Source organism: Amphiura filiformis, chromosome 9, assembly GCF_039555335.1.
Source record: "Amphiura filiformis chromosome 9, Afil_fr2py, whole genome shotgun sequence".
In the NCBI taxonomy this organism is placed as follows: Eukaryota; Metazoa; Echinodermata; class Ophiuroidea; order Amphilepidida; family Amphiuridae; genus Amphiura; species Amphiura filiformis.
In genome coordinates, this window is record NC_092636.1 from 50,544,466 (window position 1) to 50,670,141 (window position 125,676).

Consider the following 125,676-nt stretch of genomic DNA (forward strand, 5'->3'; position numbering starts at 1 on the left):
TTTGGGAGTAGTGGATGGATGTTTAACCATGTGATATCGTGTCATATCACACAGCTAAGAACCAATAAGATTGCAGGAACATCTCAAGTGTTTAAGAATAAGCAATTACTGCAATTCATGACCTGTTATAGGGGTGAGGCTGAATAAGTATGATATTTGGTTCAATTATACTCAAGCAATTCATCCATACTGTCATATACCGTAAAACCCCGTCTACAAGCATATATAGTGTTTTTTATAAAAGCTTAATTAATTCGAAGCAAGCGTTAATATACCAAGACAATTGATCGGTCTTAAAATAATACTTGTTTGTATATGCTTGGATCCGTAATTTATTTGCTCAAACTCGATTAATGTAGCTTTCATCAAAAGCACACTATATGCTTATAGACAGGGTTTTACGGTAATAGGCAGTTGCATATTTTTCTCCATACTCATAAATGAAATGTGATTATTTTCACAGAGCAAGATTGACAAGGATGCCGGTAGTTTTCAAATCATGTTTCTCTTCCTGATCAGCCTATGTTTCTCACTGAGCATTACTGCTCTATTTTGCGTACATATTCGCCTGGTGTTTAACAACCAGACCACACTAGGTAGGCGGAAGGAATCCAATTTATCCATTGTTTTGTTATTGGGTGCTTAATCCATGATGTCAAGCTGGACTAATGCATGGAAAGTGTGACCAAGCTGTTATGCATGATGTGAAATTGTTTGTGGTGCAGAATTTGGAAGAGTTGTGTCGTTTCTCAAATTTGAACTAGAAACTGTGAATATATCTCTAAATTTGAGATAAAAATAGAATAGACATGTAGCTTGTTCAGTCACCTTGGTCATCGTTAGTTCAGCTTGTGTTTTGGATTAGTACCAGGCAGCTTGCATATATTAAGTAGCATCCCACATATCCACCACTGATTTTTGCCTGTTGTGTATCTCCTTACTCTTTTCTGATCTGACCCGTGACATGTCCATCCGACCTTTAAACCCGACTGACCTTCGTCTGTCTGCAGGGAGGGCTAGGAGGAGAAAATAGCAAGTTCCACATTCTCTTCCTGTTCTTTGCGGCGGCCATGTTTGCTATCAGTGTGTCGGTACTCTTCTGTATGCATATACATCTAACTCTCACCAATAGAAGTACTTTGGGTAAGGAATTCAAGTATAAGTGTTGATTTTTCCGTTACAATTTAGGAGTTCCCTTTCGTGAACCAAGATTTACTATATTTACTTCTTTCAATATGCTTTGGTTTCTTGGTTTTTAATTTATTATTTGTGTGTAAATTTTAGGTGAATATATTTGTCCAAGTTAAGATATTAAAGTTAAATGGATATTTTTGATCAAGCCTTGGCATAGAGAAGGTATCCATCATCCATGTCAAACATATTCCCAAGCCACCTTCATAGAATGTTTGTGATGGAGGCTTGGAGGGGAATATGATGCTGACCTACCAATGAATAACTTCTCCCTCGCTAAAAAGATTAATAAATCAAATATATGGAGAACAACTTTATAAATGATGAGATGGGTATGAACTTATGACAACTTTTTGAGTCCTAACTTACAAAAATCAAATACTGGAGGCAAATCAAATTGAATTTTAAGTCCATTCATGCAAAATTTAACAATTTAGAAATGCAGTGACGAACAAATTCATGCAATGGTATTGAGATGTTCAGAATAACTACCGACTTTATCAATTACATCCAAGTGTGAAGACTGCATTCCATATCATGGCATATAAAGTCATGTTTTGCCTATTAAGTAAAAACTACAAAGAGTTTTCGCATTAGGATACTAATATTGTTATAATAATTTATTGCATTTACATGCATGTATTTATTAGACATGTTGCCTTTTGTTTGAATCTGTTGAATTAGCATTGAATTATGGTTCATGGATTTTGCATTATTTTTCACTAATGTTATCTAACATTTAACACACAATTTATATTCAACTCAACTAATATTTTTAAGAGATCCAATCAGCTAGTTTAAAAAAGAAAATTAAGAATTTATGGTATGCCTTTTACAATAGAGTATTGTAATTGTAAATTGCAAACAATAGAGAATTATTTCAAATTGAATTTACCGCAATTCATTATTGCATACCAAATATGCAACATTGTATTTGAAAACATTTGGAATGCATATAATTATTCAAAGTATCCCAGATTATATCATTTATTGATATACCTAGTACTTTTACTACAACCCAGACAATTCTAGTAGTGGATGTATCTAAGGGAGAGGGGGGGGGGGGCAGGGGATGGCTGCTAGTAACCAAAATATTTGTTTAGGGTATTAACAAAGCTGCAGAAAAATACTTGTTTAGAGTCCATTTTGAAAGTTCATACATGAGCATGATATCCACCGCTGAATACAAGTGCTCCCTCCCTTACCCGGGTGTTTCAGACTACAATATGTTTTTCAAGATGATGTTTGCAAGTTCCCCTAGTTTCCATCATTTGCCCCTAGTTTTCACCCTGTGACAGATAGATATTGCCCTTAGAAATCAACCTCAGAGTTTGAGAACTAAGATACCAATTGAACAGGAGCCAGAAAACAGTGGTTGATTAATGACCAGGGGTCAATTTCTCGTAACAATATAACAAAGGGCTGGGTATCACCCTCCATATATGCTGGCGAAGTGATGTAATAAATCGGATTAACTACCATAGGAATAGGTGAAAACAATTTGAATACATTGTGCTGCACTACAAGCAGCTTGCACTCATCACTTGTGTATGTCTGCAATCATAGTATTGAATATAATGCCGCTCTTTTCAAAGATACTAATCTTACAGGTGCGAGTGATCCGCATGATATGGTTCAATTCAGAGGTACTGCATGAACGTACTAGTGCAGCATGGTATAATCAAAAATTGTTTTCACCTATTGCTATGGTAGTTAATCCGATTACTACGTCACTTCGCCAGCATATACTGCCTGGCCGTGTTGCTGTTGTTTGGAGCTATACTGTATACTGGTGATCAAGGCCACTCAGCAGATGCTAATACTTACAAAAGATTAAAACAGCTAGGAAGGTTTTGGATAGGCCTTTATGAAACATAACAATGAGTAAGTTTTACCGATTTGCCGTTGGACAAGTATGGAACTGTCAAGCTTTTGTTAGGAGTAACTGTAACTTCTAACTCTAGCAAAGTACCTAAGAATGGGACATGTAGGCCGCTCGATCATGGCGGAACTAGGGTTGGTAGCGTCCGGGGGAAAGAAACAAATAAGGCCTACCAGTGCTACCACTAATTAATTTTGGTTACTAGAAGTTGAATATCGGTCTTAAAATGTTCTTTCAATTGATCTTGTGCTGAAATGCGCATGAAAATTTTGACTTTCAATGCCCCCCTCTCGCAGTTACGCCACTGAGGCCGCTCCCTACCTACTGATGGCTCTGAAAAGAGTTGTTCACTGAAGGCCACCCCTTGTCAACAGAGAAAAGTAATAAACTTGTCTGATGGCAAACCCACTAAAAACTTACTAAAACCCACCAAGATGTCACAGATTGACATGGGTTTACGAGCATGGTCAGTGAAACTAACCATATCACTATGTAGTTTTACACAATGGCAGAACAGCCAGGCAATACAGGGAGGTTGATACAGCCCATATAAGGTATAACAGAGGATATTGTTACGATAGTTTGGCCCCTATTGACTACTCTTCATTCCAGAAATTTCAGAACTATTTTTTCCTGATCAAAAGTTTATGAAGAAAATTTTGTAAGATTGTAGGTAAAGATGCAGACATACCTTTATTTGGTGTTACTCAATTTTGATATAATTACTATAAATTCTGATTATCAAACTTAAAAATTGTAAGCAATATTTCTCATGCATTAAGTTTGGGCATCAAATTATTACATAGTCTGCATGTGTATGCTTGTGCCTGTTAAAACATGCAAAAAATGCACTACTTTTTGGATCTTTTTTCAACAATTTAACAGCCCCTGAAATTTAAAATCCTATAGTCTCTATACCTTTCTCAAGATATTGTTTTTACTTTACTGTCTCGAGGAAGTTATATGGACAATAGTTAGGTTTTAATAAAGGATTAATTATAGTTGCAAATTACTAATTTCAAAACTCTCCACCCTCTATAAAAATATTTCTGCAATTTTCAGGAATTAGGAGTAGTACCTGCTAAGAATGTCATAATATGCTTTTCAATTAAGCGTAAGTGATTATTGAACAGTTACATAGTCAGTTACGTTTATTTTTCATACCATTACATTGCAGAACATAGAGTAAAATTAGTTGCATTTTTTGGATATCTATAATTGCTAGTTGCATCATCATGTAAGGCTTATTGCAATAATGAAAGGAAAGAGTAGATTAGTTGTAAAATTAAAAATTCAGTCGCTTGGCACTAACCACATCTAGCTTCTAATGTGTCCATCTCACCCACTGATTTAAAAAGATGCATAGTTCACATAATGGGTAATGGATAGAGCTTATTCATGGCACAATATTGTAATTTTAGTAGTGACAATTTCATATTGAATTACTGCTAATGTCAGCCAATAGCAAAATTGCAGAGAAAATTTCTTACTCTTCCCATAATTCATTTCTTCAAATTCAATATGGGGCGATAGTGACAAAAAGTACTTTAATGAACAGGGCACATCAAAATCTTGCAAAATATGTTTATTTCTTAACTATCACCACATGTTTAGTCTATTCTCAACATGACAACCTGTACAAAGTAATTTGATATAATGAGGTAATGCATCATGTTACAAAGGATTCTGGGAAGGGTAAAATATATTCTATGGCAAAATCATTCTTTCTTCCCTTTACCATTTACATCAGAAAGAAAATTTAATTAAGGTGGTAAATTAAACCAATTTTGGTAAGATTTTTATATCCTCATCAATTTATCTTTATCCTTTTCATATTTACTTACAACAACACTATCATTACCTCCTTCATATTGATTTTGACCAGTGTATTGTTTTTGATATCAACAGAATCATTCAGACCACCAGTGTTTCGCCATGGACCAGACAAAGACGGTTTTAGCCGTGGAAGTGCCTGCAATAACTTCAGAGAAATATTTGGTGAAGAACCTAAATACTGGCTACTACCTATGCCAACTGGGTAAGGAAAAAACATATACAAAAAAGACTCAAGCTACCATGAACAAATTACTGTGAGGAAAAAGGACCAGGTTAAGTGTGTCAAATTACAAATGTGTGAATATTGTAGTATTGCACTTATAACAGGATATAATATAATCAAAGGTGGTACAAGTTTTTAGCATCTTAGAGTTAGTGTTTTATTGCAATGATAATTACAAGAATATCTGTGTGATTTGTGGATTACTGTATTTCCTTGAACAGTCGCCCCCGAGGGCGTTGCATTTTCCAAAAGGGGGGCATTTATTAGAAGTTATTTTAGAATGATAATTCCTGATAAAATCATTAGGTAAGCTTACAACTCACGCTGAAATGATGAACTATGAACTTAGGAACGATAACTTCCGGATTTACAACCAGATTTTCGCCAATTACCGACGCCATCGTGACCATGTGTGCACCTTGGTAAGCGTACTACACAAGATAGCATGGAAATATCAGCATTTTTGAAATATCTTGGTTGAAAAAAGTGGTGGGGCGTTTAATTGAAGGGGGGAGAGTTGCTTGCTTTGCAACTTTAGCCCATCAGAATCACTGGTAGCATTTAAACAATAACCATCATGGACTTAAATCTGTCAATCACTGTGACTGCTAGTATGATACAAGGCATAAGTGTTCTGCTCTAAGTCAAATGATCAAGTAACATCATTATTTGAATGCTTAAAAATACAAAGAATAGAAGTATCAAGTAATGCGCTCATATAAAATATCATAAAATTTAAAGTCATTTTTTGTAACTTGATGTTTGCAGCAAAGGTGATGGTGTATCATACCCCGTTCAAGCAAGAGATGAAGACTCAGATAGATTAATTGATCCAGGAGCTGAAAGTGATGTACTTAGTGGACCAGAAGATGAGGAGGACAGACATACTAAAGGTGCAGGTTGGTTTAAATTAAGCACATGCATGTATCATGTTTGGATTCATGTCTTCTGTGGGCCTGTAAATTTTTTTTGGAGCAGTGAATTTATTTTAATTTTTTTTAGAAATCTGGGAAAAATGAAATTTGAATCAAAAACAATTTTTTAAGAATTTTGTTCTCTTACATTTTTATTTCCATGCAATATGAAATCACTAAATTCAATCTATTATTTCCACAATCTAACCTACTCTATAAACAATAATGCATTTTGCAGGTTTTTAGTCTTAAGCACATTCACAGTGGCTTTTTTACTTGTTTGAAAATTCATTTATTAGTAAGAATTTCTGGACAATTGTTAATATTTGTACAATTCATTCAACTACAATGAATGGCTTTAAAGATGCCATCCCACTTTTGGTTTAATTTCCTTGGGGAAGTAGTTGGAAGGTGAAATATTTCCATGTAAATTTTGTTCTGTCTGTCATCAAAGTAACAGGTGTAACTGTAAGTCAGTTCCTCTGTGGTTAACTGTCTAAGTGGGGTAGCCCCTTTTCTAAACATAGTTTATGTTTGTTCATAAATTTACTAATTTAGGTGTTCTGCTTAAAATTACACACTTGTTGAGACACTCGTGTAGTTTTAATTTGCTGAGGCTATGAAAAGTAAACAAGAATCAAAATGTTTATATACTAAATAATGGCTATTCCACACGTAAAGCGGAATCCGTATCAATGTGCATTATCTGGGATGCGGATCAATGTGATTTCCTCTTGTATGTGACAGTACGCACAGATGGTGTCGTGCCACGAGCACCCTACATATATACAACATCGTACCATTAGCACTGTCAAGTGCTGTAACGAGCTTACAAGAAACGCGCTCACTATGCAATAATTTCCCAGATGGATGTGCATCCCAGGAGATAACATTGATCTCAAATTGAATTTTGCATTTGCACTTGTGCTTCCCCATTTTGTATCAAACCACAGTGCTTACACTTTTTTATGTGTAATTTTCTTGTCCTACCTAGGTAAAGGTGAGATACGCAACAGCATGAAATCAACGGTAAATTACGCCACCATGGGTCAGCCAGAAGTGCCAAGTGTAGCAATTAATATGGAGAACTCAACAGGTAATGCCTACTTCTAACGTTTGGTTTTGTGTTTGTCAGTGTGCACCTTACTTCTTTTTTATTCAGGTTAGTGTGGTTTGCATTTTGGGGAAATTTTGGTGGAAGTGGTTTCTGAAATGTATTTTATTTTTAAATTTTGAACAGTTCATTTTTAAAAATTATTATTACAGATGTATGAAGTTTGTGTCGGTTTGTGGAGATCTTGTGGGTTTGGAGTTAGGCAGTATAAAACAACAAACTTATTGTTTGGAATGATTTGTTTATTGTACCAAAAAGAAAAAGAAAATTTTGAAAAGTAAAATATTTTGTTTATTTTATTTCTTTATTCTGATTAAAGGAAAACAAAGTGGGAGCTTTAATTAATTAAAAAAACAAACATTAAAAACATATTAAAGGTTGTTCCATGAGATACCATGCCAATTTCACACATAATATGAATAATGTGCTAATTAGAGATCGGCAGCTGAATCACAAATCTATGGGCCAACACATTAATGTTGCCTAAATTGATATTTGCTGTTAATGTCTAGATTAGCTGTGATATTAAAAAAATAAATGAACTGTTCAATTTAAAAAAAATATGGTACCGTATTCAGAACCAAACAGGTGGAGGGAAAATCTAACATGTATCACACTGGTGGAGGGAAAGCTAACTGAAAAAAATGGAAACATTTAGCATGTATTTTGTTTTAAAAATTGCAATGGGTATGCCAAATCTTACAATTATCACTGAATCATTGAATTGAACACTCTGTGCCTGCATGATGAAACTATTTTTCTCTTCTATTTTGTAGTATGATGTTAAATGAATGGTTTATATCAAGGTAAGGGGAACAGAAGCTGCTGCAAATTGGATGTCGGTTAGTTGTGTAGTTGCATAGTACCCTAGCTCAATGCCAATAGAGATAGATGGTCTGCGTTTGACATCTTTTTGTCATGTTGATTAGAAGAGTTCTATTGCAGTAAATCCTTTGCAAGCATGATAAGAGGATCTGGATGAAATGTTATCTATACAGGGATGTAAGTTTGTAGGATTAATCCTGAATTCAGGATTTTTTTTGTGCCCTAATTTCCGCACTTATATTTATTATCAGCCCGTTTTGGGGCTTTTTAGCCCAAATTCACACGCTTTTTCAGGATTTTGTCCAGATTTTTCTTCAGGCCTACTTACATCCCTGTCTATAGTTTTCGGCAAGGGTTTTTCAGTGGTTTGCCAATTTGGTGCTGTTTAGAGAGTAAACACGGAAATGTGGTTGTGATTGGCTAATTAAAGCATGTCATCATCACATCCGCACATCATTCGTAGAAACAAGCTTTTACGTGGTAATCAGTGGCGTAACTATAGGGTGCTACCACCAAATCGGCCTCACATAAAAAAATGCCATTCCCACACCCAGCGTCTAAGATATTCTCGGGTGGGGGGTAGGGGCACCAATTTTGATTCTTGGCCCGGGTGCTACCAACCCTAGTTACGCAACTGGTTGTTATCAGATAGAGCAGTTGGACATGGCTGAAGGACCTTGCCGAATACTATAGGTGTATTAAAAAGCTGATTTGATACTCAATGGCTTTTGTAGAAAAGCAAATTGCATGCTCTTTACTCTCACTCCTCAAGTGATGTCACATGATCCGAACATGTGAATCATAAAAATGTGACATTCTGTTTTGAAATTGTATTGTCTTTAAGGAAAGTATACGTTTGTAGACCTTGATAACAGAATAACAAAGCTCATAAGCAGTGTGGATTTCTAACAAGTGAGGGGTACTTATCAATGGGTGGCATACAATTATGATGTGTTAAAAGCTTATATACCTGTGGAACCATGTTAAAGGCCATAAAATACTACATTATGCGACTCACAAAAAACAACTGTTGGGTGGTTTTGGGGCTTCAGCAAAAATCATGCAAAATCAGCCAATTTTGGGCATATTGGGCTATTGTGGGTACTCTACTGGTAGCAGTTCTGGATTGTTGAACACACCAAGTTTTTTAGTTGGACCTTCTTATCACCTTAGATTGATGCCGCATTTTTATGCTTGGTGTCGATAGCAAAATAGTGTATTGTGTGATTTTTCTGCATGAATTAATCCATCTTGATTTTTAGCTTGGCTTTGTGTGACAGTAGGATGTGAATCTTCTCTCTCTCTCCACTTTTTTCTCCCTCTTGCTGCTCTTTCTCTCCTCTGTTCTTTCTTTCTGTCCATGCCTTTCTCCCCTCTCTACAGTAAGAATTTCAAATGAATGGACACAGTGCGACGAATGCCCACATTCATGACAACGCACCCACATGACCGGACACCTACTTTACATGCAAGTCTAAAATGGCACATTGTTCATTCATTTGAAATTCTTAGTGTAACTTGCCTTACCGTTCTCTATACTATTCTCTCCCTCTCTATTTCTCTCCCTCACACTTTGTCTCCCTTTCTCTGCTCTCTCCCTTCTCCCTGTCTCCGGCACTTTTTCTCTCCATACCCTGTCTATTCTTCACTCCATGTAGTTTTCCAACCTTGCCTGGCCACCAAAGTATCATGTTTGATTTGTAAAACTCTGTTTTGGTGTGCTAAGTGTAAGGGATATCTATCTGGCTAAAGGAGAAGACCATAAATCATCTATTTGTTTTGATCCAGGTCTTTTGGTTCCGATTCTGATTTCAACTTTTATTTAGCCACAGAGGGCCCACTTCAACCCTATAGGTTGTTCTTCAAACTAAAATACAAATGGTTGGTCATTTGTGGTCAATAGGCAACAAAATTGAGACTCATAACATTGTGTATTGATATAGAATGGCGTGCACGCAGTTAGGCGCAGAACTTGCTCTAGTTGCGCATTTTGTGTAATTCGTGACTGGTGCACGCTTATATGAATGTAGGTGAGGGTAAGTTGGGACATTATTGACGCATGTAGTAACAAAAAACAAATAATTTTTGCCCAAGCAGAATAAATTTTAAGGACAAGCTGTTATTGTTGAGGGCCTTGAATTGGTTCAGAGTAATATATAGTACTGTTGATATCAATGATGTAGGAAAATATCCATCTTGCAAACTGAACAGTTAGGCAGAAAACAAGTTTGTCTCTGAAATTTGCATAAAAGCTATTCCTGCTAAGTGCAGAAAATTACTCAAACTACATGAAAAGGTGTTTGAAAATGTTTTCTGAGCATATCTGTGGATGTAAATAATTTACGTTTCTTTTTATTTTGCAAGTTTTTTTGCCGATCATACACCTTCTCTCCTGAATAGCTGCACATCCCTACTTCTTACATGTGAATGAATTTTGATATTTATCTCAAATGGATAAATGGATTTTGTTGCTATACTATATTCCCTGTAATTAATGCCCCAAGATGTTACATTTTCCAAAAGGGGGTGTTAATTAGAGGTCAATTTTACGGTGGCAATTCCCATTAAAAACATCACTAGTACTATAAAGTAGAAAAGGTTCTTTTTCAGATCCAATTATTCTGGTACTTACTCAGAAATATTTCAATTGCTATCAGGAATCTTGATCACTCTATTGTGGTGTTTCTAGATGTTTGATCAACTCATCAATAAACGGCAACCAGGAAGTTTGGAAACGTCATCAAGACCAAACAGTGTTGCCGTTTCATCAAACATCTAGAAACACCACAACAGAGTGATCAAGATTCCTGATAGGAATTGAAATATTTCTGAGTAAGTACCAGAATAATTGGATCTGAAAAAGAACCTTTTCTACTTTATTGAACTATGAATCTGTTTCAAGAATCACTAGTACTGTCTGGCAGTGCTGCGGTGCATCACAAACAATAAGGAATTCTAAATACTGAAAACAAGCTTGCTTACCTGACCTGTATATCAGGTTGCACCCCAGGTGCACAGATGGATTCCATAGTTTGCAGGGCTAATGTCAGTCTACTCCTTTCTTTTACTTGTTTTAGCATTTATCTACCTCTGGGCTCACATTTCTGGGAGGCTGCTCTTTTTCAGTTATGGCCTTGATGCCCTAGGTCTTTGTCAACTTCCAAGGCATTCTTCATCACTTGTTGGCCTTAGCACCCTTCTTTGTCTTTACCTAGTGGCCTTGAAAATGGGAGCCCCCCAAAATAAAAAATGTTTGGCCTGATATACCTGCTGACTTTGTATGTGTGAATGTGTTATACTGTCAATATTTTAGATGCATGCTAAACTATGCTGGTTCTCTGTGCACATTGGAGCTTCACTCAAAAGTCTGATATATTCGCATGCACTAGCTCTGCTGCAAATAAAAGCTATCAGAGTGTGGTCCTCACCTGTATATCACCCCTGGGGTACTCAGTACTAATGACCATATGGGGATGTGCCACAAACATGAGGAGAATTTCCGACCTTTTAGTTTTCACCAAAGAAGTGATGATGTAACAGGATTAACTACCAAATATATTGCAAGCAGGTTGCACTCATCACCTGTGTATATCCGCAATCAGCCTCATAGATTAGATACAGTACCGCTCTTTTCAAAAATACTAATCTTACAGGTGTGAGTGATCAGAATAAGTGATAAGAATATTCTATAGAATTACGATCCAGATCTTTATCCCTGACATATATGGTTCAATGCAGAGGTACCGTGGGAATGTACTAGTGAAGTGCAATATATTCAAAAATTGTTTTAACCTATTGCTGTGGTAGTTAATCTTGTTACATCATCACTTCTACAGCGAATATCAATGACCACCTTTTCGAGGCCAATTTTGGTATATGGGTCTTTTTCAAAATTTTCTCAATTTTTTTTCGGAAATTTTGCCTCACTGTAGCCAAAATTTTTGAAATTTCCCAAAATTTGGGGAAACGTCGTAAAAATTTATGTTAAATTTGGCCAAAAATTTTTGAATTTTGGTATATCCATAGGTCCAAATTTCTTGAAAAATTGGTATATCGATGGGTCCACTTTCAAATTCTCAGCTGCACACCCCTACCCAAACCAAACTTGAGTACCCCCAGGTATATGACTTCTACGGCAAAACAAATGCAAAGCATCAAACCAGGTGTGACAAGGTGTCAAATACCAGGTGTCACACTGCATGGTCTACTTAAGGTGACTAACAGTTGCCGGTTATCAACACTGCATCACTCTGAACCAATCTGTTTATACTGAGCACCTTTTCGGTAGCACTACTCTAAACTAAACCTTATTACCTGGCAGCCTTTTCACAGTAGAAACAGGCATAGTGAATTCAAACTGTGTGTTGAAGCCAGTGCCGCAGAGAGCCATTATGGGCCCAGGGTAAAATGGTCGTGCGGCGACCTTTTTTTACGGCCCCAGTCTCTTTTCTTTGCTTTTATGGACCCTTTAAGGTGTGCTTTCTTTATTTTTACGGGCCCCTAGGACCCGGGCGGCTCTGACTGAAGCACAGTATTCATTCAAGTAATTTGCTGACTGTCTTTATGCAATATCTGTCTGGTCAGAAGGAGGGAGCTTATCAAAACATGGTTCTGCAGCCTGTTGCAGTGCTGTAATGTTATAATATATATATATTGTTTGTTTTTTGCAGATGGTCAAGTAAATTATGGAGCCGAGACAAACAGCATCAACTCCCACAGATGAAGGAGGACATGTGGCTGCTCATAGATCAACTTCAAATGCAAATATATACATGTAGCTTAATTTAAATCATTATATAATATATTTAGCCTACAAGTCCACAGGACAGTTTATGTTTCATGTAAGATAGTAGATCATGTGTATGTTTTTGTTTTGATAAGTTTGTTTTGTATTTATGAATGAGTCTACTGATTGTAAGGCAACAAACGTTAATCAACAGGCTACATATACCATGAGTCCACTGATTGTTAGGAAACAAATGTTTTAAATCAAGGGGCTGGTTATATGTACCATGGGAATTAACAGGTGCTTTTGCTTATATTTCTCATCCATAGATTTTGGTCATTTGATGGTATATATTTTTATAGATACTACCATGTAAGCGATCAGTGAGACTCCTGAAGCCTTTGGGATTTAATGCTACATACATCACTCCAATGCGAACATTGTTAGTGACCATTGTTACTACACACAGTGAATTGTGCAGTAATGATGTGCTTATTGGCATGACATATGTAGGGTTCATTCACAAAGGTTTTCAGACTTTACTGTGAATTTACTGGGAGCATGGCAAAATAGAAAAAAATCCAGAAATGCATCATCATACTCTCCATGAGTAACACGCAAACACACAGAGTGTGTTCTCTTTGAGTCCAATGTCTTTGGTATTTCAATAATGTAATTAACAATAAGGCAATGTAATTTGAAGTGTAGGTAGGCATATGTGACATGATCAAGGGGAATGAGTCGCATGTCGACCCTGGTCGAAAATGAGTTTTACATATTTTTCTATAGAGGACATTTAGAGCTTTTAGAAACTGAAAACCCTGTGTTGATACGACTTTTCTTTACAAAGTTATGTCAATTTATCAACCATTGAAAACAATATAAAACAAAAGAATTTTAACGTTTTGTTTGCCAATATCTCAAAATCAATATTAGCTACATCCGACTCATTTCCCTTGATCGTGTCACATATGTGATGCCTTTGAATGAATATGAATAAAAGTGCTCTCTATTAAATAAGGATCCTGTAAAGGTTCCTGCAAAAGGTTAAATTAATGTTTTATACAATGTAGTTATGTATAGGTAGAGTAAGGGCTGGATTAGGGTGCATACTCAAAACACAGCTATTGATAACCAATTTACAATGGCCTGCACTTGTTATGTCTCTGTAAACGTTGTATTCAGATGTAGATAAGGTAGTAATTTTGAAAGAGACAGGCTGATTTAAACCAAAACAACTAAATTTGGTGTGAGACACATTAGGTAGCAAAAACTAACCAATATACCAGTAATTATATATATGTGTGTTGTAGTTTTAAATTATTATATAATTTTTTAATTTTTATTATGAATGAATTCAATAATTAAGTTTCTGTCCACTGTTAATATTGCAACATTGTTGATATCATACCAATGTCACAATTCTTGTGATATATGTTCTGTTATCCTGTAAAGCTTCCTCTATTGTAGAGCTATAGTAGACTCCGAAGTTCTCCGTTTTTTAAATGTTAAATTCTGTGTTGTTTTCCGATTTTTTAAAATAACCATTAAAATTTACCCACTCTGGGGAAATCCAATTGTTTCATATTAAAAACACTAAAGAAAAACAAAAACAAAGTAATGATTAATTTGAAGTAAATTTCAGTTCAATATTTAATTGGTTTGTGCATTTTGTTGAATGTACATTAGAAATAAGAACCGAATAAGCTGAAATTTTGCTTTTTGTTGCAAAATGTCATTTTCCATTCTCTACTTCAAATTCTGTCAAATTTCTCTGTTTTCCATAAAACGGAACACTTCATGCTCTAAGCTATAGTTTCCCTAGTTTGTATTGTCTTGCTATATACTCAAGGTGCTACCTTTTGTTTGTGTGATTTCACCTCAGGAACATGTCTGTATTTTTTGTTTGTATGTTGTTGCAGCAAGCCCTGATTTACATTTCTTATCTCAATATTAATAATACTTGTAACAGATATAGAAAATAGACATAAGTCTTCCTGAAATGGTTTGATGTTTGCACCATGTATGATGGACTCTTCCAACCCTTATTATAATTGGTACATATTGATGCAACAGGTTTTTCAAAATCATCTTTTGCACAATCATCAACCAATTCAGACAGGAAGTAGGAACTGTCTTCCAGAGATGACCATCGATGTAACAGGAAAAAATGAATTTGATTGATTAATTTTTGCAATGTGGTTTATTTGTACAGGGACTTTTGAAATTGAGATAGATCAGATTATGCATCCTGATCTCATTAATGGTTGTCACTTATTAATTAAAGTAAATTGGTTATTTTTAGTTGTGTTTTGAGCTTGCTATCCTTCCAATGTAGGCTCCATTATAATATCACATGATCAAGTGAGTTTAACATGCTTAACCCCATGGGCAGTATCAGCCAAATTCTAAAGTAACAAAGAAGGGTATATCATATATTGAGCCAATCAGAGATAGGGTAAGAGTGGTCAGTAGAGCTGAATGGAGTGAACTTAAAATTGCTGAGTGGTCTTTTGATTGGTTAGTCACATGATTAAATGATTTATTAAACTAATCAGAGGTGCCATTAGTAGCTAGTAATGCTCATCTGGTTAAGGTTGTACATTCATTTTCATATCCAAAAGGATCGTAGTCTAACAATATAACAAGAGTATATTGTTTTCTTTGATATGTGATGATTTGATGTTTAATTACAAATTTTCACCACTTGCAGTATATGGATCTACTACTACATGTATAAGGTGGATCTACTTCTATACAATTCCACCTTGAGTTTAGTAATGATGTCATGAGGTTGTGCCGCAAGTGTGCCAACAAACCACCCTGTACATGTTTGTATACGCTCTGCTGGATTAGGTTAGCAAGTGCAATTCAAATGCAACCAGGGAAATAAGCACCTACAACACTACCCAAACTTAAGGTGGAACAAAGTATAGGCAAGGTTCAGTGTAGGCATAGTGAGTCATCCAATTAGGGCGAGGCACTAGCCCATTTTTCATTGTAAATACATAAATTCTCACTTCAATTGCAGGGAGCTAGGCATCGATAGACCATTACTAAAAATCCAGAAAACTTTTGCCATAAAAACCCAAATATGTCACACTGATGCATACATCGTTACTGCATAGTTCACTCTGTGTAGTAACAAGATGCGCATCGGCTTGATATATGTAGGGTTAACACCTAGGTTTCATTATCATTGAGGTATAGGACTTTTTATTTTTTCGGAGAAGAGCAGGTAGGGCAACTACTTGATTATATTTTTACATGTTCATACTACATACTTTGACAATTTTAGAAAATTAGCACGAGTCCGTTTTTTAAAAATCACATTTTTGTTCCTAAAATGGGGGTTATAGCGCCCTCAACAGGCACTCTCTCCATAGGGATACATGTAAAGACCAGTTATAGACAAATGGCCCTAAAATAAAACGGACTTGTGCGAATTTCCTCAAATTTTGCATATGATGTAGATTTAACATCTGGAATGTAATGCAAGTGATGTCGTTGCTGCTCTTCAAAATTCATTTTTAAAATGTCCGCCCCAGACCAAGGTGTTAAATCACAAAAATTTTCCGGACTTTCTGAAATAGTCTATTGCAAAGGCCAGTGACAGCAACCACCAATGTTAGAATATATCAGGTAGATATATTTTCTTTGTGTAGATAATTATTCTTCATTGCCACATGTAAATTGTATGTTATGTATATGTAATAGTGTTATTCATAGAGAGATTAAAGTGCACTTATAAGAATTGTAGGTAATGCAGCTTGGAACAAAGTTGGGACAAATTGGTAGATATCTTGACATGTAATATATTGTGAACAGGGTTTTGATGACAACATAGATATCATGGTCAACTATCACCAGCTATTATTATCATAGTCGACATTTGTGATATTCACTTATTTGGCTAATCCGTTTGAAATCCTTACTCCCACTGAGGAAGACTTTCAACCAAATTCAACAGTTTGAATAATTCCAGATTGAACCATTTTCATCCATAAGAAATGGAAAAGGTTTGGACATTTTTGAATTTCAAACAAAAAGTTTTCATTTGAGATAAAATTGTGTACAATTCAACTTTGTTTTATACATATCCATAGTTTCAACTGGAATATAACATTAAATGAGCAAAAAAGTTCCACCTGTATTGAACATAGGTGCAACTGGAATTGAGATGGCAGTGAGGTCTTCCACAGGGGTGTGTGGAGTTTAGATGGAATAGCCTGTTGTACAGGCTGTATCAAAATGATTGGTACCCATCAATTTTGATGTTTATTGAAAAGCCTGCCTTTTCCAAATACAACATTGGATACTCTTGAAATGTCCAGAATGTAGGGGTGAGTTCACTTCTGATGTCAATGCCTGGCAGTATGCGCACGCATCATCACAATTTCTATTATTTTTTGCCTGGCATTATGCGCGCGCATCATATTTTGTTCAGGGCTCGTGTTTTTAAAACTCCCGCCACATCACAATAAGGCTATTAAACAGTGTAGTGGTTGCATTGTGTTTACTCAAGCATATCAATATTACCAGTCCATTGCTTTTGTTGATAAACATTGAGGTCACCTCATCTATAGTTTATGACTTGCTATACAATTAATCTACAAATTGTTTGGATCCTATGTTGAATTTTGATGTCAGACTCATCCATTATCAACATGATCAATGAAACCTGATGGGTACCAGTTATAGTCCACAGTCTTTACAGCCCTTAGGCGATTAGTTCCTTCACCTCGACATTAGTAGTGATGTCAAAAATCATCTCTGCATGCGTGACATTATTATTCTGTAATGCCAGGAACGGCTCACATGTTTCACGGCTGCGCAAAATAAAACATGCAATGAAGTCACTAATCTTGAGGTAAGAAGAACTAAAGTCACGGCCAACTTACCTTGCAAAGACACCAAATTTGTCGTAAAATATGGCAACCTTGAAGAGGTTACATTCAAAGTCGAGCATGATAAAGATTCATTTTGTGTAGAAGATTCACATGTGTATATGTGCATTTGATTTATTCAAGAGTATCCACTATATAAGATTATATGTAATATAATGATTGAGCATGATGAGTATTTGTGCAAATATGTAAAAAGAAAAACTTGTTGGCAATTTAAAATGGTGGTCTTTTCTACTAATTGCTATTTATTCAGTAGTGCTAATTTATAATCGGCATCTCTTGTATAATATTTTCTTTACCTTACCAAATTTTCTGCTGATGTTTTTATATATTCTTTTTTATACTCTAGAATAGATGAACACTTAAAATACATTCAGCATGCAATTGCATGCCTTTTGTTATTGTAAGTCACTTATAATCAAATGCATGTACGTGTATAACACTAAAGGAATGGTCAACCAAATGTTTGTGTTTACTTTTAATTTATGTTTACTCCATTGTTTAAACTTCGTTTATTTTGTTCACATGATTTTGTCAGATAGATAGAAAAAATAAATGTCGGCATTTTTACAGCGCCTTTTCAATTTGTTCAAAGCACTTTTATTTATTCCACTGCCACTAGGATATGTCACACCACATAGCTACCAAAGGCGCTGGTATGACTACCCCTAACAGCTCCTCAATATACACCTGAGTGGAGTCAAGCAAATAGGAGTAAGTAAGGACATAACACATTGGCAATTAACGCACAACCTTGTGATCATGAGTCTAGATCTAATCACTTGGCCACCATGCTCCCAAATTGAGAGGTCAAAGTCGGACAAATTTAGATTTCTATCATCAAATGCAAATTCTAAAAAAAATTGAAGAGTTCTATCCATATTTGTGGTCATATCTGCAAGTTGAGGTTGTGGGAAGTACATGGGGGGTGGGGAAGCACATCGTCAGCCTGCTACGCTAATTGCCTAAGTCATTTTTACATTGTTTCTCATTTGCCATTTTGATTTTGAGTAATAAACCCATAATTAATCAAATTTCCATCCGCATTCTTCATTAACTTGTGGAATACATCAAAAGAGATGTATTCCACAAGTTAATGAAAAATGCGGATGGAAATTTGATTAATTATGGGTTAATTCCTCAGAAAATCAAAATTGCAAATGAGAAACATGTAAGAATGACTTAGGCAGTTAGCGTAGCAGGCTGATGACATTTTCTATTTAGTGCACTTGTCTACATATCTGGAATATGCGGGAATGCTGATGTTAAGTGTTTGCACAAAGTAAGGTATCTGGAAGGGATTGACAAAAACTAGCATCATGCAGGTCGAACTTTATTTCTACATGTCTTACTAATAGCAACCTTAGTTCACTATTGCAAATAATAAACTTTTGGGATAATGTGGGAGCTGCTATAAAACTTGAATTGTAAATATTTCACCATGTATAATGTAATATATCACAATTTTATTGAGAAACTTCTCATAAGATACGAAAATATATATAATCTTGCATGTCTCGCATGCTGAATTCAAAAGAGTAAGCAAAACTATTGCTTAACAAAAGGTTATTTGAGTCATTATTTTGTGTAAGCTATTTTGCTCCTTACACAAATCTACTTGAATATGTGACAAAAGAATTTCGATAATAAGAAGGGCCATCAACTGAGCAAATCCGACGACAAAAGTTACAGTATTCACACCCTGACTGCATCCTGCCTGACCTTGATATGAAGTGCTGGTTTGAAGTATCATGTGAAATGCTAATGATTGCCGGCAATGGGTTACCAGTTGATATCCAAATGCCCTCTATGGAAGACATGGGGTTACCAGAATGGGTGACTCCAGTTGAAATTCACACTCCCTGTGTGGAAGATTAAGTTCATGTCTTCCATAAGGGGTGTGTGGATTTCAACTGGAATAACCCAATTCAATTTCATGAAAATCTTAGAATTGGGAGATCCCTCCCAAGGTAGCCGGCCGGCTGCCAATTTAAAGCATAGACTTGTGTCTCCAATAGTCCAGAACACCTTTCACATTATTATTGGGTGTGAAGGGTATTCTGGATTTTATTGCATATATGTGACCATCCACCACAAAGTGGTAATAAAGTCGGCCCTAGGTCATTTTCTGTTTATTGCAGATTTTGAACGAGTGCACATGCAGCTTTAAAATGACACCTCAACCAGCTTCATCGGACATCTGGAAGTGAAGTTATGGTTCATCAAAGGTCAAATTCCTAATATATTTTACATAGAAATCCATACTGTTTTTGATTGTATCTCAAAATGGAAAATGCCGACTTTACGACCAGTTTGTGGTGGATGGGCACATATTTATTTTTTGTATTTAAACAAATTTGTACATTATGTTTAGTAGACCTTTTTCCCAAACGTCACCGATTAATCAATATCGGGCCCAGCATTAGAGTTGGCACTAATGTTTTCACAATTTCTACAGTTCAAAAAATGATGATGACATTTGACAGACCCACTTGCATCTAAACAATATGGCAGAGGTTTTAACTAGAAAAGGTTGTCAACGCAGAGGTGAAGTAGACAAACCAAGGAAACATACATATTATCATACGTATTATGCATGAATAATGTGAATATGCATGAATGTGTGGTTATATGTTGGATCGATTAAGTACATGTGATGTCACAGGAAAAAAGTCTGTTCTTCAGACCCAATATTGATTAAGTGAATGTGTCTTCACAGGAAAAAAGTATTCTTCAGACCCAATATCGATTAAGTGCATTGTGACATCATAGGAAAAGCATCCATTCAAATGTATTGAGTTATGAACAAATATCTGTAGTCTGTTCTGTCGTGTTTGTTAACCTGATTGTATTTGTTCATTTTGTTGTTTGTCCAAATTAGAGAAGTTAAAAAAAAACATTTTCAGAAGATCTGTCAAAAATCAAGATATATACCACACCACCAGTTTCAATTAGATAATAATAATGCTAAAACAAAACTTAATTGACAATTGAATATATGAATACAAAAGCCACCCAAGTCCATAGTTTGGCCAAATTGAGTTAAGCATGGGAAAGTGTTGCTATACATAGGCCTGTCATATGTATGAAAGAACAACTCAAATTCATCCTCTGTGTCTATTGAGCATGTGAAAAATAGCATGTATGAAAGAATCAACCCAAGTCCATGATTTGAGTCTTGTAACACATTGATTGAAATCCAGTATGTATAAAAGTCCACTTGTAACACATTCATTGCTGGAGAGTGACTTTTGAAAAAAATGGGTTTAATCAAGGAAAGTGTGTGGTTTATATTACATGGCAGAATGCTTATCAACATTATACATAACTGTGTGCTTTATTTTGTATTATCTTACTAGTGGTAATCTCATTCCAACATTATTGTCTTTGTATATGATTCAAAAAACCACCCAAGTCCAGAATTTAAAATGAACCCCACGAAGTCCCTGAAATGCTAATCGTCATACCTAATACAGTTTAACTCACCCTTTTGCACGTACAACTTACCATATTGACCAGGTCAATCTAACTGAAGGAATTAAAATGATACACAGGTTGTTTTCTCAAAATCACTTCCCATGGACTTGGGTGGGTTTTGGATTCATGTATTCAATTGTCTGATATTCCATTTTGATCCACACAACACACTTCGTCCTTGAAATGTGCAGAGATTTTAAAGAACAAAATAAACCGAAGATACCAGTTTAATAACAAACATGCTTTTTTTAAAATAACTTATGCATGTTTTTGTTTGTTAACAAACTGCATGTGTATTACATGTATGACAAGAGTTCAGTGTACTTTTTATTTCATTTACAGAATAATGAATAAATATTGATAATGAAGCAGCTTTTATACGCCTGATTTATTGGGTAGTAATCGGTAATTAAAATAGGGATATTATGTCTTCCTGCCGTTCTCAATGAGGACTAAAGTAATTACTGTATAACAAGTTATTCTCGCTGAGTTAATTTTCCCAGAATTTAATACTGCTGAACCGTTTTGTAATTTCTTTTATTAGCGATTTTAAACAGCTACATATTGAAGCCCATGAGTAGATCATATTTTCACAGGGTTTAAAATTCTTGGTTGAATGTTTAACCACAAAGGTTAACCCATGAGATACAGTATATAAACAGAGAGTACTCCCATTCAGTACTTTGCTACCCTCAAGTATTTTTTCCTGTGCATGTCTTCAATAGTGTTGATAGATGGTTATGATGTATGGTTTCCACCATTTAAGGGTAAAAAATGTAGCCTCTCTTCACCCCTTTTGGTGTCAGTGCAAATCTGATCATACTTCAAAGTTTCCCAAAAGCTATAATAAACCTGGATGCTCTCCCCTAGAACAGGCCAAGGGAAGGAAACACAGGGCCAGATTACACTTTTGGGGGCCCTGGGCCGGCCAGGCCAAAATGTGGAAGCCCCAAACTCGCTGTGGAAGGCATGTGCACTCAAGGTCAATAGTGGCAGTGGAAGCTTTAAAATTGAGAGGAAAACAAACATATTGTGGTGATTTTAATTCTGAACGTATACCTGATAATCACAGCAAAGAACCACAAATGACAGCACAGAACCAGAACTATAGTATCTGTTGCAAAGGAAACTCTTGGACTGAAATAAATTGACTTATTGTTGCAGGTGTGTGATGGTGATCAAATAGACAAATCCAACGAGCCAAGTCATGGTCAGGATTTGGTCGGCCATTATTGGGTCCCCGCAGCACCAAACCGGTGTTGTGACCAGTGGCGTAACTAGGGGGGTGCAACATGCCCCGGGCGCTACCGTTAGGGGGGCGCCAAATTGACCAATTCAGCCAGGACCAGCATCAATTCTGCACCCCTCCAAGGGATGAAAGTCAAAATTTTCACGCGCTTCGCGCGCATTTCAACACAAAATCAATTCAAAGAACATTTTAAGATCGATATTCAACTTCTAGTAACCAAAATTAATTAGTGGTAGGCCTTATTTGTCCAAAATTTTTGCGGCCCCCGCAGCAATTCTTTCAGGTATTAAAAAATTCAGGGGAGGGGGGGGTAGGGGCGCCAATTTTGTTTCTTGCCCCGGGCGCTACCAACCCTAGTTACGCCACTGGTTGTGACTGCCCAATTGGGTGGATTAAAGCCGCTTAAAATTCGATGTTAGATTCTTATGTGTTGTAAACTGTCATCATTCTTTTGTCTACATGTAACACGGGTGATAGAATGCAGTTTAAAATTCCCTCCAAGGCCGCATCATTTCACATTTTAGGTGAGATGGAGCCAACAGGGACCCAGCTATGGCTGCCATTGAGGTGTAGGAATGCGTGAAATTGGATTCGTCTATAGTGCATAGAGAGGTGAAGTCCCTGACTTGTATGTACATTATGATCAAAACATTAAAATGCAACTTTTGATATTGCTCCTTCCTTAGGGTTTCGATCACCATTTCTTTCATTCTCAACCGTTTCCAACAAATGAGGTATTATTATTCTGTAACCCTGCAGGGTTGACAAATGAGGGCAGCAGTCATTTTTTTGTTCTGCACATATAAAATCCGAATTTTTGTCAGTTTTTTATTTCAAAACGCACACGGTTGTTAGTCATAAGTGCTTATGACTATGTTCTTTTAACACATGTATTCAAGTGCAAGCCTTACAATTGGTTTCTGTAGAAACCAAAAATGATGGGAGATATTCATCATTTTCTACCCCGGTTTGCATGCCGATACATATGTATTGATTTAGTTTCCCTGCCTGTACAATATAATTATTTACCAGACGTTGTCGCTGTGTACTGGTCTTCCAAATCAAATAGTAATATTTCATATTCTGTTCAGTACTTCAGTTGTTGTCTGAATGATGTTCTTTATTAATACAATTTCTCAGTTCACATAAGAATTTCATAGAAACATTTTAAATAGAAAATAAATTTAAGTTATCTTTTCATGATAAGTATTTATATCATCATAAAATTCGTACAAGTACAATACCATAAAAACTCGATAATTAGCATATATGCTTACTATCGAGCGCTTTTAAAACATGCAAACATGAAGTGCCCCATCCACAAAAGTGTAAAGGGTTTTGAGCAAATCATCGATACACATAGTTATATACGAACAAGTAAACCTGTAAATGTGTGTCTCAACTCCATTAGCTCAGTTGGTAAAGCGCCAGACTTTGGTACAATTTCATGTTTTCAAAAGCGCTTGATAGTAAGCACATTATGTTAACTATCACGCTTTTACGGTATAGCACTAAATTATATAATAGTTGAATCTTAACAAAACTGCACAACATCAATTTCAATGCAATTTGCGAGACATATTTTCAGGAATTTTGCAAATACAGTTAGGTACTGAATTTAACAACACATAAATTATCTTTTGTCACATAATAACAATGTTGAGGCATGAATTACGTGAAAATAATAACATGCACACAAAGGTCCCCTTTGACAGAAATCACAATTCTATACATGGAAATAACCACTTATACAGTAAGACAAGGAGAAAACATTTCTTATTATTATTTATATCAGGCTTTTGAGCGATACAATAAAACTGTATATTGTACAATATTTTCAAAATACCGGATGCAATACAATATTTCTTGAATATTGTACGCCAGATCAGCGCACGTCGCCAAGCGTTACCATGGTGATGGCACCAACACGCCATGATACAATAGCACAACAATACACTACAGACATCGTGAACGGCTCACAGGAAATTTCAGACTGTATAAACAAGTAAAATCACAAACTTAATTCGCGGCAATTCTGGATGATGATAACCTTAGGAAATATAATCCCCATCTACAAGTAAACCTACGGTATATATAATTATTCCGAAATTGTCTTTGGAGAGTAAAGAGCAGAAAACAAGAAGGTCAAAAGGTAAGCTTATATTACAATACACATTGGTTAAACCCGTGGCTAGGTAAGCTTAAATTTTCATTTTACCGCATAGCAAAAGCCTGATATAAATAATAATAATAATATTGAATGGCTTATTTTATTGGATACAAATATATTGCACTTTCGATAGAAAAATATTGCACTCGTCTTCAACTCGTGCAATATTTTTCTATCTCGTGCAATATATTCTTGTATCACACTCAAAGCCATTCAATATTATATAAATGTAATTGAACCATTCCTTTCAATGGCTATTCCAGTTAAAATCCATACACTCACTATATGGAAGACATGACTTTAATCTCCCAAACATACAGGGGAGTGGGAACTTCAAAATGGAGTCACCCATTTAAGTAACCCTATTTGAAATTAACACACCCTGTGTGGAAGATTAAGATTATGTCTTTCATAGGGGGTGTATGGATTTCAACTGGACTATCCCAATTCACACACATTTATGGATATTCATAACCTCATGAATAAATGTGATAATGCGATCCAATCATTTGCTAGAACACTAACACATAGACCTCCGCGCCATCAGTGTAATAGTAGTTAATTGGTAGTTGTTAAATGCATCAGGCATGTTGCAACACTTATGTCTGGGGGTACTCCACAAATTTGGACCCATCGCTATACCAAAAGTTAAAATGTTCGGCCAAATTGAAAGTTTTTACAACTCTTCAAAAAAATATTTGGTGAATTTGGTAAAAGTTGCTCCATATGACAAAATCTAAGATTTTGAATAAAATCTTAGTATTCCAGGATTCAAAATTTGGACCCATCACTGTACCAGAATTCAAAATGTTCGTCCAAATTAAATGCAAATTGCATAGGTTTTACAACTTTTCCCAAAATTTTGGTGAATTTTGGAAAAAGTTGCATAAGTGATTTGCATTTGTGAACTTGGTATTCCAGGATGCAATTAATTTGATCAAAATGTATTAGTCAAACTTGTGTATGGCTGATATATCTTGTCTTCATGTTCATAACACATTCAGCTGATTGATCTCACTAATGTTTGACTGACATTCATTCATGATCTAGGAGCTGGAATGAAATAGCAATTTTCTTTCATTTCAACTCGTTTAGTTTAGCTCAAAATTAAAAGAGCACATATCTAATCACAGTTAGGGCCAAAAATGAATTTTCCCCAAAAATCTTACCTTACATAAATATAAAACCACTTCAAATTCACTGCAAATTTCAGGTTATGGCAAAATCTGTTTGCTTATCTTTCTGCAATCTTATTCTATTAAAATTAGTACACATATTAAGTTTACATTTTTAAAGTACAATAAACATAAACAAACAAAATTTAAGTGATACAACAATATATGGCATCATTTCCTGAACTCCATCAATCAATTCAACTATAATCGCACATTGATTCAGTGGCAAGTTACTAAATCCAACCAAGAGCTACAACTTCTTGGGTTAATAATTAATCCAATTTTTGTTTGTTAGCATCATTTTTGGACTCTACTAATCTCTTTAACTAAGTTAACGGCAGGTCAGAAAGGAGCATGATCTAGCGCACAAATATTGAGACATATTAGCTGACACACTATCATACATAAAAATGGTAGAATTCTAAAGGAGATACCAAGGCTTGATATACAGGGGGCGTCCTTTCCGACGCATGTGCGTGATTTTTTTTCTGGAGGAGGCAATGTCCAAAAGTTGAGTTTTTACATATTATTAGCATTAACTCACAAACCGCAACACCTGAGGAATTATACGATTATTGAGAGGCCACAAACCAAAAACGCTAAAAAACAGTGTAAAATTGGGGTAAAAATGCCAAATATAGGCTGATAATCAAAGAAAAAGCGTACATTTTGGCAACAAAAAACTATGAAATCAGCTGAAAAGAGGAACTCTCACACCCCTGCCTATAAGATCAATGTATGTATGGCCAAAAGCTGGAAAAATATGGCCCCTGCCATCCCACTCCCACTGTTTGTTAAGGCTAATTTTTGTATGATAAGAAGTTCATACTTTACCTCATGTTATACAACCTCTTATACAGACCTCTTATACATGAAAACATATTTGAATTCATTACCCAAATGTGGCAACATTTGGCCAGAAATAAGACCCAAAATGGAATTTGAAGATTAAGAAAAAAACCACTAATGACTAAATCTGAACCAGTAATTTTGTTAATGTTGTCACAACCAATAATGGGCAAAAAACATGTTTTTGTGATTCTCACCAAAATCATTGTTTTTACATACAATCTGCATTTGTATTCAAGATTCCTGGACTCTTTTCCTTTCCAAAAATGTGTACAAGTTACAACACTTTTAATGCATTTATGAGATTTGACAACCCCCTTAAAGGTGGGTGGTAGTACAGCCTAAAAATGGGCTGTTCCCACTGAAATCCATGGACTTTAATCTTCCACACAAGGAATGTGAATTTCAAACAGGTTTACCTGAATGGAAATGACTCCATTTGAAATCTAAACCCTGTGTGGGAGATTAAGGTCATGTCTTCCATAGGGGGTGTATGGATTTCAATGGGAATAGGCCAATACCACAGCAGCTGAAAGGAGTATCCCATCATGCATTGCAGTATATCTGCTTGCTCCATAGCAAATGTATACAAAATATAAACAAGAGCCACTTAGATATTGAGAGCTATTGATAGATTCACAATACTCTATGGGTGATATTTTTTCAAACAAAAGTCTAAGCTTCCCTGATTTAAGAGAGTAATTGAAAGTTGAAGTGTGGGATTTTGTGTACATTTTCTATCGCACAATCAGTTCTATGATGGTACCGCAAAGCATAATGGGATACTCCTTCAGCTGCTGTGGGCCAATACTGTTACATAATAAGAACTGATGAACATGTTTAGTCCAAGCCACTTCATTAGCGGGTGTGATGGCATCATTAGGTTGATGGAGCTCACAATCAACCCTTACATAAAGTATACAATTACACAAGGATACATATAAATATAAGAACATTAATTACATTTGCAATAAAATATGAATGAATTTGCATTGACAGTTGTCTCAATAGTACCACAACACCACATTGGCTATTCCTGTTGAAATCCATACCCCCTAAGGAAAAAACATGACTTTATCTTCCACAAAGGGGTGTGTGTATTTCAAATGGGGTTACCTGAAAGGGTGACTGCATTTAAAATCTACACCCACTGTGTGGGAGATTAAGATCATGTCTTCCATAGGGTTGTATGGATTTCAACTGGAATAGCGCATTATATACACAACCTTTAAAGACATACATGCACCTATTGCAATCATAAATGAGGTACATATAACTTCTGATTAATATATATGATTATCTTGAACAAAAACATGGCTTTAAAACCACCAAAGTTTAATAATAATAATTACAATTTACAGAGTGCACAATTTCATCTTGAGGTCCCAAAGACAATGAAAAAATATCTTACACTACAATATACCAAGATAAAAAAATACAAGCAACATAAATTATATAAACACAATAATTACAAAAATGCCTCAATGTTTTTATGAGAATCTTTGAGACATTACGTTTTTGGTGATTTCTTATATATATCAATGATGGGGACCAAATAGTGCATCTACCAGTATACTTCAGCATTGTCTAGAATGAATCAATTGATCAATATTTGGCACCTACTAAGGCAGGAATTATAGCTATACGGACAGCAGTCCTAAATATGTAGTCCAAAGATATGGGAAGCAAACACTGCTATTATTACTATTACTGCTAAATCATGGAACACTCAAAGCACCAATGTTAGTACAAAATGACATGAAACATGAAGATAGTTTGGTAACAAATCAATAAAGCTTTATACATGTTAACTGTACCTTAAGTTGCTTTGAGTTTGGTAGTGATGTCACTTTGTGTTACAGACTGAAATGCACACATCCTTCTCGCAATCACAGCATGATATGGTCGCGTGTAAAGGTGACACAACTGGAATGCTCGCTCATATACAGAGACACAATTTGACGTCACTACCAAATGCACGGTGACACATGGTATATTTGTGCTACAAAGCTGACCCCTCCCTCCCCTTCCTAGTACATTCATAGGACTTATTAAAAATTATCTTTTGGTCTATGGTCTGAACCAAAATGGGTGAATATGATTGTCATTTCCCATGTGATTATCTCATTCAGATTGTGCAAGTATGCAATTCAATCACTAGCTGGACAATAGCCTGTGACGTCATGTACATAGCAAATCATAATATGATCAGAGCTAGTGGTGGTCTTCGACACCTGTCAAATGCCTTTTTCTAGCATGTACTGTCAAATATATTTAATACCCATAATTACCAAGTTGCGGATAGTGGTTTACAGAGATGTCACATAAATCTTTAAAAAAAACATCAATGTTTTTTTTGTACAAGTCTTAAAATAAAAAAGAACAGGAAAATTAAACCAGGCTACAATCTGAACAAAGTGGCATCTGTGTAATTAATTGATGAACCCACACACCAGCCTCATTGTCTACAAGTCTACCTTTAAAACGTCATTGAGACACTTGACTTATGTTATCCACCAAAACATCCTGATATTGAACAGCAAAGTGTCTCATCAGAAAAATCCAAGGCTTCTGTTCAATTCTTATCAAGTATACACTATCAACTAATTGAAGTGACTTCAGGGCCGGATTTACCATAGGGCCAGAATCGCCAGATGGGCCCGGGCCCAGGGCCCCCCAAATTGCCCTGTGCAGTGTGCATCTTCCATTTTAGCTGGAAAATTGGGCCAAAATAGCCTACAAAAATTGCAAAATTTTGCGCTCTTTGCGCGCATTTGTCCTTGTTAAGGGTGGTCTTAACCCTGGAATTATGGAAACATTCGGGCTTCATAACTGCTAAATTATTAGTCTAAAGAATATAAAAGTATACATTTTTAGACTGGAAATGACTTGCTGAATTCATCTGTGAGGTCCAATTTGGGCCAAAATGCTCAAATCCCAAAAACGGGTTTTTTGGCCCTAAATTTTTCGTGCAACGAAACAAAATAATTGTTTGGCAAAAAATTCTTTTTTATTAATTTTTAAAACCTAGATAAAAATATCTAGGGACCGTTTTTTTTATTTTTTTGAATTTTGACCAACTTCACCAAAAATATTTGAAATTTGGGCGAAAATCAGGCTGCACATGCCTTCGTCACGGTGCGTTGGGGGCCTCCAAATTTTGGCCAAGCCCAAGGCCCCCAAAAAGGTAAATCTGGCCCTGAGTGACTTCACCTGTAACCTTTATAACTCACCTGTCTGCCCGGTAACTTAATCAAAAATCACCTGTTCAGTAACTTTGCAAGAGTTACCTATACCCAGTAACTTTTTATTTGTTACCTGTACCTATAACTGGCACATTTACACCTTGTAACTAAGTCCCTGCTCAGTTAAAATTACCAGCAACTTCTCAAAGTCATTTGCTCAGTAACTTTAATATCTTTTGAAAGTCACTTGCTTCATAAATTCTGTAAAAACACCATCTCCAGTAACTTCTAAATTGTTATATGTTTATCAGCACAGTAACTCTCAGGTTTACTCTCCAATTTTGTGATGGTAAAACTTCGTAAAAAAGCTGTTGTGTGTCAAGTACTTGAACGGATAGCCAAATCATCCATAGTTCCGAAGAGAGAGCTGATTCCTATTTGTGATTCTCCCGTATTCGTCCGCTCTCTAAATCATCCAATAGTGTCACCTCTTCATCTTCAATAAGGTGGTTACCACCATTTCTATCTACATGGTTCAAGGATAAAAAAGTTGTGTTTTTTGTGCTACCATTCTTATCGTTTGACCTTGTAGTAGATGGCAAGTCTGTCCAACTGATGTTAACATCTTTAAATGCATGCAAGAGGAAGATGCCACTGATAATAGTTCCAAATCCGGCTAGAGTACCTAGAACATCTTGTGTGTTCATACGCATCCATTCTTGAAATAGAATACATGACGCAAGTATAACGCTACTTGTGAAGAACACATAATATATAGGAGTGACTACCGAAGTATTAAACATATCTAGTGCTTTATTTAAGTAGTTCATTTGTGTAGTGATAAACACTATTAAACAAAATATGCAAATCCATGTAAGTATATTTTGAGCAGCTGGTTTGCCTTCAAAGAACTCCTTGACTGCAATTCCAAGTCCTTTGCATGCCATGACAGATAGGGAGCCAATTACAGAGCATATTGTTATGTAGATTAGTATGTTTGTCTGTCCGTAACGAGGAGCATAGTAGCATATCAGTAACATTGCCATGATGAGCACTAGAACTCCATAAGTAATGAAAGCTGTGGGCAAAAAAGAAAGAAATTCTTCAATTAAACAAGTTTGCTCAATTTGTACACTAAAAGAGTACATACAACTCAACACAGCTGCTGCGAAAATACAAATGCACATTACACAAATTACACACCAGATGGATAAGGGAAAGTCACAGCCAAGTATGAAAGAGAGCCTAATGAATGAGTCACATATATGACCATCAATTGATCCTGAGGGCGTCATCAGCTTGCGATGACGTCATACCATCCAACAAAGGATCAATTGGCAGACACCATTGAGAAAGGCAACAGACTTGATTGGCGAAACTACATGGAAAATGTGATTTTTTTCTTGGAATTATACTATGAAAACTTTGAAATCTGATCATGTTATTCCTGATGAATCTCTTCAACAAATATTATACCATATTCCAATGTCACTTCATTCTTTTGTTTGATTCTGGTTTAAATTTCCTAATATCTTTGTTAAATTGCTCCAAAGTTCAATTCAAACAATTATTCAAATATAAAGGCCTGCTATATTTCTATAAATCTTGTTCTTGTCTGGACCTTGCCAGACCAAGTGGACAAAGGTCTTTGAAAAGACTAACCACACATACATACTTACCAGGATCTTGTAGTCTTCTTCCCAGCTCTTCCAAAGAATTACATGTTTCTTCTTCTGGTGCATGTACCACCATGACTATTGATCCTAGTATACATAGACAGCACCCTATCTTTCCTAGAAGGTTGAGAGCTTCGTTGATGAAGTAGGATGACATGACAGCCCTAAAATACAAAATTATATGTGTACAATGTAACTACTATGTCCATATATCTACCTCAAGTCATCGGCACTAGCTTTGAAGTTAAATGTGTTCTGCATTAGCTTAAATGTGTTCTGCATTAGCTTAGCATTACTTGGTGTATGTACATACTTTTATGCATGTGATGAACTCTTGCCTGCTGTGTAATAAAGAGGCTGAAACCAGAGAGCACTTTCTTGTCTGCTGCACAGCCCTTCACAAACAGAGAGACCCCTTTGTCAAGCAGCTGAAAGCTCAATGCGAAAGTCTGTATCCGGGTAGCTGGACACTAACTGCTGAATCTAACACAGCACTTACTCAACTCATTCTCGATCCAACCCGCTTTGCCTGCTATCCCAACCTGCATGCTCACACTGAACCCATCTCAAGACTACTTGTGTACAGACTTCATGTCACAAGATCTGCTATCATCGCTGCTCTGCCTACCTAATGACTTTGTGAAATCCCTAATTATGACATTTAACTGCAAATAAGGACTTGTATATAATATGACTTTTTACAGAATTGATTTTCTGGTGCTCCTAATGCAAAGGAGGGAATTACGTCAACCAACCAACCATGCCGCATATATACACGCAAGAAACCACGCCAAGCCAATGCAACACACGCTGAACTTCAAAGCTAGTGCTGGTGACTTGAGGTAGATATACAGACTATAAAAGGAAATATTTATCAGTTCACAAGTAGCAAATTACATTCTCTGGCAGGCAGGGAAGAACAGCACTTGTTCACACTTTGCGAGCATGCAGAGCGTGAACACGGAAGTGGGGTTCTGTTTGGCTGATTCAATCGTCTGCCAATCATAACAACAAACTGATAATCTGATTGGCTGATTACGTGTCAAAGTGTTGGTCGGCGCAGAACGGCACTCTTGAAGGAAACACAAAGCGCCGCATATGTCGTTCATTACCAGAGCGCTAGCTCAATCAGAGCAAAACACTGCTGTACTTCTCTGGAAGCTAGTGTACTTTAATTTATGACATCTACAGGAATAATGACATTATGAACAAGTGGGGGTGTGTGCTTGTGTGTTTTTATCAACACTGATGCACAAGGATAAACACATTAGAAATCTGTGGGTATCAGCTGACACACAGGAACCGCTGGCATCCATAGTTCCTGGATTACAAACCACAACCCTCTGGGTGATGTTACTACATTAAAGATGGCATTACTGAAACGGTCTTAAAAAGTATTTCATTTTTGTTCATAATACTATAGATGATTACTCACGCAACAAGGACACTAAGTGCTCCTAGAGGGGTCACCAACGTTGCTGGCGCAAATGCATAAGCAAGGAAGTTGCAGAATTCACCAAACGCCACTGGAATAGAAATAAAAAAATTACAATCATGAAGTAGGCATAAAATAACCTTTTTGCCTCTTACTGCAGGATATACTGATGTGACTTTAATATGAAACACTCCAAGTTACTCCACAGAGGCCTGGGTCAAATAATATGACCTGTGTGTTCTGAACCAAGATCTAATATTCACTCAAAATGTCTCAATTTCAGATCTGATTGGGGTGATTTTGCCTGAGCTTACGGCAAAAAAAAAAGCAAAGCCATAGCATAGTTATTGAAGGCCTATGATATGCTTACGCTAGACTAATATTGTTCTCAATTTTCACTACAAGACTCCCAAGTCATCTTCAGATTCAAACCTGTGCATGTTAATTCTATGGACATTTAATCATGGTACTTAGAAGATATTTGGAACTGTGGAAAATTTGTCCTGATAATAGTTTTCTTATTTTTTTTTTTTTTTAATTTTCTGTAGTCTATATTACATTTAAATTAGAGCCATCCAACCCTTTAGTTTACTGGCCAATTGTTTTTGTCATAATAGTAATTGATACTCATCCTTGTAAGTTGAGCTACATGTGCCAAATCTATCATGTATTGAATCTATTACTTACATAGTAGAAAACCAGCCCACCATAACCATTCTCTGAGGTAACCAAACCCTCCATCACCTGGTAAAAAAAACCACATAACAATATAGATGAACTACCCGACATGATTAAAAGAACTTTCACTGTGCTATAGAAGTTTCATGGTTCATGGTACAGTTGTTCTTATGAAGGCTGGAATATACGGTCAAGCTCTTGGGAACCCACTCGTCCGCAAGGTACACAGGTCTGAATTTCTGGTATGGGATACCTGAAAGTCAATATTAAAAATGTTTATAAGCCTTGCTCTGGCACAGAGTTGGTGTGCAAAGTTCAATGGCACCAATGCATTCATAAACTGTCGCTTGCATTGCATACTGTCATTTCTGATGAAATAAAGTTTCTTAGAAAATCACGATTGAAATTCTTTTGCAATACATTTTTGTCAAGTATGTTGCTTTGTACATGTTGACATATTTCATAAAAGAAAAGACTTCAAATTTTGTTATGGAGTGATATTTTATAATTTATATCCCGTTTCCATCTTTCAACAACAACAGTACCAATTACAACAACAACAAAACAACATGAACATTTTTTACCGATGTTATTTCCATGCCAGACCGAAAACATTTTCTGTACCTGCTCTTGTAGAATGCGTCGACAATTTAATCAAGGCTTTCTTCTTCACTATAAAACTGGACCCTATGAATATACTGGAGCTAACTGCTAGCGTAAGACCAATGTAGAAGTCCCTAGTCTCTGCAGGACCTGCCTTGGGGGACATGGTGGTGGTGTGGTTCCCTGCTGCTGTGGAAGTAGATGTGCCCCCTGACAAAGCTGTGTTGAAGTTGGTCCACTCAGTGACAGTTATTAAATCTAATTCTATAAAAGAAAATGAGAGAAAATACATGATTAGGTGAATATGTTTTTGTTTTAATATCCATCTTGGTGTTAGGCTTGGTTATACTCACAGTTTGAAACTATTACCTTTTGGTTTCTTAATAAGCTTTATTTCAACACCAGAAGCAGTGTAAGCAGCTAATTGTATTGTGTTCTTATCACAGTGACAATATTATATAATGAGTTTTAAACAAGCATGCTAGAGTGAATAGGTTCTAATTAATGATGCTAATTAAAAGGTTATTATGTTCAATAAAGAATATGTGTCATTATTAGCCTTTCTGTGACCATAGTTAGCTTTAATATGAATAAATAATTTCAAGTTAATTTGGGTCAATAATTAAGGAGCCCTTTGTGTTCCTGTTACCTTGGTAACATCTGACGTCTTATTTCAAGACCAATTAGCAGTTGACCAAAAAAACACACCCAATAATTCTGACATTTTATTTGCAAAAAGTAGTCTAGTTGCATAATGCCTACTACATAAGTTTATTGCACTCATTGATTTTTATGTTATGTGACTAAAATGAAATGAACACTATCCAATACTCTCAACTACACCATGACGAAACATAATTAAGGTACATACATCCTGGGCACCGTTCAGTGACATTCATTTAACATCATTTCCAATATTTTTTAAATATCAGATTCATTCATTAAATTTTTTCTGACCTATTTTTACATTTTATGAGAAGGCCTATATTTATAATTTGGTGTTTATAGTTTTATTCCCATTATATGCTCATAAATTGAAAGCAGGCAGTTATTCATTCTTTTTCAGATCCCTTTCATAATTTGTTGCCAGCTGGCATGACAACTTTAATAATGTCATACTAGAATGGCTTCCTCAAACAAGACAAAGGGGCTCATTCATGTATCTTTTAGTGACAAATGCATTCTGGATATACTCTTGGTTTTTTTTTACAATAGAGCTACACAGATGTATACACAAAATTAAAAAAATAAATAAAATTACTAAGTTTCATTCTAAGCTTTTTACTTAATATTTTTAACATTGATTCTTTGGGTATTTATTTTTTAATAATATTAAAATATCTCCAGTATATGTTGGAGTATAATAATGGTCAGCAAAAATGCACTGAACACAGTATAGGTGGCAATTTTCTTGAGTTTCATACAGGGTCTTAGCTAGGATTTAAAAAGTGCCCATCATTTTCACCAAATCTGCCTGTCCAAAATTTGACCCTGAAAACATAAACCAGTTGGTTCAACTAGCTATTGCTATAGTCAAGATTTATTAGTTTGGTCTTGTTTTGAGTTCACACAACTTATTCAAGCATCATTATTAGAATTAAGCATATTGTCACAGGCAACCATCTTGCCAGTCGCGGGAACAAACTTCCCATCCAAAATGACACATGTACAGGTGACTAGCTATTAACACCTTGGTTTCAGAATTTGTTCCCAAACATGTAATGCCAGCATATGAGTTGACAAGGATCCTAATGTGTAACTTCTATGATGCATATTAGTCTGGTGCCGAAACCCCAAATATCGACTTAACCCAAAAGTAGCGTCCGCACAATGTTTTTTTGTTGTTTCTTTATCGTCAAGACCTACTGATTCAGAAACTGACTGATGCCACCTCAGCACCCTTGGGCATTTCGAGATATCCAAGATGGCCGCCAATATGGCTATCATCACATATAAATAGCCATATATCAGCTATATAAGCAGGTATGGTGATGATTTTGGCGTCTTTGAGTAGGTTTTAGGTGTGAACGAATTCATATCTGTCCTTATATAAACCACTGAAGTCTTCTTTCACATTGAAATCCAATATGGCCGCCAAAATGGCTGACACCGCATAATAAATAGCTACGTATCAGCTATTCAAACTGGTATGGAAATGATGTTAGTGTCTTTCAATATGTTTTAGGGGTCAATGAATCCATATCTGTCCTTATATAAACCACTGAATTCTTCATTCACATTAAAATCCAATATGGCCGCCAAAATGGCCGTCACCACTACATATAAATAGCTATAACCAGCTATCTAAGCAGGTATGATGCTGATGTTAATGCCTTTAAATAGGTCATAGGGGTCAATGAGTTCATATTTGGCACATAATTGTCCTTATTGAAAACATTGTCTTTATTCACTTTGGAATCCAAGGAGGCTGCCATTTTACATGAATTGCTACATCTGAGTGTAAAACAATGATATAAACTGCTTTAATTATGTTGAATGGGAAGATGTGGTCACTTATTCATCAGATTTGATATCATAATCCTCATGATCACTTTGCTCAGCTACAGTTTTTGTCCATCTGACAACTATAACCTATAACATATCATCATGTGTATTTTTTTAAGGTGCTGGTTGCACCACATCTGGCAATGTCACTTGTTTGGTTCATCTTTCAGCCAACCCAACTAACATCGATCAGGTGGATCCTGGTTTAACACTGGCTCTAGATGCTAACTTGCAAATACACTTGTTTTACATTTTCAGCAAATGCCCCTGTTGTTGGTGCTTGGTTCCAAGGTTTCAACTTAGGCGTGGTTGTCACTTTCCGTTTTGTAATTTTTAACAACCAAGTGCTGTACCCGGGGTGCTGTAGTACCAAATAGCTCACATTGTCCCAGTTGAATGCTTGCATCGCATGCTGCATCAAAGGTGGTAACCTCTGCAATTATGTCATCCACGGCTTGCTCCATATCACCCAACTTCTAACTTATGGCCATTTTGAAGCACTTTGATAACACCTGCCTTTCCAACTCCCCAACGATATGCCACAATGTCACAGCCAGGGAGGATATGAGCAACCAGAAGTTGTGGTACAATGTCTACATGCTTCTTTGCGATCGATGTATAATACTTTAATGTTTGTACGCTTGGAACTAATACCTTCCATAGAAAGGTTACAGGTAGTAATATACCTTCCATAGAAAGGTTATGTGGGCAACATGTGTCATCACACATGACTCTGATATTCTCAATCCCTTGGTTGGCAATAAAGACAACCTGCTGGGTCATAGTAACATCAGCTTCGCATGGTTCGTTTTCATTATAGTCAGTCCTTTGGATCACAATACCCAAATTGACTTCTTGTGGAACAGTCACAACACATCAATGAGCTACAGTGTTTGTTTGCTGAAGATCTTTCACACGATCCCAGAGCTGTTGACAAATGATGTCGATGATCTGAACATTGTTCTTAGTGCCATTAAGTGTGACTTGATTTTGTAGCAGGGAGCTATGAAGGCCAAGCTGATGTTGAATAATGGTTTGTTATTCAGCACAATTGCTAAATGCTCATAAAATGCTTGCCACTGCAATGCAGTATTGTATGCATCAAGATATCAGCTTGTGTACACTGTTTTGTCAAATTTCTTTCTCCTAAATATATTGCCGAAACCTAAAATATCGTCTTAATCCACACAATGCTTTTTTGTTGTATAGTGTGAAAACAAACATACTGTAACACGTCGACTTGTTGCGCAGGATCTTATTCTGTCCCGCAAGAAGTCAATTTGGTTATTGTAATCCAACGGACTGATATGAAAATAAACCACGCAAAGCTGATGTTGTTATGTCCCAGCAAGTTATCTTCATTGCCAACCAAGGGATTAAGAAGATGAATGTCATATGTGATGACATGAATGCGTTCCCGTTTCTCACATATAGCTACATCACAGCAATCTTGCCTGTAACCTTTCTATGGATGGGAAGGTACTTTTTCCAAGCATACAATAATAAATATTTCAGCAACCGCAAAGAAGCATGTATATATTGTACCACAACTTCTGGCTACTCATGCCCTCTCTGGTTCTGACACGATGGCATATCTTTGAAGAATTGGTAAGGCATTTTACTTCTAAAGGACCATAAGCTAGACGGGTGATATAGAGCAAGCAGTGGATGGCACAATTGCAGAGGCTACCACATTTTGTTGTAGCCAACTGGTGTTCGGTACTGCACTTGGTTGTCAAAAGTTGCAAACGGAAAGTGACTGACAACCACACCAAAGTTGAATAACTTGCCACCAACAACTGAGGAATTTGCTGAAAATGTAAAACGACCTCATATGGAAGCAAGCATTTCCTTCCCCCCCCCCCCCTGATCATCCACCTGATCTGGATCCAAGTCAGTTGGGGTGGCTGAAAGATGAAAACAAGCCTCTGACACCTGTGGCATTACCAGATACCGGTATGTAGTTGTACCTGATGAATAAGTGACTTTAATAAAAATCAAAGCTGTTTATATCACTGTTATAGCTCTTAAGCACACTCAGCATTTAGATGTAGCAATCCATGTAAAAAGATGATGACCATCATCGGTTCCAATGTGAGTAAAGAATTGAGTGTTTTAGATATAAAATATATAGATATAGATGTGCCAAATATGAAATTCGTTGACCCCGAAAGCATATTTAAAGACACTAACGTCATCACCATAGCTGTTTATATAAGCCATTTTGCATGTGATGGTGGGCATTTTGGTGGCCATATTGGATTTTAATGTGAATGAAGACTTCAGTGGTTCATATAAGGCCAAATATGAATTGGTTGATCCCTAAAACCCATTTTAAGACACTAACTGTATCACCATATCTGCTTAGAAAGCTGATATATAGCTATGGCGGTCATTTTGTGGTGGCGGTCATTTTGGCGGCCATATTAGATTTCAGCCGGAGTAAAGACTTCAGTGGTTTAGATGAGGACTAATAGGAATTCGGTGACCCCTAAAACTCATTCAAAGACACTAAAATCATCACCATACCTGTTTATATAGCTGATATATGGCTATTTATATGTGATGGCAGTCATTTTGGCGGCCATCTTGGATATCTCGAAATGCCCAAGGGTGCTGAGGTGGCATCAGTCAGTTTCTGAATCAGTAGGTCTTGGTGATATAGAAACAAGAAAAAAAACATTGTGCGGACGCTACTTTTGGGTTTTGGACTTGGGCACCAGACTATATATAACACAAAACAAGTTATATGTCATGTCTATCTGTTTATTAGTAACATATCTAACATTGCTATGATATCTTGGTGTAGATTATTCATCAAGCTGGTAAATCAAAAGTACAGAAATAAATCAAATACCGTACTGGAACTTATGTTTCGTTAACACGACGTTTCATCCGAAATGTTGCGTTAACGAAACGTAAGTTCCAGTATTTGATTTATTTCTGTACTATTGCTATGATATCTTATCAAAACCATACAACTCATCTGCTTTATCTCCATTTGCATACCCAGCCAGAGCTACTCAGACAAGCTCTGTTCAGCTCCCAAATGCTCATTGAATGGGCTATGGAATGGGCTATCTGAGTTGAAATCCATACACCCTCTATGGAAGACATTCATGATCTGAATCTCCCACACAGGGGTTTGTACATGTTGTATGGACAAAACAAGTTAGCCCAGACTTGTAAGTTAGACCTGGTCTAACATGAAAGGATGTAGATTTCAAATGGAGTTACCCATTCAGGTAACCCATATTTAGAAATAGTGAATCATCAGAATCAGATCCCATCAACTAGACCAGTTGCATCCGAACCCGGTGCAAACCTATCCGCACTTACATAGATTGCAACATCTAACCAATTATCTATGCAGCTCCCTAAATTCCATTGGGTGAAGGAAGTTTTTGATAACAGAACAACTTATCACCGATTTTGAAGGCACAAGGAAACTGGAGATCCCAGAGAAAATGAGTGAGAGCAAGCATAAACCAGGTGGATATACAATCCTTGGGTACGACTGGGTATTGACGTTGAACCCAGGACTCCAGTGGTGCAAGGCAAGTGAACAACCACTGTGCCAACTTTCTCTCCCAAAGGCACTATGTATGGAATACAAATTTTGATCATATGCACATAAATATTGTGACTTATTCAAACTAGTTAATCCCCAATAAATTCAAGAATTCATTCATTAGAATACACAAATACTGAACATATCTTGTCATTGCCATAGATCAATGGTATTATCATGGCATGGTCAGTTAGATTTCCCTTATTTTTACCTTATTTTTAACATCTAACATATAAAGCTTACCGGCCATCACACCTACTGAATCTACAGGTACGGCAATATGTTCCACAAAACATCAAACACTTATAGCAAGATCAAGATAATGAGTACGGTACCATACATGTATTTTATAAATGGCAAAAAACTAATACATGTACATGCCTATAAATTTTAACTGATACCTCAATGAAAAGCATCACTTGTGACACATAAATTTATGAAACTGGACAAAATATTATTAGGCTAATAAAAGTCTGTGTTATGTTTATCGTAACATTTTTCCAAACCATAATGAGGCAACTATTTCATTATTCATTACTTTCCAGCATTTCGTTATTTACAAAATAGCTGCCATTTCATCAACAATTGCTTCACTATTTACCCTCCCTACAATATCCTGCCAAAACACAACCCCATACGTAATAGAGGGGCCTACACAAATTTGTATTTTAAAATATTGTTCACCATCCAGGTATTTAGGCCTCAGCACTCTTACTAGTAAAAAAAGGCCATTTAATTGTTTTTAAAAATGACTGACCACATTATTGGTTCTAAAGCCTTGTTTTATGTTGATTTATCATTGGCATATATGTGTGCTTGTGTGTCCACTGGGAATTAATTTTGTACGAAATACTTAATGAATTGTTTTGGAATTTTGGCACGACAAATGCAGCTAAAGAATCCAAAAGCGGGCGGGTTACAATAAACATAACATTGACTTTCATTAGCCTAATAAATCTATGCAGATATTACAATACAAGCATAAAAGTCCCTATATGTATTTGTGTGGACAATACACTAGCTACACAACAGCTGTGTACTGTAACCAATCAAGACGAATGCCAATATTATTATTTCCAGGAGAGAAAATATTAGCCTACTGTAATTTCAAAAAGTACACCATACATGTATTTCATAGTAATTAAATTTGGTAAAATGCAAGCTATATCAAAATACTTTACAACAGGGTGTTTTGTGACCCCCCCCCCTTAAGCTTGTTAATCTTTGTTAATCAACCATTTTTCCAATGGCCCACGACCCATAGATTGGGAACCGCTGATTTAATACACTATAAATTTAAATTATAATGAAAGACAGAAATAAAAAGACTTTATCGCGTCTGATGTCACTGTCAATCAAACTCCCCACGATCCTTGATTGGTTAATAGTTGGAGATAAGGAATAGTAGAAAATGGCGAAAAACTACGCACTTTTACAAGGCAAAAAGCAACTTTTCTAGGCATTGTTGACATGGTGCCTTCGGGAAAGAAAGTTTCCTACTATAAAGACTTTTGAGATGGTTTGTATGTTTGAAGGTGCAAAATTAACAATAAGCACCCGGTTATGCCGCCGCGTTCAGCAAGTCATCATCATGACACTTGTAAACAAACCGGCTCGAGTTTGATGACGTCAGATGCGATAAAGTATTTTTATCTGTCTTTCATTATATCAATTACTTTTCTGATTGGAGTGTATGAATGCTTAAGCATCATCCCATAAAAGTCAAATTCACTTTTGTTTACTTGGTGTAAACATCCCGTCAAAAAATGCTAATCATTACAGTCGCAATTTGAATTCAATGTCACAATTGAAGTTGACTTCTCTGTGTAAACTGAATTTAAGATAACCATTGACTTACCTGTACATGTTTGATTTGGTTAAGTAATGCTTGCTGACAGTACTAAGATGATAAGTAGATAAGTCAAGCTTGTAAGTCTTCCATAGGTTCTACATATTCTCAACTTATTCCAATATGCATGTAGACTTGAATCTGAAATGAGAAAGACAAAGCCAAATTATTAAAAGAACTATAATACATACAAAAAACAAACACGTAGACGAATAATTATAATGTCGTAAAAGAAATTTTATTTCACGAATTTTCGGGCCTCGCCCTTCATCAGGTAATAGTGTAGTATTGTGAGGCCTACACGATAGAAACATTTAAAACATGATCAAAACGCGAGGTAAAAGCTTATTAAGTGACACGCAGGCAAGCTGGCAGACCGTATAAATGTTTTCAATGTTTCTATCGTGTAGGCCTCACAATACTACACTATTACCTGATGAATTTCTTTTACCACACATGCAGATTGTAATCTTGCCAGGGTGGAAATCTACAGAACTTGACTGCTATAACTTTCCATGGCAGCAATATTAATATTTTATGATCTGAATCAATGAATAGTAAGCATATCAGCATATTATTATGTAAAGCATTTTCCACCCTGATGTGGCAGTGACGTCAGTGCGCATTTCAATGGGCCCAGCTACAAATCACCAGTGTTCGCTCAAAGTGTTGGCGTACACACGCTTAAAGACACTGCATAGGTGTGCGACGGTGCGTGAGAAACAGATGCCTCAACGCTTTGACATCGCTGCCACATCAGGGTGGAAAATGCTTTAGTATACTGTACCCCATTTGGGTACAATATATGTCAATAAGAAACTACGATGAAAGAACTCTGCTAAATTAATTAAAAAAGAACTTTCTGAGCATGGCAGGAAAAAGTGGGCAATACGGGAAGCTCATTGCCGGGAAATTTTTGGTTTTTGACCAAAAAATAAAGAAATAGTGAAATACATAAGGGAAATATGTCATACTGGAGGGAAATTTGGTAAAACTGGAGGGAAATTCTGGATTGCTTGCATGGAAAAAAACATTTTTTCAGCCTGTGTTTCTGAGGTGTTTGAGTTGGTAACTTAGAACCTGACCTTTATGAGACATTAATTGTAATCATTGTATTCTCTGATCAATGCATTTAGGAATGTCTGAAATATTTGATAGCAAATATTTATTTTGACAAGTTGACAACAAACATTTGTTAGAAGATAAAAATGACTTGAATAGATTGAATAATGAACAGTGGCAGCACCAGGAATTTTTTTCGGGGGGCATTGAGGGGGCAAAATTGCCGCAAAAAGTGGAAATTTTCATAATTTTGGGTTTTTACTGGGGGGCAAGAGTTCTGACTGGGGGCATTCCCCCCTGGCGCTGCCACTGATAATGAATGAATACTTGCTAAAAGCACTAGTATATCTTACACTGAACAACACCCTCCCCCAAAAAAAAACACCCTGAAGTAATAAGTAGAAACTTCATTTAATGAGTGGCTTCATTCTTTCCCATCAACAAAGCCACTACAGACTACAGAAATGAAATTAATAATCCCATGGACCCATATACTGGCAATGAGCCATTGAATTGTTGGTCACTGACCTGAAACAATGCACCAAATCAACAAGAAGTTTGAATCAGTCCTTTAAATGCTTCCCATTAACTTTGCCATACACTCTGTATTTTCAACACATTGTTAATCTTACCCATGTTAAAGAACGGAGCACTTCTTTGCTTTAAAATAACCTCACATCTTTATGTAACAAATATATTTAAACCTGTAGCATAAATTCTGTATTATTTCTCGATATTTTCATACACTTTTATTTTTTTATGATTATCTGTGTTTCAATATGATGGGTCATATTATTATGAGTAATACTTTAACTGACAAGACAATAGGCATGTAAACATACAGTTTATCTTATGATCAAAGTGCACCATGATAAGTCCATTGACTCTAATCCTAAAACACTTAGATGTCAATATATGATCACAATGAGTTACCATGGATCTGTGTGGGTTACACTTTTTACACCAGGGTCTCACCAGGGTCAGGGCTCAAAATACAAGGTGGCTAAAGGCGATTAGCCATCACATTTCACAAAATAGCCCCTCTGGATTTTCATAGAATCTGTTTAAAATAGCCTTGTAATCAAAAAGGTATTTGAGTCATGACCAGGGTACTACATAAACCTATTGCATTTACGGTAGTCTTGAACTAATGAAAATGTTAAAATAGGGTCATTCCATGTCAATTTTTTAGAAATTTCCCACATTTCCATCTTATTTTTTCTTTAAATTTCACTCAAATCTTGTACCTATTGGCATTAGTAAAACAACCCACAAGTTTCAAATTCCTAGCCCTCATAATTTTCCTGGCAGCTAGATCAAACATTGGGTGGGGTCTATTTTTACCATCAAATCTGACTTTTGAAATAAATGTAAGTTTTAAAAAGGGGTCTATTTGCCTAAATCATATTAGCTGGAGACTTGGAAATGACAATATTAAATTTGGTAGTCAATTTTATTTTAAAAAAAGGGTTGGGCACTTGTTGTGTTGGAATTGCTGTGTCACTTGAAAATGCGCAATAGTATGCATGCCGTTTGCCAAAATGCAAGTAATATTTTTGAGCAAGCTTGAGTTGGGACTTCATTGATGCACACGGTAACAAAAGCAGCATAATTTTCGCCTTATACACTGTTTGTTGGGCACACTTTTTACAGTGTGGGGGTTTGGAATTAAGAAATAAAGGGTAATGCATTATCCTTAAGGGGGTACTACACCCCTGGCCAATTTTGTGCCTATTTTTGCATTTTTCTCAAAATTATAGCGCATTTGTGACAAGTAAGATATGTATATTATAGGGGCAAGGACTACAACTACTGCATTGAAAATTCAGCAACTCAAGGCAAGTAGTTATTGATTTATTGATCAAATATTGGTTTTCCTTCATTTTTGACTGTAACTCCACAACTGTTGTCTGTGTCGAAATAAAATTTCCAGTGCAGTAGTTGTAGTCCTTGCCCCTATAATGTACATATCTTACTTGTCACCAATGCGCTATAATTTTTGAGAAAAATGCAAAAATAGGCACAAAATTGGGCAGGGTGTAGTACCCCTTAACACAGAAATAGTGTGTCCGAGGCAGTTAAAATGTAAATAATGGGTGAGGCGCAGCCGAACCCATTATTTAAACGTTATTACTGCCGAGGACACATTATTTGCATGTAAAGGATAATGCTGCACCCTTTATTTCTATTCTATTACCACAAAATAGTGCGATTTAAAGAGAAAATATCACATTTTTTGCCCAAATATTTCAAGTTGTTTACCTCAAGGTGGAGCGCCTATGCGTAGCCAAAGCGTAAGTGATAGCGAGTATTGCAGAACGCGTAACCATTAACCAAGCGTAATGCTTTGCGTAGAATGCGTAACGACGCTAATATACTGCATCGCGCTTTGCTGTGCGCTGTGATGCGAGAAGAACATAAAGTTTGTTGCCCTGGCCACTTTATTGTTAATTAATGGTCTTTCATGTGATGCGTTTCAACACATCACAGTGTGCGATTTTGAATAATGGGTCGTGGGGGTAATAGAATAGTATGCACTATGCAAATGGGTGGTTAAAACAAAAAAGTGGCTATAACCTGTTGAACAAATTATAGCCGCAGGCGCACTTGATAAACTTAATTAACATTATTTCATTAACGCATTTCCAACATACTTGTCGGGCATTTTTAAAACCTACTAAAATGTACTAAAACCGCGCCCGATTACCCGTGTATTGTTTTCTTAGAACGCTACCGTGAATTTATAAGTACTCAGGAAAGAAAATTACAGAAAATAGGCTGAATGAAAAGTATCCTAATTGTAAGTTTCATCTAAATTTTCAATTCTTTTTCAACTCTTTCTTGAGGCAATCAATTCCCCTTTAACAAAAGTTTCTTTTTGAACTAAAAGGCGACATTGCATTGTTTTATGCCAAAACAATTAGTTTTTGCATTGTCAACAAAAGAGCTTGCAGTACTCCTTTCAATCTAATGGTAACATACATTTCCCTCAGTAACGTAAGTTTCCCACAGAAAACACACGGGCATTATTGAAATTGATGCAAAATTAAAAGGTCATAAGATTTGATCGTCATATCTTCCAGAATGAAACTTAGAAGGACTGCCTTTGATTTATGAATAAAAAGGAGTAGTTTAGAGATACTTTATTTTTGCTGATTTTTCAATTCCAAGTACTGCCGATTTATCGGTTTTGACCCGGTAGTACAAGACAATGATGTATGATGAGAGTTTAACTTTCGCGCCAACATAAAAGCGTCGCAAATACCACAGACAGTGTAGTTGATGGCACATGCCAGCCCTCGAATAATGCCCTCAAAATAGTCCAAAACAGAAATGTTTTGTACTGAGTCTATGTCCTTTACCCAGGGCAGTCACTTGCCGTGCCCTCTAATTAATGAAGTTGCCGTCGGTGCCCCAGCCCTGCCCCTTCATTATAAAATCATCTACATGTATCTATGTTTGTGTGTGTTTTCTTCACTTGTGAGAAATTGCCTTGGTGCCCTTCTCAAATTTTCAACAGTTGCCATGATGCCCTCTTGAAATATTACAAACTGCTGTGCTGCCTTGCCTTTTCAGTGAAAATCCAAAGCAATTATTAACTTGCCCTAAAAAGGTTGCCGTGCCCCTTCAGATCCTTAATTTGAGGGCTGGCACATGCCCAGAGGACCATACCAGGATCTGGGCGACCAATCACAAGCCAGAGGAAATTCATTTGTTCAGATTTATTCAAGATTTGGACATTTTCTTGACAATTTCTTGACTTTTCTTAACTATTTCTTTATTTAAATTGTAAAGAAATAGTTAAGAAAAATCAAGAAATGGTCAAGAAAATGTCCGAATCTGAACTAAATCTTGACAAATGAACTTCGTAGTTAGATGCATTACATCATGTCCAATTTTAGTAGGCCAGAAATCCAACAATCTCATCAGGGTCTTACTCTTAGGCTATCTGACTTTGCAGCCCATACACGATCAAAATATTGATCACACTGATCAATATTGGAGACTCTAGATGCAGGAATCTCGATGATGCAGGAATGGATATAAAATCTACCATTGTGCATGTTCAATGGTAGATTTTGTTTCCACTCTTGTATCTAGGGTCTTTGACATTGATCAATAAGATTGAATGTATATATGGGCCGCATTTAGGCAGGATTAGAAGGTTTCATCCACCATTCGCCTTTTTGCTGATGTCACCGAAATACTGTTTTGTTAGCTGAATCTTTTTGATGAAAGTCAATCTTTGACAAGACGTAACTTTGCTACGGAAAGTGCTAGGACAAAACGGTTTTCAGTTTTGGCTTTCTTTACTCAAGGGCTGTAATTTGATATATAAAATGATGTGGTTTGATGGCAAATTTGAATTCACCTTTCATACCAACATGATATAGAAAGATACTACCATGACCATGTAACTTATTATTCTCTCGGTCGGGTCCACGTCACATCCATTCATGCATTGGAGTGAAAACAACTTATCGCATATTTTTATTTGCAGAGAGTCGAACCTGGCACAATAGTGCATTAGTGTGATAGCTTGCGATACACTCCAGAGTTCGGTGAATGCGAATGTTGTTTTCACTCGACTCCAGTCCAGCTACATGAATTGTCCATGTGTCAGCCGGTTCATGCCCGGATGTCCGACCGACAGAATAGTAGGTACTTAAAAGTCTTAAGCTTACTCTATTTATTTTACTTAGAAGTTGGAATAAGATCGTGAAGATCATGAGATGAGAATAATATTAATTTTAAATTTATTATGAAAAGAGACAGAGAACATCATTAATGATCAACATCATCATGTGATGTTGAATGTTGATGTTGATGTTGATGTTGAGAAGGCGATGTCCATGCCCATCGTCCATCATGATTGAACTTAATGAAGGCCAAGATCAGCAAGCTCAGTATGTACACCAACTTACCCAGCCAGTTTAAAGACAAGGCTTACAAATATTGAAAATTACAGATCTTCAATTCATGACAGATGAGTCACAATATTGCCAAATTCCACGCATTTGATCACACGTAAATGGTAATCGCTGATTTCCAACCGCCGGACCGACTTCATGAATAATTAATCCGATGACGTATCATTTCGAGTATCATTACATGTAATGTACCCTGGTGTATCCACAGAATACCAGTCAGTGTGGTGCTCGGTGGTGTATTTTGCATTGATGTCTAAATCTACGATCTCGTGAAATGATGGTCTGCGGGAGGAAACTCTTATTTTATTAATTATAGGGCCTAGACCTAGACCTACATTCATTTATTTATTTATTTATTTATTTATTTATTTATTTATTTATTTATTTATTTATTTATTTATTTATTTATTTATTTATTTATTTATCTATTTATTTATTTATTTATTATGTATCTATCAATTATTTATTAAATGTTTATTAATTAATTAATTAATTAATTAATTTATTTACTATGTATCTATCAATTAATTATTAAATGTTAATTAATTAATTAATTTATTTATTTAATTTATACTAGGCCTATGCCTATACTTATGGTATTTATGTATCTATTTATTTGTTTGTGTGTGTATTTATTTATTTATTTATTTATTATGTATCTATCAATTATTTATTAAATGTTTATTAATTAATTAATTAATTTATTTATTTATTTATTTATTTATTTATTTATTTATTTATTTATTATGTATCTATCAATTAATTATTAAATGTTAATTAATTAATTAATTTAATTTATACTAGGCCTATGCCTATACTTATGGTACTTATGAATCTATTTATTTGTTTGTGTGTGTATTTATTTATTTATTATGTATCTATCAATTATTTATTAAATGTTTATTAATTAATTAATTAATTAATTTATTTATTTACTATGTATCTATCAATTAATTATTAAATGTTAATTTATTAATTAATTAATTAATTTATTTATTTAATTTATAGGGCCTATGCATAATACTTATGGTACTTATGTATCTATCAATTAATTATTAAATGTTTATTAATTAATCAATTAATTAATTAATTAATTAATTAATTAATTAATTTATTTATTTATTTATTTATTTACTTATTTATTTATTTATTTATTTATTTATTTATTTATTTATTTATTTATTTATTTATTTGTTGTTCAATCACCTATCACATCTCGAACTATATGAATCAAGCAAGCAAGCGAGCAATCAAGCAAGTATTGAATAATTCAATTAATTAATTAATCGATCAATCAATTATAAAATCACATCTGTCAAACAAGCAAACATAATTGCAAGACTCACTCATCCATCACTTACTCACCCCTCTCATTACTCACTCACGCACCTCTTACTCACCCCCTCTAAACATCACTCACTCATCACTCAGTTCATCACTCACTCATCCCTCCCTCCCTCCCTCACTCACTCTCTCTCACTCACCCGCCGTCACTTCCCCTCACTCACTCACTCACTCCCCCGCTCACTCACTTACTCACTCACCACTCACTCACCACTTACTCACTCCACCATCACCCACCCCGTCGCACCCCACACACACACACACTCCACCATCACCACTCACCACCACCACCACCACCACACCACCACTCCACCATCACCCACCCACCCACTCACTCACTCACTCACCACTCACTCCCTCACTCACTCCACCATCACCCACCCACTCACTCACTCATACACACACTCACTCCACCATCACTCGCTCACACGCCCACTCACTCACCCCCACTCACTCACCACTCACCACTCACTCACTCCACCATCACCCACCCACTCACACACCCTCCACCATCACTCACTCACTCACTCACTCACCACTCACTCCACTATCACCCACCCACTCACTCACTCACACCCCCACTGCTAACCCACTCACTCACCATCACCACACACACACCCCTCCACCATCACTCACCACCACCACCACTCACCACCACTCACTCACCACCACTCACTCCACCATCACCCACTCACTCACTCAACCACCACCCACCCACCCACCCACCCACCACCCCCCCCCCACCCACCCCCCCCCCACCACTCCACCACTCCACCATCACCCACCCACCCACCACTCACTCACCACCACCACTCACTCCCACTCCACCATCACCCACCCACCCACTCACTCACACACACACTCACTCCACCATCACTGCTCACACGCCCACTCACTCCACACCCCCACCACCACTCACTCACCACTCCACCATCACCCACCCACTCACACACCCTCCACCATCACTCACTCACCACTCACTCACCACTCACTCCACTATCACCCACCCACTCACTCACTCACCACTCCACCATCACTCACTCCTCACTCACTCACTCACTCACCCCCCTCACACTCACTCACTCACTTACTCACCACTCACACTCACTCGCTCGCTCCACCTCTTCTCATCACTTACTCATTCACTTGTCCCTCCTTCTCTCTTTCATTCACTCACTCCTCCCCCCTCACTCACTCACACTCACCCCTTCATCCCTCCCTCCCTCACCTCTTAATACTCTCTTGCTCACTTACTAGCTCATTCCTTATGACTCACAAACTTACTCACCACATGTTCACACTAGATGCACTCAACTCGATGATTTATCGATTGCGTTGATTGATTGCTTGAGTTATGGTGTTAAGGCTGGTTCAAAGTGAATATTCGAAGGCGAATATTCGGCTTCGAATACGTTTTGGGCGTCAAAATATATGCGGCTTCGAATATAAAACTATGAACCGGAGAAAGATATATTTCTACAATTCATAGCGTTGCCCGACTGTTAACAAGTATTGCCCGTTGACCAAGGTAAGCAAAATTTAGAGAATTTCTTTAACGAAGTTAATAAAATCATAATAGGTAAACTCCATTGAACTATTGTCATGATTTAATGTCTGTATAAATGGGTCAAATAGGAGCAGTGGCATAACCAGTGGGGGCCGGGGTGCAAGCTGCCCCCCGGACACAAAAAACCTGGAAGAAGAGTCCCGGAAGAGTCAAAAATTGGGAAGGGGAAAGAGAGAAAAAGAGGGAAGAAAAAAGAGGGAAGAGAAAGGGGAAAGAAGAGAAAAAATGGGAAGGGAGAAGGGAAAAAAGGGAAAAAAGAGGGCAGAAAAGGGGAAAGAAGAAAAGAAAAAGAGGGAAGAAAGGGGGAAGGAGAAGAGAAAAGGGAAGGGACTCAAGGAGAAGAGAAAAGGGAAAGAAAGAGAGAAGAAGTCTATAGGATCTATACTACTACTTTCATTGTGAAATTTGTACTCTGAAACACTGATATTTTCTAATATGCCAAAACCAGGAGCTTCATGGCGCTCAGCCCCCCCTGACCCCCCGCCTGGGCTTTGCCCCTGGACCCCACCGACTCCACCCGTTTAACGCTTCGTGGCAAGCGAGCGTTCTCTCGAATATAAATACTACTAAACGTTTGATCAGAAATTGGGAAATTTTTCAATCTTGACCCCCCCCCCCGGATGGTCAGGTCTGGTTACGCCCCTGACCTGAATAGGAGTCAAAAAGATTTGGTTTTCGGGGCATTTACGACCTGCCTGTAACAGGCGCGGAGGTTGACCCATACCTTCTTGTAGGTTTCAACTGCAAAGCAAATCAAGAAATGAATGAGTAATAGATAAATAAATAAAATAAATAAATAAATAAATAAATAAATAAGTCAATAAATAAGTCAATAAAAAAATAAATAATTAAATAAATAAATAAATAAATAAATAAATATATAAATATATATAAATAAATAAATAATTAAATAAAATAAAAAATAAATAAATAAATAAATAAATAAATAAATAAAAAAAAATAAATAAATATATAAATAAATATATAAATATATAAATAAATATATAAATATCATAAGATATGATTGAAGCGACGACAAATATGACAGCCCTCACAAGTGTTATATATGAGACCACCCACGGTGACCCACCAAATATATATCTGTCGAGTTCAACAAAATTCAACTCCCACAAATATATTTCCGGTGAATACTTTTTTCATTGGCTGATATCCACTTGAGATCGGTATCATCAAAGTAGTATTGCTCTCATTTCATGACTCATTGAGCAATCAATTTTGGCATTTGACCGAAATACGCGTCAAAAGATAAAAAGTCTCGTTCCGAACTTGTGTAGGCCTACATTGCTAAGGCCTAAGTGTGTTTTAATGCCTGATTCACAAATTATAGAAATAAACAAGAATTTATTTTAAAAGAACACGCAATGATAGGGTACCAACGCTCGTGGTTTTGGTTGTTCTGCATAGTTTATGAAGAGATTCATTGCAAAGCGCTATGTATCCATTCCTACATATTACTTATTTTGCCCTCTTTATTATTAATTATAATTATGAATTTGACTGATAACAACGCATTACATCTTTATTCGGCCCAAAATAACAAAAATGGGTGAACTTCCATGGCAAACGTATTTTTATATCAATAACCAATGATTTACCACCCCGGACCTCACACGTCTTCTGCCAGGGCAGATGCATATGGGGACCTAGAACTGGGGCCAAACATTATTTATGTAAAACCGGTGTGGAGGCATAAATCTGAATTTGGAGATAGACTTTTTTTCTGCATCAGTCGATTTAAATAGAGCTACGTTAATATGGAAACATTCACTTGTACATCTAGGTTATGTTTGTAAGCCTAAATATCATATTATTTGCATAAAACATTACTAATCATATAAAATGGGAAATCTTGTACCGCACTAACTAATAAGGGGCACACCACTAAATCAATGCGCAGTAGGTCTATTTATTGTGGGACATTGGAGCACATCAGACATGTCGAATAGGATTCTGAATACGAAGAATGTCCTTCTTTTTGAAATTCGCAATGAAATACACATTTTATGGCAAATGATTAAAATTGATATTTTGATATTTAACAGTACTCAAATGAAACTTAATAAATCTGATGATTTATACTTATAGCGTATGTAGGTGGGATGAAAAGCCGACAATCAATTGACAATTTTGACCTTTCGTATTGAAGATATGGATTTATTTTCCCAAAACACCAAAAAAAATAGGTCTTTTTGGGGAAAAAAATCCATATCTTCAATATGAAAGGGCAAAATTTTCAATTGATCGCCGGCTTTTCCTCCCAGCTACATACACTTTAAGAAAATATCATTAGATTTATAATATTTACTTCCAGGACTGTTATATATCAATATGTGAAAAATATCACATTCTAATAATTTGTCATAAAATTTGTATTATATATCGTGAATTTCAAAATATGAAAATTATTTGATATCAGAAAGACATTCTTCGTATTCATAATGTAATTCGATATGTCTGATGTGCTCTCATGTCCCACAAAAATACTGTCGAAACGCTCAAAACGCTCATTCCAGATCCTTTAATTTTCATTGGGGATTTTTGAAATCATCGTTCGTCGAACGATATTCAGGTGACCTCGAGCCTTTCATATAAATCAATAGTATCTCGCTATCAGTTGCGCGATATTTAATCCGATTCAACTCATATTTTATTCGTTGCCGTATATATTTTGACGTCACAAAAAGTATTCGAAGCCGAATATTCGTCTTCGAATATGCACTATGAACCGACCCTTATAGAGCCTCCTTGATTAATTGATTATTAATTAAGTTTTTGATTGGGTGAGTGTGTGAGCGATTGATGAAATGATGATTGATTGATTGATTGATTGATTGATTGATTGATTATTGATATATTGATGGACTGGTTGGTCGCGTTTGATCGCGTTAGCGTTTGATCACTCGCTTGCTTGTTTGTTTATTTCATGCTTGATTAATTATTCAATTATGTTTTTATTGAGATGCGAGCGATGAACAAATAAATAATAGAACAAATAAATAAACAAGCAAATGTATAATCATCAATAAATAAATAAAATAAATAAATAAATAAATAAATAAATAAATAAGCAAGCAAGCAGCAGTTATCAATTAATTTATTAAATGACAACGATTTACACCACTCCGAAGTAGCTATAAACAAATAAATAAATAAATGAACAAACAAATAAACAATATATTAATGAAAAATAAACAAATTAACAAACAAACTTATTAACAAACACATAAACAAACAAATAATCAACAAAATATTAACAAAAAATAACAAATAAACAAACTTATAAAAAATAAACAGATAAACAAAATAACATAAAATAACAAACAAATAAAACTTATAAACAAACAAATAAACAATATAATTAACAAAAAGATAAACAAATAAACAAACAAATTAACAATAAACTTATAAACAAACAAATAAACAATATAATAACCAAAAATAAACAAACAAATAAACAAATTAACAAAGTTATAAAAAATAAACAAATAAACAAAATAATTAACATAAAAAATAACAAAAAAAATTATAAACAAACAAATCAACAATATAATTGACAAAAAGATAAACAAACAAATTAGCAACAAACCTATAAACAAACAAATAACAAAGTTATAAACAAAAAAATAAACAAACTTATAAACAAACAAAATACAGACAAAAACTAAAGATAAACAAACAAGCAAACAAACAAAACAAACTTTTAAACAAACAAATAAAACAATATGATTAACAAAAAATAAACAAATAAATAAACAATTAACAAACTCAGTTATAAAAAATTAAAAAAAATAAAAAATATTTAACATAAAATAACAAATAAAATAAACAAACAAATAAACAATATAATTAACAAAATAAATAAACAAATTAACAATAAACTTATAAACAACAAATAAACAAACTTAAAAACAAATAAATAAACAAACAAACTTATAAACAAACAAACAAAATAAAAACAAATAAACAAAGTCATTAACAAAATATAAACAAACAACCAAACAAACAAATTAGCAAACTTATAAACAAACAAGTAAACATTATCATTAACAAAAAATAAATAAATAAATAAACAAATTAACAAACTCATAAACAAACTAATTAACAAACAAAGCAAACAAATAAACAAACAAACTTATAAACAAATTAATAAAATTTTGTTTAAACAAACAAGTAAACAAACTTAACAAAAATAAACAAACAAGTAAACAAAACAATTAACAAAAATTAAACAAACAAACTTATAAACAAACAAACAAAATACAGACAAATAAACAAAGCCATTAACTAAAGATAAACAAATAAGCAAACAAACAAATAAATTAACAAACTTTCAAACAAACAAATAAACAATATGCTTAACAAAAAAATAAACAAATTAATAAACATAAAATAATATGCAAATAAACAAACTAATAAAAAGTGAGTGAGTGAGTGATTCAGTAAAATAATTAACAAACAAATAAACAATATAATTAACAAAAAGGTAAACAAATAAACAAACAAATTAACAACAAACCTATAAACAAACAAAATACAGACAAATAAACAGTTACTAACAAAAGATAAACAAACATGCAAACAAACAAATAAATTAACGAACTTATAAACAAACAAATAAATAATATGATTAACAAATAAATTAACAAATTAACAAACTTATAAAAATAAACAAATAAACAAAATAATATGAAATAACAAATAAAGAAACAAACAGACAAACAAACATAAACAAAATAATTAACAAAAAAACCAAATAAACAAATTAACAACAAACTTATTAACAAACAAATAAACTTATAAACAAATAAATAAACAAATAAACTTTTAAACAAACAAACGAAATGCAAACAAATAAACGAAGTCATTAACAAAACATAAACAAATAAATTAACAAACTTATAAACAAATAAATAAACAATATGATTAACAAAAAATAAACAAATAGATAAACAAACTTATAAACAAATGAATAAAGAAACGTTTCAACAAACAAGTCAACAAATTTATAAAAAAGTCTAAAAAATAAACAAGTAAACAAAACAATTAACAAAAAATAACAAACAAATAAATAAAAATAAAACAAATAAAACAAACCAAATATAAACAAATAGTTAAAATAATTAATAAGCAATAACAAACAAGTAAACAATCAAATAAACAATACAATTAACTAACAATAACAAATAAATAAACCAATATTGTCCATGTGGTAGTTCGTGCACACTATACTGTGTATCTCGGCATTTTAATACTGCAGAATGCCTAGAACGCTTGTATATACGTCATTTAATTAATTATTCATAAGTCGGTCCGGCGGTTGGAAATCAGCGATTACCCACGTAAATTATGAAAATGTGTAGTTTCTCAATGTACTCCCAGTGGTTAATTTTGGCTCTTTTTACATCGTGTAAACCAATTACAAGCTGATAACCACTGGTACCGGCAAGGGAATTTATTTTCCTTATTCAATTACAAAAGGTAGGGATTCATGTCACACTATCTTTTAAAGGAGGATGACTTGATTTTGATATGATTTCATGACCAGGGATTGAGTCAATATAATTTGTCTTTTGTGTGGGTAGAATGGGTTGGGTCATAAAAAATTTCAACCTGAGATAGGGTGAAGGTCATAAAACAATTTTAGCCTGCATGCTGCAATAGGGGGTCATAAGGGGCTGTGCAATAATTATGAGCCCTGGGGGAGGGTAAAATTGAGGGGGGCAAGAAATTTTGGCGAGCCGAAAGGGGGGGCAAGCGATTTTTGGCCAGCCGAGAGGGGGGGGCAAGCAATTTTGGCACACATTCATGGGGCGCCTTTTAAAATGAATAAAACGTGCTAAAAAGGCTTAGGAAAACGCTACAGAAACGCTTAAATATGCAAATTTTCCTGCTCGCTGCGCTTGCAACATGTATATAGACCATTTAGAATTTGGAAATTGGGATCCCAAAAATTTTGCATGTGCAAGGGGGGCAAAGAATTTTTGGCGGACCGAGAGGGGGGACAAGGGATTTTTGGCGGACCGAGGGGGGGGCAAGCGATTTTTTGCGAGCCATTTGAAATTTTACCCCGGGGTACACCGACACCGCCTGGCTAATAATTATTTGGTGCAGCAGAGACATTAAAATGAATACACGGGATCGATACACGTGAATTGCTATGCACGATTTTGATATCAGACGAAAATCTTTGGATACCGGGTTAGAAAATGATGAATATCTCACGTAAATGAATTTTTCTCAAGAAACCAGATGTGGTCTCGTACACTTGAAAATACGTGTTGAACAGATATGATGGTCACTAGAATGCGCTTTGAAAATTGGCCGTGCGCTTTGAACTCAAAATCGGACCAAAACTCTAATTTTATATTGCGTTGATCCTGTATGGACTACATCGTGCAGTACAGCTGCACTCACTACTAGGCAGTATAAAAGTCGATGACCCATTGACCTCAATGGGGTATACAAGCTTATTCACGCACAACCAAGATCAATTACCCGGCTATTGTGAGTAGCCTTAGTCATGTCCCTCGACTTATTATTTGTCTCAAAGAGCTTCAAAGGTCTGAACCAAATGGCCAATTGTGGCTGTGGATTCAACCTACCATGGCGATTTATGCCATGAAGATATAGGGTCGATGACACTGGGGGGCTCATAATTATTGCACAGCCCCTAACCTTCTGAAGAAAATAATTGATTAAAAAATACAATCACAATTTCCATGCCCAAAAGGGGATACATTTCCTATAACCTTTTCGGAATAATTTTATTTTGGGTCAGGTCGCGCATGTGTGTGAGGGGGGGGGGGTCATAAAAAATTTCAACTTCCGCAATACGGCTGGAGGGGGTCATTAAAAATTCAACCCGCGATAGGGTGATCACCAACATATTCATGACAAAAGAAAATTACACCCTTATGCTGGTTTCATACTACCCTGCCGCTGAGCGGCGTGGCGCACGCGCATTGCAGACAAACGGACACAATAAAGGCTTGTCATTGGTTGAAACACCCTGCCGCTTGCCGCAGCGGCAAGCGGTAGGAAAGTATGCTGGAGGCTTTAGGCCTATTAAAATAGCTCAAAAGCGGAGTGTGCAAAAATAGTATAAGTGTATAAAAAAAGAAAAGCCAGGGCATGCACACAGAAATTTTAATTGTAAGGGGGGCTGGCATTTTTTTCGGAAGGGGGTGCCAGGGGGGGGTCATAAAAAATTTCAACTTCCGCCATACGGCTGGAGGGGGTCATACAAAATTCAACCCGCATGAGGGTGATCACCAACATATTCACAATAAAGGCTTGTCATTGGTTGAAACACCCTGCCGCTTGCCGCAGCGGCAAGCGGTAGGAAAGTATGCTGGAGGCTTTAGGCCTATTAAAATAGCTCAAAAGCGGAGTGTGCAAAAATAGGCCTATGATTGTATAAGTGTATAAAAAAAGACTCATGAAAAGCCAGGGCATGCACACAGAAATTTTAATTGTAAGGGGGGGCTGGCATTTTTTTCGGAAGGGGGTCCCAAATATGTCGGTGACCGGAGTCAATTTTTTAGTGACTCGGGCGTGAGATAGGGGGGCCTACCACGCCCAAATATTTTTCTAACTAGTCAACAATGTTATAACCCCCAGTATAGCATGACCCTCAGACCCTCCTTCCGAAGAAAATGACAGTCCTAACCTGGCACCATGTTCATTCGTGCTCTATTCTTTATTCCATGATTCAACCACCCCCCCAACCACCGTCACTCGTGTACTCGCTCGTCCGTTTTCAGGGAAATTTTGTTGTGACACGCCTCGTCTAGGATCCTTACCCTGAACTGAACAAGTATCAACAATGGTCAAAAAAAATTTGTTAAATTTAAAAAATAATTGTATTCATTTTTGCAGAAGTATTGTCACTGTAAAGGTAACTTTCAATATTGAAACTTAACTTCCGAGACTTTATTTTCCAGTCTATCTATCCATCCATTGACTCAATTTCAGTCATCAGTGCCACGCAGCTGCTCCAAGTTCATAAATTGTAACTAAAAGTACATGAGTACAGGTAAGTCATAAGCTTACCTAGATACAGACTTTAAGGTACATATTTCGAAGTGCATAACAAACACCAAATTGGTGTCATAACAAACACCAAATTGGTGTCGATGACCTGACATGCATGCATTCTTTTGTGATGGTCTTTCAATTTGTGCCGAGTGTCCTTGGCAGACTTGACTATGCTTCAGTGGTCATGAAAGGATTCAATAGATAACCTCTGCCCCACTAATCCCCAGCTATTGTAGGTATCCTAGGTGAATTCAAATTTGCCATCAAATTGCATCGTTTTATATATCAAATTAAAGCCCTTGAGTAAACTAAGCCAAAACTGAAAACCTTTTTTTCATAGCACTTTCCGTAGCAAAGTTACATCTTGTCAAAGATTGACTTTCATCAAAAAGATTCAGTTAGCAAAATTCCCCAAAACGGCATTTCGGGGTGTTTCTAGATCTTAGTCTCATGGCGATGGCAGCTTTTTTTAATGGAACTGCTATCAAAATCCCTCTAAAATTCCATGTGCGACTTGATTATCACCATAAAAATCATATATTTGGGTCAAGTGAAGTATAGAAAACATATTTATGTAGGTTTCCTTCACCCACCTATTCTCGAAAAAAATTCAAATTTCAATGTAAATATGCATTGTGTTGGGGCCCCGGTCTCGGCGAATTCGCTGACTAGTAAATGTGTTAACTAAGGTTTGCCTAGGTTACCTAGCTATTGTCTGAAATTGCACCTCGGAAGATATATTATAACAACTCAGTCCCTCAAATGATAGTCATATAACGACCAAAAGATAAATGACTGACTATCATTGAGGACTGAGTTCCGCAGTCTAAAGCTTACCTAAAGTTTAATAATTCTTTATTACTTCCGTGGTCCGAGCTGTGCGCCAAGCGTAGACGAGCGTACACACAGAAGAAATAAACAATCACACTGAGTGGCTGATCAACGGACTTGACAATACATTGTAAGCCGGTTGACCCCATGCATTGGCCGTCGGCGTGGCGCGTAGTAGCCGTAGTAAGTACTAAGTAGGCCTGTAGGTAGGCGACCTTGTTGTCACTTTCTACGCGATCGCAAATCACCAGCGCGTACCCGGACCACGGAAGTAATAAAAAATTAACTTTAGCATTGCCTAGTACAAGGAACTTATACATTGTCCTCATTCACAAACTGATATCTGTCCAACGTATAAAGGCTAAGACCGTACTGCAGATTGCTGAAGCCTGTCAAGAATAGGCTCCGTCACCCGTTGTTTGGGATCCCTCACAGTCTCCCAAAACATCAAAACACCTAAAGTGATGCACATACTTACGACCAGTTGTTAGTTCACCACGTAAACTTGTAAGTTGTATGGCTCAGAATTCGGACCGCTCGCCAATAAGTTTACTGTCATTGCGTATTTTGAAATTGTTGACGTTTTGATGATCCCCGATTTCCAGTCCATTATTTTAGTTGTGTCACGTCCATGACGCTCAGCCCTCGAATTATTAAAGGATCTGAAGGGGCACAGCAACTTTTTAGGGCAAGTTGAAAATTGCCTGGGATTTTCACTGAAAAAGCAAGGCAGCACGGCAGTTTGTAATATTTCAAGAGGGCATCATGGCAATTTGAGAAGGGCACCAAGGCAATTTCTCAAAAGTGAAGAAAACACACACAAACATAGATAGATGATTTTATAATGAAGGGGCAGGGCTGGGGCACCGACGGCAACTTCATTAGAGGGTAAGTGACTGCCTTGGGTAAAGGACATATTTTGAGGGCCAGGGTTCGAATTCGGCTGTATCGCATAGCAGTTTGCTCCATATTTTGAAGCAACTGCTACCCAATTTGCATTTGTATAGCACTTTTTATAGTGCTTTAGTATATGGCTCAAAATATGCTAAGGTATCATATTATAGCCATATATTTTGACATCTTTTTTTAAAAATAATAATTATAGAAATGGAATATTTGCTAGTTTAGTGGCAAGTTTAGGTAGTAAAGACATAGCATACACAATTCCTTTCACTCTAAATAATAAAAAAAATAAAAAATAGCTGTAAAAATGCCTATTTTTACACTTTTATTTGTAACATGCCAAGAGACGCCTTTTTTCAACAGCTTTTAATTTTTTTTATGGATCCTTATAGAAATTCATGTGACCTGTTTCCCAAAATGGTGCAGTAAACCAGGCCCACAAAATCCACGGGACCGCGGGACCGGCGGTCCCAGAAAGAAATTAACAGCTGCAGAAAATTTTTTAAGCCAATAAAAAAAATATTAAAAAAATGAAAAAAAAAAAAATCGCAAAAATTGTAAGTTTCAAACTCTCAAACTCAACTTCAAGATTTATTATTTATTGTTTTCCACCTTATTATATGCCTCTTTGTCCATTTTCCCCTTCCGTTCCCTATCTCCATGTTCAATTTCAGTCATTATTATCCATAAAATAAACTCAGTGCGTCGTGGCGGTCGTGAGCGACTCGGTGCTCATTAAAATTCTGCAAGGACAACGTTAGTCTTTTGTACAGTCTTTGTGAGCCTACTTACCACGTGCTCCAAGTACTACCCGGATTGACACAATACGATGCATGCGGAAGAGACCAGTATTAAATGACAGACACCCAACACGCTATTTTTAGACATAATTATCTTGCTTAATTTAATTATTGTTTGGTATGAGTTTCAGTATGAAAATGGTATTCCCAGCATCAAGAAATATTTCTCATTTTGTTTCTGCCTTAGTATCAACTTTTAAGTCCTTTTTGAAAAAAAAAGGGTTTTATTGTCAAGCTATTTTACGAACGAGGCAATGCTGACTCGTGAAGCGAAGCAAACGTAAACACAGCCGGAAGGCATGCTGTCAGTGTCATCTAATTGTCACGGATCGAATGATTGATCACGTACCAAGGTGAGTCAAGGGTCGCGCTAGGCTGCGTTTTTGCGTCCCGGACCCACCAAAACCCGAATCTCACGCATGAATATTGCAAAAGCAGTGAGTTATTGCGTCCCGTCGTACGCAACAAAAATTCCCACATGTTGTTTTCTATATCCAGGTTTCATAAAACTAGGCTCAAAAGTTTCCTCAACTTGCATTATGCACATCATTTTCAAGCAACTGAACCCTGAAATACCAAATTATGGCCTAATTTACTTCAATAATTAATATTATGCACAGTAATACTGCTTTATGAGTGAAAATTTTGACAGCAGAACAGCTGTGATATCGCGAAAATATGGCGAGATCTCTGGCAGACATTGAACGTTTACTGGTAACAACAGAAAATAGAGGGCAGTATAAAAAGTATTATTGGGCAGCCAGTGTCGGGCGGTAAATATTAGGTAATTATACTGATTTGATTGAAATAAAAAAGAAAAGAAAAAAAAAAAAGAAAGAAAAAAAGAAAGAAAAAAAAAAAAGAAAGAAAGAAAAAGAAAAGAAAAGAAAGAAAAAAGAATGAAAGAAAAAACAAAAAAATACAATAATATTTAATAAACCCCTGCCCCCCCCACCCCCAAAAAATAGTATGGTATTACAAAATAGATTGAATTGGCTAGACAATTATGAATAGTTGGGACCCCCGATATTTCTTTAGGGACCCCCCATTTTTGCATTTTCTGTTAGCTCGGGGGTCCCATCATTTTCTGGATATTACTGAACTTGATTCCATCAAATAACAACTTTCAAACTGGCCGTATTCAACAATATTCAACGATGGGACCGGCAGGGGACCGGGCCTGTATGCATTGGTATGGCTGGCATGGCTGCCGAATTTTGCAGAAACTCATGAAGAAATCAGATGCAAATGATAAATAGTTTTGTTGTAGTATGATTTATTATTTTCATTGTAATGTGACAAGAAGATGGGTGATTAAGGTGTAGCATCTTCGTATTCTTTGACTTCTTTGACACAGGATTGATACTGTTCACACACAACTATGCTACTAATGCTAGACGGGTAATAAATACACATTTTACACACAGGATTGATACTACTTGCCAGTTGGCATGTTTTATTTATTGCCTCAATCAGTCAATTGACTGACAAATTTTATAAGTTATTAACATAGGAGGACATAATCACACAAATTGTGACACAATGTCTGAATGTCATTACAGTGTGATGGTGACCATCCATTCATGTATAATTTATATAAAATTTGTTATGTATTACTAATACTATACTCATATCATACTGTAATAATACAAAAGGTACCCATTTAAAGGTGCAACATTACATATTTTCACACAATTTTTATCAATAGCAGGTCATTTTATGCTATATGTGTTAATGTGTTTTGAAATTTAAAGTCCTAAACATTTCCAAAAAAATGGTCCAAAACTAGGCCCAGATCGCACCAGAGAGCATCAAAATACCTTTGGCTTCCAGGGCCCTAAGGCGGGCCCTGGACCACAGCCGTGGGGACTTGGCGCTCACGCTGGCGCTCGTGATGTGCTTCAGCACTTTATATTTGACAGAAAATATTTGCCATTACAATTTAAGGTCCCAGAAAGAGTCAACATTTTTTGGGGCCCTGCAGTAAACCAATCAAAAAAACAGAAAGAGGCATTATGAATTATAAGTTAACAGATCAAAAAAAGGATTTAAAAGTTTGCCTTGCATATATGTTACTATTGTCTGTCAAACTTTTGATTGATTTTGAAGTCCCTCAGTTTTTTATAAACAAAGACTTGAAGCATAAACTAAAGGGTAAATCTATTGTAAATAACTTCATTTCTCCATATTATAATCAATTTGTAAGTGGCTGCCATCTTTTTTGAACATATAACAATTTTAAAATTTTTCTTGAAATGTCCGTCAAATAGTAACATACGCAAGACGGTGCTGTAATTCCTGCTAAACTAGGGTGATAGAGCTAATTATGCTACATGACATAGCATTTAGCTCCACCTAGCTTTGTGGCACTTTCACTTTGTGAGGAGAAGCTTTTTTGATGACACAATCCATTGTTACAATGTAAGTGTTGTCTGTCAAACATTTGTACGCAAGTAACATACGCATGATTTGTATGTGTCTGTCAATACGCAATACGTTTAAAAAAATTAAAAATCACTTGATGTTCATATTATGATGATGGTTTAGAGTTTATAAAAGTGTTTTAAAACATGTGATTTATAAACTGCATGTGATCTTTATTCAATTTCCCATCTTGAACTACTGTTTTGCCAAATTATTATTCTGTATGTTACATTTGACAGACATCTTGCGTATGTTATGGCTTGACAGACACACATATTTTATTTATAACAATTTATCCTCCTTATTGTAATATTTGGACACATTTTTTTCCACAATCAGTTGCTGTAGGTCCTACACCTAAATAACCACAAAATACCTTATGTAATACCGGTACTTTATAAATTTTTATTTGATTGCAGAAAATCATCAAAATTGTGTCTGTCAAATATAACGTACGCAAGGGCTAGAAAATTAAATTTGTGAAGTAAATGGTCTATAACTTATCTTTCTTTTAGTGTATTATGAGCGATATATGTGCATACTATAATTTAAACCTGGTTGGAGACCAAAAGAAAAGAGCTGGAAAAATAATTGTGTGTTACACTTTTATGACACCTTAGCTTATTTTGAGCCATATGGAAGTATCTTGATTATGAGGAATTAGCCAAAAACTGCTACGCAAAATTTGTAAACGAATTCGAACCCTGTTGAGGGCATTACGGCAGTGGGGATGGGCACCCACAGCAAAATGCCATGGGTGCTGTGGGTTAATCTTCTATCTTCTTGTCTTGATGAATACTGCCTAACACCCCTTTGCAGGAGTCACTCAAGCAGGTTTAGGTGGGCACGTATAGTGCTATTTGATGCTATTCTTCTTCCGTGATATTATACAATTTGTTGACTGCTGATTTGAACTTTTGTTTCTCTTCTATGGTAGTGATTTCTTTGGGCAGATTATTCCAATCAATCAGTGTTCTTGGAATGAATGATTGTTTATAACAGTTTTTATTTGCTTGAATTGGTGTGAAGTTTCTTGAGTTTGGTGAGGTTAGTCTAGTTGACCGTTGGACCGGACGCAGGATATTTCGAGTTGGTATGGCAAGGTGACTCCCAATAGCCTGATTAAATAGACAAAGTCGGGCTACTTTCCTACGTGTAGCCAAATAGCCATATCTTTTTTTTCTTTGAGCATGAGTACAGATTGCGGCGTATAAAACCCAGAGTCGGGGCTCGAAATAAGGAGGGCCCAAGGGTCCTCAGCCCCGAAAATCAGTGAGGGCCTGCAAAAGACACATCCAGGGGGCCCAAATGGCCCGCAAAATTTGAGGCAATTTTTCTCCCTTTTTTGTGGGGTTCACCAATGGCCCAGAATTCGGGTCCACAAAAATTTGTGAGGGCCCTCAAACATTTAAGATCAAGGGCCCAAATGGCCCTCAGAAATTCTGGCTTATTTCGAGGCCTGCCCAGAGTCCTATTTGCTTTTGCAGATACGTTGTTTATGTATGAGTTCCATGACAGGTCTTGGGATATGTTCACACCCAGATATGTATGTATGACTATTGACTAGTTGTTTCTTGTAACTTTGTGTTATTTACATGTAGATTGTTTGTAAAATGATGCAGTGTTCTGGCATGGGTTACTCTAAGGACATAACATTTACTGACATTAAATTCCATCTGCCAATCATTTTGCCATGCTGTGAGTGTATCCAGATCAGCTTGCAATTTGCTAGCATCCTCGGGTCCAGCTACTGACCTATACAAAATACAATCATCAGCAAAAAGCCGCACTTGTGATGATTGGTTGGTAGGGGGATCTATTCTTCCATTAATCGCCCCCAAAGGGAGGGAATAATTTTACCCCTTTGGGGAAGAATTTGCATTTTAAAAAAGAAAAAAAAAAAAATAGAGGGGAAAACAGAAGAAAGTCAACAGGATTCAAGGAAGATTAAAAATAAAATAAACTAATTTGGGGGAAAATGTATAACAGGAACATGTATTATTATGTTTTATGGCTATTTTTGGAATGAAATAGATGGTCACTGGCTGGCAGTGACTGCTCTACAGGGTAGGTGAATTCATCAAGTGTCATTTAGGGAAGAATTATAATGCGTACATAGCATTAGCATACATGTATTGGTCCCTTGGCTTTTACCCATTCCCATCCCAAAATAATTATAATAAACCACGGACTTTACATAAAACAGGGATAAGTTGGGTCAGTAATTCTTCCCTGCCTAGGCAATAGTGACTAATAGTGGTCATACTATAGGTAATAATGCACACAAAGATTAAGGGAGCTCTGCTTTGCATATTTCATACAAAATCCATTTTCTATTTAGTTTGGACATCTGCCTATCTAGGGAAGCATTTGGGATTCTAAGGGAAGACAGAACATTATTAGTTAACAGCTCTATTGTCCAGGCTTCGATAATTATTTTTTTTTAATTGCCCGATCAGGCAAGCTTAGGTCAACTTTTGCTTGCCCGATTATGTCCGAATATTTGAGAAAGAAAACCGTCAACAAGTACTATAGCTAAAATTGCCTAGAAATAGTACAGGTGCCAATATCGATGTGATGTAGGACTTGCATAGGATTACACAGAGATATTTCTTGCCAAAATTTGACCATTTCTAGGCAAGTTGGCCCTACTTTGTCTGCATTATGTGAAAAAGGACAGTCTTTTAAAAGGGATCTGGAATGGGCGTTTTGAGCGTTTCGACAGTATTTTTTGTGGGACATGAGAGCACCTCAGACGTATCGAATTGCATTCTGAATACAAAGCATGTCTTTCCGATATCAAATAATTTTCATTTTTTGAAATTCACGATATAATACAAATTTTATGACAAATTATTAAAATTTGATATTTTTCAAATTTTTGATATAACAGTCCTCGAAGTAAATTTTACAAATCTAATGATATATTCTTAAAGTGTATGTAGCTGGGAGGAAAAGCCGACGATCAATTGAAAATTTTGACCTTTCATATTGAAGATATGGATTTTTTCCCAAAAGGCCTAATTTTTTTGGTGTTTTGGGAAAAAAAATCCATATCTTCAATACGAAAGGTCAAAATTTTCAATTGATCGTCGGTTTTCATCCCACCTACATACACTTTGAGTATAAATCATCAGATTTATAAAGTTTACTTCAAGTAGGGGAGATTGGGGTTAGTTGAAACATTTTTCACAAAATCGCTTTTTACGCAAAACCGATTACTTTCAAGAAACACTAACCATATCAGTATAAACATATACATACATGCTACAAATACAGCCTTAAACTTTATTGGACCTGCTTATGATTATTCATATAATCCAATTTGAAAATTTGAAAAAAAGTGCTTCAACTAACCCCACCCCTGGGGTAAGTTGAAACATAGGGTGGGGTTAGTTGAAACACGGCTTGTAAAAATTTCAAAATAATTATTATTGTGTTGTTAGGGTTATACTTCCCTTGAAGGCACCCTTTAACATACAATCAGTGTGAAAAAATGAATAAATAAATATGTGGGAGTGCGGGTCAATACTTTGGACTAGGCCTGGCATTTTCGGTAATTTTGTACCCGGTACCGGCTGCTTTTTGGGCGGGTAAACCGGCACCCGAAATTGAATTTTTTTTTTTTTAAGTTTTTTTTTAAGTTTTGTAGTGTCGGTGGACCTAGACCTATAAAATGCTAGGATCATTCATGGTTGACCTTTTTGAATTTCGGGTACCCGGGCAGGGTATTTCCTGCCCGGGTAATGTAATAAAATGCCAGCCTTACTTTGGACACAAGGTGACGAGTGTCACCATGGACCAAAATATGAGAAGCCTAAAATATTATAAAATGTACTTTCTGTGTGCACTTTTTGCTTGTATAATTGCTTTTTAACCATATTAAAGCAATATTGAAGAAATGGTAAACATGTTACAAAGTTTTAAAAAGTCAAATTTTTAACCATATTTTTCTATGCGATTTTCATGTGTCAACTAACCCCACCTCAAAAGTTTCAACTAACCCCGATGCCTATTTTTACATTTCAAAGTTCATTACACAAAATAAGAAATCCAATTAAACTTTTATTTTTATTTATTCTGGGACTTACTACTAGTGCTTATGATACTCAAAAAATAATCCCCTGAATCTTCAAACAACATGGAGATAACGCATCTTTTCTGAGGGGTATAAAAATTAGTCAGTAAGTCAAAAACAGATATTCCTTTCCCAAGCCAACACTGGTGGGGCATCAGTGCTGTTGCTAATTTGGTGGATGACCCTTACTAATACCTATTACTAGGTGCCAGTATTTTACCAAATTAATTTTTTGTGTCAGAAAAAATTACAATGTTTCAACTTACCCCGCGTTCCAACTAACCCCAATCTCCCCTACTGTTAAATATCAAAAATATCAATTTTTAATGATTTGCCATAAAATGTGTATTACGTTGCAAATTTCAAAAAATCAAAATTATTTGATATCAGAAGGACATTCTTCAGTATTCAGAATGCAATTGATATGTCTGATGTGCTCTAATGTCCCACAATAAATACTGTCCAAACGTTCATACCCCTTCCCTTAAGTAAGTATATGTGCAACACTTTTGATGTTTTGGGAGACTGTGAGAGATCCTAATCAGCGGATGACGGAGCCTATTCTTGACTGTGTAATATTCCTTCAACACGCTGCCGTACGGTAACAGGCTTATACGATGGACAGATACTTATCAGTTTGTGAATGAGGACATCGTATAAGTTCCTTGTACTAACCAGTTGTAGTAACTACAAATTTCGAATGTTTGAGGATTTGTTCTCAAGTTGTACTGAAGTGATAAACGGTCTTGACAACACAATCTTGACAACAGAATTGGGTGAGGAGAATCAACTTTGATTCTCCTGAGCTTCAATATTGGAGTCTGAGGCCCTGATCATGTTTGAGCACAGTTACATGTTCTTCAATTTGACAAGTTGATGTCAAATGATCTATTGTATCTTTTGAACATAGTGCATCCAAAGTTTTGTATTTTTGATCGCAAAGATCAGATATTTTTTATTCCCAGCTTGAATTCTGTACCCGCCTGGTGGCTTCGCAAGGGTGCAGAATTCGGCAGAAGATGACGGTAATTAATTTTGCCTTTTTGGACACTAAAACGCATTTGATACCTAATTTTGTTTCAATGAAGTCTTTTAGCAATCACAATGAAGTGAGTACAAATTTTCAAGGGCGGATCCAGGACTGCTTACCCCCGGGGTGCTTTAAAAAAATCGTAAAAAATGTGCGATGCAGGGGGGTGTCTGAGGGGGGATGTGCCCCCCTCAGAAATAAGAAACTTTTGCAAAAATGAAGACCTAATTGAAGCGATTTGGTGGACCATTTTGTCACTATTAGTGTGTAAAATTTTAGTTTGAAAAAGCCGAAAATTTGTGAAATAACGGGGAATTTTTTTTTTCGTGGACAAGTTTTCCCTATAATTGTTGTATGCCTATGCATTGTTTTAAACATAAATTGGCAAATGTTGAAAGCAGAAGCTAAAATGGCTACTTGTTTATGCACTACGCAGGGGGGGTCAGAAGTAAGAAACTTTTGCAAAATGAAGACCTAATTGAAGCGATTTGGTGGACCATTTTGTCACTATAAGTGTGTTTGAAAAAAAAACCCGAAAATTTATGAAATGACGGCCCGTCCATGAAGCCTTTCGTGGACAAGTTTTCCCTATTATTGTCATCTAGATCTAGTGACTTTGGTGACAAATGTAATAGGCCCTGCAGATCAGCGGACCTGCAGTAATTTTCACAAGCTTTTGGTATACGAGGACCTGCCTTGAGCAATGCCTAAAATAATTGCAGACCTATATTATAGGGCCTACTTCCGATCCGATCGACCCGACTGTGTGGTTTTTTAGGCATGGACCTATACTCAATTATGTGCAATTCTCTCCTCCTTTTCCCTTTTCTTTTTCTCCTTTTTTTAAAAATCTCTTTTCCCCCTTTCTCTTTTCTTCTCTCATTTCCTCTTTTTTTTGTGGGAGGAGGGCCCTCTGCCCCTAAACCGCGCCTTCTGTAAAGTTAGGTGCCTAGGGTGTTGTAAGGGGGCAGCGTCCTCTTGCCTTGGGAAATTTTGCATTTCTGAACTCAATTTGCGCGATTTGGTGCATACTTTTCCCTTCTGTTCTTTCTTTCTTTCTCCCTTTCTTCCTTTCTTTCTTTTCTCTCTCTCTCTCTCTCTCTCTCCCTCTCTCATTTTTTTTTGTTGCGATTCATACCCCGGGGTGCTGCAGCCACCAAAGCACCCCCCCCGGATCCGCGCTTGCAAATTTTATAGGGTGCACAACTTATAAGTTCCCCCCTAAGTACTTTTTAGAATAAATCGAAAAATATTTGACGCAATGCAACGGTGTAAAATGATATGGGTAGCCTTATTTGTTTTACACATATGGTCCAATTTATAGCGTCATACGTCATTGCGTTTGGTCACAATGGTTCATTATGTAAACAAAAGAGACCGTTTTTGCCACTGTTAAAAGTTGCATCTGAGTCCATAGGAGGCAACTCTCAAACAATACAATATGCCAGGAATATTCATGTGTTTGTTAAAGAAAACTAATCTTTGTTTTTCTTCGTTTTCAAAGGCAAAGCAGGTGTTTAATTCTTTTCTCGTTAATAATAAATGGCTGAATTGGGTGGGGTATGTACTGCGGTGAGAATAGACCATACATCGCCAGTAGTTCATCACCAATTTCCTCGCGGTCGAGCAATAGGTTTGCTGGATGAAAATGTACCAGTGAAAGAAATTGCTCGTCGCGTTGTATGGGAGTTGTGTCTAATGCGATTCAAAATTGGGAACAAAACTGCATATGACATCAGGAGAAGTGAAAAATCAGCCAAGAGCACCTCGTGGACGTGCCACGTCTGTTCGCCAGAACATGTCAATAGTGAATATGGCTAAAACCAGTAACGGACCCGAACTTTAATAAACAGCATGCGACGATGTTGTAATGTACTTGTTAACAGTGTAGGAGGACACATTCCCTAGTGAATATCTAGACTTTAAGTTTTATGGTTTTATTTCCATTACAAACACATGAACAGACCTGACATACTGTATTGTTTGAAAATTGACTCCTATGGACCAAGGTGCAACTTTTCAAACTGCCTCTTTTTTTTACATAATGAACCATTGTAACCGAACGCAATGATGTGTGAAACTACAAATTGGTCCAGATTTGTGAAACAAATACGGTTACTCGTAACTTTTTACAATTTTACATTTCGTTAAATAATTTTCGATTTCTTTCAAAAAGCATTAGGGGGAACTTATAAGTTGTGCACTGTATAGTTTAGTAATGTAATGCCATACAATGGCTCTATCCATACACCATTCCGGAATGGACCTTGTTACGGGGGTCTCCCCGTCAGTCCTGAACACCATCAATCCGAACCCCCGTCATTCCAAAAACCCGTTAGGGTTAGGTTTTGCATTAGGGCAAGGATTAGGGTTAGGGCAAGAGTTACGACACGGGTTAAGCGCCCGTCATACTTTCCTGCCGCTGCAGCAAGCGGCAGGGCGTTTCAACCAATGACAAGCCTTTATTGTGTCCATTTGTCTGCAATGCGCCATGCCGCTCAGCGGCAAGCGGCAGGGTAGTATGAAACCAGCATTAGGGTTACGGTTAACCCTAACAGGTTTTCAGACTGACGGGATTCAGATTGACGATGTTTGAGACTGACGGGGTGCCCCCCTTGTTGCCATGCCGACATAAATACACCTGAAAACCTGAAATACTTCAAGCCCGACTTCAAAACCATCAACCTTGGAGACCTCGCTAGGAAGGCATGCTTCAAAACTTAACCAGCTGTATGCGTGATGTAGTACATGTTTAGACAGCTACTTCAGGTGGTTTCATGCAGTATAACTTTCGGAAGGTGCTGAAGGTTGAAAGTTCATAATAATACATTGTATGTGAGTGACACTTACTGAAATTCAAGGTACCAGTACACGTAATACTTGAGACTATAGATATGCTCACAAAATTTTAAAGTCCTTTATTATCAAGTTGATACTAATCTCATTATAAAGAGATGTCTTTGTATAACTTTCGGAAGGTTGAAAGTTCATATATGATTGACACTTACTGTAATTCAAGGTACCGGTCATACACTAACTTTAAATGCTCACAAAATTTAAAAGTCATTTATTTATATGATCAAGTAAAAACTCATCTCATTACAAAGATCATAGATGGATCAATCATGTATTTCTTTACTCCATATAGAGTTATAATATGTTGGCATGATATTTTTACCCTGCTGACTTAACCATAGAGATACAAGAGTCATTCAATAAGTTCTACCTCCTAAATTTGGTTCTATATAATGGTAACTTAACTGCAAACTTAACATGCTTGTGATTCCACTAAAAGTATGCTGACACACACAGAAGGTACATCCTCTCATGATCAAGAATTACAGAATAAAGGTATTGTTTTTAGCTGCTGTCATGCATCTATCGTCTCATATAACACGTGTGACATCATTTCGTCTCATTGTTTTACGCTTGTCTTTTGTCAGTTGTCTTATGTCACCGAAAAAGCAAATATCAGTAATTTTTGTTTCTGTTGTTTCTTTTTGTTTTTCCTCTTACAGAATTGCAAATTGAAGCTGATTGTGTGAGAAAGGTGACTCCAGGACCAGAAATTCTCAGCAAAGGATCAGAAGTCATCAGCAAAACCAGCACCATCAATGGCTAGTTATCATGACCAGGTATTACAAAATCAACTACAAAGTGTTCTATTTCAAGCAATGGACTGATATGATGAATTGCATTCCTTGTATCCTGTATAATATCATGACTTTGTATGGTGACAATGAATCTATATACATTGGGCTGGACATGTATCTGTAGTCATCTTAATTACAGATAGCAGCAAGTTGTGAAATGAAAGAATCCATGATTGGTCAAGCAACTCAAGGTATTTTTGCTTAATACTAAAGTGTACACTACATACTGTATTCTGTGTGTTTAAGTAGGGGACAATGGCTGGACCAATGCAAACAAATTCGGCAACATTTGCAAGAAAACAAAGATTGGACCAATTTTTAGAACCTCAAAAAGGTGTCACATATGATCCAAGAGGAAGTAAGTGTGTGTCAGAATTGTTGATGCAAAATGGCGGGCAAGGACATAACACTACAGCTCTTCCTACTGACTATACAGACTCATTGCCAATGTTTTGCGAAGATGTGCTTGAAACATCTTCAAGCCAGATGCCAGTTACTTCATCTTACCAACAAAGTCAACATAAAACGGTCAGCCAGACATTGAAGAAAAAGAGCAAAAAAGCACCGCAAAGAACTGCACCATATGATCAGTCACATAGAATTCATTCAAATGCCCAAACATCTCAGAAGTTACCGTACCATAAAAGTGTGCAATATACTCAACTGCAAAGTAATCGCATTAAAATGGGTGCTACTCGTAGTCTTGATCGTTCACCAGTAACAAATGTGGGAAAGAACCCATCACCACCACAAAGAGCAGCCCATCAACACTCAACTCAAATTGTTCCACCGTGATACAGAGCCAGTCGGTAGTTTAGGTTCATATTTTACCTCTCGGTGGACAGGATGTCTTCCACTAGCGCCAAAACCAATCAGTCCAGTGAAACTAAATGTTAATCAGGTACAAGCAGGTGTTTCGCACCCAGTGCAGAATACACCTGCCTCATCAGCAGTAAGATTGTTACCTTTTGATGCTAGAGTGACTAAGGGTAGTAAGTTCAACACACCGAGTCATGTTCTTCCAAAACATCCACCAAAGACATCAAACCAAGGAAAACCATCATCAAGTCACAAGAAAAAATCTGCTCCATTGCCAATAGCAGTCAGGAATCTATGTAAAACTAAATCCAATACAAGTTGTGTTCTTGACATTGAACTGGAAAAGAAAAAGAAAGTTCATCTATCAAAACTGAAGCATACATCATCAGCGGATAGAGTCTCCACCAACAACGGTGTTTCGCTATCGACTGATGTTTATCAAGCATCGGACCTAACATCAGATGCTAAAGTCACAGCTAAAAGTAACAGTCAATCAAAAAGCGATAGCGATAAGCCAAGTGTTGTTCACAAATTAGCTGTGATGAATAAGCCTATCAGTCAATCAAACATGCTTCATGCTAGCGATAAGCCAAGTGTTGGTCCAAAATCAGCTGTGATGAATAAGCCTATCAGTCAATCAAACATGCTTCATGCTAGCGATAAGCCAAGTGTTGGTCCAAAATCAGCTGTGATGAATAACCCTATCAGTCAATCAAACATGCTTCATGCTAGCGATAAGCCAAGTGTTGGTCCAAAATCAGCTGTGATGAATAAGCCTAGCAGTCAATCAAACATGCTTCATGCTAGCGATAAGCCAAGTGTTGGTCCAAAATCAGCTCTGATGAATAACCCTATCAGTCAATCAAACATGCTTCATGCTAGCGATAAGCCAAGTGTTGGTCCAAAATCAGCTGTGAAGAATAAGCCTAGCAGTCAATCAAACATGCTTCATGCTAGCGATCCCAGTGTTGTTCCCAAATCAGTTGTGAAGAATAATGCTAACAATCAGTCAAACATCTATACTAGCGATAAGCCAAGTGTTGGTCCAAAATCAGCTGTGATGAATAAGCCTAACATTCAACCAAGCATCCATCGTGCAAGTGGTAAGCCCAGTATTGGTCCAAAATCAGCTATGAAGAACAAATCCAGCAAAACAAAATCAAAACATTTTGTGTCTTCCTTAATAAACAGACAAAACCAACCCCTTGTTATGCTGGTGCCTCTGAAGAAAACTCAGGAACTAGCTGATCAAGCAAATTTGATTTGCAATAACTTGGCAGGTGTGTCTCAAAAGCAAGCTGTAAACAAAATCAACACAACCAAAATGAAACAGACTTCTTCCCAAAAAACTAAACCGGCTGTGATGCCAGTTGCAATTGCTAAAAACACAGGACAGAAAGATAAAGCAATTATTGATAAGACAGCAATAAAGTCACATGTCAGGAAAGAACAATCATGTCAACAGAAATCAAGAAGCAGACCGTTGCTGAAAGACGTTCAAGTTGAATTGCCAATAGCGGTGGACAAAATCAAGTCATTAATTGCTGAGAAAAACGCTGACAATGTAAAACCAATGCGAAAACCAAATCTAAGCTTGAATCTTCATCACTAGAGAATGGTGCACACCCTGTCACATTGACTATTGCTGGGGATGTAACTAGAAAGCAAAGTGTAAGTCTGATGGATTCTGATGCAGAGCAAACCAATGAAATGGGATGCTCGCTGTCATCAAGTAATGAAAAACACCAACCTATTACATCCTCTAATCAGCCTAGCAGTGAATCTACCCCTCAAAAACGAGTTATACCAAAATTGAAAACTCGTGGGGCAAGGTTACTGGAGAATGCAATCCGCCCTTCATCAGTTAATGGAAGAAGTCCTGTAAAAATATCTGAGGAATATCAGATAATAGGTGAAGAAACACAAACTGTGATCCATTTGGTGTCTACGATGGATGGACATGTCATTGTAAGTCCTGAATCAGAACAAAGTCAAGGCATACTAGAATTTGTATCTACGACACATGAGAACCAAGACGCTACTCGGGTTATGGTGCTGCCTCTTACCTGTCACATCTGCATGCTTTCTTTTCATAGTTTTGACAGGTATATGCAACACAAATGGAGTCATCGTGGGATAAGGAGATGGTGTCCGAGATATCGTAAGCAGCCCACCAAGAAATCTACTCCTAAAAAGCAACTCGGATATGTGGTTATACGCAGAATCCCCGACCACACATGTGTGAATTCTGTGGCAAGAATTTTGTTCGTCGACGCGATGTTATTGTTCATTTACGAGTACATACAGGTGAGAAACCTTTCATTTGTGATTTATGTAACAAAGGATTCTCACAGAAAAGTCAGTTAAAGCGCCATGTAGATTCGCATTTGGGTGAAAAACCATTTGCATGTGAACTTTTGCGAGAATCGGTATTCGCGTAAAGATGGACTTAAACGGCACATGGTAACTCATTCCGGTTTGAGACCATATTCGTGTAATTTGTGCGGCGCTACATTCACATATAGTAGTACCTTAGGAGAACACATGGCACAGCATAGAGGTGACAGACCTCACAAGTGTAGTTACTGTCCACAAACTTTCATCAAAAAGATACGATTAACTGAGCATGAGAGAATCCATACTGGCATCAAACCTTTTGTCTGCCATATATGTAATGCCGGTTTCACAGCGACGCGTTTACTGAACAGTCATAAGAAGATTCACGCCGAGGTCCGTCCATTCACCTGTAACATTTGCCAAAAAGGTTTCACGCAAAACGGTGCGCTGACAAAACACATGGCATGTCATTCTAATGAGAAACCATGGAAATGCAGTGAATGTGGAAAGGGCTTTGCACAGCAGCAATACTTGAAGAACCACATGAAGGTTCACTCAGATATTAAACCATACAAGTGTGTGCACTGTGGCTGGGGGTTCCGAGATAAAACCAGTCATGTCCGTCATGAGAGGTTGCATACCGGAGTCAGACCGTATAAATGTAACAGGTGTGAGAAGAGTTTCAATAGGTCAACTCATCTCAACAAACATATGGCATGTCATAAGAAATATGATGCTATCAAAGAAAACAATTTGATGAAAATGAGGAAACAGGAAGAATGTAACTTGGACAAAGAGTAATCAAAACATACCTACATGATCAAGCAAATCAGTCAGAACTCAGAAATATTAAATTTTCAGTTTCTTATAGGATATTAAAAAGCATTTACAACGCTGCATTTTGCAGAAAACCCCATTGAAATTGAACAACCAGTTCCAAAGATATGAGCAATTAAAGAGTTGCCAAAACAACAGAAAACAAAAAGGAAATATTTCCTTTGTTTGGCTATATCTCAAAATCAATATTTCCGAGTTCCGACTGATTTGGCTTGATCACATATGTGACCCCTCGGCACAACTGAGCCCTGAAGTCGCCAATCATCATTTTTGAGATATTCAACCAAAATATTCTGCTTGAAATTAGCTTTAAAATGATGTATATCATGTCTATAGTAGTGAAAAATCAATAAAACAGTCAACAAATCCTTTGTTTCCTATTGTTTATTGTTAAGTTCGATGGAGCATATCTCAATAGTGGCACTGGCGACATCCGGGCTCAGTTGTGCCGAGGGGTCACATATTTGTTTATGTTTTGTAATGTTTAGGTACCATACCCTAAGTGGTAGAAATTATTTGACTTAGTCTACTACATCCATTAACTTGCAAGGCCAAAATAATAGCTTTTAAAATACCAAAGTGGGGTGACTTTGGACAGTGGGGTGACTTTGGACACGCATATAGGACAGGGTTGCTTGATATAAATCACAATTTTTTCCAAAAATAATTTATTTAAATTTAAATCAGTGAATTTTTAGAAAAAAATTATTAATTTAAATTGAGCAACCCTGTCCAATATGCGTGTCCAAAGTCACCCCACTGTCCAAAGTCACCCCACTTTACGGTAGTAGGAAATGTTACACTTGGTTCACAGGTCTTCATCTTGCACCAGGGTCAATCAAATTCACTTGAACCTTGGGCTAAGATGTTGGTGAATGGAGGTGAATCTGAATGGAGGCTGTTCAGGAGGGGAAAAGTACACATTCCTCATGCCATATCTGAACCCTGCTCAGTTTTCTTATTTGAATTATTACTCAATTTTTGACTAAATTGAACTATTATGATGAAACCTGACCGCATGTTCCTTTTGCACACCTGTCAACTGTTGCTATTTAATAACATTTGTTCCCATTTGCTTAAATTTTGTTTGTTTTGGAGGTAAAAAATATGAACAGTTTGTATTTCTGAAATTCCTGATAATGGCCAACCCAATCATAGAACAAAAAAAAAATTATGACAGAGATTCTGTGCAGCATTTCTTACATCAATGTTGATTTTAGGCAGATATAACATAGTCTTCCCTGTATGTATCCTAAAAATACCCACCTATAACGAATGGCTGGAAGAGGTTCAGTTGTATGAAACTCTGCCACAATAGCGAGAGGGTGGCCTAGTGTTCCTATTACTGATTTCACAGTATGGCAGGTATGCTTTTGAAGAAAACTTGAACAAAAAAAATTCCATATTTAAGTATGAAAACTTGTTAGTGGTTTTGTGAGAGCAATCACATTGATATATTTGTGGACTGTAATCAAAGATATAATTCAGTATGTGCTAGTATGTGTACGGTCATTTCAAAGGTGCGTATTATGAAATTATTATTTTTATACTTTTCAATAGTATTTTGAAGTTTTACTTTTAAAAGGGATCTGGAATGAGCGTTTCGACAGTATTTTTTGTGGGACATGAGAGCACATCAGACATATCGAATTGCATTCTGAATACGAAGAACGTCTTTCAGATATCAAATAATTTTCATTTTTTGAAATTCACGATAGATGCATGTGTATAATACAAATTTTATGACAAATTATTAAAATTTGATATTTTTCACATTTTGATATATAACAGTCCTCGAAGTAAATTTTATAAATCTAATGATATATTCTTAAAGTGTATGTAGCTGGGAGGAAAAGCTGACGATCAATTGACAATTTTGACCTTTCATATTGAAGATATGGATTTTTTCCCCAAAAAGACCTAATTTTTGTTGGTGTTTTGGGAAAAAATCCATATCTTCAATAATGAAAAGGTCAAAATTTTCAATTGATCGTCGGCTTTTCATCCCACCTACATACACTTTTGTATAAATCATCAGATTTATAAAGTTTACTTCGAGTACTGTTAAATATCAAAAATATCAATTTTTAATTATTTGCCATAAAATGTGTATGGCTCTGGTTTTTTTAACATGTATCAAAAGGCTAAATGACACTTTGGGAGACCCCAGCAGAAACACATGACCTATTTCCGGATAACTTTTTATATTTTTATGTAGTGTAGACCTAGGCTAATCTCCCATAGCTTAACAAAATTTGTCCCAGTTTTCTTTCTTTACTTGTGACAAGACCAAATGTCCAATTGTTAACGGAAATTTGTCAACCGAACAAAAGTGACTAATTTGTTTTGTTTACAAAATAAAACCAGATCAGCTCTGAGTATTCTGTTCAATATTTTATGAATACATGTTAGTACAAGATCCAAGAAATCCAAGATTTACCTAAATAATTTCTAACATGAAAAAATTTTGAGCACTTGAAAATTATATTTCGGACGTTACATTTTCTGTTAACAATCTTGCTCTATTTTTAACATGGTCTAAGTGATTGCTTTATCATGTAAAACATACACAAATACTTTAAATGTTTGCCTCAGGGCAATATAAATAATTGCAAGTGCAAATTTTGTATCGGTTGAATGTTTTCAAATTATGGTGAAGCAATACTTAAATGGGTCTCATTTTCCGTTAACAGTTTTGTAACATCCGAAAGAATACATATTGTCTTATAATTATGTGAAGAACAATACTAGCTTTGAATTTTCATTATTAAGTTGAAGTAGACATGACAACAAGTATCTAAATGAAAAATGATTTCACTTCCTCTTGACTTTATGTAAAATGTTGGCCACACAACATTTCCGTTAACAATGGTAACATCCGAATCAAATGTAACATCCGAGACAGAAAGAGTGACATTTTGCTGAAGAAATTTAATTAGAGGGGAAATAAAAAGGTCAAATGGATTGGAAATCATGGGAAGGCCATAGTAGAAATAATTTTTACCATACCCAGGTTTGTTCTTTGAGTGTGCAAACCGTTAACATGTCAAGTTTGTTTCGGATGTTACAAGGCAAAATGTTAACGGAAAGTGAGGCCAATAACAGGGCATTGTAAGAAGATTTTAGAATATACACTTAAATGAATGTGAATTTTTAGTAAATATGGTGTACATCCTCATTTTCCTAATATTGCTGACTCCATTTCACCTTTGTAAACCTTGCTAGTGGAAAAAATACAAGTTGTTAGCTCTACAATATCTATTGTCTCTATGCATAACACATAAGATAAAAAGCAACATAATTAATTTGGTTCACTCCTTTCAAATTAATTTCATTACTGACATATACACATGTCCTAAGAAATTTATTTTAAATTTGAAAAGCAACTTACACTGAATATTTCTCCATTACACTAGCAAAATACTTTGATTTAAAATGTGTTTCGGATGTTACCCATTTTTGTTAACAAGTCCAAAATGAAGTTGTAATTTCAATAAACTTTATAATATTTTAGCATTAGATGATATCTAAAACTTATTGAAAATAATTAAGTAGCAATTTTGTCATAATCATTTATTTCAAAATTGAAAAAAGCTGCATTTTCATAAAAAAGTGATCATTTTAACATAAAATATATAAGTATGTACATGTGTTAGGCCTATATTGGAATTACTATGCACATATACCAGAAGCGAAGCAGGAGAAATACTTACGATGCTTCATACAGCTTCATTATGTCCGATAAAACAATAAATTATCAATGGAAACAAATTAACCACTAAGAAAAATACTCTTACAACAGAACAAGTTTCATGGGAATTATTTGTTAACACAGACTTATGAGCTGTTTTAATAAGATCAGTTTTTGCATATTTTATATGTGTGCAAATGATAAATGATTGTGCCTTGCATTAAAAAAATTCTGAGTGTCCATCATGGCAACATACCTGTTGTGTATGCAATGATCTCATGTTTGTTAATTCAACTTCCAACCATCAAACTTTGTAAAAATGTTAACATCATGTAACATCCGAATCACTGCCTTTAATTATACACGTGTTTGTACATATTTTGAATCATTTGAATAATTTCAACAGGTTTTCTGATTCAAAGTGATTGATATTATGCTAAAATAATGAAATGTCCCAAATGTTTCCCTCAATAAGTTAAATTAGATTGCAATTGCATGTTAACGTAATGTAACATCCGAAACACTCTTAAGTTGGGAAGACGTAAAAGAATTATTGTGATTATGATTATGATTGTAAGAAAGGTGCAGCCCTTTGTATTATCAACTTAATGCTTCAGGGAGCTAATTAATTTGGTTTATTATGATGTCCAGTTCACATTTACAATAAGGATGTGGGTAACAATGTATATGAATAAATGCCATATCAGTACATGTATATACATTTAAATTAAAAATATTCTTCAGTAAGATGAAAATATCATTTAATGATGATTAGATTTTCAAGTGATAGGTTTAATCATCTGACAGTGATTATCATTTACATTTTTGCACTAATATGTGCTTAGAAATAGGGCCAGATACCTGCAAATAATGCATGTTAACAAAATAATGTAACATCCGAAACCCACGAGTATCTAGAGTTACATTTTTACTATAAAGGCATTATCAAACTTATTTTGATATGTCAGTACTTGGTTATCATTACCTTGTTCACATATGGTTTAGCAATATATGTGGATGAAATTAATTACATTTAGAGCATATTTTTGACTACCAAACCTGCTATTTTGCCCATTTTTCAGTTTCATATGCCTGAAAAGTTACCTAAAAGTGATCGCAGAATGGCCATATTTGGTCAATAATAACTTGGACTCATTATTTTCCTATGACAACTAATTTGGTAACTAATGGGCATTGCAGTAAGCAATATCTAGCTTTGGCAACAAGTTGCTTTTTATGAAAAAATCTCATTTGGCCAAAGGGTCTACAAAGTTTACAGACCAAATGAACAGAATTAAGCTCCAAGTTTTGTATTTTCATAAAATTCAAGTCATCTGCTTTGAGAAATGACATATTTTAAGTGTCTTCTGTCAATTTCATTTTTACCCTCTCAGTTCACACTTTTGATACATGTTAAAAAAACCAGAGCCGTATTACATTGCGAATTTCAAAAAATCAAAATTATTTGATATCAGAAGGACACTCTTCGTATTCAGACTGCAATTCGATATGTCCCACAATAAATACTGTCCAAACGTTCATACCACATCCCTTAACCAATTTAGGATTTAATATTAATTCTAGAGGTGGATGCAGAGTATGTACTATGTGATTGTCATGCTCACAGTCTGGTTGCTGTAGTTGGTCCATGTGAGCAATATCTCCAAAGTCCATTTGATCTACGACAATTGCACCCTGGGTATGACAACCACATAGCATTCCAGTGGCGGCGCTTGGAATTTTTTTCGGGAGGGGGGGGGCAAAATCAATGAATTTTGTGCAAAAATTACGCAAAAAGTGGAAATTTTCGCAATTTTAGGTTTTTACTGGGTGGTGCTGCCACTGTAGCATTCCACATCCATCTCTAACCTAAACCTTGTAAATATATTGAAGTAGGCACTACAAAAGGTGTATCCCTTGTTAGCATTAGAATTAAAAATAAAACATTGGACTATTCCAGTTGATATCCTTACAACTCCTATGGAAGACATGGCCTTAATCTTCCACACAGGGGGTGTGAATTTTGAATGGGGTTACCTGAATGAGTCTCCATTTGAAATCTACACCCCTATTATAGGAGATTAAGATCATGTAGGGGTATGTATAGGGGGATTTTAACTGGAATAGCCTACTGAGCTCATCATTTGTACCATGGAAATAGTAGATACTGCAACCAAAAGGTCAAAGGGGATGGGCACTCATACAAGAAATTCAATGTACATGTGTGTGACCAAAAAATTAACTCGTATGATGTGTTTAGGGATTTATTTAAACATTTTGTAAATTGAGTCAAAAAGGGTACATATATTTTGGCCAAAAATTGCTGTAGGGCAAAATTGTCATGTCTACAGGGTATTTATACTGAAGTGCAGAACTCATTTAGGAGATGTTTTGAACAAATTAGGTCACACATGTGTACACTATCGTTCTTGAATGTCCTCCTCCCCACCACCCCTCCCGTCTGTCCCTGATTGGGACTGCAGTCTGTCCCTAAACCATGTCCACCCACCTTGAAACTGTAGCGCTCTGTAGAGAGGAAAACTCTTTTCACACAATGGGCTGTTCTACTTTTAAATCCATACACCCCTTATGGAGACATGACCTTAATCGTTCACATAAGGAGCTCGAGTGTGAATTCCAAATGGGGTCACCTGAATGTGTGGGAGATTAAGGTCATGTTGTCTGGGGAGGTGTATGAATTTCAACTGGAATAGCCTAATACATAAGAGAAAGGAGGTTTCACTAAGCGAAACGATTTTAAAAACCATCATGAATTATATGATTGAGAAAGGTTCATTTTCAGATCCAATAAAATGATACTCCTGCAGATTTCAATTCCTGTCAGGAATCTTGTTCACTCTGGTACTGGGATTTCTAGATGTTTTTAGAACCAGCAACACTTTTGTCTGGTTTTGAAAACGTCACCAAACTTCCTTGTTGCCGAGTATATATGAGCTGGTCATAAATTAAATCCAGTCTGTAAGCCCCCTCATCCTTGTTGATGGTGTCTTTCCCCCTACTTCTGATCCAGATTGCTTCCTTTAGCCAGCATGTTGTATTTTCGGATTCTTGATCTATGACTTGAGCCTTCCCACCCAATAACATGTTCTGCAATACTACCAATAGCTGATTTGTAGATTTCTGAAGCTGGTGCTTTTCTTTGTGACTTAGTGAAGGTCTTGGTACTTACTTTTTAGGGGAAAAAATATCATGAATTATTTTGAATTGAGCAAATTGCATTATTGATCATTTTTGTAGCCTAAATATTATTGTTATTAATCATGTATTTGTTGTATCATAATTGGTCACTATATTTTCCAAAGTGTTGTAAATTTACCAAAACCTGAAATGAGTTAAAATGTTTCGAAGTTGACCCTTGCCATCAATCATACACTACTCAAAATACTTTAAAGGACCAGAATCTGACAATCTTGATTTGTATCCTTCTTATGGTGCTGACCAAAATATTTTAAATGTCATAAAACTTCAGTTCTGGGTCGTACAAGTGTTCTGTTGACACATTACTGATTGAAATGGCACTAATCTAATTTTAAAACAATATTAAACCAATGCTGTTTTTGAAAAATGCTAATAAATATAAGTCTGATTCTTTAATTTGTTTTGAGTAGTGTAGTTTGTATCATTAAAGGTAATTAAATTAGTATTAATGTAATTTTGTAGTTCGGATTATTCCTCTCTATGAGAATATGATCAGACAGAATGAGTCTTACAGTATTATTAATAAAGAAACCAGGAAAAGAAAGTGTAATTCTTGTATTTGGTTGAATTTCTAGCATTGTCAGACTGGCACTTTTACATGTATGTCCAAACCTTTTGGAAATTCTTCGTTTTTGAACCATGATTATTTGACCCTGGTGCTTGAGAATCTAAAAGGGAGATTTTACTTAGTGTAAGGAAGTGGACGAATGTGTGAGAGTTGACAGCCCTGTCTAATAATACCTCATCTGTAAGCAAAGTGGTACAGGTTGTCCCTGAAAGAACTGTATTTCAACAGAAACTTTTAAATTGTTTGGGTATTTTGACAATTAACCACACCGTTCTTGAAATATAAGAATTTTACAAAACTCATTTTCAAACCTTTCCATGGATTCAAATATCAATCGATGACCCGTATTCGGAGTGCTAATCACTGCGCATCATCAGTGCATGAAGCGTCTATTGTCATTGATACATTTGTAGATATTTGACTCAGTGGAGCAGATTGAAAATAAGGTAGTTTCGTAACATTGTTGTATTTCAAAAATGGAGTGGTCAATTGTCAAAATTCAAATAGCATGTGTTAGCTGATGATTCCTCAACCCTATTAGTTAATTTGTTATGTTTGGTTTATGCGTTAAAGTATCAAAAAAATTCAGATTCCGACGACCCTGTATCACTTTCCTGCAATTTGTAGCAATGTTACAAACTGTTTACCTTTGTAGAGTCACTCCTTCTTAGCATGATTAATGGAGGCATCAATAGAAGTTAGAGGTGGTATCCAGTCAAAAAACAAACAAGTATATCATGATCAAAAACATTGGCATCTTCTATATTGAGTCTTCTGCACATGATTTATTTATAACATTCGGCCAAAGCTAAGCAATGCCTAATAGTGCTCAGAGGCTACTAGAAATTAAAGGGATGCCAACCACCATATAACGGGACAGGGATATGGGAAGAGGTCCCATTTTAGAAGCAGGAGGAAAATCTGAACCCCGGGACCTGAGCACCCGCCGAAAAACCTGCGAGGACAAGCATGGATCGGCAACCAAACTCACAAGTGGCAATGTGGGGAATTGAACCCGGGCCACAGTGGTGAGAAGCAAGTAAGAAGACCACTACACTAACCCGTCCTCATGATGGGACTACCAAACATTGCAGCCTTCACAAATCCTGTGTGTAACTTTCAAAATGGACAGAAGGTAAGCCAACAGTTATATTTAAATATTTGAGGGTGTCAGATTGATTAGTTTATAATAACAGCATATGTGACCAGCTCCAAGTTTTTGAGTTATACAGGTAGGCCTTTAAGGGCTGGGGTATGAACGTTTGGACAGTATTTATTTTGGGACATTAGAGCACATCAGACATATCGAATTGCATTCTGAATATGAAGAATGTCATTCTGATATCAAATAATTTTGATTTTTGAAATTGCAATTTAATACACATTTTATGGCAAATCATTAAAAATTGATATTTTGATATTTAACAGTACTTGAAGTAAACTTTATAAATCTGATGATTTATACTTAAAGTGTATGTAGGTGGGATGAAAAGCCGACGATCAATTGAAAATTTTGACCTTTCATTATTGAAGATATGGATTTTTTCCCCAAAACACCAAAAAAATTAGGTCTTTTGGGAAAAATCCATATCTTCAATATGAAAGGTCAAAATTTTCAATTGACCATCGGCTTTTCCTCCCTGCTACATACACTTTAAGAATATATCATTAGATTTATATAATTTACTACGAGGACTGTTATATATCAAAAATTTGAAAAATATCAAATTTTTATAATTTGTCATAAAATTTGTATTAAATTGTGATTTTAAAAAAATGAAAATTATTTGATATCAGAAAGACATGCTTCGTATTCAGAATGCAATTCGATAGGTCTGAGGTTCTCTCATGTCCCACAAAAAATACTGTCGAAACGCAATAAACGCTCATTTTGGATCCCTTAAAGATAAAATTCCCATGAAAAAAAATCAAATTTTGGAATTCTTAATTTCATGGTATTTGACTGTAGGACTAAGTGGACTTTCAAATCCTTGAAAGTACTTATTAAAATTAGGTTTAGTTAATCAATAATTAACAGTTGAACTATGATAATCCCTATTACATGTAAATCCTGTCTAAGGCAGGAAACTAATTGGCCCATTACCAGTCAGAATAGCAATTTGTCAAAAATATCAAGGTACCATTTACAAAATTATGCTATTTATATAATTTTGGTATCATTTTAAAGTGTAATGTCTAGTGTTTACATTTTTATTCAAATCATGACATGTCAAAAATGTGACTTGTTCCTGGTTTTGTCAGAATGGGTCACATTCAAAAACTCACCATGGGTTTAAGTGAGTTGTGGACATGTGCTTGTTTTGTACTTGTTTGCTTTTTATTTGTCTCACTACCCTTTATAACCGCCCTCAATACTGTTACTGTTAATTGACAATGATCATAGAGGGCTCCACTCAATCACCCCTGTTTTATACCCTGGTTTATGATTCTACACTGTCTATATTGTGATAAATTACAATGTAAGAGCCGCCACTGATGGTGGCAAGGTACTATTAATATATTCAGGCTGATCAGTAATCTTTGGACTTTTGAACAAACAAACCTATTTTGGTGTCAAGTAATAATACATCACATTTGTATGCTTATCCTTCATAACTGTATTTGTTTTGTCATATTTCCAAAAGGACCATTTGATGGTTATGGACAGTTTAATGCATTGTCATAAATAAGGCATAGAAATATGCGACTTTTTTGTGTGGATATGGAGAGTTCTTGATAGATCCAACCGCTAGAACAAAATTGTATCCATAAAGGGCAAAGTTTTAATTTGTGTTCACTAACTTCACTTCATAGTCTTTGGCTTGAATACATTTTAAGATTTGTTCCCAAGTGTCAAAAAAACACATATGGAGCAAAAAAAAAAAAACCCAAAAAACAACATGATTTGCACCACAAAGCAATTTTGTAGTGGTAGCAGGCCCAGGGTAGCAGGCAAGGGTGAAAATAAGAGAGCTTGAAGCAGGGGCTACTTTGGCAAAAAAGTGGCCCCTGGTTCACCAAGATTTGGAAGAACCAGGGGCCATTTCCAATTACCAAGGGTCAATAAAAATAAAGATGTGCTGGATGAGTTAAATAAGCACCATTTGCTTGTAATTTGATATTTTTGGTTCACTATCCAGGGGGCCAGTTTTGTGAGAAAAGTGTCCCCTGGTCAACTAAAATTGAGATGGAACCAGGGGCCATTTCAGAGTTTCTGGGGGCCAAACGGCTCCCGTCTCCCACTTAATTTCACCCCTGGTAGCAGGCATATCATAAGTGCTTTACTGATATGATGTACTTACAACCTGTTAGCGTCAATCTTCATAAAGTTAGCGTCAATCTTCAAAAAGTGACTGAAAAGAACAAAATATGGGTCATTTTGCCACGTTCATTTTCCCCCCTCCCCATTGATGCCATGCTTTCATCATGCTATAAAATAGAACCATTATTCTCTCCCTCTGTCTGTCGCTCACTCCATCATTCTCTTAGGGCTGTGCAATAATGATCCCCTGGGGAGGGTAAAATTTGAGGAGGGCAAGACAATTATGGCAAGGTAAAAGTGGCGAGTATCAAGACAAGCACAACTGATGCTGTTTTAAAATAGGGACTGCTGACTACACCCCAAAACACTGTCCACCACAAACCTCTCCTATCTTAAAGTTGGGCCTCCAGTCAATTTTGTTATAATTATATATCTTTAAAATGATTTGTATCCAGAAATGGTGTTATGTTTGGTCGACTTTGTGAGAGTTTTGTGGTGGACGGTCACATTTACACTATATAGCTACATGGAGAAATTATGTACCCAGATTATGTACATATAGCTATGCTATACTCTATGGCTGACGCAATATACTTTTCCTTTCTCTATGCAAACTGTACATGCTATCTACAGGACTACTGAAATAAGAAGGCATGATGGATTAAGACATCAAGAGCAATAAAATAGATGCTTTATGGCCGTGTGTCCTGAACTCGCCACCCTTAGCGTTACATGACAAATATTATGAATTTTTACACCAACCGGGTTTCTAATTAGATTATCTCGCCAATCATCAACCCTAAACTAGCAAAAGTATACATTTTTGGAAAGCTGAAGGCATAAGCAATTCAAATATATACATTTCAACTCATTATACAGGGTGACCTGCAAGTTATACAGGGTGGAATAAAAGGATTTTGATAAAAATGGGTCACTCAATGCATTACTTATTACCAACTTACAGTAATAAACTGGAAGTAAACATCATTCATTTGGTTAGAGGATATGGAGAGCCAACTGACTTTGGAAGAAACCAAAATCACAGCTGTTTGGTAATCTAGGAATATAGGGTGTCCCAAAGTATGTTAGATTTTTTACAATTCAACATATTTTGAACCTAAACATTTTCCCCCTAACTCATACAGAAAAAATATGTCCATATTTAGACTCCTCGTCACATTTCCCTTCAGAAAATCTATACTTTGACTATGATAGGATAAGTAATTAAAATTTTACAGTAACTTTTAGATTTTGAAGACATCTGCATTACTTACTACAGTGTTTAATATGACAACGGGTAGTTTTGTATGGAAAAGTTTGTATTTTCTAGACTAAACCAATCATAAATTATTAAAAACAATTAGTAGAATTGTTTAGCTGTAAGGCCATGAGTGTTTTAGATGCTAAATAGAGTCCAAATCCAATTTACAGCCTTTACAGAAGCAGATTACGCACTAAAATACCAATCCCATAGAGTTTGTGTGTACCACATCCCCCACCACCACATCCCCCACCACCGCCACCCTGCCCATTCTGAATTCTATGAAGCACCTCTGTCTGTCGCTCACTCCATCATTCTCTTAGGGCTGTGCAATAATGATCCCCTGGGGGAGGGTAAAATTTGAGGAGGGCAAGACAATTATGGCAAGGTAAAAGTGGCAAGTATCAAGACAAGCACAACTGATGCTGTTTTAAAATAGGGACTGCTGACTACACCCCAAAACACTGTCCACCACAAACCTCTCCTGTCTTAAAGTTGGGCCTCCAGTCAATTTTGTTATAATTATATATCTTTAAAATGATTTGTATCCAGAAATGGTGTTATGTTTGGTCGACTTTGTGAGAGTTTTGTGGTGGACGGTCACATTTACACTATATAGCTACATGGAGAAATTATGTACCCAGATTATGTACATGTAGCTATGCTATACTCTATGGCTGACGCAATATACTTTTCCTTTCTCTATGCAAACTGTACATGCTATCTACAGGACTACTGAAATAAGAAGGCATGATGGATTAAGACATCAAGAGCAATAAAATAGATGCTTTATGGCCGTGTGTCCTGAACTCGCCACCCTTAGCGTTACATGACAAATATTATGAATTTTTACACCAACCGGGTTTCTAATTAGATTATCTCGCCAATCATCAACCCTAAACTAGCAAAAGTATACATTTTGGAAAGCTGAAGGCATAAGCAATTCAAATATATACATTTCAACTCATTATACAGGGTGACCTGCAAGTTATACAGGGTGGAAAAAAAAGGATTTTGATAAAAAATGGGTCACTCAACGCATTACTTATTACCAACTTACAGTAATAAACTGGAAGTAAACATCATTCATTTGGTTAGAGGATATGGAGAGCCAACTGACTTTGGAAGAAACCAAAATCACAGCTGTTTGGTAATCTAGGAATATAGGGTGTCCCAAAGTATGTTAGATTTTTTTACAATTCAACATATTTTGAACCTAAACATTTTCCCCCTAACTCATGCAGAAAAAATATGTCCATATTTAGACTCCTCGTCACATTTCCCTTCAGAAAATCTATACTTTGACTATGATAGGATAAGTAATTAAAATTTTACAGTAACTTTTAGATTTTGAAGACATCTGCATTACTTACTACAGTGTTTAATATGACAACGGGTAGTTTTGTATGGAAAAGTTTGTATTTTCTAGACTAAACCAATCATAAATTATTAAAAACAATTAGTAGAATTGTTTAGCTGTAAGGCCATGAGTGTTTTAGATGCTAAATAGAGTCCAAATCCAATTTACAGCCTTTACAGAAGCAGATTACGCACTAAAAATACCAATCCCATAGAGTTTGTGTGTACCACATCCCCCACCACCACATCCCCCACCACCGCCACCCTGCCCATTCTGAATTCTATGAAGCACCTCTGTCTGTCGCTCACTCCATCATTCTCTTAGGGCTGTGCAATAATGATCCCCTGGGGGAGGGTAAAATTTGAGGAGGGCAAGACAATTATGGCAAGGTAAAAGTGGCGAGTATCAAGACAAGCACAACTGATGCTGTTTTAAAATAGGGACTGCTGACTACACCCCAAAACACTGTCCACCACAAACCTCTCCTGTCTTAAAGTTGGGCCTCCAGTCAATTTTGTTATAATTATATATCTTTAAAATGATTTGTATCCAGAAATGGTGTTATGTTTGGTCGACTTTGTGAGAGTTTTGTGGTGGACGGTCACATTTACACTATATAGCTACATGGAGAAATTATGTACCCAGATTATGTACATGTAGCTATGCTATACTCTACGGCTGACGCAATATACTTTTCCTTTCTCTATGCAAACTGTACATGCTATCTACAGGACTACTGAAATAAGAAGGCATGATGGATTAAGACATCAAGAGCAATAAAATAGATGCTTTATGGACGTGTGTCCAGAACTCGCCACCCTTAGCGTTACATGACAAATATTATGAATTTTTACACCAACCGGGTTTCTAATTAGATTATCTCGCCAATCATCAACCCTAAACTAGCAAAAGTATACATTTTTGGAAAGCTGAAGGCATAAGCAATTCAAATATATACATTTCAACTCATTATACAGGGTGACCTGCAAGTTATACAGGGTGGAATAAAAAGGATTTTGATAAAAAATGGGTCACTCAATGCATTACTTATTACCAACTTACAGTAATAAACTGGAAGTAAACATCATTCATTTGGTTAGAGGATATGGAGAGCCAACTGACTTTGGAAGAAACCAAAATCACAGCTGTTTGGTAATCTAGGAATATAGGGTGTCCCAAAGTATGTTAGATTTTTTTACAATTCAACATATTTTGAACCTAAACATTTTCCCCCTAACTCATACAGAAAAAATATGTCCATATTTAGACTCCTCGTCACATTTCCCTTCAGAAAATCTATACTTTGACTATGATAGGATAAGTAATTAAAATTTTACAGTAACTTTTAGATTTTGAAGACATCTGCATTACTTACTACAGTGTTTAATATGACAACGGGTAGTTTTGTATGGAAAAGTTTGTATTTTCTAGACTAAACCAATCATAAATTATTAAAAACAATTAGTAGAATTGTTTAGCTGTAAGGCCATGAGTGTTTTAGATGCTAAATAGAGTCCAAATCCAATTTACAGCCTTTACAGAAGCAGATTACGCACTAAAAATACCAATCCCATAGAGTTTGTGTGTACCACATCCCCCACCACCACATCCCCCACCACCGCCACCCTGCCCATTCTGAATTCTATGAAGCACAGTGTCAGTATTAAAAAAGTTCAAGTATTTCTTTTTACAGGGTTGAAAGTGCATTTTATTTAGCAATAAAATGAGACCACAAGCATGACAATACCTTCTTGCTTGACAGAGATATCATCATTTGTTTTGAGTCGACTTTGGCAAAATGTAACGTCGCCACCTTTTTTTGGTGGCGAACTCAAGACACACGACCTTATAGCTCTTAGCAGTGTTGACATTGTGATGTGAAACCTTTGGACCAAAATGAGTATACAGAATATTTGTATGAGTTACGTGCAATAAACTACAATATACATGTAGCTACTTGAAAAAAAAAGTTAAAATTTGAATGGTAATTTTTCACTGAGCACAGCATTTATCTGTATCAAAATATCCAATATGTGCTGCACCAAACTCTTGGGGGCTGTGCAATAATAATGAGCCCTGGTGGGAGGGTAAAATTGGGAGGACAAGAAATTTTTGGCAAGCTGAAAGAGGGGAAAGCAATTTTTTCAATTTTATTGTGTGGTCTTGTGATTTTTGGCACACATTCATAGGGCGCATTTTAAATAAAACACTCTAAAAAGGCTTACGGGAACACTTAAGTATGCAAATTTTCCTGCTCTCTGCACTTGCAACATGTATCTAGACAATTTAAGGTTTGGATTTCTGTCTTGGAGCTTTAGTTCTACCAGAGGCATCATCTGGTTGAGGGGCACTTGATTTAGCGACATCTCTTGCATGTTCATCAGCATCTTTCAATGAGATTTTCCCTGTTATGAGAGGGGACAGTATCCATGCCCACAGCAGCTGAAAGGAGTATCCCAGCAAGCATTGCAGTATAGCTGCATGCCCCATAGCAAATGTATACAAAATATAAACATGAGCCGCTTAGATATTGAGAGCTATGGATAGTTTCACAATACTTTAGGAGTCATATTTTTGCAAACAAAAGTCTTAACCTCCCCTGATTTAAGCGAATAATTGAAAGTTGAAGTGAGGGATTTTGTGTACATTTTCTATGGCAGTGTAATGGCACATACAGTTCTATTATGGAACCGCAAAGCATAATGGGATACTCCCTTCAGCTGCTGTGATCCATGCCATCATTATGTAATGACATGCCTTTTGCATTGTGTATATTGTATATTGAGGGGATTGTAACCAAAATTGCCTATGTCTTGAATTTAAATGTTTGATTCTCCTCCATGCAGCAAAATCAATGATTCTCCAATTCGCAATATAATTCTTGAACATTTGATATAGACATCCTCTGGAACAGAGACCATGTCAAAGTTTATGAAATAGCCAGTTCTGGCTCTACACTCTCAGAAAAGAAACTTCCAAAAGGAACCTTTTTTGTCCTGTCAGAGGAATTAAATGGTTCTATGAAGAATCATAAAAGGATCTTAGAAGGGCTAAAAAAGTGTTTTAGTTCTTGGTTCTACGAAAGGTTCTTAAATTTTCACAAGCCCTTGTGAATTTGAAGGCTCTAAGGGGAACCTCCCTATTCAATCCTTCTAAATGCCTTTGAGAGAACTAACAAAGCTCATCAGAGTGTACTAAATTCATTTTATGGGTCTTTATAAGAATCTTCAAGAGTTCTCATGAGAGGACAATCATAAAGGTTCCTTTTCTAACTTTTTTGTAAGAGTGTAAGATGTCTTTCTTCTGTTTTTCAGAAAATGGGTTTAATCTGTCTGACCTGTATGGTCTATGGGTTAGACTAGATAAGCACGCACTTTAAGGTGATTTGAAAATAGGTCATCGAACCATTTTGGTGTCTTGTTGTAAAACTTATCTCCAATATCTTATCATGTGCTTCATAATCTGTTACTAAAGATTTGTTGTACTTTGATTCTGTAGAGTGGCGGATCATATTATCATAATAATGACAACTCCTAGGGCAACTCCCATTTAGTTCATACAAAATCATCAAAGTTTGCTTCCCTTGGCTTGTTAGATATCAGCCTGATTGACCTTGTCATTTGGCTATTCCAGATGAAATCCGTACACCCCGATGGAGGACATTACCTTAATCTTCTAAAAAAAAGCGCAGTAATTTATAGTGCGCTACGCACAGGCACAGCGCTTAGACGTTGATCCACAAGCCTCAGCACACTTTACAGGTACATGTAGTTGCTGACCACATCATTCCATAAACCATACTTAGGGAGTGTGAATTTCAAATGGGGTTACCTGAATGGGAAACTCAATTTTAAATCTACACCCACTTTGTGGAAGATTAAAGTAATGTCTTCCATATGGGGTGTATGGATTTCAACTGGAATAGCCCATTGATTACTGTGGTAGTACCATCATTTAGTCTTTGGATCAATATCTTAACTATTAGCGTGTTTATGCTAAGCACCTCGCATTTATGGTGCATTCACCTTCACCCGCATTTGAATCCTTTCACCATCACCGTGTCGTTTCTACTGCGCTGTAAATGCACAATACTTTATCATCTTCAAACAAAAAAGTGCTGCCATCAAATTTTTAACTGAGAAATGTTAGTGGTGTTTTGAAAAAGAAATTGACATCAACAACAATAACAAGGATCTAACAATTTGGAAGTTAAAGTGTTTCTGTCGACCATGGCTGCTTGTGGATGTTGTGGAACCAAGAAATGTGGTGTCATCACCATTGTTGTAGGAGTGTTTTTGGTTCTAGCTGGTGTAGCTCTTCTTGGTGGATTTATTGCTTTTACAAAGAATTCTGTTGAAAGTGTAAGTGGATCATGATCTAAAGTCACTGCATAATTTTTAACATTTTATTGATCTGTGTTTATCATTATAGGATGTAAAAGAAAACATGCACAAGGTGACAAAAAAAAAGTGTTGTACCGGCCGACCGACCCAGAATTCATTGCTGTTTTGGAGAATGTTGCTAAAATCATATAAAATCAGCCGTTTTGGGGAAAAAATTTATTAATTTTTGCTGAAACCGACCGATCCCTACTTGAAAGGTCCGTCCACCCGTAGAACAGGGTTTTTTGTCTCCTAAGAGGGCAGCTCATGTTTGGTTTGGGTAGGGAAGTGCTGCTGAAAATATGAAAGTGGGCTCATTGCTATATACCAGTTTTCCATGAAATTTGGACCTATCACTATACCAAAAGTCAATATTTTCAGCCAAATTAAACACACACATTGCCAGTTTTCCCAAATTGTTGTTCATAAGATTTAGCTACAATTGGGCAAAATTTGGTTATTTTCACAAAATAAATGAAAAATGTTTTGAAAAAATTACACATCCATATACAAAAATTGGCTAGAAAAAGGGCAGGGTCATTGAATATACCAAATGGCAGAAAATGACTCATGTTTGCAGCACATCCCTGTTAGTGTTTAGGCTCTCTTGGGTGCGCCAAATGACTAATTGTGCCTCCTCAGGAGGTACCATGTTTCCTGGTTGTCTGTCCATCCGTCATTCTGTCATTCCATCCGAGCTTGCGAGTGCAATATCTCGGAACTGGTAAGATGTATCATGATGTGATTTGGTGGAGGGGTGGCAATTAGGGATCTCCAAATTCTATTAGGTCTTCATTGCAAAATATGCTACTTTGGTAGATAATTTGCATAAATTTGCAAATGTCCCTGAGTGCAATTTCTCAGAACTGGTAAGGCATATAGCACTGTGACTACTTTGTTCCATTTTTAGAGCATTTATTTAGCAAAATAAATCAAAATATTCAGGGTCGGCGGTGTACATAGGGTAGGTCAGGCAAGGCCAATCAAAAATCAAAAAACAAATTTTGCCCCAAAGCAAAAATGAGATATATCTAGTTGCAAATGTGGCAATATTTTCTTTGGTATACCAAGATCGGACAGATATTGTCTGATACTATATACATGTAACAGACTAAAACTTGTCCAAGAGGTTTACAAATAGATTTGTTCTGATTCCTAAAATTAAACCTTGCTGGTCACTTCTTGAAATAGCTGAAACCATATAGATCATGATGTGATCGTTTTCATTGTTAAGCTTATCAACTTCATGCCATGTTATCAAGAGTATGGGTAAATACCAAATGTTGTAAACGATCATATAAAGAATACATTATTATCTGATAAGCCATTATTTGAGCTTATTTGATCACAATAAGGACACACAAATGTATGTTTGTTTCTTTCTTTCTTTCCCTCCTTTATTTTTTTTATTTTCTGTTTTAATTTCAACCTTTTTATTTTCCACCTTTCTGTGTACATTTCTTGGTTTTTTTTCTCCATTTACACTATTTATTGAGCATTGATTCTTTTTCTTTCAAAGACATAATGTATGATTTCCATCAAATTTTAATTTTGTTAATTCTTTATTCAAAATTTTCCATTTTAGGCCGAAATAACAAGTTAAAGTGAAAGAAATCCCTCTGGTCATTTTGGCCATTTAACATGCAGTTCTATGGGAGGACATAAAGTCATAATAAAAAAATTATGACTTTACATATTATGTCGAACATTACTCTGTATGACCTACAAAGACAACAAATGGTGTAAATACTACAAACAGTGGCGTGCGCAAATGGGGGCATGGGGGCACATGCCCCCCACGTTTGTTGGTCATTTGGGGGAAATCGTTTACACTCCTAATCAGACTCCATTCGGGGAACTGAACAACCTGCCCCCCCTACTTTCAATGTGCTGCGCACGCCACTGATTACAAGTATGCAAAAAAAAAATTACCAATTTCATATTATAAGACCGTACATTATGGCTTTAATTCCTGTTTCTGTGTCCCATGTTTTTATTCCTTGTTTGTTTGTTTGTTTGTTTAGATTCTTCTTTTGAATTCTTTCTTCCATATCAAGTTTTCACAACATTAAAACATTTTCATATGTTTTCATTAAATAGGATGTTGCACTTGTACCAGGTACAACAGCGTATGATGGATTTGAGGAGATGGCAGTACCTATGAGGATGCAGTATTGGGTGTGGGATATTCTAAATCCAGATGATTTCCTTATGGGTGATAAACCCATCATGGAGCAAAAAGGACCTTATACATACTTGTAAGTCATTCTGTAATTCAAGGCACATAAGGCCTAAAAAAGAAAATTGTTTGATTGGCGTAACATGAAAAAAAAAAAATTAGGGTAGGTCGGTCGGCAATTTTTTATTTTTTTTAATTTTTTTTTACGTGCATTTTAAGCTGAAAATCACGATTTTTTAAAATTTTTAATTTAAATCTTTTTGACTTTTTTATTCATTTTTTGCAAAAAAATAAGAAAAAAAGTCTAGGGTCTGGCCTATTTTTAGGGTCGGTTGGATTACGCCAATCAAACAATTTTTTTTGGCCTAAATTGTATGCATGACACATGTGCATTCAGCTTGTATTAATATTGAAGTTCAGAGCAGGGTCTTAGCTAGGATTTAAAAGGGCATTTCGTGATCCACAAGCCTCATCCCCCCACTTTTCTCCAAAAAAGTTGAGATTTTTATACCACTGGAAACCTCTGGCTACATAATGTTTATGTACCAACAATTTCTTGCAGATTAATTCGTTTAGCAAAAATATTGTCAAATTTGAATTTCGTTCTGGTATACCAGAACGAAATTACAACACATTGTCTATAGATGAGGTGACCTATGATGTCACATGTTTACATTCAGACCGCCCTCTGTTGTTTCAAAGCAGGCAAAATAACACAGAGGTGTCTATGACAGACCACATAAATCTCTTTAAAACTCAACTTTTAAAAACCTTTGAAGTTTTGTGTGATATTATGTATATAGCTTGATGCATTTATAAACAAGATTGATACCATTTTTTTGTATTATTTGCTTTGAAACCAAAGTGAATGAATAAAAATCAACTTCTTCCATGTAAACTATAGTGTTTTTTGCCTGACAGTTTTGATCACAGACCAACAGAGGGCGTATCAAATGTAAACACATGTCACCTCATCTATAGAGCAGTGTAATACACATAACCATTCATAACTTCATAAGCATAAAATCAGAATTAACTGAAATTTTGGGAGTAAGCTTTTTTTGTGGATATCTATTGAAAAATGTCATAAAATGAGGATACTAGGATCACAAAATCCTCCTTTAAGTGCCCATCATTTTCACCTAAACTGCTTGTCCTAAATGTTACCCTAAAAACAAAAATCGGGACACCTGCCCCTTCTGGAGATTCAGTCAGTTGAAATAGCTATTGCTATAGCCTTGATTTGTTTGTTGGGTGTTGTTTTGGTTTGCATTATTTTCAGAATTTAGCATATGTCACAGGCATTAATTTTACCTGTCCCAGGAGCAAACTGCCTGTCCAAAATGATGGGTGGATGGGTAGATAGCTAACACCCTGGCTCATTGCAGTTTTTCATAGAAAACACATTGATCCTTCTAACTTTTTAATAGCATCCTCTTGTTATGGTATGGTATAGATATCCACACAAAGAACGATTTTCCAAATTTAGTTGATTTGGACACTGAATGCATATATAACTATACCCCATAGGGCACTGTATTGTAATTATTGTCTGCCAACAGACAGAAATACAAATTGGATGATTTCTAATGACTGAATCTACAAGAATGGTTAAGCACACAAATATGTAATCATAGGTTTCTGAAGGTATAAAAATCTCAACTTGTAAATAAGTGGGGGATGAAGCTGTGGACCATGAAGTACCCCTTTGCACTAGAGTATCTTAGCATGCCAATCTGAACCGGTAAAAGAAGACACTGAGGTCAGTATGCACAAAAGAGTTAGACCTGGTCTAAAGTTAGACCTGGTCCAAGTGGAATTTAGTTCCATCAGGAATGGTCCTTTACTCTTATTTCCTTCCTAGAGTAGCTAGCAAATTCTAAAGATTTAAATGCAAAGTTCAAAAATAATACAAAATAACTTTAGCAAATGTACAGGAAAATGTCCTTTCTCCTGGGATTAAATTCCACTTAGACCAGGTCTAACTTTAGACCCGGTCTAACTCGTTTGTGCATACAGACCTACGGGTTTTGAGTAACAAGGCCCTATCTGCATTAGCTGACATAATTGTTAGATGTTCGATTTGCTATCCGCTGAAGACGGCAAATTGGATGTCACTTGCTATCAACCAAAGATAACATGTGTGTTGTAACTTACTATCATATAGCACATTTTGCCTTTGTCTTCTGAAGATAACACCTATATTATAAATCTGCTATCTACTGAAGATAGCATCCGGTTTGTCACCTATCTACTGAATATAACACATTTTGTATTTTGCTATCTTCTGAAGATAACACATGTTGTCACTTTTTATTATTCTCTAAAGATAGTGCCAAGTGATATCTACTGAAGATAGCACTTGGATTGTCACTTGCTACCTACAAAAGATGTTAGTAATGGTTTTAGGAGTTATGTGGAAAAAGGCCAGGGTCATCATTCAAGTTGTATATGTGTCAAAAATTAAAAATTAAAAGTTAAATCTATTTTCTCATTAATTTTGAATCAAGTTGTATAGCTTACAGGAATTTAGTATTTCTGAAATTTCAATATTAATAACAGTTATAATAATTTCATATTTGACCTAGGGAACCTCAACATACAGTTTGTCCACTCTGAAGTACAAAGTGACAACGCGCGCGTATACAGCGCGTTAACAGTGCGTATTGCTGCGTCTTTGCTGCAGGTATGCGTGCCTTCAAAGTCGGCACAATGTGTACGTCCGCGTCTGTACTTTGTACTTCAGAGTAGACTGACTGTAGTGAACTGTAACCAAAGCCATCTCCTATGAAATCATCTTGATTTTTCTTTCTTATGTTTCAGGGAGTACCGTAATAAACTTAACATAACTCATGACCATGATGAAGGGACAGTGAGCTTCAGAGGCAGAACAAATTACCAATTTGTACCAGAGGAATCTGTGGGATTAGAATCGGACACATTCTGGACAGTCAATGTCCCTGTATTTGTAAGTACTAATATAATTGTTCTATTCCGTCTAGCTATTTCCTACACCCCATATGGAAGACATGACCTTAATGTGCCACACAGGGAGTGTGAATTTCAAAAGAGGTTACCTGAATGAGTGACTCCATTTGAACACCCTACCCACCCCCTGTGTGGAAGATTAATATCATCCATAGGGGGGTGTATAGATTTCAATTAGAATAACCCATTTGCGACTCTTGTGAGTTTAGTAGTTGATGTGAAATGTAATCATATGGGGTTCATAGTGGAAAGGTGGGTAGGGTGTGCAACAGATTAGGCCATATGTCCTGAACTCACCACCCTTAGCGTTACATCACAAATATTATGAATGTTTACACTAATCGAGTTTCTAATTAGATTATCTCCACAATTATCAACCCTAAACAAGCAAAAGTATACATTTTTGGAAAGCTGAAGGCATAAGCAATTCATTATACATGGTGACCTTCAAGTTATTCAGGGTGGCATAAAAATATTCTGATAAAAAATGGGTTACTTAATGCATTGCTTATTACCAACTTGCAGTAATAAACTGGAAGTAAACAACATTCATTTGCTTAGAGGTTAGGGGGAGCCCCCTGACTTTAGAAGAAACCAAAATCACAGCTGTTTGGTAATCTCGGAATACAGGGTGTCCCAAAGTATGTTAGAATTTTTTACAATTCAGCATATTTTGAACTGACACATTTTGCCCCTAACCCATACAGACAAAGTAAGTCCATATTTAGATTCCTCATCAAATTTTCCTTCAGAAAATCTATACTTTGACTATGGTAGGATAAGTAATTAAAATTTTACAGTAACTTTTAGATTTTGAAGACATCCGCATTTACTTACTACAGTGTTTAATATGAAAACGGGTAGTTTTGTATGGAAAAGTTTGTATTTTCTAGACTAAACCAATCATAAATGAATAAAAACAATTAGTAGAATTGTTATGAGGTCATGAGTCTTTTAGATGCTAAATAGAGTCAAAATCCAATTTACAGCCTTTACAGAAGCAGCCTATGCACTAAAAATATCAATCCCATAGAGTTTGCGTGTACCACATCCCCCACCTCCACATCCCCCACCTCCGCCACCCTGCCCATTCTGAATTCTATGAAGCACAGTGTCAGTATTAAAAAGGCTAACAGAATTCTTTTTACAGGGATGAAAGAGCATTTTATTTAGCAATAAAATGAGACCACAAGCATGACAATACCTATGAGGTCATGAGTCTTTTAGATGCTAAATAGAGTCAAAATCCAATTTACAGCCTTTACAGAAGCAGCCTATGCACTAAAAATATCAATCCCATAGAGTTTGCGTGTACCACATCCCTCACCTCCGCCACCCTGCCCATTCTGAATTCTATGAACCACAGTCTCAGTATTAAAAAGGCTAACAGAATTCTTTTTACAGGGATGAAAGAGCATTTTATTTAGCAATAAAATGAGACCACAAGCATGACAATAACTTCTTGCTTGGCAGAGATATCATCATTTAATTTTAGTCGAATTTGGGAAAATGTAACATCGCCACCTTTTTTGGGTGGCGAGTTCAAGACGCACGACCATTAAAGCTCCATTAATTGCCAGTGTAAGAATACTGGTTTAGAAGAGGCTGTTTTTCATAATTGTCTTTAAAAAATCTGGAGAATGTTTTTGTGTTTTTAGTGAAGAAATTTACCCCAATTTCAAACAAGAAATGTTCAAAAAGTTAATGTATTTTGGAGTCTTTTTTTTTAAACAGGGTATTTCTTGTGAGTAAGTTTTCAGAATCCCAGCCAGACATCCCCAATCCAAAATCAAGAAAACCCCCACAGCAGTCAGTCAGTGTCAGGTAGATGGGTACCATTTCCTGCACTGGTATCCAAAATCAAGAAAACCCCCACAGCAGTCAGTGTCAGGTAGATGGGTACCATTTCCTGCACTCGTATTACTATTTTTGTTATTATTATAAAAGTTCAAATTGATTTACATTATTAATTCATTGTGCTTTCTCTCTATAGACTGTAGCAAATTTATTGAAAGACCAGCCAGGACCAATAAAGAACATCCAACGTTTAATCCATGAGTTATCTAACGCTACATCTGTACTTGAGCTTAGTGTGTATGATGTCATATGGGGATATGAAGATGCATACCTCTTACTCTTTGATGAGTTATTTCCAGGGCAGATTCCAACAACAATATTTGGCCTATTTGCAGGGGTAAGTGTTCATGTCATATTGAAGGTGTGTCCTTTTTTTGTCCTATCAAAATGCAGGTTCTGGTATACTAGGTGAAAGCTCATATTTCTATCATAACCCCAGTGAAATTTTAGGCCTGGAATTTGTTTCGTTCAGGTGAAATAAACAAAAATATGTTAGTAAGGTGGACTGGTGGTACCCAAGTCCTATTGTGACCGCTTGCATAGGTACACCATCACCAAGGTACCTGACTGGTATACACAGAGTACCTACACAGTTCCAATACTGCTACTGCACAGGACCCACCAGCAGGGGTACTGCACCGATACTACACTGGTACTCCCCTGCTACTGCACAGTACTAGCGACAGTGTACCTGTGCAGGCAGCCCCAATAGGAATCTTGTTGTGCACTGTTCAATGGGCCACTGTGATACACATTTGCTTATAGAATCCAGGCTGCTGGAGCAATTAACTCAACAATTGTTTGGGTGCTGGGCCTCAGTGTGAGGTAGAAAACATCATGTGTTACGATGCGGCCACCTGCCTTTAATAAATGAATTGTTATGAATTTCTTCTTTCAGACCAATTACACAGCAGGGAAACCATGGGTACTTAAAACTGGGGAGAAGGATATCAAAGATGTGGGACAGGTAGTGAGCTGGAATGGACTTACTGAGTTGGACTTCTGGGGTACTGAATGGGCTAATATGATCAATGGCACAGGTAGGCTGCTATGGGGATCTTTCAAAATGTACATGGGCATAAGGTTATGAATGTTTTGAGTCATCGTGTGGTAGAAAATGGATACAGTTGTGAGTCAAAATTCTGGACTCACCAGATTTTCAGTGATGTTGTGACCTGTTCATTGGGACTTTATCAGACTGCATATATGGTTGTTTGACCATGTGATGGTAATTGGCAGTGTGGTCCCCAGCATGTGCAATAAAACGCTCCATTAAAGCTCCAGCACTGGAGAGGAAGACCCAATGAGAAACAGACTCTGCAGTCTCCATTCATTCAAAACTCTTTGGTCACCAGTTCAAACATCAATCTTCGAGGTGGTATGAGAGGGGAGTGATAGAATTAAGCTATCTGGGTAAGAGCCAAGCAGGCAGCACCTAATAAGAAGGGGTCTCTGTTGACTGCTTTGTCTGCCTGGGACCTCACCATGAAACAACTTCCTTGCCAATTACAATTTTGCCAAATCATTGTTCAAATCTCTGCGCTGTCTAATGAAGACCTGACAAATGCAGGTTGCAATGTTACTAAAGTTATTTTGCACCACACTCATACAAATAGTCTGTATAATCATCAGCCTATCAATCAGCCTAAGTCATATATACCCAGGGAATTGCTGCCCGGGGCAGCCTAACCTCGGTAGCTACAGGTCGGTGATCATGTGCGTGGCATGCGAGGGGTCCCGGATTCAAATCCCAAGTGACTTCTTTCTTCACCTTCTCTCCTGTTTTGTTTCTTCTTTCCCTTCCAATAGCAAAAAAACCACAGGTAGGGTTAGGGTTAATTAACATGTTTTTCCTATATTTATGCCTCCTTAATCTCCCACATAGGGTGTGGATTTCAAATTAAGTCACCCATTCAAGTAATCCCATTTGAAATTCCTACTCCCTGTGTGGAAGATAAAGGTAATGTCTTCCATAGGGGGTATGTGGAATTTAACTGGAAAACCCCAATATAAAAAATCTCTGATCGTCCCTTTTTCATCGTAAGATAGATGAGAGTATAGTAATATTGCATTTATGAGAATTCAATAATGATTTCTTTTCTTTGTTCAGATGCATCTACTACTGCTCCATTCAAAAAATCATCGGAGGATGTTTATGTCTTTGTTGGCACCATTTGTAGGTGAGTGACAATTGTATGGTTCATCCAGTGGCATGCTCAAAGGGGGCTGGGGGCATGTGCCCCCACTTTTGTCAGTCAGTTGGGTGAAATGCACCCAATTGGGGTCTATAGTGTAACATGGGTCGATAGTGACAAAATGTACCTCAATGAACAGAGCACATCCAGATCTTGCAAATTGAGTTTATTTCTTGACTATCGACCCATGTTTAGCCAGTCTATTCTCAAAATGAAAAGAAAGGGAACCTGTACAAAATAATAGGCGTGTCATTTGATGTCAAGAGGTTATGCGTCATATTGCAAAGGATTCTGGGAAGGGTAAGATATCTTCTCTGACACATAACTAATTTATCCTCTCCACAGATCTGGCTATTTGACATATCAACGTGAAAACGAGCTAGAAGGACTTAAAACTGGGCGTTACCAAGTGCCATTTGAGCTGTTTGCCAATGCCACCATCAATCCTGATAATATAGGCTTCTGTTATCCAGATGAGAATAACTGTCATCCTACAGGAATGATAAATGCGGAGCCATGCCAAAGTGGTAAGTTGCATTGCCCTATTCCAATAGAATAGCTGTCATCCTACAGGAATGATAAATGCTGAGCCGTGCCAAAGTGGTAAGTTGCATTCAAAGATATAAGGGCTCATATTGAAATACCCTACCACGTTTTCACACAGAAAGAAGGCAGGATTCCCCTCGCTAAGCTGCCGCCTCAGGAAAGCTCAGTCATAAAGCGGATGGATTATATGCATCAGTGATACACCCTGCCCAGGATTTTAACAAAAGAAGGCTAGCACAGGAAAGCTACAGGATGGCGCACACCTTCCTGTGTAAGGGAATTTCAATATGAGCCCTAATTGTGCCATGTGAATTGTGTAATGCTATGGTACATAAGCTACATTGGTTTGTCGCTTATGGAGAGCAGATACCGTAAAGATTGACCTAATGGCGCATATGGGCTCACTTAACATAACTTGAATTTTAGGCACTAACTAAGGGCCCTCTTGTATATATCCAACCAGCAAATAAGTGCACGGACCCTTAATTCTTGTTGGGATTTTCAGAGGAGGGAGCTTTCTATTTGTATGTGAAATTTACTCTGAGGCAAATAGCCCATGTGCACCATTAGGCAAATCTTTATGGTAGTGTACCTCCTGCCTTTATATATAGAATGATAAGGCCAAAAAAAAGGTTTGTCTCAAAGCTTGCGCGCGCGTTTGTAAAATCGCACGATTTGACAAAAAAGAAATGCGGAAATTTTTTATTTCAAAATTTTTTTTTTAATAGTTTTTCCAGTAAAAATAGGTGAAAATCAGACTTTTTCTCAAAATACCATGAAAAAAGTCGGAATAAAAAAAATAAAAAAATCACATTTCGCATTTGTTTTTAAATTTCTCGTGAGCTTTGAGACAAACCTTTTTCTTTTTTTTTTTGCCTAATTGGTGTCTTTGAGCTTGAGCATTACAAAGGTTTGTGCATGCAGCAGTGTTTTTTTGCACAATGTGTTGCACAATTATGTACTCCTTAAATTTGATATTTTTACTTGTTTTCGTGCTGACTTGGGACTTTTATATCTCAAAAAGACAAAGAGAGAACATGTTATCTTTGGTGCAAAAGTGAAAATTGATTGAAGAAGAAAGCACAAGGCATGAAGAGGAGATAATAAGAAAAGTTTCTTATGTAGCAAAACACACTGAAAGAGTAGCATCTCCTCTACATTTATGCCAACTTAGTCACATATGCCCAGTTTGGCTCAGAAATACATAAATAAATATTGGAACTTCTGTGTTCAACTTATCTAGAGTCCGAAGTTTTCCGTTTTCTAAAATCCATTTTCCGTGTTGTAATCCGTGTTGTAAAATTTTGTTTTATGAATAAAGCTTAAAATGTATAAACAATGATTATGAATGATATTAATGTGACAATAAAGTGTTCAATATCGCGATCAATATGCTCTAGATTAGAATATTCTCACAATAATAGGCCAACTGTTACGAACTTACGATGCTTGGATGGATAGGGGTTCATGCCTTGGTAATATACATTTATTTCGGTTTTATTAAACAGTATTTTTTATCATAAAAATTGTAACACACAACTCAAGACTGTTTTAACGTTTATTTCTCTTATCTTTTAACAATTTTTGTGACATCATACAAAAATGTCATTTTTCGTGTTGTACCTCCGATTCCGTGATTTTTTTCCATTTTCCGTAAAACAGAAAACTTCGGACTCTAAACTATCATCTGCATGGACATGCAAAGCCCATTGTCGAGCTCAGTTCATGCAGCTACAATACAAAGAAAATAATTTGTTGTTAGTATTCATCTTTTTTGTTGCCTTTTGTTTTTTTACAGGAGCACCTGTATTTTTTTCCTTGCCACATTTCTTGTATGGTGACCCATTGTTGCTGGAGGGTGTGATTGGTATGGAGCCAAATGAGGAGGAACATATATTAAGCTTTGATGTTGAAATGGTAAATTATAATCTCATTCCCTCTCTATCATTATGTAGCAAAATTATGCTCTCTAGACTAAGTCCTCCTTGTCTGTCCAATCTCAAGGAAACAACTCTCAGGCTGAAATTTTTACTTTTGTTTTAAGGAAAATAATGAACTTTCTTCAAATTCTGACAATCTCAATTTGTTAGATTTAGACTCTTTTAATTTCTGTCATTTTATTATTTTCTATAAGCAAGGTTTACTTATTTGAGAAGTGCCAAAGTCTGAAGTTTGATGAATTTGGAATTTTAAGGTTGGGCAAACCACTGATTAGGCCTAAATTGCATTTCATCCATTTATAGAGAGTATTTAGACTGCTGACCTTAGTTGATCAATGTCAAGGTCAGTGGCGTAACTAGGGTTGGTAGAATCAAAATTGGCGCCCCTTCCCCCCCCCCCCCCACCCCACTCAGTGGCGTAGATTTCTTTCTGACATTGGGGGGATGGGGGAATATTTCTTGAAGTATAGTTAATCCAGCACCTTTCTTTCTGACATTGGGGGGATGGGGGGAATATTTCTTGAAGTATAGTTAATCCAGCACCTTTTTGCGACATAATAAATTTATGTTACAAATGTAGAAATGCGCGCGAAGCGGGCGAAAAATTTTGAAGCTAAACTGTTGAAATATGGTGCAAAAGTGGAATAAATTCGCGCGAACTGTGAAAAATTTGCAATTTTGTAGCTAAAATAGGTAAATAATTATGAGGTTAAGTGAGGCCGATTTGGCGCCCCCTAGTGATAGCGCCCGGGGCACGTTGCCCCCCTGCCATTTAATTTATTCCAATGAAGAGTACTCATCATGTCATCAATTGGTGTTCTGATATCAGCAGAAAGAATAATACGAATTATAAATATTTAACATATTTATTAGACATTTTAATACAAAGACCATTTTTTTAGGCAATTAGTTAATATTGTTTTTCTGTTATCTTCTTTCAGTTGACAGGTATTGTGTTTGCAGTAAGCAACAGAATTCAAGTTAATCTCAAAGTGCAGTCATATAACACTGTACCGTAAGTATTTGTAGAATACTTTTGTGAGTTTGTGCATCTTTTATTAGTGTGTGTGTATTTGAGTACATTTGTAAACTTTCATTACGTTTCCCTACCTGGAGATAGAGAATTGATCAAAAATTGAATCCCCTCCTGAGGTTTGTATCTGTCAATAAGTTGACCAGATCACAAGGATGTCATTATAGCTAGAGACAGTATATAACACAAATGGGTCAATGAGTTACATAAAAATGACCTTGTTTGGTATTTGGTTCCCAGGAAGTGAGTTTTGCCTAAAGCAATTTGTGGTTAAATGTTGATCTCTCACTACGAGAGTTATTACCATCGATTTGGAAGAAAAAGGAGGTGAGACATGATCAAATCTCTCCAGGTAACAAAACGTAATGTGGCAAATGAGGACATGTAAAAGCCTTCACAAAAAGTAACATAGCCATATAAATATGCTTATAGGTGACCCTGGAGCTACGTCAGCCATATAAATATGCCTATAGGTGACCCCGGAGCTACGTCACTTTAGCCATATAAATATGCCTATAGGTGACCCCGGAGCTACGTCACTTCCGGTCAGGAGCCGTTGAAAACAAAGCACAGCGCGGCACCAAACCCAAACAACAACACAACATCGGCATTTACGTTTTGTTTGTTGTCAACGGCATATAACCTGCATGTTAAAAACTTACACGGATGACCGTGGTGACCTATAGCTTCAAAACTATAGAAAAATTATTTAATTTGTATACATCGTGGAACATTCAACTACGCTTGTTACTCCTCGAATTTTTCTATAGTAATCGTATTAATTAAATAAATCTCTGCAGTTAGATATTAAAAACTCAATAGGGTGGTGCATAGGGTATGGTGCTACAAGTATATGTGACGTGTCATGTCAAAAGGAGACACTTTTGGGCAGGATCGTAAATGGAGAAATAGCCAAAAATCTGCCCGGGTGATTTTTTTCACAATTTGGGGTTGTTGCGAATTTGTGATGTTATTAATGTTAAAAATATTGTCTGATAGTTTCAGACCGGAATATAACTGGCATTTTGTATTTATTTATTTGCGCTTTCATTATACAGGGTAGCCCCTTCAGTGACAAAGCACTGCTATTCTAGGGGACCCTGTTACAGAGTATAACTTAAAAATATAAACAAAAGTATATTAAGAATGGAATAACATTTACAGTACCGGTACATTGTACAAAATGGAATTGGTTAAAATATACAATTACATAATAATAATATGATTACATATTTTGCAAGGTAATTCCTGCTCTCAACATTGTCAATAATATTTTTAAAGGCCGATATCTCAATTTCCAATTTTATAATACCATAACTTACGAACTCAACATCTTCGCTTAGGAATGTCCGATTTCATTGGGGAAAACGATGTTGTGGAGCAAAATATCTCTATATTTAAGATATGTAAAAAACTCAAAATTGATAACCTGCCCAAAAGTGTCTCCTTTTGACATGACACGTCTAAGACACTAGAAATAATAGTTAATAATGAACTTAATCATATTTCAAATTGGTTTAAACTAAATAAATTATCATTAAACATTAAAAAAACTAATTATATTATTTTCAAAAATAAACATAATAACAAACCTGATATTGAAATTGATATTAAAATTAATAATACACCTATCCAAAAAGTTCAGACCACCAAATTCCTTGGAATACTCATTGATCATAATTTGTCATGGACCTCTCACACTAAACATGTTTCTAAAATTATTTCTAAATACAATGGAGTTATTAGAAAGGTCAGACCCTTCTTGCCTCAAGAGTCTCTTCTAACTCTGTACAATTCCCTTGTATTGCCATATTTGTCATATGGTGCAATTATTTGGGCTGATCCCAATAATTCCAATATTGAACCACTCTTTCGATTGCAGAAAAGGGTAATTCGCACATGTACTAATTCTATTTGGCTAGCCCACACAGACCCACTCTTCGCATCCTTAAAAACCCTTAAAATTCATGATATTTATAAAATCCAACTTTCTTCATTTATGTTTCAATTTCACCATGACCTTTTACCTACTGACCTCATTGAAAACAATTTTTTTAAAGTTCAAACACTGTCCCACCATTATGACACTAGACACGCTCACGACCCATTTATTGAACCGTCCAATACTGTTCTGGCAAGCAATACATCCTGTTCACAAGGTCCGTTGGTTTGGAACAGTCTTACTTCAAACATAAAAAATTCACGTTCTTTAGCCGCATTTAAATATTGTTTAAAAAAACACCTCATCGGATGTTATAGCCATGCTACTACCCCGTAACGTGTGCTCCTAATCATTCAGCTGTCCCTATTCTGATCCTATTATAGTTACGCTCAATTATCCCTATTCCTTCTTCTTTCTTCTTCTTCCCTTCTTTGCTTTCTATAATCTAGTCGGATAAATTGTATTGTATTGTTTTGTCCCCTATACCGTCACCAGTTTATACACATGATAAATTATATTTGATTAATTATTGAGGTCCCTGCAGCTCCACGCTATGCGTTTAGCAGGGTCCTCGTCAGTCAATATTATTCTAGTCATATTAATTATTATATATGATAAATTATCTGATTTGTAAATTGCCTATTATAACCACATATAAACATATTATTATATATTGTATATTAACGTCATGAACAGTGATATTATATATTACATAGATTATGTATTCAAGTTATATTAACCATCACAAATTATTATCAATATATCTTTTTCTTAATATTATTGCAATTTACTCTTATTATTAATTGTTATTATATTTATTAAACTATGTCTATTGTACTCAATATTATTATAATATATGCTATGCTATGTATGATATTGATTGATAAAATAAATTTGAACTTTGAACTTTGAACATATGGTATGGGTGTTATAAGTAGTGTGTAGGTATGTGTGTATGCATGAACACCTGTTCTTACAATCTGTAGATGCAAACTACAAGACATTAAAGTTGGCCTACACTTTATCAAATCCATCCTGTGACTGGAAACAAAGTAAAAAGTTGATGTACAGTGGTTTGTTTGAAACCTGCCAGTTCATGAGCTGGGTTTTTTGGTGTTTATATTTTACTTATCATCTTATAAACCAATTTTTTTGTCTACATTCATCAATATATTTTGTTGAATTATTTTATGTTACAGAGACACAAGATTTTTGAGAACAACATATGTTCCTATGGTATGGCTGAACGAGGTGAGCACTTCAAAAAATCATACATTTTGGGCACATTATCATTAGGCGATGAAAAAATCAACAGTGTTCTACGGGCAGACAGACCTTTTTTAAAAAGTCTGTCTTAAAAGTAGGTTTGGTCAGGGGCATTTTTTTATTTATTTTATTTTTTTATTTAGCAAATGACTAAAAATCACCAAACTCTGAAAGATAAATTCCTTTTTTTTCTGCATTTTGCACACTTTTTTTAAAGTAAAAATTAATCTAATTTTTGCCAACAAAAAAAAAGATTGTACATGCATACAACAATTTCCGTCAAACACTTTTGGCCAAAAAACGGCTGATTTTACATGCATATAGCAAAATAAAATTAAAATAAAAAAGTCTCAAAAACAGAAAACCTGGGTCGGTCATGCCCATAGAACAGGATGGGGTTTTTTTCGTCGCCTTATCAAGACCTAAACTGATAGTGGTATTTGACTATTTGGCAAGGTCCTTTCACACTGCCAAAACACTCTTCCTGATTATCGCCTTAAAAGGTTGTGCCTGGGTCTCACGATGTTATGGATCCCTGTGGTTGTTAAAGCACTTCAGGCTTAATTTCTTAGGGTATTTAAGTACACCATTAAGTATTACAATCATGCAAAAAGTAAGAACTTAAAAAAACATTTAGGGCATCGCCATGAGCAAATCACACATTTATTGCTTAAACAGTAAGTAACTTGCATTATTTTGGTTTCTTTCTCTCTATAATAAACATCACCTCTAATAAATGCCCTATTATGTGGTGTATGGATTTCAACTGGAGTCCATGAATACTGTTCTTCCTATTTAACTTCTGCTAGGCTCCCTGTTCATTGAACTTGTCAATTCCATTAAATGTCTGTATAAAATCACCATCTAAACCTAGCAGCTTAGTTAACTGCAAAGACACTGTATTTTTTTATGTTTTTGTGTGTAAATTTCAAATTTTTATTTTCATTTCATTGTTTTAATACGGGCCCCATCAAAATTTGTTCCTTTCAAGAAATCAATTTCTGATAGATTTATATAGAGTTACACTTGTAAAAGTGACCAGCCAAAGTTACCCCATGATACCTTTCCAAGTTTGCAACTAATGCTTTTATAATGTTACATTTCCTTGGGTCCATTTCACTAAACATTTAAAGCCTTAATGTACGATTTCCGTCAAAATTTGATTTTGTTATTCTTTATTCAAAATGTTGAAATAATATTAGTAATAAACTGACGAGAAGGGTTGTTGTCCATTTTAGGTTGAAATAACAAGGTAAAGTGAAAGAAACCCCACTGGTTATTTTGGCCATTTAACACGCAGTTCTATGGGAGGACATATTATCATAATTTTTAAATTATGATAATATGTCGAACTTTGTTCTGTTGACCTACAAAGACAACAAATTTGGCCGATTCCATTTAGGTGCAAGTTGGGACATGCGTAAACATTACAAATATGCAAACAAATCAGGTTTGAAAAAAATTAACCAATTTCATATTATAAGTTCATACATTATGGCTTTAACCCTTCGTAACTCAAGTAACCTTTCATAAAGTTACAAATACCTAATACCAGATGTAACTTTACGAAGGGTCCCTGCAGTAAATCCCTATTACACAACTCGTAAGTTACGAATGATTTTGAGACTTACAAAGTGTCGTAAAGTTTTGTGAAATGGACTCCTTGACTTTGACATGTCATATTTCTCTTGCAGTCATCAATAATAGATGCAGAGAGTGCAGAGTTCTTCAAGTCATCTATAATACTTCCATTACTAATAGCCAGAATAGCTGTGGGTTTGCTAATAGGAATCGGTGGTGTAATGATCATAGCTGGTATCATTGGGTACTGCTGCCTGTGCAAAGATGAAAAGAAGGTGGAAAAGGTCAGTCTGCAATTTCATCATTGTCATCTTATCAGGCATGAGAATTTTCAGATTTAAACCTGAATTCAGGCTTTTTTGTTGTCAAAATTTCCACACTTCTTTCTTTTAATTTCAGCCAGTTTTTGGCTTTTTTAGCCCAATTTCATGCTTTTTGGGGGGCTTTTTTAAACACTTCAGGTTTTTCCATGGATGATAATTCTCATGCCTGTCTTATTGCTGTGCGTGCTGACCATAGGCTTTAACATAAGAAGTCGTGAGTTTTGAGATATTTTCTCAAAATATCAAGAGCTATCTCAAGAACTACTGAACCAATGCTGGGCTTGTTTGTTCTCATTTTAATGCATTTTTCATGCTGATTCCTAATATGGGCATGGAAATGTACAATTCTTAAATTTGTAATGTTTGTAGAACATTGTGAGCTTGTAGTCTGCAGTTGATACTCATGTGGAGAGGGTTATTGCAATTTGATACTACATCTCAGAGGTAGTCTCAGTCCTACATGTGAGGCTGGTGGCCCACCCCTGTGGGTTTTTGTGACATCTTTCATGTTCCCAAGCTTGCATATGTATTTTTTTGCTTTTCTTGCTGGAGTGCATTTATCACCTGGAACCAGTAATGTTGAGAATGTCATGTTGCATTGGCTTGAGTAACTTTTCAGTGTAAATGTCATAATTGCAACAATTGTTTGGACTATTGACAAAAATGAGGGATGAAAATGTGCAGAACATAATACCACAATAGGGATCCTTTTTTATTTTATTGATTTCAGTATAATGCACATATTTTGAGTCGTGGTCTTACAAAAAAAGGGTAGTTACTTTTTATGATATGTGCACTGTAGTCCATATGAAATTCACCATCAAAAATGTTATGTGTAGTCTGATTATCACTACGTCAACTGGATTAAGCTTTCGAGTCCTGAACCACAATCAAATTGATCGTCATACAAAAGGTGCGTACACCAGTTACCAAAAAGTTAGCAACACTTCCCTGGTGAATACAAAAAAACAACATGCAAAATGGGATCCAGAGCAAACAAATTTGACAAAGTTAATTTTGTCAAGTGCCTTCTCCTTGTTTCTATTTTAGGAGGAAGAAACTGTTCATATAACGGGTTCAGAAGCCTATGCTGAGAGCGAAACAAAGTATACATATGGATCTGTGTGATTGGTCAGTACATAAACAGCTTGACTGAAGTTTACATGCACTTCATAAAAGATATAACTCATCATAAAAGATCATCTGCATGCTTGCTTGCTCGCTTATGAAATCTATCATGGCTTATTGCTATTTACTGACATAGGCTTCTTTACACGTTATATGAACAGTCTTATTACCTCAACTGGTAAGTTTTTTTAATTTGGTGCTTGTTTGTGGGTACATGTGTGTTTGAATGCGCATTCAAACTATGCGTATTATACACATACCAACTGTGGAGCCTTATTTCAACTGTGGAGCAGTTGGAGATAGCTTCAAAAACAGAACAGTGTCTTTATACTCTGGGTATTTAACCCTGCAGTTTGTGATACGAACACCACAATATTAAAGTTGATTGTGTAAGGGTGTGTGTATGAAAAAAATCCACGGTTAGAATGTCGTGTGCGAAACTCCAAGGTTGAAAACTCCATACAAAGTATATAAGAGGGTTTGTATGTTGGAGGGTGTGAGGGTGTCAGTATCAAGTTTTTATGTGGCGACATTATTCATACACAGCAAACACAAAATGTTTCAACATTATTTGCAAAAGGTTAGAATAGGTTACCAGAAAACCAGATGTCGGGTTATACAAAGGGTAAAAAACGTTTTAATAACATTCATAAACATTTTTGAAAACTAATTCCAAAATATTCTCCTATAATGTTATGTAAGTGTTGACAAGATATTTGTCAAAAAATATTTACAAAAATATTTTTTTCAATGACATTTTGACACCATTTTGAAAATGTAGTTGTAGTGTGTTTTCATACAGAATGTCATGACCTTTATACAACCCGACATTTAATGTTATTAAAACCTTGTTACTAAAACCAAAACTCAAAATATAACCTGTGTAAAAAATTGTTAAAAACATTTTGTGTTTACTGGGTATATATCCAATAAATGTCAAAATAACATGTTTGGATGGGTTATTGCTCGCTAGGAATGCAATGCGTGCTGCAATGCACAAACAATTATGCATTTTCCATGAAGCAGCTATTCAGTTTAAATTCACATAAGATATTATTGCACTCTCACAGTAAACTGAGCTTGAGGACCACCTGATTTTCAAGTTATATATCACCTGTGTACGAGGATTATCAAAAAGCACCCAAAGCAAGTGTTTTTCATTAGTGTAAAATGGACCCAAAGCGAGTGCTAAGCATTTTTTCCTACACTTAGGAAGTATGCTACTGTTATGAGTCATGATGACCACAACGTAAAACCACCAGTAGCGATCAGTTTTTTGAGGTCTGGAGAAAAAATAAGGAAAAAGCATACAAGTTACGATGCCCAAGAGGTCTGAAGAAAAACCGCTGGTTGCGAACAATTTCACTTTGAATTTTGCCTTCATTTCAACTGATTTTTGTTGGCATCTTGGTGCTGCGTGTAGCTACCCTTTTTGAGTAATATCTTGTTCTTGTTTTTTTGATAACCTAAACGAGATACTCATGTATCGTGCCCAGCCGTGAAAAAATACCTGTTTTACTTGTTGCTTGTAAGCGGCCGGCTGAATGATGTATAACTTGGGAATACAAAATGTCCCACAAGAACTGAGACATGCCGTTATTGTTTTAGAATGACTATATGTAATTAGTTTTTACCAAATCTATAGCTGCTTTATCACTTTATATAATTAGATGAAAATAGGCATACATATGCAGTATACCATAACATCATATCACACACATCCCAGCAAACACAAAATGTTTTTGCAAAAGATTAGAAAAGGTTACCGGAAAATATTTAAATGTTGGGTTATATGAAGAGTATATAAAGGGTATAACATGTATTCATAGCTGCAAAAGATTCTAACACAATGTTATTTTAGTGTTGATGAAATATTTGCTAAAAATGTTGTTGTACTGTGTTTTAATACAAAACAAGTTCAAAACGTTTTCATGACCTTTATATAACCCGACATAGTTCTTTCTGTAGTTCTTCGCAATTTGCACTGGAGCATGTATGCATGTACCGTATTGTTTCTAATAAGCGCCCATGGGCCGTGAGATTTCATGAAGGGTGTGCGTTTATTAGGGATCAATTTTTTGTGTACGTTTTTACATTAAATGACCAAAATAACACCACCCATTCCAGTTGTAGACACGTCTGTTTGCAGGAGGAATGGCTTATCATCATGAGAAATGAATTTCCTATAATATCCAGTGAGACCTAGGTATGATCTAACATTTTTTCATGTATATTTGCACTTAATAATGGTAAATTGTATTGCTTTTTCAATTTTCATTTTGGACAATTTTAGTGGTGGGCGTTTAATAGAGACTGGGCACTTATTATGAATAATAGGTGTGCATTCCTAATCGCCGGCAATCAGAGACTTTTTGCGACTTTTTCACACAAAGAGGGGACATCAGACAAACCAGGGGTGTCCCTGGTTTTACAAAAAAGCCCTCAGCCCTTCTTTATCTGAAAAATGCCAGAGATTGCATTATTCCAAAGAAAAGTGAGTGAATAAGAAAAAATCTGCCATTTTGGTCCCCAGCTAGTCTCTAAAAGACCTAAAATGTGTGTTATATGTCATTTTGCATCTGTAGTTATCAAACGTGGACCCTTCTATGACATTTCACTCATAAAGTGTTGACCCACAGCAACTGCAGACATCCACAGTCGTAAGAGAGCGGCAGAGGGCACTACACTCCATAATAATGCATATATGGTGTATAGGTCCCCCATTGTATTACCAGGTCCATGGTTTGGCAGTTAAATATCATATCTTACCACAAAAGTCCATGCTTTCTATAGTGAAATATCAAGTGTGTAGAGGTCCACGGTTACGCTGTTAACCACATAGGAGGCTCATAGGGTCCACATTTGTCATTGAAAACATGTATGTGGGGGTGTGTGTGTATGTTTGCAGCTTCAATTATCCGAAACAAAGTTTTTGATTCATTTCTGCTTGGATTGGATAATAATTTTTTATAATAATCATCATCCATGTTAAAAGCAATGTTGTATTTGCTGGTTGCTTAGTAAATTTTATTCAATATTTTCTTTTAACAGAAACCCATTGAAATGCAAGGCTCTTACAATAAAGGAGAAACTAACCACGTATATGAAAAGGAGTAACCAGAAGTCATCCATAGCAGTGTGTAGAAACAATATGGTAATGTCACAAAGCAATGACTAACTACTACTACCAACACTATACCAACACTGTACCATTTTTCACCCTAATGTGGCAGTGACATCAGTGCACATTTCATTGGATGTAGCTTCAAGTAGCTAGCGGAGTGCTGGCGTAAGCACGCACATGCTTAAAGATGCCGCATTGATGCACGCGCAAAACAGCTGCCTCAATGTGTTGACGTCACTGCCACATCAAGATGAAAAATAATAGAGCAAAGAAACCTGTCAAATAATATATGTGACTCAGATTGGGGCAATCTGACTGGTTTCTGCATTGATGGTGTGTCTTCTACATTAGTGTTGTGTCTAACCAATAAATATTATTATCTATTCCAATTCCGGTGACACCATATGCATGTTTTCCTGGGTAGGATTATAGGTCTATGTTTACTGGAGGGGCATGAAACCTAGTACCACAGCCCTGGAAAATTAATGAGGTGTCACTGGGGGTTGGAATAGACAAAATGATTGAATTTGTTGAGAGTCCAATGCAGCCAATATGAGCACAAAGATGTGAAATTGCAGTCATTGTCCTGGGAGGTTTTGGTCTAGTGCTAAACTTTCTTTTTTGATTTTCTATAAGGACCCTCATTTGGCTTGGGCTTGCGGAAATGTGTAATCAGGATTCCAAAATCTATCTGAAATAATATTTTGTTGTTGACGCCAACAAAATATAAACTCTCAAATTTCTGACCAAACTAAAGTTTGCCAATTGGTTTGCAATTTTAAATTCATGTAATGTTTGCAATGGACATTGTATGGCCACATTTCACTCCACAACCAGCTTAAGAAATGGAAAAATCCACATTTGATCTTGTGGATTTATTTTTGAATTAAACATGTATACTAATAACTAAACAATACAAACAAATATGAATGTATATGTTGCATTAAAGTTGACTAGCACTGTAGGCATCTTATTTTCATACCATGAAACTTTTGCCATTGAAAAAGAAACCTTAATTTTACAGTATCGAATGGTGGGAATTCCTTTAAAGCCTTAATTTACGATTTCTTTAAAGTCTTTAATTAATTTGTTATTCTATACTCAAAATGCTGAAATAAAACTAGTAGGCCCCTAATAATTGTCGGAAAGGGTTTCTGTCCATTTTTAGCTGAAATAACAAGGCAAAGTGAAAGAAACCCTACTGGTTATTTTGGCCATTTTAAACACAACAAATTTGGCTGATTCCATTTAGATGCAAGTTGAGACATGTGTAAACATTACAAGTATGCCAAAAAATCAAGTTTGAAAAAAATTAACCAATTTCATATTATAAGATTATGGCTTTTTACTATTGCAAAATGAAACATTTGTGTTCGTGACAATTTCACAAATCCTTGCTTGTCCCAACATTCCCCAATCTGAATATTTCTTATATGTTACTTGTGTTGCATTCGTATGGAAGATTTGTACAAAGTTGTTGAAATTAATGAATTTTTACCCAATCTTGTAACTTTGTATATATGGAATTGTACAAAAAATGATGTAGAATTGAGTAGGCCTAAGTGTACAATTTGTATATATGGTAGTAAATGCAGTATTCTGTAAAGATTCGCCTAATGGTGCATATGGGCTTCCTTGACTAACTGGGATTTTAGGTACAAAACAAAAAGTGGCCTTTGATAAAAATTCCACCAGCAAATAAGGGCAAGTACCCTTAATTCTTGTTGGGATTTTTAGAGGAAGGAGCTCTATTTGTACGTGTGCGATTTACCCTAATCAATGGAGCCCATGTGCACCATTAGGCAAATCTTTACGGTATATGTTTACCTGTTTCATTATGTCTGTTATATTGGTCCATTTTTTGTGACAAAATCGAATGTGTATTCACAATTCTGTTCTGTTGCTAGTTTTATCAATTTTTGTTTATTTTTTAGTTTTGTTCCCACAAATTGCACAAATTTATACCGTTGATATTTCCAAGGTGTATTCTAATATTGCTTCATATTACTGTGAACAAAAATTCACTGAGGCTCTTCTTTGCACAAAATGATTGAAATCAGTATTCAGATTCTACTTTATATTTTTTTTAATTCAGGTTTTTTAAGATTTTTGTTTCTTAATACTGTTTTTTTTATATATTGTTGCATGTGTTGTTATATTTTGTTAGTTATTGGTTTAAATACAGTCCAACCTCTTTTTACTTTGCCATGATAGGTCCAAGCATTAGCCGGATAAATGACAAATCTGAATAAGTGAACTATGTGTAATTCTACAATGAATTTATGATATGCTAAAGTTGGGACAACTAAAGACCATTGATATATCAATAATAATCGATAATAATCGATAATAATCAAGCAATCGACTAATATTGATATCGCCAATATCACTTTCCAGGCCAGCAACAAATGAAAAAAACTGAGGAATGAACTAATTGCAGATGGTTAATTGGTTATAATGTATGGATGCCTGTAGAAAATTTGGAGGAAAATCATTGTATCAATTTTGATCCAAGATTGAGTGTCCAATAGTCAATTTATTTAAAATAATATTGAAACTTTGTATTTGAGTGTTGTATGCAACATAGATAATCCTTCTACATGCTAAAGAGCATAAAATTGAGGTCTCCAGTTTGACATGTTTTTCTATGGAGATCACATGTCCAGATAACAGAGAGATCCATATAAAAGAGGTCCAGATAAGGGAGGTTGGATTGTGCATTATTATGTTTTTTCATAATATTTTGTTTCTTTTGCATGTTTTAATCCAATATTTACATTAGCTCAATCTCTTGTTTAAGATTGTTGTTTCTTAGTGTTTTTTATTTCTATATGCATCAGCAATTTTTGTTCTTTATTGGTTTATTGTATTATTAAGATTCTTTTGTAACTTAGTTATAGATCTGTTGAGATATTTGTTTGGAATTTAACACAATATTTTAACACAATATCAGATTATGTCATGCAAAAAGTTAACAGATTTCTGTATTTTTCACATTTGAATAATATATTGGGCCATTAACTTTTATAACCGTACTTTGTGTATCTGTGTGTACTCATTCTTATCCAGTGGCGGTGCCACTATGCCAGGGTTTTTTAGGGGTGGCATTGGGCGAAAAGTGAATTTCAGGGGGTGCAAAATCAACACATTTTGTGCAAAATTACCGCAAAAAGTGGACATTTTCATAATTTTGAGTTCTGACTTGGGAGCATTTGCCAATGTACACATCAATATGGGGTGATTTCTGATGAAGAAACCTGATTCACGAAACACACAGTAATTTTTCAAAACTCATTCGCAAAAAAAAAAAAAAAAAAGGAGTTCTTCATCTGCTGTGAATAAAAAATAAAATAAAAATATTCAATTATTTATCATGCTCATAATATTGCTTGAAATTCTTATTCTGGGAAACAAAAATGCTCAAACAATTCGGGTATCTTTTAAATACTGTTTATGTTTTAACCAAAAAAAGGAGGAGAAAAGGTCAAAAAATCCGCGAAGTCACTAAAATAAAGGGTGTTGTTTACTCTGAAAAGGTCGCGAAACGAGATGCAAAAGGGGATGTTTTCAAAGTTCACCGACAAGCATGACTACTCTTGGGTACACACGAGTGCTGGGGAGTGGCTTTATATAATAATAATTAAGTATTATATTAGGATGCAAATTACAAGAAGAAAGATAAATGCATGATAAATGTTTTACCAACATTCTCAGTTGTGTTTGTGTGTTTATTAATATCAGTTTTGTGGGTAAACGAATTTGTGACAGACTGTCTTTGGGGTGTAGATGTTCCTAGCCAGTGGATCATAACGGCTCAAACCTTGGGGTCACATGCTCAAACCTTGGGGTCACATGCTCTAACCTTGGGGTCACATGCTCAAACTTTGGGGTCAAATGCTCAAACCTTGGGGCCACATGCTCAAACCTTGGGGTCACATGCTCTAACTTTGGGGTAAAACCTTGGGGTCACATGCTCAAACCTTGGGGTCAAATGCTGAAACCTTGGGGTCACATGCTCAAACCTTGGGATCAAATGCTCAAACCTTGGGGTCACAATACTTTCAAGCCATGAAAGGCTGAAGAGCAGAATACGGTCAGTCACACATTCTTTCCTCTTTGTTTGAAAAATTACTACTGGGTGGAGGAAAATTGAATACCTGAGTGGAAGAAGGGCCCAACTCCATTTTAGATTTTTACAAAAATGTTTTTAAAGACCTGTACCGTTGCCGTTGCAACATATATTATTTCACATGTACGTCGTGTTCATGTACCAGTACTAAAAGACGAAAACAGCCTGTGTCTTAAAACTTTTCCAATTTTTTACAAAAAATGAGTTGTTTATTGCCAGCAGACTGTTCTTCCTTGTGTGTGAAAGATGAGCCAAAATTAACTTTCTAAATAATCTTCCACATCATGGTTTTCATGCAAGAAAGGCCCAACTCCATGGACCTGGGCCCTTCTTCCACAAATATTGGGTTAAGGGGGTACTACACCCCTGCCCAATTTTGTGCCTATTTTTGCATTTTTCTCAAAAATCATAGCGCATTGGGGACAAGTAAGACATGTATATTATAGGGGCAAGGACTACAACTACTGCACTGGAAATTTTATTTCAGCACAGACAACAGTTGTGGAGTTACAGTCAAAAATGAGGAAAACCAATATTTGATCAATAAATCAATAACTACTTGCTTTGAGTTGCTGAATTTTCAGTAAAGTAGTTGTAGTCCTTGCCCCTATAATATACATATCTTACACTGCAAAATTCCTGGCGACAGAGTGACTACATCGCACTGGAACTCTGAAGTCACTACCGCCGTCACTCCAGAATAACCTACCCTATGGTGGCCGACAGAGTCACTACATGAGAGTGACTACATCGGAAACAAGGCAGTAGGGTACTATGCAGCAGTGTCATCACGTAGTGACTACAACTGCTAGCCTCCGATGTGTTACCTGCTCGATGCCGCGATCGGCGACTCATGATGTACACCACCGACTAGATTCCGACAGTGGTCCACATCTTGTAGTCACATCAAAGTGACTTCCGTCGCCAGTGCCTCATGCGTCGCCTGCTTGGTGCCCAGTCGGCGAACTTCAAGGTGACTACGCTGCCGAAAGGTCGTTGACCGCACCCTGTTATGAGTTCGAACACTCTGGGGACGCGCGCGTATGTCTACCAAATACGCGCTGATGATGACAAATACGCGTATCATGCTTGTTTACTGCTTGTATACGCTCATGAATGGAATGAATGAGTTGGTTTTATAATTGATTGATTGATGCATGCTGTACAGTGGGTCTGTGGTTCTACTGCCGTCTTTGTTTTTGTTTTGTTTTTATCGTGCTTTTGCATTCTTTATCATTTATATTTCAACTGTGAGACTTCCGATTCATTTTGTTTCATTTATTTATTGTTCTCTATTATAATATTTTAATTCTTTTCGTGCTGCCTGTTTAACAATCTCATCAACTGTGTGTGTTTTATTTGCAGTTCTTGTTCTTGGTTTATTTGTTTGTTTCATTTCAAACATTTTTATTTTGTTTATTTGTTTGCTTGTTTTCCCACAAAACTTATATCATTGCTTTGTTTACTTCAGTGGTTAGATGACATGTTTTGCTATCAAATTAGGCCTATTTTTTCATATTTTGCATGATAACGTTATATAGGCCTATTGAAACTTTTTTTTTTTTTTAACGATTTGTGTTTTTAAATGTTTTAAAAGAGATATTAATTTTCAGCCGCAGTTCGCAAAGTATGCCTATTATGAGGCCTAGCATTTTCAATTTATACATTTTGATTTGCCAAAACTTTACTTATTTTGAAGCAAGAATTTTTCTGTTATATTTAAAATTGATTTATAGGCCTAGCATGCATTTTGTTTTACTTCTTGTCACTTTCCTGAAAGGTCTACTGCAAATTTATACTTTTACTGCCGTAAGTTTATGCAAAACTTTGGCTTGTGCTATTTTCTTTTTCCGTTTTTCAAAATGGTGTTTTTATAGGCCTATATTAGTTTGATTTGTTTTTCATGTTGATTTTTTTACGTTATCAAATTATGCCTATAAATCGGTGTCACATCAATATAGGCCTGTTGCAATGTTTGTTTTTAAAATTTTTATCACGCAAATATTGATGCTTGTTATGAATTATTATTGTTTAATTATTTATTTATTTTACACATTTAATATTTTAATTCATCAATAGGCCTACATGCTTCTTATAATATTCTTACTTTTAACTTCTTTATTTGCAATTTTTCTCAAGTTGTTTTCTTTCAAGTGTTTCTTTGTTTCTTCCATTCTTCGTTTATTGGTTTCTTCCTGTTTATTTATTTCTTAACTTTTTATTTATTTAGTTATTCAAATAACCACCAATTAACAAATATGTATTTTATTCATCATTATTAGTTTATTGAATTACACTTTGTTTACTGATCATGTTTATTTCTACTAACAAATTTATTTTATTCATCTAATATTTCCCTTATTTTTAAAGTCCAGTTTGCAATTTCCCTCCCTAATCCCCTAAAAAAGCAAGAAATAAAGAATATTATTTGAATAAATCAAGAGAATATAAAAAATATGGCAATAAAAGCAAAACCGGCAACCCAAACGCCGGTACTGAGCACCCAGGCCCAGTCGCAGTAGTCATAGGCGAGATCCTGGGGGGATGGGGGATTTATCCCCCAATATTTTGCCAGGGGGATGGTCCATACAATCATCCCCCAATGTTGACGCCTGATAATGGGTTTCTGACTAAATTAACCTCATATTTGCCCATTTTAGCCCCAAAATTGCAAATTTTCGCGCGCTTCGCGCGCATTTAATCTACTTTTACACCATATTTCATCAGTTTACCCAGCAAACACAAAAACTTTTAAAAACGTTTTAAATAAGTTATATTTTGGCTTTTGGTTTAGGTAAAAACGTTTTAATAACATTAAAATGTCGGGTTATATAAAGGTCTTGATAATGTTTTAAAACGTTTTGTATGAAAACACACTACAACAATATTTTTAAATGGTTTCAAAAAATGTTATTGTAAACTATTTTTGCAAACATTTTTACCAAATATTGTGTCAATACTTAAAATAACATTATGTTAAAATATTTGAATCCAGCAAACACAGAAATGTTCTTAAAATGTTTTTTTCAAAACATTTTAATAACATTTAAATGTCGGGTTATATAAAGGGCATGAAAACGTTTTTAAGAGAGATTTTCTGAGAAATACCGATGAAATGGGAAAAAGGCGGAAGATGGGGGTCAGCAAATTTCAACCATATTTTGGCAATTTAGTAAGTTTGGATAAGTGTTCACAGTAATCAGGTTTAAAAATCTGGTATACCCCTCCTAGGAAATATGGGACCCCTAAAATATTCCCCTAACACACATTTCCCTGACTTGTAAAATACCGTTTTATACCATTTTTGAGCAATATTTTGGCGCCTAAGACGACCATTAATGAAAGTAAATTTTTGTACACTAAATCTTTCATCCTTCGTCTTCTTAAAAAAATATAAAACAAAAAATATTTATATTGGGATGTTCCATTTATTTACAGGGGAGGGGGCCCTTATTTCACATTTTACAACTTTTGAAAAAAACTGAAATATCCCTCTACTTTGTGAGGTCATTGTAAGAGTTCCCCAATCTTTTTTAAATTGTTCATTACAGGAGAGAAGCTCTGTACATAGGTTATTCATATAATACAATAAAAATCTTGGAGACTTCTTTACTTTTCAAAAAACACAAATATGTATTTCCCCAATATATGGCATTGGTATAATGATGCTGTATATTACACCAACATCAAACGTATGATCTTTTCACTGTATCAGTCCCTTATCTTGAGTCAATAGTCAGTTATTGCTTTGAAGAGGTGATCACCACATTTAAGAATACAAACCCAGTAACTGGGTGCTTCTCTTTTACAGCACATTGGTAAAATCGCCAGTAAATAATGCTCCATGAACTCCCAAACGCATATTTCCCTGACTTGTAAAATGCGGTTTTATACCATTTTTGAACAATATTTTTGCACCTAAGACGAGCATTTATGAAAGTAAATTTTTGTACACAAAATCTTTCATCCTTCGTCTTCTTAAAAAAATATAAAACAACAAATATTTATATCGGGATGTTCCATTTATTTACAGGGCAGGGCCATATTTCACATTTCACAACTTTTGAAAAAAGAAGTGAAATATCCCTCTACTTTGTGACGTCATTGTAAGAGTTCCCCAATTTTTTTCATATTGTTCATTACAGGAGAGAAGTTCTGTACATAGATTATTTATATCATGCAATAAAAATTATGGAGACTTTTTTACTTTTCAGAAAACACAAACATATATTTTCCCCATAGACCGCTATGGCATTGGTATAATGATGCTGTATATTACACCAACATCAAACGTATATATGATCTTTTCACTGTTGATCAGTCCCTTATCTCGAGTCAGTTATCTTGAGTCAGTTATTGCTTTGATGAGTTAAGCACCACATTTAAGAATACAAACCAAGTACAGGGGTGCTTCTTTTTTTAGCATATTGGTAAAATCACCAGTAAACAATGCTCCATGAACATATAGGCCTATATTTTAGCGTTATCACGATTATTATGATGATCACAAGGTCCTATTCTGACTTTTAATCATTTTACATGTATCAGCACTTTAGGTATAGGAACTAGGCCTACAAAGGGCCCATGACACAAAAGTACAAAATCCTATTATCCTTGGGAGGGGAGGGGGGGGGGGTAAATCATAATACTAGTAGTGGGCTTTAATTGATCATGTCTTGTTTTTCTTAGGGCAGGTGTGGGGGTGTGCGTGTATGTGTTTTATTTACGCCTATCTCAACATGAAATGAAAAAAATGGTCTGGGGTCCACAAAAGGGTGGGCCTACCGGGCAAAAAATCCATTTTGACCAAATTTACCCTTTTTTACTCTAGACTTTGAACCATGCCCGTAAACCTCATATTATAGAAAAAAGCTAGACAACGGTTTAAAAATTACATAACAATATTGATATTAATGATGAAATAGAAAAATATCATACTGTTAAAAATGAAACATGTAGATAAACTGTTTGCTCTTTTTTTACATTTT

General features: G+C 35.9%; 3 protein-coding genes across 10 annotated transcripts in view; 2 read left to right on the forward strand and 1 right to left on the reverse strand.

Moving 5' to 3' along the window:
* The window catches only part of LOC140161108 (palmitoyltransferase ZDHHC20-B-like), a 34,019-nt gene extending 16,931 nt beyond the window's left edge, over positions 1-17,088 (forward strand). The window contains exons 7-12 of one of the 6 annotated variants that reach the window (XM_072184506.1): positions 1,011-1,143; positions 4,982-5,111; positions 5,901-6,031; positions 7,041-7,142; positions 7,937-7,966; positions 12,656-17,088. In XM_072184506.1, the coding sequence (XP_072040607.1) occupies positions 1,011-1,143; positions 4,982-5,111; positions 5,901-6,031; positions 7,041-7,142; positions 7,937-7,941 (501 nt within the window). In that variant the 3' untranslated portion in view covers positions 7,942-7,966; positions 12,656-17,088. Of the gene's footprint in view, positions 1-463; positions 597-1,010; positions 1,144-4,981; positions 5,112-5,900; positions 6,032-7,040; positions 7,209-7,936; positions 7,967-12,655 lie in introns of all 6 variants that reach the window. The other 5 variants (XM_072184508.1, XM_072184503.1, XM_072184505.1 and 2 more) reach the window with 5 other exon arrangements.
* Positions 17,089-29,859: 12,771 nt separating this feature from the next.
* On the reverse strand, positions 29,860-48,137 carry LOC140161112 (magnesium transporter NIPA2-like). Its single transcript, XM_072184511.1, has 7 exons — positions 48,028-48,137; positions 42,050-42,181; positions 34,137-34,379; positions 33,522-33,578; positions 32,835-32,925; positions 31,403-31,563; positions 29,860-30,801 (listed from the first exon to the last, which is right to left on the reverse strand). Exons 3-7 carry the CDS (start codon positions 34,279-34,281, stop codon positions 30,158-30,160), a joined length of 1,098 nt encoding a protein of 365 aa, XP_072040612.1. The 5' UTR covers positions 34,282-34,379; positions 42,050-42,181; positions 48,028-48,137; the 3' UTR covers positions 29,860-30,157.
* Positions 48,138-58,774: 10,637 nt separating this feature from the next.
* Positions 58,775-118,867, forward strand: LOC140161113 (scavenger receptor class B member 1-like). 3 transcript variants are annotated; one of them, XM_072184514.1, is made up of 13 exons: positions 58,775-59,000; positions 72,587-72,703; positions 96,558-96,715; positions 99,460-99,604; positions 101,618-101,818; positions 102,380-102,521; positions 103,592-103,661; positions 104,022-104,203; positions 106,021-106,139; positions 107,104-107,177; positions 110,337-110,388; positions 112,098-112,268; positions 116,487-118,867. In XM_072184514.1, exons 2-13 carry the CDS (start codon positions 72,683-72,685, stop codon positions 116,550-116,552), a joined length of 1,401 nt encoding a protein of 466 aa, XP_072040615.1. In that variant the 5' UTR covers positions 58,775-59,000; positions 72,587-72,682; the 3' UTR covers positions 116,553-118,867. The 3 variants fall into 3 exon arrangements, with proteins under 3 accessions (XP_072040615.1, XP_072040613.1, XP_072040614.1); XM_072184512.1 differs by lacking the exons at positions 96,558-96,715; positions 99,460-99,604; positions 101,618-101,818; ... (6 more) ...; positions 112,098-112,268; positions 116,487-118,867 and having other exon boundaries at positions 58,781-59,000; positions 72,587-76,192; XM_072184513.1 differs by lacking the exons at positions 96,558-96,715; positions 99,460-99,604; positions 101,618-101,818; ... (6 more) ...; positions 112,098-112,268; positions 116,487-118,867 and having other exon boundaries at positions 58,781-58,976; positions 72,587-76,192.
* The last annotated feature ends 6,809 nt before the right edge of the window (positions 118,868-125,676 follow it).

Bases quoted from the DNA above. Each gene is read 5' to 3' on its own strand.
- LOC140161112 (XM_072184511.1), bottom strand. From the start codon at position 34,281: ATGTCCCCCAAGGCAGGTCCTGCAGAGACTAGGGACTTCTACATTGGT. The intron at 32,926-33,521 runs GTAAGTAATAGA...TTTCTATTCCAG, and splicing joins GTGGGCTGGTTTTCTACTAT to TGGCGTTTGGTGAATTCTGC. The intron at 31,564-32,834 runs GTGAGTAATCAT...TTTGTATTTTAG, and splicing joins GCACTTAGTGTCCTTGTTGC to GGCTGTCATGTCATCCTACT.
- LOC140161113 (XM_072184512.1), top strand. From the start codon at position 73,446: ATGTGGGAAAGAACCCATCACCACCACAAAGAGCAGCCCATCAACACT.